This window comes from Bubalus kerabau, chromosome X (genome assembly GCF_029407905.1).
Source record: "Bubalus kerabau isolate K-KA32 ecotype Philippines breed swamp buffalo chromosome X, PCC_UOA_SB_1v2, whole genome shotgun sequence".
NCBI classification, from domain to species: domain Eukaryota; kingdom Metazoa; phylum Chordata; class Mammalia; order Artiodactyla; family Bovidae; genus Bubalus; species Bubalus kerabau.
The window spans coordinates 112,355,835-112,500,013 of record NC_073647.1 but is presented as its reverse complement, the minus strand read 5'-3'; the positions used below and the strand labels follow the sequence as shown (position 1 = coordinate 112,500,013).

Below are 144,179 nucleotides of genomic sequence, written 5' to 3'. Positions count from 1 at the left end.
TATATTTTATAATTTTTTGACCGTGTTTTGTTTTGTTTTGTTTTCTTTTTCTTCTTTTCTTTAACATTGTATTTTTGAAATTCCAAACTCTACTCTAGATTTTTAATTTTAGTCTTTTGGTATATGCTATCAATTTTGTACCTATAGTTTTTTTCATAATTTCTTTGACTTTTTTTTCCCTCTGTTTCTTTCTCTTCTTCTTTTGTATAACATCATATATCTGCAACTCCAAACTCTACTCAAGATTTTTAATTTATGCTTTTTGGTATTTGAAATCAATTTTGTACCTGTATTTTCTTTATAATTTTTGCGACATTGTTTTTGTTGGTTTGTTTGTTTTCTCTCTTTATTTTTCTTCTTCTTTTTTTTAACATTGTATTTGTGAAATTCCAAACTCTACTCTAGATTTTTAACTTTTGCTTTTTGGTATTAGTTATCAATTTTGTACCTGTAGTTTCTTTATAATTTTCACGACCTTGTTTGTTTTTCTTTGTTCGTTTTTTCTCTCTTTCTTTTCCTTCTTCTTTTCATTAACATCGCATTTTTGAAATTCCAAACTCTACTCTAGATTTTTAATTTTTGCTTTTATGTATTTGTTACCAATTTTGTACCTTTAAGAACCCAATCTTCAGGACCCATTTTTCACTAGGGTACAAGATTACTGGCTTGACTGCTCTCTCTCCCTTTGGACTCTCTGTTTTCTCCACCAGGTCGCCTGTATCTCCTCCCTAACCCCTCTCTACCCAACTCTGTGAATTTCTGTGTGTTCCAGACAGTGGAGAACACTTAGGGAACTGATTATTGGCTGGATCTGTCTCCCTCCTTTTCATTTCCCCCTTTTATCCTTCGAGCCATCTCTGCCTCCTTCCTCTTTCTTCTCTTCTCTGTATAATTCCGTGAACATCTCTGAGCGGTCCAGTTGTGGAGTGCACATAAGGAAGTGACTACTGGCTAGCCCACTCTCTCCACTACTGATTCCACCTCATCTCATTTGGGTCACCTCTATCTCCCTCCTCCCACTTCTCTTCTTCATGTAACACTGTGAACCTCTCTGAGTGACCCTCACAGTAGAGAAACTTTTCATCTTTAACGTAGATGTTTTATCAATGGTGCTGTATAGAAGGAGAAGTTTTGAAACTACTGTAAAAATAAGACTGATAACTGGAAGTAGGGGCTTAAGTCCAAACCCTGACTCCAGGGAACTCCTGACTCCAAGGAACATTAATTGACAGGAGCTCATCAAACGCCTCCATACCGACACTGAAACCAAGCACCACACAAGGGCCAACAAGTTCCAGGGCAAGACATACCAAGCAAATTCTCCAGCAACAAAGGAACACAGCCCTGAGCTTCAAGATACAGGCTGCCCAAAGTCACCGCAAAACCATAGACATCTCATAACTCATTACTGGACATTTCATTACACTCCAGAGAGAAGAAATACAGCTCCATCCACCAGAACATCGACACAAGCTTCCCTAACCAGGAAACCTTGACAAGCCACCTGTACAAACCCATACACAGCGAGGAAACACCACAATAAAGAGAACTCCACAAACTGCCAGAATACAGAAAGGACACCCCAAACTCAGCAATTTAAACAAGATGAAGAGACAGAGGAATAACCAGCAGATAAAGGAACAGGATAAATGCCCACCAAACCAAACAAAAGAGGAAGAGATAGAGAATCTACCTGATAAAGAATTCCGAATAATGATAGTGAAATTGATCCAAAATCTTGAAATTAAAATGGAATCACAGATAAATAGCCTGGAGGCAAGGATTGAGAAGATGCAAGAAAGGTTTAACAAGGACTTAGAAGAAATAAAAAAGAGTCAATATATAATGAATAATGCAATAAGTGAAATTAAAACCACTCTGGAGGCAACAAATAGTAGAATAACAGAGGCAGAAGATAAGATTAGTGAATTAGAAGATAGAATGGTAGAAATAAATGAATCAGAGAGGATAAAAGAACAACGAATTAAAAGAAATGAGGACAATCTCAGAGACCTCCAGGACAATATTAAATGCTACAACATTCAAATCATAGGGGTCCCAGAAGAAGAAGACAAAAAGAAAGACCATGAGAAAATACTTAAGGAGATAATAGTTGAAAACTTCCCTAAAATGGGGAAGGAAATAATCACCCAAGTCCAAGAAACCCAGAGAGTCCCAAACAGGATAAACCCAAAGTGAAACACCCCAAGACACATAGTAATCAAATTAACAAAGATCAAACACAAAGAACAAATATTAAAAGCAGCAAGGGAAAAACAACAAATAACACACAAGGGAATACCCATAAGGATAACAGCTGATCTTTCAATAGAAACTCTTCAAGCCAGGAGGGAATGGCAAGACATACTTAAAATGATGAAAGAAAATAACCTACAGCCCAGATTATTGTACCCAGCAAGGATCTCATTCAAGTATGAAGGAGAAATCAAAAGCTTTTCAGACAAGCAAAAGCTGAGAGAATTCTGCACCACCAAACCAGTTCTCCAACAAATACTAAAGGATATTCTCTAGACAGGAAACACAAAAACGGTGTATAAATTTGAACCCAAAACAATAAAGTAAATGGCAACGGGATCATACTTATCAGTAATTACCTTAAACGTAAATGGGTTGAATGCCCCAACCAAAAGACAAATACTGGCTGAATGGATACAAAAACAAGACCCCTACATATGTTGTCTACAAGAGACCCACCTCAAAACAGGGGACACATACCGACTGAAAGTGAAGGCCTGGAAAAAGATTTTCCATGCAAATAGGGACCAAAAGAAAGCAGGAGTAGCAATACTCATATCAGATAAAATAGACTTTAAAACAAAGACTGTGAAAAGAGACAAAGATGGTCACTACATAATGATCAAAGGATCAATCCAAGAAGAAGATATAACATTTATAAATATATATGCACCCAACACGGGAGCACCGCAGTATGTAAGATGAATGCTAACAAGTATGAAAGGAGAAATTAACAACAACACAATAATAGTGGGAGACTTTAATACCCCACTCACACCTATGGATAGATCAACTAAACAGAAAATTAACAAGGAAACACAAACTTTAAACGATACGATAGACCAGTTAGACCTAATTGATATCTATAGGACATTTCATCCCAAAACAATGAATTTCAACTTTTTCTCAAGCGCACATGGAACCTTCTCCAGGACAGATCACATCCTGGGCCATAAAGCTAGCCTTGGTAAATTCAAAAAAATAGAAATCATTCCAAGCATCTTTTCTGACCACAATACAGTAAGATTAGATCTCAATTACAAGAGAAAAACTATTAAAAATTCCAACATATGGAGGCTGAACAACACGCTGCTGAATAACCAACAAATCACAGAAGAAATCAAAAAAGAAATCAAAATTTGCATAGAAACGAATGAAAATGAAAACACAACAACCCAAAACCTGTGGGACACGGTAAAAGCAGTTCTAAGGGGAAAGTTCATAGCAATACAGGCACACCTCAAGAAACAAGAAAAAAGTCAAATAAATAATCTAACTCTACACCTAAAGCAACTAGAAAAGGAAGAAATGAAGAACCCCAGGGTTAGTAGAAGGAAAGAAATCTTAAAACTTAGAGCATAAATAAATGCAAAAGAAACAAAAGATATCATAGCAAAAATCAACAAAACCAAAAGTTGGTTTTTTGAAAGGATAAATAAAATTGACAAACCATTAGCCAGACTCATCAAGAAACAAAGGGAGAAAAATCAAATCAATAAAATTAGAAATGAAAATGGAGAGATCACAACAGACAACACAGAAATACAAAGGATCATAAGAGAGTACTATCAACAATTATATGCCAATAAAATGGACAACGTGGAAGAAATGGACAAATTCTTAGAAAAGTACAACTTTCCAAAACTCGATCAGAAAGAAATAGAAAATCTTAACAGACCCATCACAAGCACGGAAATTGAAACTGTAATCAAAAATCTTCCAGCAAACAAAAGCCCAGGTCCAGACGGTTTCACAGCTGAATTCTACCAAAAATTTAGAGAAGAGCTAACATCTATCCTGCTCAAACTCTTCCAGAAAATTGCAGAAGATGGTAAACTTCCAAACTCATTCTATGAGGCCACCATCACCCTAATACCAAAACCTGACAAAGATCCCACAAAAAAAGAAAACTACAGGCCAATATCACTGATGAACATAGATGCAAAAATCCTTAACAAAATTCTAGCAATCAGAATCCAACAACACATTAAAAAGATCATACACCATGACCAAGTGGGCTTTATTCCAGGGATGCAAAGATTCTTCAATATCTGCAAATCAATCAATGTAATACACCACATTAACAAATTGAAAAATAAAAACCATATGATTATCTCAATAGATGCAGAGAAAGCCTTTGACAAAATTCAACATCCATTTATGATAAAAACTCTCCAGAAAGCAGGAATAGAAGGAACATACCTCAACATAATCAAAGCTATATATGACAAACCCACAGCAAACATTATCCTCAATGGTGAAAAATTGAAAGCATTTCCTCTAAAGTCAGGAACAAGACAAGGGTGCCCACTTTCACCATTACTATTCAACATAGTTTTGGAAGTTTTGGCCACAGCAATCAGAGCAGAAAAAGAAATAAAAGGAATCCAAATTGGAAAAGAAGAAGTAAAGCTCTCACTGTTTGCAGATGACATGATCCTCTACATAGAAAACCCTAAAGACTCCACCAGAAAATTACTAGAACTAATCAATGACTATAGTAAAGTTGCAGGATATAAAATCAACACACAGAAATCCCTTGCATTCCTATACACTAACAATGAGAAAACAGAAAGAGAAATTAAGGAAACAATTCCATTCACCATTGCAACGGAAAGAATAAAATACTTAGGAATATATCTACCTAAAGAAACTAAAGACCTATATATAGAAAACTATAAAACACTGGTGAAAGAAATCAAAGAGGACACTAATAGATGGAGAAATATACCATGTTCATGGATTGGAAGAATCAATATAGTGAAAATGAGTATACTACCCAAAGCAATCTATAGATTCAATGCAATCCCTATCAAGCTACCAACAGCATTCTTCACAGAGCTAGAACAAATAATTTCACAATTTGCATGGAAATACAAAAAACCTCGAATAGCCAAAGCAATCTTGAGAAAGAAGAATGGAACTGGAGGAATCAACCTACCTGACTTCAGGCTCTACTACAAAGCCACTGTTATCAAGACAGTATGGTACTGGCACAAAGACAGAAATATAGATCAATGGAACAAAATAGAAAGCCCAGAGATAAATCCATGCACCTGTGGACACCTTATCTTTGACAAAGGAGGCAAGAATATACAATGGATTAAAGACAATCTCTTTAACAAGTGGTGCTGGGAACTCTGGTCAACCACTTGTAAAAGAATGAAACTAGAACACTTTCTAACACCATACACAAAAATAAACTCAAAATGGATTAAAGATCTAAACGTAAGACCAGAAACTATAAAACTCCTAGAGGAGAACATAGGCAAAACACCCTCTGACATACATCACAGCAGGATCCTCTATGACTCACCTCCCAGAATATTGGAAATAAAAGCAAAAATAAACAAATGGGACCTAATAAACCTTAAAAGTTTCTGCACATCAAAGGAAACTATTAGCAAGGTGAAAAGACAGCCTTCAGAATGGGAGAAGATAATAGCAAATGAAGCAACTGACAAACAACTAATCTCAAGAATATACAAGCAACTCCTACAGCTCAACTCCAGAAAAATAAATGACCCAATCAAAAAATGGGCCAAAGAACTAAATAGACATTTCTCCAAAGAAGACATACAGATGGCTAACAAACACATGAAAAAGATGCTCAACATCACTCATTATCAGAGAAATGCAAATCAAAACCACTATGAGGTACCATTTCACACCAGTCAGAATGGCTGCAATCCAAATGTCTACAAGTAATAAATGCTGGAGAGGGTGTGGAGAAAAGGGAACCCTCTTACACTGTTGGTGGGAATGCAAACTAGTACAGCCACTATGGAGAACAGTGTGGAGATTCCTTCAAAAACTGGAAATAGAACTGCCTTATGATCTAGCAATCCCACTGCTGGGCATACACACTGAGGAAACCAGAAGGGAAAGAGAGACGTGTACCCCAATGTTCATCGCAGCACTGTTTATAATAGCCAGGACATGGAAGCAACCTAGATGTCCATCAGCAGATGAATGGAAAAGAAAGCAGTGGTACATATACACAATGGAGTATTACTCAGCCATTAAAAATAATACATTTGAATCAGTTCTAATGAGGTGGATGAAACTGGAGCCTATTATACAGAGTGAAGTAAGCCAGAAAGAAAAACATGAATACAGTATATTAACGCATATATATGGAATTTAGAAAGATGGTAACAATAACCCTGTGTATGAGACAGCAAAAGAGACACTGATGTATAGAACAGTCTTATGGACTCTGTGAGAGAGGGAGAGGGTGGGAAGATTTGGGAGAATGGCATTGAAACATGTAAAATATCATGCATGAAACGAGTTGCCAGTCCAGGTTCGATGCACGATACTGGATGCTTGGGGCTGGTGCACTGGGACGACCCAGAGGGACGGAATGGGGAGGGAGGAGGGAGGAGAGTTCAGGATGGGGAACACATGTATACCTGTGGTGGATTCATTTTGATATTTGGCAAAACTAATACAATTATGTAAAGTTTAAAAATAAAATTAAATTAAATTAAAAAAAAAGAAATGAAAATGGAGAAATCACAACAGACAACACAGAAATACAAAGGATCATAAGAGACTACTATCAGCAACTATATGCCAATAAAATGGACAACATGGAAGAAATGGACAAATTCTTGCAAAAGTATAACTTTCCAAAACTGAACCAGGAAGAAATAGAAAATCTTAACAGACCCATCACAAGCACAGAAATCGAAGCTGTCATCAGAAATCTTCCAACAAACAAAAGCCCAGGACCAGCCAGATTCACAGCTGAATTCTGTCAAAAGTTGAGAGAACAGCTAACACCTATCTTACTCAAAGTCTTCCAGAAAATTACAGAGGAAGGTAAACTTCCAAACTCATTCTATGAGGCCACCATCACCCTAATACTAAAGCCAGACAAAGATGTCACAAAAAAAGAAAACTACAGGCCAATATCACTAATGAACATAGATGCAAAAATCCTTAACAAAATCCTAGCAAAATAGAATCCAACAACATATTAAAAGGATCATACATCATGACCAAGTGGGCCTTATCCCAGGGATGCAAGGATTCTTCAATATCCTCAATCAATCAATATAATAACCACATTAACAAATTGAAAGTAAAAACCATATGATTATCTCAATAGATGCAGAAAAAGCCTTTAACAAAATTCAACATCCATATATGATAAAAACTCTCCAGAAATCAGGAATTGAAGGAACATACCTCAACATAATAAAAATCTACATATGACAAACCGACAGCAAACATTATCCTCAATGGTGAAAAATTGAAAGCATTTCCTCTAAAGTCAGGAACAAGACAAGGGTGCCCACACTCAGCACTACTATACAACATAGTTTTTCTAGTTTTAGCCACAGCAATCAGAGAATAAAAAGGAATAAAAGGAATCCAGATTGGAAAAGAAGAAATAAAACTCTCACTATTTGCAGATGACATGATCTTCTACATAGAAAACCCTAAAGACTCCACCAGAAAATTACTAGAGCAACTCAATGAGTACAGTAAAGTTGCAGGATATAAAATTAACACACATAAATCCCTTGCATTCCTATACACGAACAATGAGAAAACAGAAAGAGAAATTAAGGAAACAAACCCATTCACCATTGCAACGAAAAGAATAAAATACTTAGCAATAAATCTACCTAAAGAAACAAAAGACCTATATATAGAAAACTATAAACCACTGATGAAATAAACCAAACAGGACACAAATAGATGGAGAAATATACCATGTTCATGGATTGGAAGGATCAATATAGTGAAAATGAGTATACTACCTAAAGCAACGTATAGATTCAATGCGGTCCCTATCAAGCTACCAACGGTATTTTTCAGAGAACTGGAACAAATAATTTCCAAATGTGTATGGAAATACAAAAAGCCTTGAATAGCCAAAGCAATCTTGAGAAAGAAGAATGGACCTGGAGGCATCAAGCTGCTTGACTTCAGGCTATATTACAAAGCTACAGTCATCAAGACAGTATGGTACTGGTACAAAGACAGAAATTTAGATCAATGGAACAAAATAGAAAGCCCAGAGATAAATCCATGCACCTATGGACACCTTATCTTTGACAAAGGAGGCAAGAATATACAGTGGAAAAAAGGCAATCTCTTTAACAAGTGGTGCTGGGAAAAGTGGTCAACCGCTTGTAAAAGAATGAAACTAGAACACTTTCTAACACCACACACAAAAATAAACTCAGAATGGATTAAGGATCTAAACGTACGTCTACAAACTATAAAACTCCTAGAGGAAAACATAGGCAAAATCCTCTCTGACATAAACCACAGCAGGGCCCTCTATGACCCACCTTCCAGAGTAATGGAAGCAAAAGGGACCTAATTAAACTTAAAAGCTTTTGCACAATGAAGGAAACTCTAAGCAATGTGAAAATATAGCCTTCAGAATGGGAGCAAATAATAGCAAATGAAACAACTGATAAATAATTAATCTCAAAAATATACAAGCAACTCCTGAAGCTCAATTCCAGAAAAATAAACGACCCAATCAAAAAATGGGCCAAAGAACTAAACAGACATTTCTCCAAAGAAGACATACAGATGGCTAACAAACACATGAAAAGATGCTCAAGCTCACTCATTATCAGAGAAATGCAAATCAAAACCAGTGAGGTACCATCTCATGCCACTCAGAATGGCTGCTATCCAAATGTCCGCAAACAATAAATGCTAGAGAGGGTGTGGAGAAAAGGGAAGCCTCTTACACTGTTGGGAATGCAAACTAGTTCAGCCACTATGGAGAACAGTGTGGAGATTCCTTAAAAAACTGGAAATAGAACTGCCATATGACCCAGCAATCCCACTCCTGGGCATACACGACGAGGAAACCACAACTGAAAGAGACACATGTACCCCAATATTCATTGCAGCACTGTTTATAATAGTCAGGACATGAAAGCAACCTAGATGTCCATCGGCAGGTGAATGGATCAGAAAGCTCTGGTACATATACACAGTGGAGTATTACTCAGCTATTAAAAATAATGTATTTGAATTTGTTCTAATGAGGTGGATGAAAGTGGAGCCTATTATACTGAGTGAAGTAAGTCAGAATGAAAAACACCAATACAGTATACTAATGCATATATATGGAATTTAGAATTGTAACGATGACCCTATATGCAAGACAACAAAATAAATACAGATGTATAGAACAGTCTTTTGGACTCTGTGGAAGAAGGTGAGGGTGGGATGATTTGAAAGAATAGCATTGAAACATGTATATTATCATATGTCAATCAGATCTCCAGTCCTGGTTCGATGCATGAGACAGGGTGCTCAGGGCTTGTGCATTGGATGACCCTGAGGGATGGGATGTGGATGGAAGTGGGAGGGGGGGTTCAGGATGGGGAACACATGTACACATATGGCTGATTCATGTCAATGTATGGCGAAACCCACTACAATATTGTAAAGTAATTAGCCTCCAATTAAAATAAATTAAAAATATAAAATAAATAAATAAGATAAATACAGGACAGCTGAATGTGTAACCTTAAAAAAAAAAAAAGAGTGTGTATTGCAAAAGGAGGAAACTGGAGCAAGTATATGTCAGGAACAAGCAAGGGGGTGCCTCAGAAGCTTGTCATAAACAGCCTTGAGGCATTTATGAGGCATGGGTGCCTAATTTGGGCATTTCTCTAGTTGACTTAAGTGGCCAAAACAAAGATGGAATATCCCTATCTCCAACACATACATGTTATCCTCTGATAAAAGTTGGCCCTGGACTTTATTGCTGAAGGAATCTAATGGGTTCCTGGGTATTCCTTAGATGGAAGGTGCTTTTTTTTACAACCTTTTATCTAGCCCCTAACCTTTTACTGCACCAGAAATTGGGATTGACTATGGTGCTAGTGGAAGTTCAGACTTCCACATTCTGCTTTCCAGCTCTCCATCTCAACTAGCTGGGGCTGGACACAGGGCAGGAAGATGGGAAATGTGGTCCAAGCATGCCAGGTGGAGCATGTCAGTAACAAAGAAGTGAATCTTCAAAGATGTTGGCCACTGGAAACAAAATGTCATGCGCTTAGTTTTCTTAGTAACTGTTTTCAGATTTTTGTAAGGGCAAGGGTATAAAGATGACCTCTGTATGGAGATTGTCTTCTCTCGTGCTCAGGGATGAATATTGGCTTCACATTATTCCTCTGTAAACCCTAGTGGGTCCTATAGACATTTTTGAAGCCGTGCTGCTCATGCAGGTGGCTGAGAGCTGCTGGTGATGTGCTGAGGGCTGGGGTACTAGCAGGAGTAAATGTCACCATTGGGGCAGAATGGAGAACAGAAAGCAATTATTAAGCGATGATGAATCTAAGCTTAATGTCAGCAAGAAGTATAATAGATGAAGTACTCTCTTGCTACGCTCTGATTATTCCCAGGTTGTGGTTCATAGGCTAGAAAGACAGAGATGGAGAGGGCACAGGACAACACTTTTCATTGTATCATCACCCAATCCTGCTGTGGCTTTAGGAGGACATTCATGTCAGTCAGTTCATGATGATTATGTCCAGGAGTTCATACATTGAAAACCAGATGGTGGGTCTCACTGGGAGACTAGTTATTCACTTGAGTTTTGGTGTTTGATTTCTTAGGTTTGAGTCCCAGCTCTGAAACTTACCTTGGGTAAGAAATTTAACCAGTTGGTGCCTCAGGTTTTTAATGTGGGGATAATAATAACACATATATTTTAGGACTTCTGTGAAGGTTAAATGTGAGCATTATGTGAAGCACACATTTCAATGCCTAGACCATAGTAAATGTTCACTCAATAAAGATAAGCTCTTATACTGTAGCTCTTTCAGGTCTGTCTTCACCCCAGTGCATGTTCCACAGAGGAATATATATTAGAAGGCATCAGGCCAAAAGCAAAGCTGTTGAGGGTACTGGGAAGCCATGCTTTTTTAAAGGGATGTGGTTCCCTGCCAGAATAACATTAGGCAGAAGGAATGTACTTCTCTGTAGGCTTTTTTCTTGGGAGCACATTTATATTCTTGGGACTCCTAAGCTGGCTCTTCCCTTTTTCATGGTGCTGCCATGTATGGACATCTATACATTGCACCTTTTGGATGAATATAGCTACCTGCCTGCTGTGGACACATCTCCTCTTCTTTCTGGATGGAACACAGACATCTCCGGGTGAGCAATGTGGTTACTTGCTCAGGATGTGAAAGAGTATCTGGAGTCAGGGTTGCCTGTAGGACCCAGAGGTCAAAAGCAGTGTCTCAGGCTCTTGGAGTTGTCAATGTTATGGAATTTCAAGCACAGAAAGCTAGGATTAAGGTGATGTATGGAGGAGAAGGGTGGAGGCATAACTGCTGCTGCCCTGAGTGTGAAAAGCAATGTGATGGAAGGTTCTGTAACAGGTGCACCACATCATCAGCAGTGGGGGCAGCTTCTGCTCAGATGGCAGAGTAAGTGGGTAAGGGCCAGATCTGAAACTTCCCAGAGACCCTGAGCATGCTGTGAATTAGAAACAATAGGTGACAGCTTCCATTAGCACTACCAGAAAAAAAGAAGGCTTAGAGCACAACTGGGCACAAAGGTACAATAGGGTGACTAACCATCCCAACTTGCCTAGGTCTGAGGAATTTCCTGATCTGTGTTCATTTATCACAGATCAGGAAATATCTCAGTAATCCAAGTCTGTGCCCCAACCACTAATGCTGAAGAAGCTGAAGTTGAACAGTTCTATGAAGACATACAAGAGCTTCTAGAACTAAACCAAAACAAATAAAAAAAGATGTCCTTTTCATCACCACCCTTATGGCAGAAATTGAAGAGAAAGTGATGATGAAAGTGATAGAGTGAAAAAGCTGGCTTAAAACTCAACATTCAGAAAACTGAGATCATGGCATCTGGTCCCATCACTTCATGGCAAATAGATGGGAAACAATGGAAAGAGTGATAGACTTTATTTTCTTGGGCTCCAAAATCACTGCAGATGGTGACTGCAGCCATGAAATTAAAGTATGCTTGCTCCTTGGAAGAAAAGCTATGAGCAATCTAGACAGCATATTAAAAACAGTCATTACTTTGCCAACACAGACCTGTCTAGTCAAAGCTTTGGTTTTTCTCATAGTCATGTATGGATGTGAGAGTTGGACCATAAAGAAAGTTGAACGCCAAAGAATTGATGCTTTTGTAAAAAATTAATTAATTTTAATTTTAATATAAATTTATTTATTTTAATTGGAGCCTAATTATTTTACAATATTGTATTGGTTTTGCCATACATCAACATGAATCTGCCACGGGTGTACACATGTTGCCCATCCTGAATCCCCCTCCCACCTCCCTCCCCATACCATCCCTCTGGGTCATCTCAGTGCACCAGGCCCGAGCATCCTGTATCATGTATCGAGCCTGGACTAGCAATACATTTCACATATGATATTATACATGTTTAAATGCCATTCTCCCAAATCATCCCACCCTCGCCCTCTCCCACAGAGTCCAAAAGACTGTTCTATACATCTGTGTCTCTTTTGCTGGCTCTCATACAGGGTTATTGTTACCATCTTTCTAAATTCCATATATATGCATTAGTAAAGAAAGGCAATGCCAAAGAATGCTCAAACTATTGCACAATTGCACTCATCTCACATGCAAGTAAAGTAATGCTCAAAATTTTCGAAGCCAGGCTTCAGCAATACATGAACCGTGAACTTCTGGATGTTCAAGCTGGTTATAGAAAAGGCAGAGGAACCAGAGATCAAATTGCCAACATTCGCTGGATCATTGAAAAAGCAAAAGAGTTCCAGAAAAACATCTATTTCTGCTTTATTGACTATGCCAAAGCCTTTGACTGTGTGGATCACAATACCAGACCACCTGACCTGCCTCTTGAGAAACATGTATGCAGGTCAGGAAGCAACAGTTAGAATTGGACATGGAACAACAGACTGGCTCCAATTAGGAAAAGAAGTATGTTAAGGCTGTATATTGTCACCCTGCTTATTTAACTTATATGCAGAGTACATCATAAGAAACACTGGGCTGGAAGAAGCACAAGCTGGAATCAAGATTGTGGGGAGAAATATCAATAACCTCAGATATAAAGATGACACCACCCTTATGGCAGAAAGTGAAGAGGAACTAAAAAGCCTCTTGATGAAATGAAAGAGGAGAGTGAAAAAGTTGGCTTAAAGCTCAACATTCAGAAAACGAAGATCATGGCATCTGGTCCCATCACTTCATGGGAAATAGATGGGGAAACAGGGTCAGACTTTATTTTTTTGGGCTCCAAAATCACTGCAGATGGTGATTGCAGCCATGAAATTAAAAGACACTTACTCCTTGGAAGGAAAGTTATGACCACCCTAGATAGCATATTCAAAAGCAGAGACATTACTTTGCCAACAAAGGTCCGTCTAGTCAAGGCTATGTTTTTTCCAGTGGTCATGTATGGATGTGAGAGTTAGACTGTGAAGAAGGCTGAGTGAAGAAGATACTTTTGAACTGTGGTGTTGGAGAAGACTCTTGAGAGTCCCTTGGACTGCAAGGAGATCCAATCTGTCCATTCTAAAGGAGTTCAGCCCTAGGTGTTCTTTGGAAGGACTGATGCTAAAGCTGAAACTCCAATACTTAGGCCACCTCATTAGAAAAGTTGACTCATTGGAAAAGACTCTGATACTGGGAGGGATTGAGGGCAGGAGGAGAAGGGAATGACAGAGGATGAGATGGCTGGATGGCATCACCAACTCGATGGACATGAGTTTGAGTGAACTCCGGGAGTTGGTGATGGACAGGGAGGCCTGGCGTGCTGCAATACATGGGGTCACAAATAGTCGGACACGACTGAGCGACTGAACTGAATTGACTGATACTGTTTTGGTGTTTTTCTTTCTGGCTTACTTCACTCTGTATAATAGGCTCCAGTTTCATCCACCTCATTAGAACTGATTCAAATGTATTCTTTTTCATGGCTGAGTAATCCTCCATTGTGTATATGTGCCACAGAATTGATGCTTTTTAACTGTGGTGTTGGAGAAGACTCTTGACAGTCCCTTGGACTGCAAGGAGATCAAATCAGTCAATCCTAAGGGAGATAAGTCCTGAATATTCATTGGAAGGACTGATGCTGAAGTTGAAACTCCAATACTTTGACCACCTGATGCAAAGAAATGACTCATTGAAAAGACCCTGATGCTGGGAAAGATTGAAGGCAGGAGGAGAAGGGCTGATAGAGGATGAGATGGTTGGATGTCATCACCAACTCGATGGAGATGTATTTGAGCAAGCTCTGGCAGTTGGTGATGGACAAGGAAGCCTGGCATACTGCAGTCCATGAGGCTTCAAAAAGTTGGACACAACTGAGTGACTGAACTGAACTGAACTGAACTGAAGGATTTAACAGGAGGTAGGACATTCACTTTTAAAACCAGCACAGTCATGGGCAAATTATGACAAGTTGGTCATCCTAAGTAGAAGTGCAAAGCTGTCTCTCCCTCTTTCTGCATTATCATCTGTTCTACCTGGTGGTCTGCCAATTTGGCATAGGTAGAGGGCTCAGTGAGAGCTATGCTGATGAGTCAAGAGGTCAAATTATGCAGTGGGAATGCTAGGGAAGAAAACAAGGCTTTTAGACAGAGAAGTAACATTACCAGGTAGATGTTTTATTGCCCCAATATTTTATTATAAAAAATTGCAGGCACAACAAATTTTACAGTTAGCACCTTATGTCCTGGAGAAGGAAATGACAACCCACTCCAGTGTTCTTGCCTGGAGAATCCCAGGGACAGGGGAGCCTGGTGGGCTGCCGTCTCTGGGGTCGCACAGAGTCGGACACAACTGAATCGACTTAGCAGCAGCAGCAACAGCACCTTATGTCCCCTACCTAAATCCTAAAATTAGCATTCTACTAAACTTATTTTATCATATATCTATGCTTCTATCCATCCACCAATATGCTAAGTTTCAGTTAAGTTCAGTCCAGTCGCTCAGTCGTGTCCGACTCTTTGTGACCCCATGAATCGCAGCACACCAGGCCTTCCTGTCCATCACCATCTCCCGGAGTTCACTCAACTTACATCCATTGAGTCAGTGATGCCATCGAGCCATCTCATCCTCTGTCGTCCTCTTTTCCTCCTGCCCCCAATCTCTCCCAGCATCAGAGTCTTTTCCAATGAGTCAACCCTTTGCATGAGGTGGTCAAAGTACTGGAGTTTCAGCTTTAACGTCATTCCTTCCAAAGAACACCCAGAGCTGATCTTTAGAATGGACTGGTTGGATCTCCTTGAAGTCCAAGGGAATCTCAAGAGTCTTCTCCAACACCACAGTTCAAAAGCATCAATTCTTCAGCGCTCAGCTTTCTTTACAGACCAACTCTCACATCAATACATGACTACTGGAAAAACCATAGCCTTGACTAGACAGACCTTTGTTGGCAAAGTAATGTCTCTGCTTTTGAATATGCTATCTGGGTTGGTCATAACTTTCCTTCCAAGGAGTAAGTGTCTTTTAAATTCATGGCTGCAATCACCATCTGCAGTGATTTTGGAGCCCGAAAAAAATAAAGTCTGACACTGTTTCCACTGTTTCCCCATCTATTTCCCATGAAGTGATGGGACCAGATGCCATGATCTTCATTTTCTGAATGTTGAGCTTTAAGCCAACTTTTTCACTCTCCTCTTTCATTTCATCAAGAGGCTTTTTAGTTCCTCTTCACTTTCTGCCATAAGGGTGGTGTCATCTGCACATCTAAGGTTATTGATATTTCTCCCCACAATCTTGATTCCAGCTTGTGCTTCTTCCAGCCCAGCATTTCTCATGATGTACTCTGCATATAAGTTAAATAAGGAGGGTGACAACATACAGCCTTGACCAACTTCTTTTCCTAATTGGAGCCAGTCTGTTGTTCCATGTCCAATTCTAACTGTTGCTTCCTGACCTGCCTACAGGTTTCTCAAGAGGCAGGTCAGGAGGTTTGGTATTCCCATCTTTTTCATAATTTTCCACAGTTTATTGTGATCCACACAGTCAAAGGCTTCGGCATAGTCAGTAAAGCAGAAATAGATGTTTTTCTGGAACTCTCTTGCTTTTCGATGATCCAGCAAATGTTGGCAATTTGATCTCTGGTTTCTCTGTCTTTTCTAAACCAGCTTGAACATCTGGAAATTCATGGTTTATGTATTGCTGAAGCCTGACTTGGAGAATTTTGAGCATTATTTACTAGCATGTGGCATGAGTGCATTTGTGCACTAGTTTGAGCATTCTTTGGCATTGCCTTTCTTTGGGATTGGAGTGAAAACTGACCTTTTCCAGTCTTGTGGCCACTGCTGGGTTTTCCAAATTTGCTGGCATATTGAGTGCAGCATTTTCACAGCATCATCTTTCAGGATTTTAAATAGCTCAACTGGAATTCCATCACCTCCACTTGATATGTTAGTAGTGATGCTTTCTAAGGCCCACTTGACTTCACATTCCAGGACGTCTGGCTCTAGGTGAGTGATCACACCATCGTGATTATCTGGGTCGTGAAGATCATTTTTGTACAGTTCTTCTGTGTATTCTTGCCACCTCTTCTTAATATCTTCTGCTTTTGTTAGGTCCATACCATTTCTGTCCTTTATTGAGCCCATCTTTGCATGAAATATTCCCTTGGTGTCTCTAATTTTCTTGAAGAGATCTCTAGTCTTTCCTGTTCTGTTGTTTTCCTCTATTTCTTTGCATTGATCGCTGAGGAAGGCTTTCTTATCTCTTCTTGCTGTTCTTTGGAACTCTGCATTCATATGCTTATATCTTTCCTTTTCTCCTTTGCTTTTTGCTTCTCTTCTTTTCACAACTATTTGTAAGGCGTCCCCAGACAGCCATTTTGCTTTTTGCATTTCTTTTCCATGGGGATGGTCTTAGTCCTTGTTTCCTGTACAATGTCACCAACCTCCATCTATAGTTCATCAGGCACTCTATCAGATCTAGTCCTTTAAATCTATTTCTCACTTCCACTGTATAATCATAAGGGACTTAATTTAGGGCATACCTGAATGGTCTGGTAGTTTTCCCTACTTTCTTCAATTTAACTCTGAATTTGGCAATAAGGAGCTCATGATATGATCCACAGTCAGCTCCCAGTCTTGTTTTTGCTGACTGTATAGAGCTTCTCCATCTTTGGCTGCAAAGAATATATTCAGTCTGATTTTGGTGTTGATCATCTGGTGTTATACATGTGTAAAGTCTTCTCTTGTGTTGTTGGAGGAGGGTGTTTGCTATGACCAGCACGTTCTTTTGGCAAAACTCTATTAGCCTTTGCCCTGCTTCATTCCATATCCCAAGGCCAAATTTGCCTGTTACTCCAGGTGTTTCATAACTTCCTACTTTTGCATTCCAGTCCCCTATAATGAAAAGGACATCTTTTTTGGGTGTTAGTTCTAAAAGGTCTTGTAGGTCTTTACAAAACCATTCAACTGCAGCTTCTTCAGCTTTACTGGTTGGGACATAGACTTGGATTACTGTGATATTGAATGGTTTGCCTTGGAAACAAACAGAGATCATTCTGCCCTTTTTGAGATTGCATCCAAGTACTGCATTTCAGACTCTTTTGTTGACCATGATGGCTACTCCATTTCTTCTAAGGGATTCCTGCCCACAGTAGTAGATATAATGGTCATTTGTGTTAAATTCACCCATTCAAGTCCATTTAGTTCACTGATTCCTAGCATGTCGACGTTCACTCTTGCCATCTCCTGTATGACCACTTCCAATTTGCCTTGATTCATGGACCTAACATTCCAGGTTCCTATGCAATATTGCTCTTTACAACATCTGATCTTGCTTCTATCACAACTCACATCCACAACTGGGTATTGTTTTTGCTTTGGCTTCATCCCTTCGTTCTTTCTGGAGTTATTTCTCCACTGATCTCCAGTAGCATATTGGGCACCTACTGACCTGGGGAGTTCCTCTTTCAGTATCCTATCATTTTCCCTTTTTATACTGTTCATGGGTTCTCAAGGCAAGTATACTGAAGTGGTTTCACATTCCCTTCTCTAGTGGACCACATTCTGTCAGACCTCTCCACCATGACCTTCCTGTCTTGGGTGGCCCTACATGGCATGGCTTAGTTTCATTGAGTTAGACAAGGCTGAGGTCCTAGTGTGATTAGATTGAATAGTTTTCTGTGATTATGGTTTAAGTGTGTCTGCCCTCTGTTGCCCTCTTGCAATACCTACCGTGTTACTTGGGTTTCTCTTACCTTGGACGTGGGGTATCTCTTCACAGCTGCTCCAGCAAAGCGCAGCTACTGCTCCTTATCTTGGATGAGTGGTATCTCCTCACTGCCACCCCTCCTGACCTTGAAAGTGAAGTAGCCCCTCTAGGCCCTCCTGTGCCTGTGCAGCCACCGCTCCTTCTATGTGGGGTTGCTAAGTTTCAATGCATTTCAAAATAAATTGTAGACATCAGTACACTCTTCCAAGCATTTTTATGGTTTAATGGAGTTAGACAGACCCAAATTTGAAGGCACTTGACTTCTACCAGCTTAAAGATTTTCATCTCTAAGCTGATGACACTAAGTGTTGGTAGGAAGATTTGATTTGTTTACTTTATGAAACACTCAGATAATGCTTTCTATGTGCAACTCATAAGCACTGTCTTATCTAATCCTAGGAACAATCCAATAAGGAAAATTCTATTATTACCTCCATTGTAATTATGAGGTTTTAAGAAGTTAACAAGCTCACTGAAAGTCTCACAGTCAGCAAATGGCTTTGCTAAGAGCTGAATCAAGACTCTCTGACTTTGGTGTCCATGTCCTTAGCCACTGCACTATGCTGCCTCCCACAGTGACCAGAGATTATGGACATACTGTAAATGGTGACCCTTGCCTCTCTCTACAACCTCATACAGTAGGTATTGTCTCCAGTTTACAGATGAAGAAACTGGGGGTTGGAAAATTTGTCCAAGAATGCACTGCTAATAAATAAAGGATTGGGGATTTGAACTCAGGAACAATTGGCTCCTGGGTCAGTGTCATTTGCCTGTACTGCACAGTACAAAAATCACTGAAGTGTACATGAGCCTAGACTACTTATAGGGAATTTTTGTTTAGGGATGGTCTTCCCTCCTCAGTGATAGCAGAAAAGATTGTGGTGAAAAGAGGGACTTCTGCCTAGTTCCCATGAGGGGCCTCTGTTTTTTTTACAACCATTAAATAGACTCTGGCAAGTGACAACAGAACCTTGGAATCTCATCAAGCTTCAGGAAAGGAACCATGACTCTCAGCTATCAGCTTTCCCTCTGTGGGAAACCCTGCTGCTGCTAAGTCATTTCAGTCATGTCCGACTCTGTGACCCCATAGACAGCAGCCCACCAGGCTTCCCCGTCCTTGGGATTCTCCAGGCAAGAACACTGGAGTGGGTTGCCATTTCCTTCTCCAATGCATGAAAGTGAAAAGTGAAAGTGAAGACAGTCGTATCCGACTCTTAATGACCCCATGGACTACAGCCTACCAGACTCCTCCGTCCATGGGATTTTCCAGGCAAGAGTACTGGAGTGGGTTGCCATTGCCTTCTCTGGTGGGAAACCCTACATGGGGGTAATCCCTTCCCTACTGTGCCTTGTCTCCTCTTCCCTTTCTCTCCCTCCCTTCTCCTCCCCTTCCCTTCCCCTTCTCTTCTTCTTTCCTTTCCTCTTCCTCCTCCCCCACCTCCTCCCCATCTTCCTCCTCCTCATCATCATCATCGTTGTCATCTTTGGCCTCTCAGGAAGCCAGTCATAATCATTATAATTTTCTTCCTCATCATTTACTGAGTGCTTCTCAAGTTCTGTTCTAAGCACTTTACATATATTATTAGCTCATTTAATCTTCACAACAATGCCATGAGGAAAGGACTACTACATGAGATATTGGATGCCCAGAGAGGTTAAGTACCTAACCTAAGGGCACCTGGCCTTGAGTTAACAGACTTTCCAGAGTTCACCCTGGGAGATGTTGATCATTGCAAATATGCTGATAATTGCTATGGGAAAGCTGAGGACATAATATTAACAGTGAAATAAACTTTTAAGAGCAGAATTGCTAAAATTGCCTGTCCTTTCCCTGTGGAGTGAGCACCTATCCTCAGTGTAAAAGCAAGCCATCTGGAACAAAGCATGTATAGAATTCATCCTCATTGTGTCAAACATGTAAAGCAGGCCCCAAATCAGGTTATTTCCAAATTGGAAGGCCTGGGTTCTAGTTGTGGCTTTGCTCTTAACTTGCTAAGTGACGTCGGGTGAGTCAGTTCCCCTCTCTGGGTCTCATCTATAAAATGTAATACTACATGCTCTCCTAATAGTACAGGGCTATTAATGTGAGAATTAAATGAGAATGTTGAAGACGGTACTTTAAGTATAAAGCATTTTACCAGCATAACAAATAATTTCTTACTCTCTTCCTCTTCCTTCTCTCTCCTTCACCCACATTGTTTTTGTCTTTCACTCTATTTTGTTCCTTTTCTTCCTTTCTTTAGTCTCCTCTAACCAGGTCTCAGACCTACCTAAATAACTGCTTTTAGGTAGAAGAAACACAGGCTTTAAAGGCAGAGAGACTTAGGTTTGCCTCTTGGTTTTGCTCCTTCCTAGTTGTTTGTTGGGCAACTACTTTCCCATTTTTTTGAGCCTCACTTTTATCATTTGTAAAAATGGGCACACATAATGTAAGTTTGTTGTTGGATGATGTGGTAAGTTATCTGCAAATGTGAACAACAAATCCTCCCATCTTTGACCTGAATGCAGCTCCTCCTATCAAGAGGTAGAGTCTCTTTTCCCCACTCCTTAAATCTGGGTTCGTTCTGTGACTTGCTTTGACCAGTAGAGTACAGCAGCAGTTTTGCTGTATGACTTCTGGTTTTATGCAACAAAATGCCTTGCAGTTTTGGTTCTCACCCTCTGGGAAGACTGCTGCCACATTAAAAAAAAAAAAATGTCTCACTGTTCTAACTGGAAAGGGAGTGAAAGGTTGTTGTTGAATCACGCGAATACACCAGGATTCTTTGCTCCTGGAGGAGAAGAATTCAATCCGGGGCCAGAGACAAGGCTTGATTGCTCAGAGCTTTTGTGTAATAAAGTTTTATTAAAGTATAAAGGAGACAGAGAAAGCTTCTGACATAGGCATCAGAAGGGGGCAAAAAGAGTACCCTGTAACCCGGAATCCAAATGCGACAGTAACCTGTGATTCCCAAAAATCCTCTCAATTGTCTTAAAGTCATAGGTAGGGGGTGATTTAGTATAGGTTTAATTCTCTCAGGGCCTATGGCCCTAGTCCCTTCTGATATGATTAGGCCCAGATATCTAACCGATTGTTGACAAAGCTGAGCCTTTTCTCTTGATGCCTTGTAACCACAGTCCACCAGAAAGTTTAAGAAATCTTCTGAGGCTCGCAAACAAGCTTCCTCTGTCTCAGCACAGAGCAAAATATCATCTACATATTGTAACACCACTGTCTCAGAGCTATTAAAGTTTTGTAGATCTCGTGACAAACTTTGTCCGAATAAGTGAGGACTGTCACGAAATCCCTGGGGCAAAACTGTCCAGGTTAATTGAGAAGCTGGCTGCGTAGGGTCTTCAAAGGCAAATAGGAATTGACTTTCTTCCGCCAAAGGCACTGAATAGAAAGCATCTTTTAAATCAATTACTGAGAAATATTTAGCCCGTTCAGGAATTTCAGACAATAGAGTATAAGGATTAGGCACTACGGGGTGTAAAGGAACTACAGCCTCATTTATTATTCATAAATCTTGAACTAGTCTCCATTTACCATTCGATTTCTTTATACCCAAAATAGGAGTGTTGCAAGGACTGTTACAGGAAATTAATAGTCCCTGTTCCTTTAAATTTTCAATGATGGGTTTTAACCCTTAACTTTAGGTTTCAGTGGATACTGCTTCTTATGTGGAAATACGTGCGGGTCTTTGAGCTTAACAACTACAGGAATAGCATTTTGAGCTCAACACACAGATTTTCCATCCGCCCATACTCTAGGATTTACATTTTGTTCAACTAAAGGGAGAGAAAGGGAGGGCTCCATATTCATGAAAACAGAGGCATGGACCTTGCTCAGTATATCCCTTCCCAAGAGGGGTGAGGGAGATTCTGGCACAATCAGAAACTCGTGTGAAAACAGCACAGAATCCCAGTTGCAAGATAAAGAATAACTGAAATAATACCTTTTGGCTCGTCCAGACAGTCCCATTACGGAAGCAGATCGGGAAGAAAGTGGGCCAGGGGCTTCAGTGAGCACAGAATAAGTTGCCCCAGTATCTAAAAGGAAATCGACGGATTGGCCCCCCACAACTATTAATACCCGGGGTTCCTCAGGTGTAATTAGGACGAGAGCTTGTGTGGGGACCCCCGGGCACCTTCAGTCCTGATTGTCTTGAGAGTCTGACCCGGGAGACCTACGCCTCTGGGGGCAGTCTCTCTTCCAGTGTGGTCCTTTGCAGACGGGACATGGAGCCGGGGGCGGCTTAGATGCCTGAGGGCAATCCCGCTTGAGGTGCCCCTCCTTTCCACAGTAGTAGCAAGCCCATCTCTTTTCACCTGGGCCCCTCTGGGCACTTTTCTCAGGCTGTTTAAGAACGTTTTTCTTAGCCATGGTGAAGGCTTCCGCCTTTTTCTTTGTCTTTTTTTGCCTTTCTTTCTTTTCCTCATATTCTCTACCATAATAGACTGTCTGAGCCAGTTGTAACAGAGTATCTAAAGACTGATTTGGTCCATACGCCTGTTTTAATAGCTTACGGCGGATATCTGGAGCCGACTGAGTGAGAAATCTATCTTTTAAGATCACTTTTTCCTCTTCACTTTCGGGATCAATCTCAGTGAATCTGCGAAGGCCTTCTCTCAGTCTATCCAGGAATTTACCAGGAGCTTTTTTTCCTCCTGTTCTATATCTGCCAATTTGCCATAGTTTAAAGGCTTAGAACGTGCCTGTCTAAGTCCTTCAAGAATACATCTAACAAAATGATTCTGATCCCATCTTCCTTTAGCTGTGTTGTAGTCCCAGTCTGGTTCTATAGTTGGGACCGCCTGATTCCCAGTGGGGAGGGCCGCTATCTCGTTCTCTCTCTTTCCTACTGATTCATTACCAAGCCATTCATCTCCATAAGCAACCGCTTTTCCCAAAACTCGAGTCTTTGACTCGGGAGTCAGCGTTTGTCCTAAGATATACATCACATCTTTCCAAGTGAGGTCATAAAGCAGAGTAACACCTTTAAAAGCTCTAATATATTTTTCTGGGTCATCTAAATAGTCTCCCAGATCCTCTTTGATTCTTTGTATTTCTTGATAAGAAAAAGGCTTATTAACTCTCACAGACTGATTATTTCTCCTGGTGGGTGTTTCATAAAGAGGCAACAGCTTCTGTGGCTGTTCCTCAGTCTCTCTGGCTGCTCTGTGCATATGATCTCAGGGATAGATTGGAGAAACCTGTTTTTTCTCTTCTCTTTGTATCCTGTCCTCCATCTCATCTCTTACTTCGATGGTCTGAGTTTCTACTGAAACCAGAGTAGTCTGAGGTCGTACTGAGACAGGAGTTGTTTGGACCTCCATGTGGGCAGTTTGAATCCCAGTTTGGAGTCCCCAGCACGGGGGCAGAGTAAGAGGACAGGAGGGAGCTGAAGGTTTCACGCCCAAATCTATACCCTTAGGACATAAGTCTGGCATATTTCGCAAAGAGTAAAAGGGCAACACATATGCTACTTCTACCCATTTCCCTTGTTCCTTACAGAACCAGTCTAATTGTAGAACAGTATTATACTTAAGAGACCCTCCAACTGGCCACCGTTCGCCGTCCTCCAATGGATACCGTGGCCATGCAGTATCACATAGGAAGACCAGGTGTGTCTTCTTTAAGCCCTGGGGATCAAATCTATCCCAGTTTTTCAGGATACAGTTCAAAGGAGTGAGGCTGGAATTGTTAGCTCCCATCTGTAAGAGAGAAAAAAAGTGACCAGCGCCATTTTTTCTACCAGAGGCGTCCCTCCCTGATCTAGATGGGGGTGTAGACAGACGTTACACCAAAAGCTTCTCCTTCCTGGTCGGACTTAGTCTGTCCCTTACTGACGCAGGCGCCGTACTCATCCCTCCCGGTTCTACCACCGAGATGGGGTGGGATGTACCAGGGGTAGACTTGATAGCATCCCTACTTGACGTCCAGCTCTTCACCCTTAACCTTGCTTGCCTCTGATGTCACCTGGGGTGAATCAGAGTAACCTTCCGGAATGTCTCCCAAGCTAAGACCGCTGTGGGAAACATTCGTCACCTGAGTGCCTGTGCATGACCCTGAATATTTCTTGACTACAATAAGACCGACGCGAACATAAAACTGAGATGTTCTTTCCAAGCATCACCACACCAGTATAACAGCCTCCTCTGATCCACTAAGAGCCGGCGTTACCAAAGGAAAAAACCCATCACAGTCCCAATCTGAGTAACCTTTAACCTCAGAGATGTTCTGGGAGCTAGAGCTCCATCTAGCTTCCAAACTTTCGATTCCTAGCGAGGCTAGGCGCTTTCTTGAATACCAATCCAAGTTTGGGACCTAAGCCACAGTATACAGTAACAATATAGATCACAAGTCTCTTGAAAGTCTATGATCCGATAGATTAGGTTAGTACTTCTAATTCCCAAGGAGTTATGAAATGGTCACAGAGACCGAAAAGTTTGACCGAGAAAGGAGAGTTCGGTCCACACGCTTTGCCCATTTCTGGTCGGTTCCCGAAGAAGACATTGGGTGCCTCTTGGCATTGGCAGGTCGGTATAACACCCTGACAGGTTTCTGCCATAAGCCGTATGAGATCACTGTGGAACCGCAGAGCAGGGCCCCTTACTTGCTTCACGCAGGGCCTGCCATTCATTCACACAAGCACACGGTAGAGTTAGTAAAGCACAGCAGAAAACGTGTTCGCTAAGAGAACAAAGAACTAAAGCTCCAAGCATCCTTACCTTGTCCTGAAGGATCCCGGACGAGCCCCCAAGATGAAAGGTTGTTGTTGAATCACGCGAATACACCAGGATTCTTGGCTTCCGGAGGAGAAGAATTCAATCTGGGGCCAGAGACAAGGCTTGATTGCTCAGAGCTTTTGTGTAATAAAGTTTTATTAAAGCATAAAGGAGATAGAGAAAGCTTCTGACATAGGCATCAGAAGGGGGCAGAAAGAGCACCCCCCTGCTAGTCTTCAGCTGGATGTTATATAGTCACTAGCAGTCTGTTAATGAAAGAAAGGAATGTCTTATAATTCAGAATAGCACCAGGCCCCTCGCCCATAAGATGCATTTTGGGATAATCTTGGGCCATAAAATAATTAACTTGAATCTTAAAGAAGGGCAGACCACCATACAAATAGTTTCATTTACATAGATTAGGGGAACAATATCTGAGTATAACATACTGGTTTGTCAAGTAGGTTTTGGGCCCAGAGGCGGAACCGACTTGGAGACCGAGTTTGGGGTAAAGGCGTAGTACATTAGCATATCTTAAGACAAACATTTCCATAAGAAAAAGGCATTGGTTATCTCTAGGCTCAAGAATAGCTAACTTCAGGTGAAACCAGGTGTCATTATGGCAACACAGTATTTTAAGAGAAACCTCTCTTTATTTTGTATAGAGAAGGAAAAAAATATTGCTAGTTTGTTTCCTCCTGCCACTTAAGAGAGATAAAAATGTCTGACACTTGCAGGCTATTTCCTCCATTTGGAGACCCCTGGCCTTCCTGCCTGTTACCCTCTCAGGAGGCCCAATGAAGGAAGAAAGGAGGATAAAATACTACAAAGGGAGTTGGGAGGCCCAGGCAGCCCACAGCTGTTTCAGCTACTACAACTGAGGTACCAGATATGAGGGGGCATACATCTTCATTCCTTCAGCCCCATCAAAGCTGTCTGAGGTAACACCACATAGAATAGAAATAAACCATTCACAGCAAGTCCTGCTCCAATTGCAGAATCACAAGCAAACAAATGATGGCTATTTTAAGTTGCTAAATTTTTGGGTTGATTGCTTTGCAACAATAGATAGATGAGCTAGAAAAATTAAATGAAATAGTAGCACCCCACCCAGTGGGTGGAAGATATAGGTGTTCAACATTTGATTATTCCCTTGTCATTCAGAAGTGTTCCCTGGGAAATGGCTGACCTGACTATTTGTGCTACAACTGAATTGACAGATCTGACCTCCAGTGTGCAAAGATGCAGAGCAATAACCAGTTCTCCTATATTTTACAGGGACCTACTCAGGCCAATATAGGTTAAGATGTACTTCAAGTCACACAGCCGAGTGTCCTCCATTTGCACAGGGTGAGTTTAAGCCACCTCAAAAGCAGGCTTGTAGCTGAACAAAATCTGAGATGGTGATGCTAGCTAAGACAAATGGTATTTCTTTTGTTCTTTTAAATTACTTTTATTTATTTATTTTTGGCTGCACTAGGACTTTGCTGCTGCACATGGGCTTTCTCTAATTGTGGGAAGCAGGGTTACTCTCTAGTTTTGGTTTGTGGGCTTCTCATTGCAGGGGCTTCTCTTGTCACAGAGCACAGGCTCTAGGGTGCCTGGGCTTCACCTGGACTTAGTTGCACCACGGCATGTGGAATCATTCTGGACCAGGGATTGAATTCATGTCTCCTGCATTGACAGGCAGACACTAACTGGACCACCAGGGAAATCCAAAATATTATTTTTTGTGTGGTCATCCAATCTACCTGATGCCAGAGGTGCAAGGGGAAGAAGTACTTGCTATATGCCTGGCATTGAGTGCTTACTCCATGCCTGGCATTTCTCTCAACAATGCCAGAAATAGGTACTATTATTTTTTCCATTTTTCCAGATGACAACACTGAAACCAGAGAAATTTATGTCAACTGTTGGGTTTCTGGAAAGAACTAGGACGTTTAATGTACAGAATATTAACTAGGGTGCCCATGGGATCAACACTTGTAGAAGACAAGGGAAAAGAAGGAGGCAGGGTTTGACAGAAGGAGCTACTGAACTACTGTGTGTGTGCTTAGTTGCTTAGTCATGTCTGACTCTTTGCCACCCTATTGACTGTAGCCTGCCAGGCTCCTCTGTCCATGGGGATTCTCCTGTCAAGAATACTGGAGTGGGTTGCCATGCCCTCCTCCAGGGGATCTTCCCAACCGAGGGATTAAACCCAGGTCTCCTGCATTGCAGGTGGATTCTTTACCAGCTGAGCTACCAACTCAGTCTTAATGGAAACCACAGTCCACCCATGGGGAGCTCTGAAGCTGGGATGGCCCTTCAGAGGTGTTCACTATTATATCCCCATAGAGGACCAGGCCTTTATACTCCTGCATCAGTCATTGAATTTGTAGTCTCTGACTTCTAGTTCAGAATTATTTCAACTACTCCTGTGATAAAGCCATCCCAAAATGGAGAAAAGCTTTAAAAAATGACCATGGAGAAAAAGTAGGGGAAAAAATGCACTATGGAACCAGACAAATCTGAGTTCAAATCCTGAAATTTCTCTTACTAGCTGTCTGTTTAACTCTGTACAAGTTACTTCTCTGAGCTTCAGTTTACATTTTTGGAAAAAGGCAATAAGAATACTTAGCTTAAAATGTTTTGAAAATCAAATACAATCATTTATACAAAGCATCTTATATAGAGACCTGACACAGAGTAGGCACTGAATAAATGGAAATTATTATCAAAATAGGGTAAATTATTATGCAGTGATGTTCCTGGTTTTCTTACTTATAGTGTAGAATAAAAAAGAGTGAAGAAGAGCTACACAGAAGGGGAAATGGCATTGCATCTTTTCTATTACCTGGCACTAGTAAGCACTGAGTCAGCATTTATTCCAATGAACAAATGTTTATTTAAAAGAATTTGTACAGACATAATGCTCTTACTTTCAAAGAGCAGAGGAACCTTCTATATATTATGAACACACAGACACTGTGGTAACTTAAAAATACAGTTAAGAAAGGAAGGAAAAATATCCTCCCCTCCCCAGCCAGGGCCTGATACCTGAAGCCAACATTTTTTCATCAGTCCCCATCCCATCCCTTAAGTTTGAGAGGAAGAGCTGTAGGGCTTAGTGGAAACTGGACTCTTTTCTTCTCAGAGGGAAAGTCACCTGCACAATTCACCGGAAAGGGAGTCGCCAAAAGCTGACCTGAGCTGAGGCTGCCTTAGAGAAGAAAGCCGACCCAAGAGAGGGAGAGATGACTGAAGTAGAGGTCTCACTTACCTGCATGGTAAGGTGACTGGCATTCACTTGAATCACAACCCATTACTCTGAACTCTAAGATACACCATTGGAGTAAAGTGTTAGAGTAATGGTTTTGAACAAAAATTAACACAAATATCATCCTGGAATCTCTCCAGCCTAACACAGCCCCAGTAGCAGAGCCCTCAGACTTAGGAAATGAATTAGGCAGGACTTGCAGAGTAGGTCTGGCTCCTTGATTTCACTGTGGGGAACATCTACTACTAATTTTCAAAAGCTAGGGTTATTATTGGAGAAAAGTCTACAGATTTCAGGGTCCTCAGACACATAACCTGGTACCTGAGAACTTTAGTATATTTGGGAAACTGTCAGGGTAGGGGGTAATGGAGTGGTAAACTCTAATAAAACAGCTAGGCCTCCCAAATTAATACAAAAAGGAGAGCTTGTCCAAGCCACCTCTGGGCCTTGAGGATGAGATGAGGGTGGGAGTGGGGGAGATATATGCACCAAACCTACTGGAAAGTCCAGAAAAAAGAATGTTGTCCCTTCAGAGCCTAAGGTAAAAGTACAGGGAGGGGGAACACTGGAACCTTCACCTGAAACAAGATATGGGACTACTTAGCCCTCAGGCCTTAGGCACTAGGCCTCAGAAGCAAGAGACAGAGAATCACATCTGGGATTTCTGCCCTTCCCTTGTTTCCTAACAAGGGCAGGGGTTAAAATGTGGCTGAGAGAGAAGGGACCTTCAGACACAACTGTCATTAGCACCTGAACAACATCTCTTCCTAAACCAGAAACTCTGACAACACAAAGAAATAAAAGCAAAGTGAGAGGGGGGTTGTGCTTCTATCACATTAAATAGAAGTGGGGAAGGGTTCTTTCACATGGAGACATCATTCACTCTGGTCAAGGGGAGGGGTCATGAGCTGCAGAGCTCTAAGTGTTCTCCCTCTCTTCATTCATCCTGCTTCCGTTTTGGCTTTTTGGGATTCCTGGACCGACTCTTGGCTTTGCACAGAGGGCATATAGGTGCATTCCGGTGAATTTGCTGATGACATGACAGGCAGGCCTGGTGGGAGACACAGACAAAGAAAGTTAGTGGTCGGATTCTTCCGGGCCATGGTTCATCCTTCTGATCTCCAGGGGCTCCAAAAGCAGTTACGATTTCCTGTTAGGAAGGAGCAGAAATCAATGAGTGAGACCCAAGTAGGGAGATCTGTGCTGGATGTAAGGGATGTAATGGATATAAGGGAGTGAGATTCAAAGAGGGGTATTTAGGAAGAATATCCAAAACTTGGCAATAAGGCAAAATGTGAATTGCATAGGCATTAAGCATTATACTGGAACATGGTCTATCAGGCCCACTCAAAGATTATTTAATAGCAACAGTTAGAACTGGACATAGAACAACAGACTTGTTACAAATAGGAAAAAGAGTACGTCAAGGCTGTATATTGTCACCCTACTTATTTAACTTATATGCAGAGTATATCATGAGAAATGCTGGACTGAAGAAGCACAAGCTGGAATCAAGATTGCCGGGAGAAATATCAACAACCTCAGATATGCAGATGACACCACCCTTATGGCAGAAAGTGAAGAGGAACTAAAAAGCCTCTTGATGAAGGTGAAAGAGGAGAGTGAAAAAGTTGGCTTACAACTCAACATTCAGAAAACGAAGATCATGGCATCTGGTCCCATCACTTCATGGGAAGTAGATGGGGAAACAGTGGAAACAGGGTCAGACTTTATTTTTGGGGGGCTCCAAAATCAGTGCAGATGGTGACTGCAGCCATGAAATTAAAAGACGCTTACTCCTTGGAAGGAAAGTTATGACCACCCTAGATAGCATATTCAAAAGCAGAGACATTACTTTGCCAACAAAGGTCCGCCCAGTCAAGGCTATTGTTTTTCCAGTGGTCATGTATGGATGTGAGAGTTGGACTGTGAAGAAAGCTGAGCACTGAAGAATTGATGCTTTTGAACTGTGGTGTTGGAGAAGACTCTTGAGAGTCCCTTGGACTGCAAGGAGATCCAACCAGTCCATTCTGAAGGAGATCAGCCCTGGGATTTCTTTGGAAGGAATGATGCTAAAGCTGAAACTCCAGTACTTTGACCACCTCATGCGAAGAGTTGACTCATTGGAAAAGACTCTGATGCTGGGAGGGATTGGGGGCAGGAGGAGAAGTGGACGACAGAGCATGAGATGGCTGGATGGCATCAGTGACTCGATGGACGTGAGTCTGAGTGAACTCTGGGAGTTGGTGATGGACAGGGAGGCCTGGAAGGCTGCAATTCATGGGGTTGCAAAGAGTTGGACAGGACTGAGCGACTGAACTAAACTGAACTGAACTGAGGACAGGTATCAGTAAACTTTTTTTGTTGTAAAGGCCAAGATAATAAATATTTTAGACCTTCTTTTCAAGTCATATGATTTTAATTGCAACTACTCAGCTCTAACTGTTTCACATAAAGGAAAATATAGACAGTACATAAACAAACAGGCATGTGTTGGGGCCAATAAAATTTTATTTACAAAGACAGGAAACAGGTCACACTTGGCTTGTGGTTTCTGGTTTGCTGACGCTTGCTCCGTTTGATGATTTGCTACTTTTTTTTTTTTTTTTTAATGAAGTATAGCTGATTTGTAATGTTGTGTTAATTTTTGGTATACAACAAATTTATATATATATGTATATGTATATGTGTATATGCATATATATATATATATGTATGTGTGTGTGTGTGTATATGTGTGTGTGTGTGTGTGTGTGTATGTGTTTCATGTTATTTTCCATTATGGTTTATTACAGGATATTGGATACAGTTCCCTGTGCTATGCAGAAGGACTTTGCTGTTTACCTATTTTATATACAGTAGTTTGTGTCTGCTAATCCCAAACTCTTAATTTATCCCTGCCCCATCCCCTTTCCACTTTGGTAACCATGATTTTGTTTTCTATGTCTACGTGTCTGTTTCTGTTTTGAAAGTAAGTTCATTTGTTATCATATTTTAGATTCCACATATAAGTGATATCATATGGTATTTGTCTTTGTCTGACTTCACTTAGTATGTTAATCTCTAGGTCCATCCATGTGGCTGCAAGTAGCATTAAGTTCAGTTCAGTTGCTCAGTCATGTCCAACTCTTTGCGACCCCATGGACTGCAGCATGCCAGGCTTCCCTGTCCATCACCAACTCCTGGAGCTTGCTCAAACTCATGTCCATCGAGTCAGTGATACCATCCAACCATTTCATCCTCTGTCGCCCCCCTTTTCTTCCTGCCTTGAATCTTTCCCAGCATCAGGGTCTTTTCCAATGAGTCAGTTCTTTGTATCAGGTGGCCGAAGGATTGGAATTTTAGCTTCAGCATCAGTCCTTCTAATGAATATTCAGGACTGATTTCCTTTATGATTGACTGGTTTGGTCTCCTTGAAGTCCAAGTAGCATTACTTCTGGCTGATAGTATTCCACTGTATACATGTACCACATCTTCTTTATCTATTCATCTGTCGATGGACATCTGGGTTGCTTTCATGTCTTAGCTATTGCAAATAGTGCTGTCATTAACATTGTAGTGCATGCATCTTTTCAAATTAGAGTTTTCTCTGGATATATGCCCAGGAGTCATATTGCAGGATAATATGGTAACACAAATTTTAGTTTTTAAAGGAATTTCCATACTGTTCTACATAAAGGCTGTGCCAATTTACATTCCCACCAATATTTCAGGAGGGTTCCCTTTTCTCCACACACTCTTGAGCATTTGCTATCTGTAGACGTTTTTTTTTAATTTATTTTTTTTATTGAAGGATACTTGCTTTACAGAACTTTGTTTTCTGTCAAACCTCAACATGCATCAGCCATAGGTATACATATACCCCCTCCCTTTTGAACCTCCCTCCCATCTCCCACCCCATCCCACAGCTCTAGACTGATACAGAGCCCCTGTTTGAGTTTCCTGAGCCACAGAGCAAATTCTCGTTGGCTATCTATTTTACATATGGTAATGTAAGTTTCCAGGTAACTCTTTCCACACATCTCTCTCTCTTCTCCCCTCTCCCCAAGTCCATAAGTCTATTCTCGATGTTTGTTTTTCCATTTTTGCCCTAAAAATAAATTCTTCAGTGCCATTTTTTCTAGATTCTATATATATATGTTAGAACACAGAATTTATCTTTCTCTTTCTGACACACTTCACTCTGTATAATAGGTTCTAGGTTCATCCACCTCATCAGAACTGACTCAAATGTGTTCATTTTTATGGCTGGGTATTGTGTACATGTACTACAACTTATTTATCCATTCATCTATTGATGGACATCTAGGTTGCTTCCATGTTCTAGCTACTGCAAATAGTGCTGCAGTGAACAATGGTATACATGTGTCTTTTTCAATTTGGTTTCATCAGGGCATATGCCTAGGAGTGGGATTGCTGGGTCATATGGTGGTTTTATTCCTAGTTTTTAAAGGAATCTCCATACCGTCTTCCATAGTGCCTGTACCAATTTACATTCCCACCAGCAGTGCAAGAGCGTTCCCTTTTCTCCACACACTCTCCAGCATTTATTGTTTGTAGACTTTTTGATGATGACTATTCTGACCGGTGTGAGGTGATATCTCATTGTAGTTTCGATTTGCATTTCTCTAATAATGAGCAATGTTGAGCATTATTTCATGTGTTTGTTAGCCATTGGTATGTCTTCCTTGGAGAAATGCCTATTTAGGTTTTTTGCTCACTTTTTGATTGGGTTGTTTGTTTTTTCTGGCATTCAGTTCTATGAGCTGCTTGTATATTTTGGAAATTAATATTTTTTCAGTTGCTTCATTTGCTATTATTTTCTCCGATTCTGAGGTCTGTCTTTTCACCTTGCTTATAGTTTTCTTTGCTGTGAAAAGATTTTAAGTTTAATCAGGTATCACTTGTTTACTTTTATTTTTTCTTTCTGTTACTCTAAGAGGTGGTTTTTAGAGTAATAGAACCTCTTGAGAAACCTGTATGCAGGTCAGGAAGCAACAGTTAGAACTGGACATGGAACAACAGACTGGTTCCAAATAGGAAAAAGAGTATGTCAAGGCTGTATATTGTCACCCTGCTTATTTAACTTATATGCAGAGTATATCATGAGAAACGCTGGGATGGAGGAAGCACAAGCTGGAATCAAGATTGCCAGAAGAAACATCAATAAGCTCAGATATGCAGATGACACCACCCTTATGGCAGAAATTGAAGAAGAACTAAAGAGCCTCTTGATGAAATGAAAGAGGAGAGTGAAAAAGTTGGCCTAAAGCTCAATATTCAGAAAACTAAGATCATGGCATCCTTTCCCATCACGTCATGGGAAATAGATGGGGAAACAGTGGCTGACTTTATTTTTGTGGGCTCCAAAATCAGTTCAGATGGTGATTGCAACCATGAAATTAAAAGATGCTTGTTCCTTGGAAGGAAAGTTATGATCAATCTAGACAGCATATTAAAAAGCAGAGACATTACTTTGCCAACAAAGGTCCGTCTAGTAAAGGCTATGGTTTTTCCAGTAGTCATACCTGGATGTGAGAGTTGGGCTATAAAGAAAACTGAGCGTTGAGTAATTGATGCTTTTGAACTATGGTGTTGGAGAAGACTCTTGAGAGACCCTTGGACTGCAAGGAGATCCAACCAGCCCATCCTAAAGGAGATCAGTCCTGGGTGTTCATTGGAGGGACTGATGTTGAAGCTGAAACCCTAACACTTTGGCCACCTGATGCGGAGAGCTGACTCATTTGGAAAGACCCTGATGCTGAGAAAGATTGAGGGTAGGAGGAGAAGGGGATGACAGAGGATGAGATGGTTTGATGGCATCACCGACACAATGGACATGGGTTTGGGTGTTCTCTGGGTGTTGGTGATGGACAGGGTGTCCTGGCATGTTGCAATTCATGGGGTCACAAAGAGTCAAAAACGACTGAGCGACTGAACTGAACTGAACTGAGGAGGTGGTTCATAGAGGATCTTGCCTTGATTTATGTTATCGAGTGTTCTGCCTATATTTTCCTCTAGGAGTTTTATAGTTTCTTGTCTTACATTTAAGTCTTTAATCCATTTTGAGTTTATCTTTGTGTATGGTGTTAGGAAGTGTTCTTCTTTTTTTAATTTAAATTTATTTATTTTAATTGGAGGCTAATTACTTTGCAATATTGTATTGGTTCTGCCACACATCAACATGAATCTGCCACAGGTGTACACATGTTCCCAATCCTGAACACCCCTCCCACCTCCCTCCCCACACCATCCCTCTGGGTCATCCCAGTACACCAGCCCCAAGCATCCTGTATCATTCTTTTACATGTAGCTGTCCAGTTTTCCAAGCACCATTTATTGAAGGGGTATTTTTGCCCCATTGTGTTTTCTTGCCTCCTTTGTCAAAAATAAGGTACCCATAGGTGCATGGGTTTATTTCTGGGCTTTCAATCTTATTCCATTGGTCTATATTTCTGTTTTTGTGCCAGTAGCATACTGTCTTGATGACCATATCTTTGTAGTATAATCTGAAGTCAGGAAGGTTGATTCCCCCAGCTCCATTCTTCTTTCTTAAGACTAATTTGGCTATTCAGGGTCTTTTGTGTTTCCATATGAATTGTGAAATATTTTGTTCTAGTTCTGTGAAAAATGCTATTGGTCATTTGAGAGGGGAAACACTGAATCTGTAGATTGCATTTGGTCGTATAGTCATTTTCACAATATTGATTCTTCCTACCCAGGAAAATGGAATATCTCTCTGTTTATGTCATCTTTGATTTCTTTAGTTAGTGTCTTATAATTTTCTGCATACAGTTTTTTTGTCTCCTTAGATAAGTTTATTCCTAGATATTTAACTCTTTTTGTTGCAATGGTGAATGGGATTGATTCCTTAGTTTCTCTTTCTGATTTTCCATTGTTAGTATATAGAAATGCAAGTGATTTCTGTGTATTGATTTCATATCCTGCAACTTTGCTAAATTCAGTGATTAGCTCTAGTAATTTTCTGATATTATCTTTAGGGTTTCTATGTACAGTATCATGTCATCTGCATACAGTGAGAGCTTTATTTCTTCTTTTCTGATCTGGATTCCTTTTATTTCTTTTTCTTCTCTGATTGCTGTAGCTAGGTCTTCCAGAACTATGTTGACCAATAATGTTGGAGTGGACACTCTTGTCTTGTCCCTGATCTTAGGGGGAATGCTTTCAGTTATTCACCATTGAGAATAATGTTTGCTGTAGGCTTATCATAAATGGCCTTTACTGTGTTGAGGTAGGTTCCTTCTATGCCCAGCTTTTGAGGAGTTTTAATAACAAATGGGTGCTGAATTTTGTCAAAGGCTTTTTATTCATCTATTGAGATTATCATATGGTTTTTATCTTTCAATTTGTTAATATAGTATATCACACTGTTTGATTACATATATTGAAGAATCCTTGCATTCCAGGAATAAACCCAACTTGATCATGGTGTTTGAAATTTTGATGTGCTGCTGAATTCTGTTTGCTAAAATTTTGTTGAGGATTTTTGCATCTATGTTCATCAGTGATATTGGCCTGTAGTTTTCTCTTTCTGTGGGATCTTTGTCTGGTTTTGGTATCAGGTTGATGATGGCCTCATACAATTAGTTCGGAAGTGTTCCTTCCTCTGCAATTTTTTGAAAGACCTTTAGAAAGATAGGCATTAGCTCTTCTCTAAATGTTTGATAGAAGTCTCTTGTGAAGCCATCTGGTCCTGAGCTTTCGTTTTCTGGGAGATTTTTTTTTTTTTATCACAGCTTCATTTTCAGTGCTTGTAATTGGGTTACTCATAATTTCTATTTCTTTCTGGTTCAGGCTTGGAAGATTGAACTTTTGTAAGAATCTGTGCATTTCTCCCAGGTTATCCATTTTATTGCCATATAGTTGTTCATAGTAGTTAGTCTGTTATAATTCTTTGTATTTCTGCATGGTTTGTTGTAACTTCTGCTTTTTCAATTCTAATTTTGTTGATTTGATTATTTTCTCTTTTTTCTTGATGAATCTGGCTAAAGGCTTGTCAATTTTGTTTTTCTTTTCAAAGAACCAGCTTTTAGTTTTATTAATCCTTATTATTGCTTTTCATTTCTTTTTCATTTATTTCTGCTTGGATCTTTATGATTTCTTTCCTTCTAATAATTTTTTTTCTTCTTTTTCCAGTTGTTTTAGATGTAAAGTTACGTTGTCTATTCAATGTTTTTTTGTTTTGTTTTGTTTTTTGTTTGTTTGTTTCTTGAGGTAGGATTGTATTGCTATAAACTTTACTCTTAGAACTTCTTTTGCTTCATCCCATGGGTTTTGAATTGTGTGTTTGCATTGTCATTTGCTTCTAGAAAATTTTTTGATTTCCCTTTTGATTTCTTCAGTAAACTGTTGGTTATTTAGAAATGTATTGTTTAATCTCCATGTGTTTGTGTTTCTTACAGTTTTTTTTTTTTTTTCTTGTAATTGATATCCACTCTCATAGCATTGTGGTCAGAGAAGATGCTTGATATGATTTCAATTTTCTTATTTACTGAGGCTTGATTTGTGACTCAAGATGTGGTCTATCCTGGGGAATGTTCCATGTGCACTTGAGAAGTAGTATTCTTTTGCATTTGGATGGAATGTCCTGAAGATATCAATGAGATCTATCTCATTTAATGTATCATATAAGACTTGAGCTTCCTTATTAATTTTCTTTTTTCATGATCTGCCCATTGGTGTGATTGGGGTGTTAAAGTCTCCTACTATTATTGTGTCACTGTAAATTTCTTTTATGTCTGTTAGTGTTTAATTTTTTATGTATTGGGGTGCTCCTATTTTGGATGCATGCTGCTGCTGCTGTTGCTAAGTTGTTTCAGTCGTGTCAGACTCTGTGCAACCCCATAGATGGCAGCCCACCAGGCTCCCCCATCCCTGGGATTCTCCAGGCAAAGAACACTGGAGTGGGTTGCCATTTCCTTCTTCAATGCATGAAAATGAAAAGTGAAAGTGAAGTCACTCAGTCGTGTCCAATTCTTTGCGACCCCATGGACTGCAGCCTACCAGGCTCCTCTGTCCATGGATTTTCCAGGCAACAGTACTGGAATGGGGTGCCATCGCCTTCTAGGTTTGGATGCATAGATATTTACAATTGTTTTGTCTTCCTTTTGGATTGATCCCTTGATCATTATGTAGTGTTTTTCCTTAATTCTTGTAATCTTTATTTTGAGGTCTATTTTGTCTGATATGAGGATTGCTATTCCAGCTTTCTTTTGCTTCCCATTTGCATAAAATATATTTTCCCATCATCTCACTTTCATTCTATATGTGTCTTTAGGTCTCAAGTGGGTTTTTTGTAGACAGTATATATATGGGTCTTGTTTTTTTTTTTTTTTGTTTTTTTTTTTTAATCCATTCAGTCAGTCTGTGTCTTTGGTTAAAGAATTTAATCTATTTACATTTGAAGTAATTATTGATATATATGTTCCCATTGCCATTTTCTTAATTGTTTGGGGTCGATTTTGTAGATGTTTCTACTTCCCGTGTATTTCTTGGCTATATAATTCCCTTTAACATTTCTTGTAAACCTGGTTTGGTGGTACTGAATTCTCATAACTTTTGCTTGTCTGAAAACTTTTTTATTTCTCCATCAATTTAAAAAATTAATTAATTAATTTTAATTGGAGGATAATTATTTTAAAACATTGTAGTGGTTTTTGCCATACATTGACATGAATCAGCCATGGGTGTATATTTGTTCCCCATCCTAAGCTCCCTCCCACTTCTCTCCCCATCCCATCCCTCAGGCTCATCCCAGTGCACCAGCCCTGAGCACCCTGTCTCATGCATCGAACCTGGACTGGATATCAATTTCACATATGATAATATACATGTTTCAGTGCTATTCTCTCAAATCATCCCACCCTCGCCTTCTCCCACAGAGTCCAAAATACTGTTCTTTACATCTGAGTCTCTTTTGCTGTCTTGCATATAGGGTCATCATTACCATCTTTCTAAATTCCATATATATGCATTAATATACTGTATTGGTGTTTTTCTTTCAGACTTACTTCACTATATATGTCAGACTTCCCTGGTGGCTCAGATGGTAAAAGCATCTGCCAACAATGCAGGAGACCTGGGTTCGATCCCTGGGCTTGGAAGACCCCCCTGGAGAAGGAAACGGCAACCCACTTAAGTATTCTTGTCTGGAAAATCCCATGGACAGAGGAGCCTGGTAGGCTACAGTCCATGGGGTCACAAAGAGTCTGATATGACTGGGCGACTTCACTCACTATGTATAATAGGCTCCAGTTTCATCCAACTCATTAGAATTGATTCAAATGCATTATTTTTTAATAGCTGAGTAATATTCCATTACTGGTGAGCTGGCGTCTTGCTCTCCACCACCGTGCTCCTTCAACTGAGCCTCCCCCGAGCCCCCAGCCCCGGGATCGCAACCCCCTAAGGAGGTAGCATAGGTGAGGGGGCCGGGGTTGTGGAGCCCTAAGCCCCCGGCTGCCTGATGGAGACCAAGTTGGAACTGCTGCCGCCCCAGATGGCTATAGCAAAGGCAAGCAGTCGCTGCACGGGTGCAGGAGGGCTGAGAGGACCTACTCCACGTTCAAGGTCAGGAGGGGCGGGTGTCAGGAGATACCCTTCATCCAAGATAAGGAGCAGCAGCTGTGCTTTGCTGGAGCAGCCGTGAAGAGATATCCCATGTTCAAGGTAAGAGGAACCCAAGTAAGACAGTAGGTGTTGAAAGAGGCATCAGAGGGCAGACACTAAATTATAATCACAGAAAACTAGTCAATCTGGTCACACGGACCACAGCCTTGTCTAACTCAGTGAAACTAAGCCATGCCGTGTGGGGCCACCCAAGATGGGAGGGTCATGGTGGAGAGGTCTGAAAGAATGTGGTCACTGGAGAAGGGAATGGCAAAGCACTTCAGTATACTTGCCTGACAACCCCATGAACAGTATGAAAAGGCAAAATGATAGGATACTGAAAGAGGAACTCCCCAGGTCGGTAGGTGCCCAATATGCTACTGGAGATCAGTGGAGAAATAACTCCAGAAAGAATGAAGGGATGGAGCCAAAGCAAAAACAGTACCCTGTTGTGGATGTATTTGGTGATAGAAGTAAGGTCTGATGCTGTAAAGAGCAATATTGCATAGGAACCTGAAATGTTAGGTCAATGAATCAAGGCAAACTGGAAGTAGTCAAACAGGAGATGGAAAGAATGAACGTCGACATTCTAGGAATCAGCAAACTAAAATGGACTTGAATGGGTGAATTTAACTCAGATGACCATTATATCTACTACTGCAGGCAGGAATCCCTTAGAAGAAATGGAGTAGCCACCGTGGTCAACAAAAGAGTCTGAAATGCAGTACTTGGATGCAATCTCAAAAACGACAGAATGATCTCTGTTTGTTTCCAAGGCAAACCATTCAATATCACAGTAATCGAAGTTTATGCTCCAACCAGTAACACTGAAGAAGCTGAAGTTGAACGGCTCTATGAAGACCTACAAGACCTTTTAGAACTAACACCCAAAAAAGATGTCCTTTTCATTATAGCAGACTGGAATGCAAAAGTAGGAAGTTATGAAACACCTGGAGTAATAGGCCAATTTGGCCTTGGAATACGGAATGAAGCAGGGCAAAGGCTAATAGAGTTTTGCCAAGAGAATGCACTGGTCATAGCAAACACCCTCTTCCAACAACACAAAAGAAGACTTTACACATGTAAATCACCAGATGGTCAACACTGAAGTCAGACTGATTATATTCTTTGTAGCCAAGATGGAGAAGCTCTATACAGTCAGCAAAAATAAGACTGGGAGCTGACTGTGGCTCAGATCATGAGCTCCTTATTGCCAAATTCAGACTGAAATTGAAGAAAGTAGGGAAAACCACTAGACCATTCAGGTATGACCTAAATCAAATCCCTTATGATTATACAGTGGAAGTGAGAAATAGATTTAAGGGACTAGATCTGATAGACAGAGTGCCTGATGAACTATGCAGAGGTTCGTGATATTGTACAGGAGACAGAGATCAAGACCATCCACAGGGAAAAGAAATGCAAAAAAGCAAAATGGCTGTCTGGGGAGGCCTTAAAAATAGCTGTGAAAAGAAGAGCAGTGAAAAGCAAAGGAGAAAAGGAGAGATATAAGCATCTGAATGCAGAGTTCCAAAGAATAGCAAGAAGAGATAAGAAAGCCTTCCTCAGCGATCAATGCAAAGAAATAGAGGAAAACAACAGAATGGGAAAGACTAGAGATCTCTTCAAGAAAATAAGAGACACTAAGGGAATATTTCATGCAAAGATAGGATCGGTAAAGGACAGAAATAGTATGAACCTAACAGAAGCAGAAGATATTAAGAAGAAGTGGCAAGAATACACAGAAGAACAGTACAAAAAAGAGCTTCACAACCCAGATAATCACGATGGTGTGATCACTCACCTAGAGCCAGACATCCTGGAATGTGATGTCAAGTGGGCATTAGAAAGCATCACTACGAACAAAGCTAGTGGAGGTGATGGAATTCCAGTTGAGCTATTTCAAATCTTGGAATATGATGCTGTGAAAGTGCTGCACTCAATATGCCAGCAAATTTGGAGAACTCAGCAGTGGTCACAGGACTGGAAAAGGTCAGTTTTAATTCCAGTCCCAAAGAAAGGCAATGCCAAAGAATGCTCAAACTACCGCACAATTGCACTCATCTCACACGCTAGTAAAGTAATGCTCAAAATTCTCCAAGCCAGGCTTCAGCAATTCATGAACTGTTAACTTCCGAATGTTCAAGCTGGTTTAAGAAAAACAGAAGAATCAGAGATCAAATTGCCAACATCCGCTGGATTATGGAAAAAGGAACAGAGTTCCAGAAAAACATCTATTTCTGCTTTATTGACTATGCCAAAGGTTTGATTGTGTGGATCACAATAAACTGTGGAGAGTTCTGAAAGACATGGGAATACCAGACCAGCTGACCTGCCTCTTGAGAAACCTGTATCAGGTCAGGAAGCAACAGTTAGAACTGGACATGGAACAACACACTGGTTCCAAATAGGAAAAAGAATATGTCAAGGCTGTATATTGTCACCCTGCTTATTTAACTTCTATGCAGAGTACATCATGAGAAACGCTGGGGTGGAAGAAGCACAAGCTGGAATCAAGATTGCCAGGAGAAAGATCAATGACCTCAGGTATGCAGATGTCACCACCCTTATGGCAGAAAGTGAAGAGGAACTAAAAAGCCTCTTGATGAAAGTGAAAGAGGAAAGTGAAAAAGTTGGCTTAAAACTCAATTTTCAGAAAACTAACATCATGGAATCTGGTCCCATCACTTCATGGGAAATAGATGGAGAAACAATGGAAACCATGTCAGACTTTATTTTGGGGGGCTCCAAAATCAGTGCAGATGGTGATTGCAGCCATGAAATTAAAAGATGCTTACTCTTCGGAAGGAATGTTATGACCAACCTAGATAGCATATTGAAAAGCTGAGATATTACTTTGCCAATCAAGGTCCATCTGGTCAAGGCTATGGTTTTTCCAGTGGTCATGTATGGATGTGAGAGTTGGACTGTGAAGAAACCTGAGCACTGAGGAATTGATGCTTCTGAACTGTGGTGTTGGAGAAGATTCTTAAGAGTCCCTTGGACCACAAGGAGATCCAACCAGTTCCTTCTAAAGGAGATCAGTCCTGGGTGTTCTTTGGAAGGACTGATGGTAAAGCTGAAACTCCAATACTTTGGCCACCTCATGGAAAGAGGTGACTCATTGGAAGACTCTGATTCTGGGAGGGATTAGGGGCAAGAGGAGAAGGGGACAACAGAAGATAAGATGGCTGGATGTCATCACTGACTTGATGGACATGAGTTTGGGTGAACTCCGGGAGTTGGTGATGGACAAGGAGTCCTGGTGGGCTGCTGTCTATGGGGTCACACAGATTCGGACACAACTGATGTGTCTTAGCAGCAGCAGCAGCAGCCAGTGAACTTCCAGCCAGGTTGCTTCCATGTCCCGACTGTTGCAAACAGTGCTGTGATGAACATTGGGGAACACGTGCCTCTTTTAATTCTCATTTCCCCCAATGTGTATTCCCAGCAGTGGGATTGCTGGGTAGTATGGCAGTTCTACTTCTAGTTTTTTAAGGAATCTCCACACTGTTCTTCATAGTGGCTGTACTAGTTTGCATTCCCATCAATAGTGTAAGAGGGTTCCCTTTTCTCCACACCCTCTCCAGTATTTATTTTTTGTAGACTTTTTGATAGCAGCCGTTCTGTCTAGCCTGAGATGGTACCTCATTGAGGTTTTGATTTGCATTTCTCTAATAATGAGTGATGTTGAGCATCTTTTCATGTGTTGTTTGCCATCTGTATGTCTTCTTTGGAGAAATGTCTATTTAGTTCTTTGGCCCATTTTTGATTGGATCATGTATTTTTGTGGAATTGAGCTTCAGGAGTTTCTTGTATTTTTTTTGAGATTAATTTGTCAGTTGCTTCATTTGCTATTCTGAAGGCTGTCTTTTCACCTTGCATATATTTTCCTTCATTGTGCAAAAGTTTTTAAGTTTAATTAGGTCTCATTTGTATATTTTTGCTTTTATTTCCATTACTCTGGGAGGTTGGTCATAGAGGATCCTGCTGTGGCTTATGTCAGAGAGTGTTTTGCCTATGTTTTCCTCTAGGAGTTTTATAGTTTCTGGTCTTACATTTAGATCTTTAATCCGTTTTGAGTTTATTTTTGTATATGGTGTTAGAAAGTGTTCTATTTTCATTCTTTTACAAGTGGTTGACCACTTTTCCCAGCACCACTTGTTAAAGAGATTGCCATTTCTCCATTTTGTATTCTTGCCTCCTTTGTTGAAGATAAGTTGTCCATAGGTGTGTGGATTTATCTCTGGGCTTTCTATTTTGTTTCATTGATCTATATTTCTGTCTTTGTGCCAGTACCATACTGTCTTGATGACTGCAGATTTGTAGGATAGTCTGAAGTCCGACAAGTTGATTCCTCCAGTTCCATTCTTGTCTGTCAAGATTGCTTTGGCCATTTGAGGTTTTTTGTATTTCCATACAAATTGTGAAATTGCTTGTTCTAGTTCTCTGAAAAATATCGTTGGTAGCTTGACAGAGATTCCACTGAATCTATAGATTGCTTTGGGTAGTATACTCATTTTCACTATATTGATTCTTTCAATCTATGAACATGGTATATTTCTCCATCTATTAGTGTCCTCTTTGATTTATTTCAGCAGTGTTTATAGTTTTCTATATATAGGTCTTTTTTTTTTCTTTAGGTAGATTTATTCCTAGGTATTTTATTCTTTTCGTTGCAATGACGAATGGAATTGTTTCCTTAATTTTTTTGTGTTATCTCTTTGTTAGTATATAGGAATGCAAGGGATTTATGTGTGTTGATTTTACATCCTGCACCTTTACTATATTCATTAATTAGCTCTAGTAATTCTCTGGTGGAGTCTTTAGGGGTTTCTATATAGAGGATCATGTCATCTGCAAAGAGTGAGAGTTTTACTTCTTCTTTTCCAGTCTGGATTCCTTTTATTTCTTTTTCTTCTCTGATTCCTGTGGCTAAAACTTCCAAAACTATGTTGAATAGTAGTGCTGAGAGTGAGTGCCCTTATCTTGTTTCTGACTTTAGGGGAAATGCTTTTAACTTTTCACCATTGAGGATAATGTTTGCTGTGGATTTATCATATATGGCTTTTATTATGTTGAGGTATGTTCCTTCTATTCCTGCTTTCTGGAAGGTTTTTTTCCTTTTATCATAAATGGATATTGAATTGTGCCAAAGGCTTTCTCTGCATTTATTGAGATAATCATATGGTTTTTATTCATTCAATTTGTTAATGTGGTGTATCACTTTGATTGATTTGTGAATATTGAAGAATCCTTGCATCCCTGGGATGAAACCCATTTGGTCATGATGTATGATCTTTTTCATATGTTGTTGGATACTGTTTGCTAGACTTTTGTTAAGGATTTTTGCATCTATGTTCATCAGTGATATTGGCCTGTAGTTTTCTTTTTTTGTGGTATCTTTGTCTGGTTTTGGTATTAGGGTGATGGTGGCCTCATAGAATGAGTTTGGAAGTTTACCTTTCTCTGCAATTTTCTGGAAGACTTTGAGTTGGATAGGTGTTAGCTCTTCTCTCAATTTTTGGTAGAATTCAGCTGTGAAGCCATCTGGTCCTGGGCTTTTGTTTGTTGGAAGATTTCTAGTTACAGTTTTAATTTCCATGCTTGTGATGTCTCTGTTAAAATTTTCTATTTCTTTCTGGTTCAGTTTTGGAAAGTTATACTTTTCTAAGAATTTGTCCATTTCTTCTAAATTGTCCATTTTATTGGCATATAGTTGCTGATAGTAGTCTCTTATGATCTGTTGCATTTCTATGCTGCTGTTGTGATTTCTCCATTTTTATTTCTAATTTTGTTGCTTTGATTCTTTTTCCTTTTTTTTTCTTGATGAGTCTGGCTAATGGTTTGTCAATTTTATTTATCTTCTTAAAGAACCAGCTTTTACCTTTGCTGATTTTTGCTATGGTCTCCTTTATTTCTTTTTCATTTATTTCTGCCCTCATTTTTATTATTTCTTTCCTTCTAGTAACCCTGGGGTTCTTCATTTCTTCTTTTTCTACTTGATTTAGGTGTAGAGTTAGGTTATTTACATGATTTTTATCTTGTTCCTTGAGGTAAGCTTGTATTGCTATGAATTGTTATGAATCTTCCCCTTAGCACTGCTTTTACTGAATCCCATAGGTTTTGGATTGTCGTGTTTTCATTCATTTCTATGCATATTTTGATTTATTTTTTTAATTTCTTCTGTGATTTGTTGGTTATTCAGAAGCATGTTGTTTAGCCTCCATATGTTTGTAAATAGTTTTTTTTTTTTTCCCTGTAGTTGACATCTAATCTTACCACATTGTGATCAGAAGAGGCTGGAAATGATTTTTTTTTTTTTTTCAATTTATGAAGACTAGATTTATGGCCCAGGATGTGATCTATCCTGAAGAATGTTGCGTTTGCACACGAAAAAAAGTTGAAATCCATTGTTTTTGGGCTGAAATTTCCTATAGATATCAATTAGGTCTAAGTGGTTCATTGTATCATTTACAGTTTGTGTTTCCTTGCTAATTTTCTGTTTAGTTGATCTATCCGTATGTGTGAGTGGGGTATTAAAGTCTTCCACTACTATTGTGTTAATGTTATTTTCCCCTTTCATATTTGTTAGCATTTGCCTTACATATTGCAGTGCTCCTATTTTGGGTGCATATATATTCATAATTGTTATATCTTCTTAGAGTGATCCTTTGATCATCATGTAGTGTCTTTCTTTGTCTCTTTTCACAGCCTTTATTTCAAAGTCTATTTTATCTGATATGAGTATTGCTACTCCTGCTTTCTTTTGGTCTCCATTTGTGTGAAACATCTTTTCCCAGCCCTTCTTTCAGTCTGTATGTGTCCCTAGGTTTGAGGTCAATCTCTTGTAGACAGCATATATAGGGGTCTTGTTTTTGTATCCATTCAGCCAGTCCTTGTCTTTTGGTTGGGGCATTCAACCCATTTACATTTAAGGTAATTATTGATAAGTATGATCCCATTGCCATTTACTTTGTTGTTTAGGGTTCGAGTTTATACACCTTTCCTGTGTTTCCTGTCTAGAGAAGATCCTTTAGCATTTGTTGAAGAGCTGGTTTGGTGGTGCTGAGTTTTCTCAGCTTTTGCTTTTCTGTAAAGCTTTTGATTTCTCCTTCATATTTGAATGAGATCCTTGCTGGATACAGTAATCTGGGTTGTAGGTTTTCCTCTTTCATCACTTTAAGTATGTCCTGCCATTCCCTTCTAGCCTGAAGAGTTTCTATTGAAAGATCAGCTGTTATCCTTATGGGAATCCTCTGGTGTGTTATTTGTTTCTTTTCCCTTGCTGCTTTTAATAGTTGCTTTTTGTGTTTCATCTTTTTAAATTTTATTAATAAGTTTCTTAGGGTGTTTTGCCCTGGGTTTATCCTGTTTGGGACTCTCTGGGTTTCTTGGGCTTGGGTGGCTTCTTGCTTCTCCATTCTAGGGAAGTTTTCAACTATTATCTCCTCAAGTATTTTCTCATGGCCTTTCTTTTTGTCTTCTCCTGGGACTCCTATGATTCGAATTTTGGGACGTTTAACATTGTCCCAGAAATCTCTGAGGTTGTCTTCATTTCTTTTGATTCTTTTTTCCTCTGTGCTTCCTTTATTTCCAGCATTCTATCTTCCACCTCACTTATCCTATCTTCTGCCTCATTTATTCTACTGTTGGTTCCTTGCAGAGTGCTTTTGATTTCAGTTTATTGTGTTATTCATTATTTATTGACTCTTTTATTTCTTCTAGGTCCTTATTAAACATTTCTTGCATCTTCTAAATCCTTGTTTCCAGGCTATTTATCTGTAACTGCATTTTGTTTTGAAGATTTTGGATCATTTTTACTATCATTATTCTGAATTCTTTTTCAGGTAGACTCCCTATCTCCTCCTCTTTTGTTTCGTTTGTTGGGCATTTGTCATGTTTCTTTACCTGATGAATATTTCTCTGTCTTTTCATCTTGTTTAGATTGCTGTGTTTGGGGTGGCCTTTCTGTATGCTGGAAATCTGTGGTTCCTCTTGTGGAGGTTGCTTCCTGTAAGTGGGGTTGGATGAGTGGCTTGCCAAGTTTTCCTGGTTAGGGGAGCCTGCATTGATGTTCTGGTTGGTGGAGCTGAATCTATTCTCTATGGAGTGCAGTGAAGTGTCCACTAGTGAGTTTTTATGTCTATGGGTTTGGTGTGTCTTTTAGCTGCCTGTATTTTAATGTTGAGTGTTATGTTCCTGGACTCTTGGAGAATTAGCTTGGTATGTCTTGCTCTGAAACTTGTTGGCTCTTGGGTGTAGCCTGGTTCCAGTGTAAGTATGAGGCTTTTGGATTAGCTCTTGTTGATTGATATTCCCTGGAGTCAGGAGTTTTCTGGTGTTCTCAAGTTTTGGATTTAAGCTTCCTGGCTCTGGCTTTCAGTCTTATTCTTAGAGTAGCCGCTGGACTTCTCCATCCATACAGCACTGATGATAAAACATCTCCTTTTGAAGAGAATGGGCTGCCTTTCTGGGTGCCTGTTGTCCTTTGCCAGCATTCAGAAGTGGTTTTGTGGAATTTGCTCTGGGTTCATATGATCTTTTGATGATTTTGTCAGGGAGAAAGTGATCTTCCCATCCTATTCCTCTGCCATCTTAGGACTGCCCCTGGATGGGATCCATAGCACAATGGAGATGACAAAGGGAAGATTACTGAACTTGAAAATAGAGCAATAGAGACTATATAATCCAACCTTTGGGGCTTCCTTGGTAGCTCAGCTGGAAAAATCCGCCTGAAATGCTGGAGACCCTGGTTCGATTCCTGGGTCAGGAAGATCTGCCGGAAAAGGGATAGGCTAACCAATCCAGTATTCTTGGGCTTCCCTGGTGGCTCAACTGGTAAAGAATATGCCTGTAATGAGGGAGATCTGCCTGGGAGGGAGAAGATCAGCTCTTCCCAGCCACGCCCACTGGTGCTGCAGCCTGGAGCCTCTCCATCAATTTTGAATGAGATTCTTGCTGGGTACTATAATCTTGGTATATATTTTTCTGTTTCAATACTTTAAATATATCCTGCCATTCCCTTCTGGCCTGCAGAGTTTCACTTGAAAGACCAGCTATTAAGCATATGGGGTTTCCCTTGTATGTTACTTGTTGCTTCTTCCTTGCTGCATTTAATATTCTTTCTCTGTGTTTAGTCTTTGTCAGTTTGATTAGTATGCGTCTTGGCATATATCTCCTTGGGTTTATCCTGTATGGGACTCTTTGTGCCTCTTAGATTTGATTGACTATTTTCTTTTCTATGTTGGGGAAATTTTCAACTATAATCTCTTCAAAAATTTTCGCATACCCTTTCTTCTTCTGGGATCCTTATAATTCAAATTTGGTGCATTTGATATTGTCCCAGAAATCTCTGAGACTATCCTCAGTTCTTTTCATTCTTTTTAACTTTATTCTGCTTTTCAGAGGTTATCTCCACCATTTTGTCTTTGAGCTCACTGATTCGCTTTTCTGCTTCAGATATTCTGCTATTAATTTCTTCTATTTTTAATTTCAGTAGTAGTGTTGTATGTCTCTGTGTGTTTATTCTTTAATTCTTCTAGGTCTTTATTAATTGATTCTTGCATTTTCTCCATTCTGTTTTCAAGGTTTTTGATCATCTTTACTACCATTATTCTGAATTATTTTTCAGGTAATTTGCCTATTTCCTCTTCATTTATTTGGACTTCTGTGTTTCTAGTTTGTTCCTTCATTGTGTACTATTTCTCTGTCTTTTCATTATTTTTTTTTAACTTATTGTGTTTGAGGTCTCCTTTCTTTCTCCTTTTCTTTGAATTCTTTCTTCCTTTTTGTGTCTGTCCTCCTAAAGTTTGTCCAGTGGTTTGTGTAAGCTTCATATAGGGTGATATTGGTGCTGAATTTTTGTTTGTATTTTTTTTTCCTGTGATGGACAAGGCTGAGTGAGGTGGTAATCCTGTCTGCTGATGATTGGGTTTGTATTTTTGTTTTGTTTGTTATTTAGATGAGGCATCCTGCACAGGGTGCTACTGCTGGTTGAGTAATGCTTGGTCTTGTATTCAAGCGGTTTCCTTTGTGTGAGTTCTCACTATTTGATACTCCCTCGTGTTAGTTCTCTGGTAGTCTAGGGTCTTGGATTCAGTGCTCCCACTCCAAAAGCTCAGCTCTTGATCTCTCCCTAAAGACCAGCCTAGGTCTAATCTACCAAGAGGGATTTCACCCAAAATGAAAGGGCCTTTACTTGAGTTCCAAAAGCCAGTGTGCAAGAACACAGTGGAGATCTCTGACTCAGTGGAACCTTGGTATTGCCTGCCATGTGGACAGGCCTCCTTGGATTGCAACAGATGATTAGAAGGTCTGTCTTTGGCAGTGGTCAGCAGAACCCTTGTAGAATTTTTAATGACGGTCACTCTGGCCAGTATGTGGTGATGCCTCATTGTAGTTTTTATTTGCATTTCTCTAATAATTAGCGATGCTGAGCATCTTTTCATGTGCCTATTGGCCTATGTGCCTATTGGTATATTTTCTTTGGAGAAATGTCTATTGAGGTCTTCTGCCCATTTCTTGATGGGATTGCTTGTTGTTTTGTTATTGATTTTATGAGCTATTTTCATATTTTGGGTATTAAGCCTTTGTCCCATCATTTGCAGATATTTCCTTCCAGTTCACATTGTGGCTTTTCATTTTTGTTTGTGGTTTCCTTTGTGGTACAAAAGCTTATAAGTTTGATTAGGTCCCATTTGTTTATTTTTGCTTTTACTTTTATTGCCTTCGGAGACTGACCTAAGAAAACAATGGCATGACTTATGTCAGAGAATTTTTTGCCTATCTTCTCATCTAGCAGTTGTATGGTATCATGCCTTATATCTAAGTCTTTAAGCCATTTTGAGTTTACTTTTGTGTGTGGTGTGAGGGAGTATTCTAATTTCATTTTTTAACATATAGCTGTCCAGCTTTCCCAGCACCACTTGCTGAAGAGACTGTCTTTTCTCCATTGTGTAGTCTTGTCTCCTTGTTGAAGACATTGAACGTAGGTATGAGGGTTTACTTCTGGGCTCTCTATTCTGTTTAATTGAGTATAAATACTGTTCCATTACATAGTATACTATTTGACTATTTACTATTGATCAAGGTCCAGATTCTGTGCCTTAATGTTGACAAGGCACAAATGTTTTTTTGCCCAGTAGAGATGCAAATTATGTGTGTTCCAAAAAAAAGGTAATCACAACGATTACAGTTTTATTGCTCTATAGGGCAGTAACCATTTCTGGATTTAACACTGCAAACTTATTTCAGCATTCCTTTCCTTTCCTGACTATATAATTATCTGTTCCTCTAATGCTTCTGGAACCAGATTTGTAATGCTGCTTGTTCCCTCATTAATGATATACACTCACTATATATTTTCTGAGTCATGTTTCTAGCTTTTTGAAAATTATACTTTAGCAGATCCCACTGACATTCCTCCATTCTAACTCTTCTGGGAATACAAGGCAAGACCAGTGGGTCTCCTGCAGCACGCATGACCCTTTCTTCTGTGTCCCAAACAAAAGCTGTTTTAGAAAGACCCCAAATAAGACCAAAGCCCCAGACCCAACCTTCTGTGGGGCTGCTTGAGGATACCTTGCTTCCTCCACAGTCAATACACAGCTCACTCACCTTCATAGGTGGGGGCTGCTGCCTGAAGGTGGCTGTCTGTCGAGTGTCCTGCTTCCTAGCCACTTGGAGTTGTTGGGCAGCAGCGGCTGCGGCGGCCAAGGATTCAGGGATCGGGGGCTCCTGAGGCTCTGTCTGCCACTCTGCTTTCTGTTTCTCAAAGTAACTTTGGAGAAAAGAGACACTAGCTGGATCATTCTGAAAGCAAGGATAATCTTACCCCTCTTAAGGACTCCATGCTACAGAATAAAGAGGGTTGGGCTGTGGCTCACTGTAGAAAGCTCCTGCACCCTCTCCAGCACAAGGTTCTTCTCTATGCATACTAGGCCCACTGTCTGTTGGGAAAGGTAATCTTCCTGCTCCTTGGCTCTGACAGACTCAGGAAAATCAAGAAATCACAGGGCTATCTAAGTTCTCAAAGGACATTTGCCTACCCTCCATCCCAAGTTCCTCTGCAGCATTCCTATTAAGTGTCCTCAGGCCTCTGCTGACATACCTGTAGGAATAAGAAGCTCATCACTTCCACAGGCAACCTGCTCTACCTTAAGGAAGTTTGCTTCTTTCTACTGAACTGAACTTTATTTCTCTTTAAAGTAAGCCTAATTCTTAACTGTGAATCTTAAGATAAAGTTCTAAGTTAGTCCCTGGAGGCCATGAAAGCTCACCCTTCTGTATTTTCAAAGGTTTCTGGACACCTCTTGTAGACCTTGACTTGACTTCTAGATCTTAAGAGTCACAGACACACAGACACATAAAGTCATAGACATAGTCCTATATTCTCAAAACTGCACAAAGAACTTTGAAAGCCGTCTAGTAATTCTAGTCTAATCATCTAACAGCCCAACACAGAGACTTACCCAAGGTAATGCAATAAGTCAGCCACTGACTGGCCTGGGGCCATGACAGGCTTTATGTGTGTATATATACATACGTGTGTGTGTGTGCATGTGTGTGTGTGTTGCAGGGACAGGAGGTAGGCAGCTTACTCCAAGGAGAGCTTCTCCTCCTCTTCACATAGGTCAGGGAGCCTCTGCAGGCCCAGAGTCATGCGCAGGGCATCCACATGTTCCTTCAGTGGCTTATACTCATCATGTAGCCGCCGGGTAGACTCTAGCAGCTTGTTTAGGTCATTCTCAGACTGTTTGATAGTGTTTTCCATCTGGAACACAGAGTGAGGTAGGCACACAGAAAAAAAACTCCAAGATTCTCAGTGAGGCTCTACAGCTGAGTGGTTAAAAGCACAGGCTCCAGAGCCAGACCAATCTATGATCAACTCCTCAACCCACCACATATTCTTTGTGACTCTTGTCAAGCTTCAGTTTCTTCATCTATGTAATGGTGATAATAATAGTACCTACCTCGTATAATGTTGGTGAAGATTCAATGATTGAATTAATATAAGCTCTTAGTATAGGGGCTATCACAGAGTAAAGGCTCAGTTTTGTTTGCTGATGTTTAGTTGCTACGTCGTGTCCAACTCTTTGCTACCCCTATGGACTGTAGCCTACCAGGCTCCTCTGTCCATGGGATTTCCCAGGCAAAAATACTGGAGTGGGTTGCCATTTCCTTCTCCAGAGGATCTTCCTGACCCAGGGATCATACCCACACCTCCTGCATTGGCAGGCAGATTCTTTACTGCTGAGCCACCAGGGAAGCCCCTAAAAGCTCAATAAATGGTAATTATCATTCAAATATAGAACCTTAAAGGTGGAATGGTCCTTAGAACTCATGTAGTACACACACCACCACCATTTTACAGGTCAGAGAATTGAGACTCAGAGAGAAGAAGGAACTTTCTCAGAGAAATGCTTCTTAGGAGCAAAGTCTAGGAAAAGCCTCAGGGCTTCTGTCTCCCAGGCCAGTGGCCCTTCTCCTAGATCAGTGTTTCCCAAAATGCAGTTACCAGATAAGCAGAATCAGCTGGGAACTCATTAGGAATGTAAGTTCTCAGGTACCACCCCAGATATAAGCAATCAGATTCTGGGGTGGAGTCCAACAATCTGTGTTTTAATAGGACCTCTAGATGACTTATGAGGCATGTTCAAGTTTGAGATCCACTGGTCCAGATTTTCAGCCCCTTTGTGATTCATATCTTGTTTTTTCTCTATGCTTGGTTAGCTGGTAGCAGAACTACCAACTCTTAATAAGACCCTCATATCCTGTGATCTTGTGACACAGAAAATCCCAAGTAACTATTATCCAAATTGCATTCATATTTTCTTTAAGATCCTAGGCCTGGCAATATCAGGAAAGAAATATTGCCAGATAAATGAGTTTCCCAAGAATGGAAACTTAGCTCCTTCAAATGTAATTTAAAAACAAAACAAAACTATTTCTCATTATCATAGGCTCTAAGGGTTGGGAAGAGCCTTACAGATCAGCACCTCCAATCTCCCTCCTGGTGAAGGAATCACCAATACCATTGCCCAGACAGGTGATCATCCAGACTATGCTTTAATAACTCTAAAAAGTGGGAAACCTGTCACCTTAGCAGTCAGTTCATTCCCCGCATTCTAACAGTCTCCAAAAGAGATACTCAAATGAGGGAGCCCCAGCTTGGTAGGCTGGCAAAGATGATTTGTTTGGCCTAGTTGAAAGCTTTGGAGCCCTAAATTTAAGTTGGACCCCAGAGGCATCTGCCTGCTCAGTCCCCCCACCCAACCCCACCATCAGAGGCATCTGCCTGCTCTGCTTTTCTCCAAGGCTAGCTCTCAACTCCCAGACTCCCAGAATCAGAGCACATCAGAGCTGAATAAGATCTCAGAAGTGGCTGAATCCCTCTCATGGCACAGAGAGGGAAAATGAGGCCCAGAGAGAAGGAACTTGTCCAGTGATACACAGTCAATCAGTGACAGAACCAGGGCTGGATCTCAGAACTCCTAGATTCTTCCATTTCACCACAGCCTGATGTCTACTCCCCTAAGTTGGCCACAGTCACGTCTTGAGGAGAGGTCACAGCACTCACTACAGCCTATTCCTCCGCAAAGTGCCCAGAAATAGACTTCAGGCAGCCAGCCACATACCACATTGATATCAGCGTGGATGAGTCGGAGTTCCTCCACATGGGCCATCTTCTCCTGTAGCAGGAGGTCCATCTCCTGCTTGTATTCCTTCAGGTGCCTCTCCTCTGATTCAAGGGCCTCAAACTCAGCCTTCAAACGGGTTTTGATCTTTTCCATCTGCAGGGTCTTGTTCCTGCAGTCCCCCAAATGGAGGAAACAGATCAGCAGGAGGAGGAAGGAAAGGGAGAATGGAGTACAGAGTTAGGCCCTGAGCCAGGGCTATCTTGTTAAGTCATCTTTCTAAGTTTCCCTCTCTTTAGGCAGAAGCAACCTGAAGATATGCCCACAAAGGTAGGGGATTCTTCTAACATAAAAGCTCAGTGAGTCTCAAATGTGGGTGATTGAGTTCCTTGATGGAACATTCGCAAATGTGGGTCAGGTTTTAGCTGGTAGATTAATTTAAGGGAGAGTACCACTAGCATTTAATGGACATGGGACAGAAATGCTAAACAGTCCCAATGAACAGGAAAGTCTCATAACACAACATCCGGAAAACAAAACAAAACAAAACAAAACAAAAAAAACTCTAGATAAGCACTACCCAATACATTTTCTACAATGGAGGAAATCTTCTGTACCTATGCTTTATAATACAGTGGCCACCAAGCACATGTAGCTTTGTTATTGTTCAGTCCCTCGGCCATGTCTGACACCTTATGACCCCATGGACTGCAGCACGCCAGGTTTCCATCTTCTTCACTATTTCCCGGAGATTGCTCAAACTCATGTCTATTGAATCAGTGATGCCATCCAACCGTCTCATCCTCTCTTGTCCCCTTCTCCTCCTGCCTTCAATCTTTACCAGCATCAGGGTCTTTTCCAATCAGTAAGATCGCATTAGGTGGCCAAAGTATTGGAGCTTCAGCTTCACCATCAGTCCTTGCAATGAATATTCAAGGTTGATTTCCTTTAGGATTGACTGGTTTGATCTCCTTGCAGTCAAAGGGACTCTCAAGAGTCTTCTCCAACATCACAGTTCAAAAGCATCAATTCTTCAGTGCTCAGCTTTCTTTATATTCCAAATCTCACATCCATACATGACTACTGGAAAACCATAGCTTTGACTATATGGATATTTGTTGGCAAAGTAATGTCTCTGTTTTTTAATACACTGACTAGGTTTGTCATAGCTTTCCTTCTAAAAGACAAGTGTCATTTAATTTTATGGCTCCAGTCACCATCCACAGTGATTTTGGAGCCCAAGTAAATAAAACCTGCCACTGCTTCCACTTTTCTCCCTTCTATATGCCATGAAGTGGTAGATGCCATGATCTTAGTTTTATGAATATTTAGTTTTTAGCCAGCATTTTCATTTTCCTCTTTCACTTTCAGCAAGAGGCTCTTTAGTTCTTCTTTGCTTTCTGCCATTAGGGTGGTGTCATCTGCATATCTGAAGTTGTTGGTATTTCTCCTGGAAATCTTGACTCCAGCTTGAGCTTCATTCAATCTGCCATCTCCCATGACGTACTCTGTATGTGAGTTAAATAAGGAGGGTGATAACATACAGCCTTGACCTACTCCTTTCCCAATCTGGAACCAGTACATTGTTCCATGTCCAGTTCTAACTGTTGTCTCTTCTCCTTACACAGGTTTCTCAGGAGGCAGGTAAGGTGGCCTGGTATTCCCATCCCTTTAAGGATTTTCCACAGTTTCTTGTGATCTACATGGTCAAAGGCTTTAGCATAGTCAATGAAGCAAATGTAGATGTTTTTTCCTGGAATTCCGCTGCTTTTTCTATGGCCCATCAGATGTTGGTAAGTTGATCTCTGATTCCTCTGCCTTTTCTAAATTCAGCTTGTACATCTGGAAGTTCTCGGTTGACATGCTGTTGAAACCTGGCTTGAAGGATTTTGAACATTGCCTTGCTAGTATGTGAAATGAGTACAATTGTGCAGTAGTTTGAACATTCTTTGGCATTGCCTTTCTTTGGGATTGGAATGAAAACTGACTTTTTCCAGTCCTTTGGCCACTGCTGAGTTTTCCAAATTTGCTGGCATATTGAATGCAGCACTTTCTCAGCATCATCTTTTAGGATTTGAAATAGCTCAGCTGGAATTCCATAACTTCCGCTAGCTTTTTCTGTAGTAATGCTTCCTCAGGCCCACTTGACTTCACACTCCAAGTTGTCTGGCTCTAGGTAAATGATCACACCATCATAGTTATCTGGGTCATTAAGATCTTTTTTGTACCATTCGCCTGTGTATTCTTGCCATGTCTTCTTAATGTCTTCTGTTTCATGTAGCTACTGAGCATTCAAAATATGGCTAATGCAAGTGAGGAATTGAATTTTGAATTTTGTTTAATTTTAATTAATCAATTAAAATTAAATTTTAACAGTCACATGGGAATAATGGCTCTCATATTGGAGCACACAACTCTATAGGGTCTCCTCATCAGTTCCAGAAGAGGCAGGGGATGGGAAGAACTGCAGTTCATTTCTTTCCTTAGAAAAATAAAGCCTATTTCTGGTTGTTAATTCACAGATGCATACCATTGTGCTCAGTAATCCCACTTTATTCTAAGGAAATAAGTTAAGGAAGCAAAAAGTTAATACACATGGATATGTTTTCTGGACTACAAGTGAAATTGGACTGTTTGGCAGATACTAAAAAGAAGAATCATTATTAAGACTTGTGACCAGAAAATGTTGAAGATACTCAGTAAAAAAATTAAAACGTATATACACTAAGATGCAATTTCAAAATACATGTGCATGTGACTAAACAAAATTGGCAAGAGTACAGTTTCAAGGCTCTTTGGGACCACTGAAGCCTGCCTAAGTGAAAGAGCCTTAAAATTTAGGAAGGAAGCCACTCCAGGGCACACTGTTGTCCTCCAACTTGCTCTCTACTTTCTGGTTCTCAAGTTCTGTCTAACCATTTTCTATTACTCAGATTAGGTATCTCCTTTATTCTACCTCTCTAGCTGGCTTTCTTATCTGCCTCAGTCCATCCATCCCATGGTTATTCTTGATCCACACCCTGGCCTCTGACCTCAGCCTGTTTCTGTCTTCATTCTCTCTCCTTTATTAACACTGCCTGTGGCTCCTGCCTCAAAAAGTGATCCTCAATGGCACAGAACCACAGAAAGAATTATGCTAGTGGGTAGCTGATGATAGGGGGATTTTTTCCTTTCAATATTCAAAAATTTCTTTTCAAGTTATTATATTGCTTTTACCTTAGGAAAGGTTAAAAGGATGGATATTATTATCCCATTTGTAAAAAAGTAAATTGGGGGTTCGGGATGGTAAGTTGCCCAAGACAAGAGAGCTAGTAAATGGGATGTTGGCGTTTGAACTCAGGGCTCTCTAATGCCACCCACTACTCCACATGGCCTGATGGGAGTTACCAGGCTAAAGGGCATAATAAACATATTGAGTGTTCTTGGGATATCTGCTCAACTACCTTACAGAGGGATGATAATGGTTTTTCCTTGTCGATTAATCCACTATTTGGAGCCCCTCACATCTACACTTCTATTCTTTTCCACTAGATTACTCAGGGCTCCCTAGAGTCTCAGTCCCTTTGCCAGAAATCCAGGTTGGGGAATCTGTTGTGGGCCCTACAACTTTTGCAACAGTGTGAGAACTTCTTTGATATAATTGTTTTACAGTTTGTGGGCCATCTGCTTGGTGGCTCTATGACGGGGCTAAAGGCAACCTTCTTCAAGAAGAGTTATGCCACACACAGCACCTTCTAGGTTTGCTGCAGCCAGAGCCCCTATCCCCATGGTGGCCACTGCTGATCCGTGACTCTGCAGGAGAGACTCAATCAAAGGCAGTTTGGCCTTGGAATACAAAATGAAGCAGGACAGAGGCTAACAGAGTTTGGACAAGAGAATGCACTGGTCATAGAAAACACCCTCTTCCAACAATACAAGAGACAACTCCACACATGGACATCACCAGATGGTCAACACCCAAATCAGACTGATTACGTTCTTTGCATCCAAAGATGTAGAAACTCTATATAGTCAGCAAAAACAAGACTGGGTGCTGACTGTGTCTCAGATCATGAATTCCTTATTGCAAAATTCAGAATTAAATTGAAGAAAGTAGGGGAAACCACTACACTATTCAGGAATGACCAAAATCAAATCCCTTATGATTATACAGTGGAAGTGACACATAAATTCCAGGGATAAGATTTGATAGAGTGCCTGAAGAACTATGAATGGAGGTTCATAACATTTTACAGAAGGCTGTGGTCAAAACCACCCCCAAGAAAGAGAAATACAAAAAGGTTGTCTGAGAAGACCCTATAAATTGTCAAAAAAAAAAAAAAAAAAAAAAAAAAAAGAGAGAGAGAGAAGAAAAAGGCAAAGGAGAAAAAGAAAGATATATCCATCTGAATGCAGAGTTTCAAAGAATAGCAAGGAGAGATAAGAAAGCCTTCCTCAGTGATCAATGCAAAGAAATAGAGGAAAACAACAGAATGGGAAAGACTAGAGATCTCTTCTAGAAAATTAGAGCTACCAAGGGAACATTTCATGCAAAGATGGGCATAATAAAGGACAGAAATGGTATGGACCTAACAGAAGCAGAAGGTATTAAGAAGAGGTGGCAAGAACACACAGAAAACTACACAAAAAATATCTTAATGACCCAGATAACCACGATGGTATGATCACTCGCCTAGAGCCCGACTCCTGGAGTGTGAAGTTAAGTGGGCCTTAGGAAGCATCACTATGAACAAAGTTAGTGGAGGTGATAGAATTCCAGCTGAGCTATTTAAAACCCTAAAAGATGATGCTGAGAAAGTGCTACACTCAACATGCCAGCAAATTTGGAAAACTCAGCAGTTCCCACAGGACTGGAAAAGGTCAGTTTTCATTCCAATCCCAAAAAAAGGCAATGCCAAAGAATGTTCAAACTACCGCACAATTGCAATCATCTCATGTGCTAGCAAAGTAATGCTCAAAATTCTCCAAGCAAGGCTTCAACAGTATGTGAACTGAGTATTTCCAGATGTACAAGCCAGATTTATAAGTGGCAGAGGAACCAGAGATCAAATAGCCAATATTCATTGGATCAAAGAAAAAGCAAAAGAATTCTGGAAAAAACAATTTACTTTTGCTGCACTGACTACACTAAAGCCTTTGACTATGTGGATCATAACAAACTGGAATATTCTTTAAGAGATGGAAATACCAGATCACCTTTCTTGCCTCCTGAGAAACATATATGCAGGTCAAGAAGCAACAGTTAGAACCAGATATGCAGCAATGGATTGCTTCCAAATTGGGAAAGGAGTACGTCAAGGCTGTATATTGTCACTCTGCTTATTTAAGTTATATGCAAAGTACATCATGCAAATGCCAGACTGAGGAAGCACAAGCTGGAATCAAGATTGCTGGGAGAAATATCAATAACCTCAGATATGCAGATAACTCCACCCTTTTGTCAGAAAGCAAAGAGGAACTAAAGAGCCTCCTGATGAAAGTGAACGAGGAAAATGAGAAAGCTGGCTTAAAACTCAACATTCAAAACATAAAGATGATGGCATCTGGTCCCAACACTTCAATGGCAATAGATTGGGAAACAATGGAAACAGTGACAGACTTTATTTTCTTGAGTTCCAAAATCACGGCAGATGGTGACTGCAGCCATGAGATTAAAAGGTGCTTGCTCCTTGGAAGAAAAGCTCTGACAAACCTAGACTGCGTATTAAAATGCAGAGACATTACTTTGTCAACAAAGGTCTGTCTAGTCAAAGCTATGGTTTTTCCAGTAGTCATGTATGGATGTGAGAGTTGGCCCATAAAGAAAGCTGAATGCCAAAGAATTGATGCTTTGGAATTGCAGTATTGGAGAAGACTCTTGAGAGACCCTTGGACTTCAAGGAGATTAAACCAGTCAATCCTAAAGGAAATCAATCTTGAATGTTCATTGGAAGAACGGAAGCTGAAGCTACAATACTTTGGCCACCTGATATGAAGAATTGACTCATGGAAAAGCCCCTGATGCTGGGAAAGATTGAAGGCAGGAGGAAAAGGGGACCACAGAAGATGAGATGGTTGGATGTCATCACCAACTCGAGAAACACGTTTGAGCAAACTCCAGGAGCTGGTGATGGACAGGGAAGACTGGCGTGCTGTAGTCCATTGGATCGCAAAATGCTGGACATGACTGAGTGACTCACTGCAGATGGTGACTGCAGCCATGAAATTAAAAGACGCTTACTGCTTGGAAGGAAAGTTATGACCAACCTAGATAGCATATTCAAAAGCAGAGACATTACTTTGTCAACAAAGGTTCGTCTAGTCAAGGCTATGGTTTTTCCTCTGGTCATGTATGGATGTGAGAGTTGGACTGTGAAGAAGACTGAGCACTGAAGAATTGATGCTTTTGAACTGTGGTGTTGGAGAAGACTCTTGAGAGTCCCTTGGACTGCAAGGAGATCCAACCAGTCCATTCTGAAGGAGATCAGCCCTGGGATTTCTTTGGAAGGAATGATGCTGAAGCTGAAACTCCAGTACTTTGGCCACCTCATGAGAAGAGTTGACTCATTGGAAAAGACTCTGATGCTGGGAGGTATTGGGGACAAGAGGAGAAGGGGACGACAGAGGATGAGATGGCTGGATGGCATCACTGACTCGATGGACGTGAGTCTCAGTGAACTCCGGGAGTTGGTGATGGACAGGGAGGCCTGGCGTACTGCGATTCATGGGGTCTCAAAGAGTTGGACACGACTGAGCGACTGATCTGATCTGATCTGAACTGAGCGACTGAACTGAATTGAGATGATATATAGAGCACTCTAAATTTCACTATCCCTACGTCAATCTACAAAAGGGATAACTGAGATTCAGAGTGATACAGTGCCTCACTCTGATTCATACAGCCAGTCTGTGGCAGTGCTGGGCCTAGAACCCATTTGTGCAGAACCATATTATGAAAGGAACATTAGCTTTAGATTCAGATAGAGAATAATTCCTAATTCTGCCTCTGACTAGCTATTTGCCCTTAGACATTATGAATAACAACTATATTTATAGTTTAATTGTATTCATTGTGCACTGATTCTGTACCAATTATAGAGGGCTTAATGATACATTCATTCAACAAATACTTACGGAACGTCTATCACATGCCAGCCACTGTACTAGCTGCTAGAGATAGAGTGGAGAAACAGGACAGTCTGTGGAGAAGAAGCTTCCTCTAATGAGGAAAATAGACCCTGAACATGTGTAAAACAAAGTGATGAATAATATGGATGAGATGCAGATTACAATGGAAGGACACACCAAAGGGTTCTAACATATTCTGAGGGGCACCATAGTCAAGGGGGCAGTCAGGGGAAGCTTCCTTGAGAACCTGAGAATGTGACATCTAAGCTAAGACCTGGAGAATATGTAGGACGTAGCTGGTGGGTAGCAGATAGACACTGAGTAGAGTATTTCAGGCAGAGAGAATACTATTAGCAATGGCCCTGGAACTGAAAAGGACATGACACATTAGAGGAACTGAAAAAAGGTCAGTGTGGCTGGAACATCTACTGCAAGAGGTGTGTGTATAGGGGGAGAAAGTGTCTGTGATGAAGGTAGGGAAGTTGCCAGAATACAGCCTGGGGACTGAGATAAGGAGTTAGTACATTTATCTTCTGGAGAAGGGATAATTGTTATAGAAATTTAAGCAGCAGGAGAGTGATATAATCTGATTATCTTATTTTACTTCTCTCAACCCTGGTCTCCTCATAAGTAAAACAGGAATAATAACAGCACTTAACTTTCACAGGTTGCATGGTAAGGGTTAAATGAGCTAAGACAGGAAAAGTTCCCAAGCAGAGTATACGGCACATGGTGGGCAGTCAACAAATAGTACCTCTCCCTGCCCACACTGCCCATCTCTTCTGTTATGGCTATCTCCTTTACCATAGTGGTTTAAACTTTGTTATAAAGAGTCTACAATGGGTACAATGTATGTATAATGTATGTGTATGCATGTGTGCACATGTACTAGCATGAGAAGCAAGGTATATTACCACTTACTAAGATTATAATAATCATTAGCATAAGAATAGTGGAATTTTATAGGGCTGGCTCAAGCCTTTCTAATTTGTAATCTATTCAGTTAAGATACTAGCAATTAGTACTAAAATCAGGGGTGAGAAATCAGGGGTAAGAGGTCTCTCTCATTGACACTTTGTATAAATCAACATAGCATACATTTCCCTGCTTGGGTGAGTGCCTTTTATCTAATCCTTCCTCCTCCATGTCTTCCATCCATGTCCAATATTGCTTATAGACAACTCCAAGTTGTTGGGCAGGATACACTGTAATCCCAGATTAAATAAAAATAAACCAAAGGTTTTCACCTGGTGGGGTCACAGTTAAAATGTTGCCTGGATTTGGAAAATCAAAGGCACAAAGGCTTCCTCAAAGCACCATGGTATTTTCTCTCCTTCAGGAGGAGGACTGTCATCAGCAAAATGGCAACTTTGTCCTTTGGGTATGAGGCCCAGGGTAGTCACAGTCCAAGGTGTTTGGAGCCTTTTTCTATTGTCCACTGTGGCAAGAAATGCCAAGGACTGCAGACCCCAACTAAGGAGCAGAAGGGCTGACTCCTTATTATGAGAGGGAAGCAGAGTTATTTACTGTTATTTCTAAAGTCATTTTCTCGGGGTTGGGGGGCGGGGAGCCTGGCCCATCCTTTAGTGGAGGGACAGCTGTATTATTACGGCTTTTGATGGTACTACAGTTACCTCTTAGCAGTGGTCTATCCTGCTTATGGATATGCAATGGCTTCAGCACCGTTTGTTGCAAAGACTGTCCTTCCTTTGTTGGATTACTTTTTCACCTGTCAAAAATCACTTGGCTATACTTCTATGGGTCAATTTCTGGCTTCTCAATTTTGTTCCAATTATCTATATGTCTGTCCCTTTGCTGATATCACCCAGTTTTAATCACTGTAGCTATGTAATATGTTTTGAAACCAGGAAGTGTGATTTCTACCACTTTATTTTTATATCTCAAGATTCTTTTAGCTATTCTAGTTCTTTTGCCTTGCCATATACATTTTAGAATAATTTTGTCTATATCTACCAAAAATCTTTCTTGGATTTTGGTGGGAATTTTGTTAAAGTTGTATATTGATTTGGGAGGATTTGTGTCTTTATTATATTGACTCATCTTCTAAACCCTGAATACAGTGTCCTTCTATTCAAATCTCCTTTGATTTCTTTTATTAGCATTTTGTAGTTTTCAGCAAAAAGTGCTATACATTTTTGGTTAAATCTTTGTCAAACTTAGGTATTTCATGCTTCTGAATACTTGTAAGTGGTTTCATACTTTGTAAACATAGTTTCCACATGCATATTGCTATTTATAGTGCTGATCTTAATTTTGCAATCTTGTTGACTCACTTATTAGACATAGGAGTTTGTTTTGTTATTGACTTATCAGGATTTCCTACATTCCAAATCACGTTATCTGAAAACAAGAACAGTTTTATTTCTCTTTCCATATTGTATGTCTTTAATTTACTTTCTTGTCTAACCTCTAGAGCTATATTGACTAGCAGTGCTGAGAGTGGACATCCTTGCTTTGCTCATGATCTAAGTGGGACAGCATTCGTTTTTTCACAAGTGTAATGTTAGCTAGCCAAAGGCTATTTGCAGATGTATTTTATCAAGTTGAGAAAGTACTCCCACCATCCCCCTCCCCGACTCATAGTTTTTTAAGAGATTTTATCATAAATATGTGCTGAATTTTGTCAAGTGTTTTATCTGTATTTCTGGACATAATCATGATATTTTTCTTGCTTAGCCTTTTAAAATGATATGTAACATTGATTGATTTTTTAATAACAAATTAACCTTGCATCTCTAGAATAAATCTCTTATGGTCATGGGGTCATTTCTTTTTATATATAGTTGAATTCTATTTGTTAATACTTTGATGATGATTTTTACATCTATAACCATGGAAGATTTTAGTTTGTAATTTCCTTGTACTCTCTTTACCTGAAATTGGTATCAGGACATTAAGACATAAAATTAAGATGTAAAAGACATAAAATTAAGACATAAAATAAATGGAAAAGTGTTCTTTCCAATTCTGCTTTCTGGAGAGACTGTTAAGAGTTGAGGTTAATTCTGTTTAACCATTTGGTAGACTTTTCCAGTGAAAGCAAATGGGCATGGAAGTTCTCGTTTGGGGAGTTTCAAAATTAAATTAAAAATTTTTAATTTTCTAAATAGTTTCAGGGTTATTCAATTTATCTATTCTATATTGGAATAGTTATGGTAGTGTTTTTTTTTTTTTTTGAGAATTTCTCCATTTCATGTAATTTCTTTAATTTACACAGCTAGAGTTGTTCAGATTATATTCTTTACAGCCAAAGATGGAGAAGCTCTATATAGTCAGCAAAAACAAGACTGGGAGCTGACTGTGGCTCACATCATGAGCTCTTTATTGCCAAATTCAGACTTAAATTGAAGAAAGTAGGGAAAACCACTAGACTATTCAGGTATGACCTAAATCAAATCACCTATGATTATACAGTGGAAGTGAGAAATAGACTTAAGGGACTAGATCTGATAGACAGAGTGCCTGATGAACTATGGATGTAGGTATGTGACATTGTACAGGAGACAGGGATCAAGACCATCCCCATGGAAAAGAAATGCAAAAAAGCAAAATGGCTGTCTGGGGAGGCCTTACAAATAGCTGTGAAAAGAAGAGAAGCGAAAAGCAAAGGAGAAAGGGAAAGATATAAGCATCTAAATGCAGAGTTCCAAAGAATAGCAAGAAGAGATAAGAAAGCCTTCCTCAGCTATCAATTCAAAGAAATAGAGGAAGACAACAGGATGGGAAAGACGAGAGATCTCTTCAAGAAAATTAGAGATACCAAGGAAACATTTCATGCAAAGATGGGCTCGATAAAGGACAGAAAGGGTATGCACCTAACAGAAGCAGAAGATATTAAGAAGAGCTGGCAAGAATACAAAGAAGAACTGTACAAAAAAAGAGCTTCACAACCAAGATAATCATGATGGTATGATCACTCACCTAGAGCCAGACATCCTGGAATGTGAAGTCAAGTGGGCCTTAGAAAGCATCACTATGAACAAAGCTAGTGGAGGTGATGGAATTCCAGTTGAGCTATTTCAAATCCTGAAAGATGATGCTGTGAAAGTGCTGCACTGGATATGCCAGCAAATTTGGAAAACTCAGCAGTGACCACAGGACTGGAAAAAGTCAGTTTTCATTCCAATCCCAAAGAAAGGCAATGCCAAAGAATGCTCAAACTACCACACAATTGCATTCATCTCATACGCTAGTAAAGTAGTAATGCTCGAAATTCTCCAAGCCAGGCTTCAGCAATACGTGAACTGTGAACTTCCAGATTTTCAAGCTGATTTTAGAAAAGGCAGAGGAACCAGAGATCAAATTGCCTACATCAGCTGGATCATGGAAAAAGCAAGAGAGTTAAAGAAAAACATCTATTTCTGCTTTATTGACTATGCCAAAGCCTTTGACTGTGTGAATCACAACAAACTGTGGAAAATTCTGAAAGAGATGGGAATACCAGACCACCTGACCTATGTCTTGAGAAACCTATATGCAGGTCAGGAAGCAACAGTTCGAACTGGACATGGAACAACAGACAGGTTCCAAATAGGAAAAGGAGTACGTCAAGGCTGTATATTGTCATCCTGCTTATTTAGCTTATATGCAGAGTATATCATGAGAAACGCTGGGCTGGAAGAAGCACAAGCTGGAATCAAGATTGGCAGGAGAAATATAAATAAACTCAGATATGCAGTTGACACCACCCTTATGGCAGAAAGTGAAGAGGAACTAAAAAGCCTCTTGATGAAAGGGAAAGAAGAGAGTCAAAAAGTTGGCTTAAAGCTCAATATTCATAAAACGAAGATCATGGCATCTGGCCCCATCACTACATGGGAAATAGATGGGGAAACAGTATCAAACTTTATTTTTCTGGGCTCCAAAATCACTGCAGATGGTGACTGCAGCCATGAAATTAAAAGATGCTTACTCCTTGGAAGGAAAGTTATGACCAACCTAGATAGCATATTGAAAAGCAGAGACATTACTTTGAAAACAAAGGTCCGTCTAGTCAAGGCTATGGTTTTTCCAGTGGTCATGTATGGATGTGAGAGTTGGACTGTGAAGAAAGCTGAGTGCCGAAGAATGGATGCTTTAGAATGTGGTGTTGGAGAAGACTCTTGAGAGTGCCTTGGACTGCAAGGAGATCCAACCAGTCCATTCTGAAGGAGATCAGTCCTGGGTGTTCTTTGGAAGGAATGATGGTAAAGCTGAAACTCCAGTACTTTGGCCACCTCATGTGAAGACTTGACTCATTGGAAAAGACTGATGCTGGAAGGGATTGGGGGCAGGAGGAGAAGGGGACGACAGAGAATGAGATGGCTGGATGGCATCACCAACTCTATGGACGTGAGTCTGAGTAAACTCCGTGAGTTGGTGATGGACAGTGAAGCCTTGCGTGCTGCGATTCATGGGGTCGCAAAGAGTCAGACACTACTGAGCAACTGAACTGAACTGAACTGAACTGAGAGTTGTTCAGAGTATTCTCTTGCTCTTCTTTTGAAATCTGTGGGTTTAGTAGTGATAGCTTCTGTTCCATTCCTGATATCCATAATTTGTGTCTTCTCTCTTTTCTGTTAATTTTGCTAGAGGTTTTTCAATTTTGCATATTTTTCAAATGATCAGCTTTCTGTTTAATTGATTTCCCTATTGTTTTGTTCCTGTTTTGAATCATTGGTATCTGGTCTTATTTGTATTATTCCCTATATTCTACCTGCCATACATTTGTTCTGCTCTTCTTTTCTAGTTATTTGAGGCGGGAGCTAAAATTATTAATTAGAAGTATTTCCTCTGTTCTAATGTAAGTATTTGTAGGTCATATTTCCCTCTCACCACTACTTTTGTGGTATCCCACACATTTTGATATGTTTAATTTTCATTTTCGCTCAGTTCAGTTCAGTTCAGTCACTTAGTCATGTCCGACTCTTTGCGACCCCATGAATCGCAGCACGCCAGGCCTCCCTGTCTATCACCAACCCCTGGAGTTCACTCAGACTCACGTCCATCGACTCAGTGATGCCATCCAGCCATCTCATCCTCTGTCGTCCCCTTCTCCTCCTGCCCCCAATCCCTCCCAGCATCACAGTCTTTTCCAATGAGTCAAGTCTTCACATGAGGTGGCCAAAGTACTGGAGTTTCAGCTTTACCATCATTCCTTCCAAAGAAATCCCAGGGCTGATCTTCAGAATGGACTGGTTGGATCTTCTTGCAGTCCAAGGGACTCTCAAGAATCTTCTCCGACACTACAGTTCAAAAGCATCAATTCTTCAGTGCTCAGCCTTCTTCACAGTCCAACTCTCACATCCATACATGACCACTGGAAAAACCATAGCCTTGACTAGATGGACCTTTGTTGGCAAAGTAATATCTCTGCTTTTGAATATGCTATCTAGGTTGGTCATAACTTTCCTTCCAAGGAGTAAGCGTCTTTTAATTTCATGGCTGCAGTCACCATCTGCAGTGATTTTGGAGCCCCAAAAAATAAAGTCTGACACTGTTTCCACTGTTTCCCCATCTATTTCCCATGAAGTGATGGGACCGGATGCCATGATCTTCGTTTTCTGAATGTTGAGCTTTAAGCCAACTTTTTCACTCTCCACTTACACTTTCATCAAGAGGCTTTTTAGTTCCTGTTCACTTTATGCCATAAGGGTGATGTCATCTGCATATCTGAGGTTATTGATATTTCTCCCAGCAATCTTGATTCCAGCTTGTGTTTCTTCCAGTCCAGCATTTCTCATGATGTACTCTGCATATAAGTTAAATAAGCAGGGTGACAATATACAGCCTTTATGTACTCCTTTTCCTATTTGGAACCAGTCTGTTGTTCCAAGTCCAGTTCTAACTGTTGCTTCTTGACCTGCATACAGATATCTCAAGACGCAAGTCAGGTGGTCTGGTATTCCCATCTCTTTCAGAATTTTCCACAGTTTGTTGTGATCCACACAGTCAAAGGCTTCGGCATAGTCAATAGAGCAGAAATAGATGTTTTTCTGGAACTCTCTTGCTTTTTCCATGATCCAGCGGATGTTGGCAATTTGATCTCTGGTTCCTCTGCCTTTTCTAAAACCAGCTTGAACATCAGGAAGTTCACGGTTCACATATTGCTGAAGCCTGGCTTGGAGAATTTTGAGCATTACTTTATTAGCGTGTGAGATGAGTGCAATTGTGCGGTAGTTTGAGCATTCTTTGGCATTGCCTTTCTTTGGGATTGGAATGAAAACTGACCTTTTCCAGTCCTGTGGTCACTTCTGAGTTTTCAATATTTTCCATGTATTTTTAGTTCCCTTGAGGCTTCATCTTTAAAACATGCATTATTTTAGAAGTGTTTTTTATATAATTCAAATACTTACAGACTTCCTTGGTACTTTTTTTCTGATTTCTATTTTGAATTTATTAATGTCAGAGAAAACACTCTGTACTTCCATTCTTTAAATTTGTTAATTTTTAATATTTATTTATTTATCAACTTTAACCTCATTTTATTTCCTTTTATTATTAGTTTTTAATTTAAATTTATTTATTTTAATTGGAGGCTAATTACTTTACAATATTGTATTATTTTTACTATACATCAACATGCATCTGTCATGGGTGTACACGTGTTCCCCATCCTGAAGCCCCCTCCACCTCTCTCTCCATACCATCCCTCTGGGTCATCCTAGTGCACCAGCCCCAAGCATCCTGTATCCTGCATTGAACCTGGACTGGCGATTTGTTTCTTATATGATATTATACATGTTTCAATGCCATTCTCCCAAAACATCCCACCCTCGCCCTCTCCCACAGAGTCCAAAAGACTGTTCTATACATCTTTGTCTCTTTTGCTGTCTCGCATACAGGGTTATCATTACCATCTTTCTAAATTCCATATATATGCATTAGTATACTGTATTGGTGTTTTTCTTTCTGGCTTACTTCACTCTGTATAATTTTTTTATATCCCAGAATATCATCTATCTATACTGGTATATGTTCCATGAACACTTGAAAAGTATGCATATCCTGTTGTTGAGTGGAGTGTTCTATAAACGTTAATTAGATTCTGTCATTGATGATGTTGTAAGAGCTCTATACCCTTGCTGATTTTCTGTCTAGTTCTGTCAAGTGAGAGACGTATGTTAAAGGCTTCAGCTATAACTGTGGCTTTGTCTCTCTCCTCTTTTGATTCTAACAGATTTGTCCTACATATTTTACAGTTCTATTGTTGGTTTGTACCCATTTAGGACTGCTAGGTCTTCCTGGCAGCTACACACTTTTGTCATTATCTAATGTACCTCTTCACACACAAGCAAAGTAATGTGCAAAATTCTCCAAGCAACGTTTCAACAGTATGTGAATCAAGAACTTCCAGATGTTCAAGCTGGATTTAGAAAAGTCAGAGAAACCAAGACCAAATTGCCAACATCCATTGGATCATAGAAACCAAGAGAATTCCAGAAAAAGCATCTACTTTTGTTTCAGTGACTACACTAAAGCCTTTGACTGTGTGAATCACAACAAACTGTGGAAAATTCTTCAAGAAATGGGAATACCAGAACCTCTTACTTGCCTCCTGAGAAAACTGTATGCAGGGCAAGGAGCAACAGTTAGAACCAGATATGGAACAGTGGACTGCTTCCAAATTAGGAGAGGAGTATGTCAAGGCTGTATATTGTCACCCCACTTATTTAACTTATATCCAGAGTACATCAAGTGAAATGCTGGGTTGGATGAAGCACAAGGTGGAATTGAGATTGCTGGGAGAAATATCAATAACCTCAGATATGCAGATGACACACCCTTATGGCAGAAAGTGAAGAGGAACTAAAGATCTCTCGATGAAGGTGAAAAAGGAAAGTGAAAAAGCTGACTTATAACTCAAGATAAGATCGTGCCCCTCCTGAGTTCTTCCAGTCTGGCAGCACTTTGTCTGCATCTTATCAGGACCTTCTGTTGAGAGACAACTTGTGCAGACGGTTACTATTGTGCCTGATTGGGGTTGAACAAGACACATTTGTGAGCTCTGTGCAGGCCTGGGAGCTGGCACTTAGGGATCTCTGATATACATGATGTGAGAAGAGGGAACACCAAGTTCTTATCTGCCCAGATGGCTCGAAGCTGTTAGGATGAGCCCCACAGCTAAATGAAGGTCATCTCCATCTCTTCCCTCTACCTTCTCTTCTCTACCCAACACTGTGAATCTCTTTTGGTATACCAGGCTGTGGAGAATTCTTAGGGAACTGATTACTGGCTAGATCTGTCTCTCTCCTTTTGACTCCCCATCTTCTCCTCTTGGTCATCTCTATCTCCTTCCTTCCTCTTCTCATTTCTACATAACTCTGTGAACCTCTCTGGGTACTCCAGACAGTGGAGAGCACATAGGGAATTGATTACTGGCTAGATAGCTCTCTCCCCTTTTGATGCCCTCTCTTCTCCTCCTGGTCGCCTCTATCTTGCTCTGCCCTCTTCTCTTCTCCATGTAACTCAGCGAACCTCTCTGGGTGTCCCTCATTGTGGAGAATCTTTTCTCAATTAACCTAGATGCTTTATCATTGGTGCAGTATGGATGGAGAAGTCTTGAGGCTAGTGTAAGAATAAGACTTAAAACCAGAGGCAGGAGGCTTAAATCCAAAACTTGAGAACACCAGAAAGCTTTTGACTCCATGGAACATTAATCAACAAGAGCTCATCCAAAAGCCTCCATACCTACACTGAAACAAAGCTCCACTCAAGAGCCAACAAGTTCCAGAGCAAGACATACCATGCAAATTCTCCAGCAACACAGGAACATAGCCCTGAGCTTCAACATACAGGCTTCCGAAAGTCACATTAAACCCACAGACATCTTAAGACTCACTACTGGAGACTTCATTGCACTCCAGAGAGAAGACATCCATTTCCACCCACCAGAACACTGACACAAGCTTCCCTAACCAGGAAATCTTGACAAGCCACTTGTCCAACCCCACCCATAGGGAGCAACCTCCACAATAAAGAAGAACCACAAACTTCCAGCATACAGAAAGCCCACCCCAAAACACATCAATCTAAATAACACAAAAAGGCACAGAAATATTCATCAGGTAAAGGAACATGTTAAATACCCACCAAACCAAATAAAAGAGGAAGAGATAGGGAGTCTACCTGAAAAAGAATTCAAAATAATGATAGTAAAAATGATCCAAAATCTTGAAAATAAAATGGAGTTACAGATAAATAGTCTGGAGACAAGGATTGAGAAGATGCAAGAAATGTTTAACAAGGACCTAGAAGAAATAAAAAAGAGTCAATCAATAATGAATATGCAATATCTGAGATAAAAAACACTCTGGAGGGAACCAACAGTAGAATAACTGAGGCAGAAGATAGGATAAGTGAGGTGGAAGATAGAATGGTGGAAATAAATGAAGCAGAGAGGAAAAAAGGAAAAGAATTAAAAGAAATGAAGACAACCTCAGAGATCTCTGGGACAATGTCAAACACCCCAACATTCGAATCATAGGAGTCCCAGAAGAAGAAGACAAAAAAGAAAGGTCATGAAAAAATACTTGAGTTGATAATAGTGGAAAATTTCCATAAAATGGGGAAGGAAATAGCCACCCAAGTCCAAGAAACCCAGGGAGTCCCAAACAGGATAAACTCAAGGCAAAACACAAGACACATATTAATCAAATTAACAAAGATCAAACACAAAGAGCAAATATTAAAAGCAGCAAGTGAAAGGCAACAAATAACAAACCAGGGGATTCCCATAAGGATAACAGCAGATCTTTCAATAGAAACTGTTCAGGCCAGAAGGGAATGGCAGGACATACTAAAAGTGATGAAAGAGAAAAACCTACAACCCAGATTACTGTACCCAGCAAGGATCTCATTCAAATATGAAGGAGAAATCAAAAGCTTTACATACAAGCAAAAGCTGAGAGAATTCAGCACCACCAAACCAGCTCTTCAACAAATGCTAAAGGATCTTCTCTAGACAGGAAACACAGAAAAGGTGTATAAACTTGAACCCAAAATAACAAAGTAAATGACAACAGGATCATACTTATCAATAATTACCTTAAATGTAAATGGGTTGAATGCCCCAACCAAAAGACACAGACTGGCTGAATGGATACAAAAACAAGACCCCTATATATGCTGTCTACAAGAGACCCACGTCAAAATAAGGGACACAAACAGAATGAAAGTGAAGGTCTGGGAAAAGATATTTCACACAAAAGGAGACCAAAAGGAAGCAGGAGTAGCAATACTCATATCAGATAAAATAGACTTTGAAATAAAGGCTGTGAAAAAAGAGACAAAGAAAGACAATGCATAATGATAAAAGGATCAATCCAAGAAGAAGATATAACAATTATAAATATATATGCACCCAACATAGGAACGCCAAAATATGTAAGACAAATGCTAACAAGTATGAAAGGGGAAATTAACAATAACACAATAAGAGTGGAAGACTTTAATACCCCACTCACACATATGAATAGATCAACTAAACAGAAAATTAGCAAGGAAGCACAAACTTTAAATGATACAATGGACCAGTTAGACATAATTGATATCTATAGGATATTTAACCCCAAAACAATGAATTTCACCTTTTACTCAAGTGCACACGGAATCTTCTCCAGGATAGACCACATCCTGGGCCATAAATCTAGCCTTGGTAAATTCAAGAAAACTGAAATCATTCCAAGCCTCTTTTCTGATCACAATGTGGTAAGATTAGATGTCAACTACAGGGAAAAAAAAAAAAAAAACTAGTAAAAATACAAACATATGGAGGCTAAACAACACACCTCTGAATAACAAATCACAGAAGAAATAAAAAAAATAAATAAATCAAAATGTGCATAGAAATAAATGAAAATAAAAACACAACAACCCAAAACTTATGGGACACTGTAAAAGCAGTGCTAAGGGGTAGGATCATAGGAATACAGGCTTACCTCAAGAAACAAGAAAAAAGTCAAATAAATAACCTAACTCTACACTTAAAGCAACTAGAAAAGGAAGAAATGAAGAACCACAGGGTTAGTAGAAGGAAAGAAATCACAAAAATTAGGGCAGAAATAAATGCAAAAGAAACAAAAGAGACCATAGCAAAAATCAACAAGGCTAAAAGCTGGTTCTTTGAGAACATAAATAAAATCCCCAAACCATTAGCCAGACTCATCAAGAAACAAAGGGAGAAGAATCAAGTCAACAAAATTAGAAATGAAAATGGAGAAATAACAACAGACAACACAGAAATACAAAGGATTATAAGAGACTACGATCAGCAACTATATGCCAATAAAATGGACAACTTAGAAGAAATAGAGGAATCCTTAGAAAAGTATAACTTTCTAAAACTGAACCAGGAAGACATAGAAAATCTTTACAAACCCATCACAAGCACAGAAATCAAAACTGTAATCAGAAATCTTCCAGCAAAAAAAGCTCAGGACCAGACAGCTTCACAGCTGAATTCTACCAAAAATTGAGAGAAGAGCTAACACCTATCCTATTCAAAGTCTTCCAGAAAATTGCAGAAGAAGGTAAACTTCCAAACTCATTCTATGAGGCCAACCATCACCGTAATACCAAAACCTGACAAAGACGCCACAAAAATAGAAAACTACAGGCCAATATCACTGATGAACATTGATGCAAAAATCCTTAACAAAAGTCTAGCAAACAGAATTCAACAACATATTAAAAGATCATACATCGTGTCCAAATGGGCTTTATCCCAGGGATGCAAGGATTCTTTAATATATGCAAATCAATCAATGTAATACACCACATTAACAAATTGAAAGATAAAAACCATATGATTATCTCAATAGATGCAGAGAAAGCCTTTGACAAATTTCAACATCCATTTTTGATAAAAAAAAACCCTCCAGAAAGCAGGAATGGAAGGAACCTATCTCAATTTAATAAAAGCTATATATGATAAACCCACAGCAAACATTATCCTCAATAGTGAAAAATTGAAAACATTTCCCCTAAAGTCAGGAACAAGACAAGGGTGCCTATGCTCAGCACTACTATTCAACATAGTTTTGCAAGTTTTAGCCACAACAATCAGAGAATAAAAAGAAATAAAAGGAATCCAGATTGGAAAAGAAGAAGTAAAACTCTCAGTTTGCAGATGACAGGATCCTCTACAAAGAAAACCCTAAAGACTCCACCAGAAAATTACTAGACCTAATCAATGAAAATAGTAAAATTGCAGGATATAAAATTAACACACAGAAATCCCTTGCATTCCTATATACTAACAATGAGAAAACAGAAAGAGAAATTAAGGAAACAATTCCATGCACCATTGCAACGAAAAGTATAAAATACTCAGGAATAAATCTACGTACAGAAACAAAAGCCCTATATATAGAAAACTATAAACACTGACGAAAGAAATCAAAGGAGACACAAATAAATGGAGAAATATACCATGTTCATGTATTGGAATAATCAGTATAGTGAAAATTAGTATACTACCCAAAGCAATCTATAGATTCAATGCAATCCCTATCAAAGTACCAATGGTATTTTTCAGAGACGTAGAACAAATAATTCCACAATTTGTATGGAAATCCAAAAAACCTTGAATAGCCAAAGCAATCTTGAGAAAGAATGGACCTGAAGAAATCAAGCTGCCTGACTTCAGGGTGTACTACAAAGGTACAGTCTTCAAGACAGAGGGTACTGACACAAAGACAGAAATATAGATCAATGGAACAAAGTAGAAAGCCCAGAGATAAATCCACCACCTATGGACATCTTATCTTTGACAAAGGAGGCAAGAATATACAATGGAGAAAAGACAATCTCTTTAATAAGTGGTGCTGGGAAAAGTGGTCAACCACTTGTAAAAGAATGAAACTAGAACACTTTCTAACACCATACACAAAAATAAACTCCAAATGGATTAAAGATCTAAACATAAGACCAGAAACTATAAAACTCCTAGATAACATAGGCAAAACACTCTCTGACATATATCACAGCAGGATCCTCTATGACCCACCTCCCAGAGTAATGGAAATAAAGGCAAAAATAAACAAATGGGACCTAATTAAGCTTAAAAGCTTTTGCACAAAGAAGGAAACTCTAAGCAAGGTGAAAAGACAGCCTTCAGAATGGGAGAAAATAATAGCAAATGAAGCAACAGACAAAGAATTACTCTCAAAAATATACAGGCCTGTCATGCAGCTCAATTCCAGAAAAATAAACGACCCAGTCAAAAAATGGGTCAAAGAACTAAACAGACATTTCTCCAAAGAAGACATACAGATGGCTAACAAACACATGAAAAAATGCTCAACATCACTCATTATCAGAGAAATGCAAATCAAAACAACAGTGAAGTACCATCTGAGGCCAGTCAGAATGGCTGCTTTCAAAAAGTCTACAAATAATAAATGCTGGAGAGGGTGTGGAGAAAGGGGAACCCTCTTACAGTGTTGGTGGGAATGCAAACTAGTACAGCCACTATGGAGAACAGTGTGGAGATTCCTTAAAGAACTGGAAATAGAACTGCCATATGACATAGCAATCCCACTGCTGGGCATACACACCAAGGAAACCAGAATTGAAAGAGACACGCGTACCCCAATATTCATTGCAGTACTGTTTACAATAGTCAGGACATTGAAGCAATCTATATGTCCATTGGCAGATGAATGGATAAGAAAAGTTTTGTATATAAACACAAAGGAATATTACTCAGCCATTAAAAAGAATGCATTTGAATCCGTTCTAATGAGGTGGATGAAACTGGAGCCTATTATACAGAATGAAGTAAGTCTGAAAGAAAACCATCAATACAGTACTAATGCATATATATGGGATTCAGAAAGATGGTAATGATGACCCTATATGCGAGACAGCAAAAGAGACACAGATGTAAAGAACAGTCTTTTGGACTCTGTGGGAGAAAGTGATGGTAGGATGATTTGAGAGAATAGCATTGAAACATGTATATTATCATATGTGAAACAGATCACCAGTCCAGGTTCGATGCATGAGACAGGGTGCTCAGGGCTGGTGCACTGGAATGACCCTGAGGGATGGGATGGGGATGGAGGTGGAATGGGGGTTCAGGATAGGGAATACATGTATACCCATGGGTGATTTATATCAATGTATGGCAAAAACCAGTACAATATTGTAGAGTCATTAGCCTCCAGTTAAAATAAATAAATTAATTTTAAAAAACAAAAATCTAAGATCATGGCATCCGATCTCATTACCTCATGGCAAATAAATGGAAAAACAATGGAAACAGTGACAGACTTTATTTTCTTGGGCTCCAAAATCACTGCAGATGTTGACTGCAGTCATGAGATTAAAAGGCGCTTGTTCCTTGGAAGAAAAGCTATGACAAACATAGGCAGTGTATTAAACAGCAGAGGCATTGCTTTGCTGACAATGGTCCATTTAGTCAAAGCTATGCCTTTTCCAGTAGTCTTGTATGAATGTGAGAATTGGACCATAAAACATGGTCCATGGTCCATTGGAGAAGGAAATGGCAAACCACTTCAGTATTCTTGCCTCAAGAATCCAATGAACAGTATGAAAAGGCAAAAATATATGATACCAGAAGATAAGCCCTCAAGGTCAGTAGGTGTCCAGTATGCTACTAGGAAAGAATGGAGAAGAGGCTGGGCCAAAATGGAAATAATGCTCAGCTGTGGATGCGTTTGGTGGTAAAAGTGAAGTCTAATTCTGTAAAGAACAATATCACATAGGAACCTGGAATGTTAGGTCCATGAATCAAGGTAAATTGGATGTGGTCAAGCAGGAGATGGCAAGAATGAACATCAACATCTTAGGAATCAGTGAACTAAAATTGAAGGGAATGGGAAAATATAATTCAGATAACCATTTTATATATTACTGTGGGCAAGAACCCTTTAGAAGAAATGGAGTAGTCCTCATAGTCAACAAAGAGTCCAAAATCCAGAACTTTGGTGAAATCACAAAACCAACACAATGATCTGTTTTTTTTCCAAAGCAAGACATTCAACATCACAGTAATTCAAGTCTATACCACAAACACTGATGCTGAAGAAGTAGAGGTTGATTGGTTCTAGGAAGACCTATAACACTTTCTAAAACTAACATCAAGAAAAGATTCTTTTTCATCATAGGGGATTGGAAAGCAAAAGTAGGAAATCAAGAGGTACCTGGAATAACAGGCAAGTTTGGCCATGGATCCAAAATGAAGTGTGGCAAAGACTAACAGAATTTTGCCAAGAAAACACACGGGTCATAGCAAACACCCTCTTTGAACAACACAAGATACAGCTCTACACATGGACATCACCACATGTCAAAATTGAACTGACATCAACGATATTCTTTGCAGCCAAAGATGGAGAAGGTCTATACAGCCAGCAAAAAAAAAAAAAAAAAAAAAAGACCTAAGGTGACTGGCTCATATCATGAGCTCTTTATTGCAAAAGAGAAGCTTAAGTTGAATAAAGTAGTGAAAACCAAGAGACTATTCAGGTACTGCCTAAATGAAATCCCATGTGACTATACAGTGAGGTAACAAATAGATTCAAGGGATTAGATCTGATAGACAGAGTGCCTGAAGAACTATGGACGGAGGTTCATAACACTGTACAGGAGGTGGTGACCAAAACCATCCGCATGAAAAAGAAATGCAAGAAGGCAAAGTCGTTGTCTGAGGAGGTTATACAAGTAGGTGAGAAATGATGAGGAGCTAAAAGGCAAAACAACAACAACAACAACAACAACAACAACTGAATGCAGAGTTCCAGAGAATAGCAAAGAGAGATAAGAAAGCCTTAAGTGAACAATGCAAAGAAACAGAAGAAAACAATAGAATGGGAAAGACTAGAGATCTCTTCAAGAAAATTGGAGTTACCAAGGGAACATTTCATGCAAAGATGGGCACAATAAAGAACAGAAATGTCAAGTACCTAACAGAAGCAGAGGAGATTAAGAAGAGGTGGCAAGAATACACAGAAAACTATACAAGAAAGGTCTTAATGACCCAGCTAAACACAATGGTGTGGTCACTCACCTAGAGCCAGACGTCCTGGAGTGTGAAGTCAAGTGGGTCTTAGGAAGCATCACTACGAACAAAGCTGGTGGAGGTGATGGAATTCCAGTTGAACTAATTCAAATCCTAAAGATGAGGCTGAGAAAGTGCTGCTCTCAATTTGCCAGCAAATTCGGAAAACTCAGTAGAGGCCACAAGACTGGGAAAGGTGAGTTTTCACTCCAATCCCAAAGAAAGGAAATGTAAAAGAATATTTATACTATCATACAATTGTGCTCATTTCATATGCTGGCAAAGTAATATTCAAAATCCTTCAAGCTAGGCTTCAACAGTACATGAACCAAGAACTTCCAGATATATAAGCTGGATTTAGGAAAGGAAGAGGCACCAGAAATCAAATGGGATTGAATCATAGCGAAAGCCAGGGAATTCCAAAAAATATCTATTTCTACTTCATTGACTACGCTAAAGCCTTTGACTGTGTTCAGTTCAGTTCAGTTCAGTTTAGTCTCTCAGTTGTGTCTGATTCCTTGTGACTCCATGCACTGCAGCATGCCAGGCTTCCGTGTCCATCATGAGCCGCCAGAGCTTGCTCAAACTCATGTCCATTGAGTCGGTGATGCCATCCAACCATCTCATCTTCTGTCGCCCCCTTCTCCTCCTGCCCTCAATCTTTCCTAGCATCAGGGTCTTTTCCAATGAGTCAGCTCTTCGCATCAGGCACCAAAGTATTGGAGTTTCAGCATCAGTCCTTCCAATGAGTATTCAGGACTGATTTCCTTTAGGATTGATTTGCTTGATCTCCTTGCAGTCCAAGGGACTCTCAAGAGTCTTCTCCAACACCACAGTTCAAAAGCATCAATTCTTCAGAACTCAACTTTCTTTATAGTCCAACTCTCATGTCCATACATGACTACTGGAAAAACCATAGCTTTGACTACATTGACCTTTGTCAGCAAAGTAATGTTTCTGCTTTTTAATATGCTGTCTAGGTTGGTCATAACCTTTCTTCTAAGGAGTAAGCATCTTTTAATTACATGGCTGCAGTCACCATCTGCAGTGATTCTGGAGCCCCAAAAAATAAAGTCTGACACTGTTTCCACTGTTTCCCCATCTGTTTGCCATGGGGTGATGTGACTGGATGCCATGATCTGAGTTTTTTGAATGTTGAGTTTTAAGCCAGCTTTTTAACTCCCCTCTTTCACTTCCTTTAAAAGGCTCTTTAGTTATTCTTTGTTTTCTGCCATAAGGGTGATGTCATCTGTGTATCTGAGGTTATTGAAGTTTCTCCCGGCAATCTTGACTCCCGCTTGTGCTTTATCCAGCCAGGAATTTCATATGATATACTCTGTATATAAGCTAAATAAGCAGGGTAACGATAGGCAGCCTTGATGTACTCCTTTCCCAATTTGGGACCAGTCTGTTGTTCCATGTCCAGTTTTAACTGTTGCTTCTTGACCTGCATACAGGTTTCTCAGGCAGGTAAGGTGGACTGTTATTCCCATCCTTGAAGAATTTCCCACAGTTTGTTGTGATCTACACAGACAAAGGCTTTGACATAATCAATAAAGTAGAAGTAGATGTTTTTCTGGAACTATGTTGCTTTTCCTATGAGCCAATGGATTTTTAAATTTTGATCTCTGGCTCCTCTGCCTTTTCTAAATCCAGGTTGATCACCTGAAAGTTCACAGTTCATGTACTGCTGAAGCCCAGACCACATCCTTGACTGTGTGGATCACAACAAAATGTGGAATACTCTTAAAGAGATGGGAATATCAGACACCTCACCTGTCTGCTGAGAAATTTGTATGCATGACAAAAATCAACAGTTATAACTGGACATCTACAGGACTGGTTCAAAATGAGGAAAGGAGTATTTCTTGACTGTGTATCATCACCCTGTTTATATAACTTCTATGGAGAGTACATCATCCAAAATGCTGTGCTGGCTCAGATTGCCCAGAGAAATATCAACAACCTCAGATATGCAGACAATACCACTCTAATGGCAAAAAGCAATGAATAACTAAAGAACCTTTTGATGAGAGTGAAAGAGGAGAGTGAAAAAGCTGGCTAAGATTTCAGCATTCAAAAACAAAGATCATGGCATCTGGCCCCATCCCTTCACGGCAAATAGTTTGGGAAAACGTGGAAACAGTGACAGACTTTATTTTCTTGGGTGTCAAAATCACTGCAGATGGTGACTGCAGCCACAAATTTAAAAAATGCTTGCTCCTTGGGGAAAAAAGCTATGATGAGCCTAGGTGGCATATTAAAAAGCAGAGACAACTGTTTGTTGACTAACATTTGAATAGTCAAAGCTTTGGTTTTCTAGTATTCATGTATGGATGTGAGAGTTGGACCAAAAAGAAGTCTGAGAAATTGATGCTTTTGAATTGTGGTGCTGGAGAAGATTCTTGAGAGCCCCTTGGTCTGAAAGGAGATCTAACCAGTCAATCCTAAAGGAAACCAACCCTGAATAATCATTGGAAGTTCTGATGCTGAAGCTGATGCTCCAATATTTTGGCCACCTGATTCAAAGAGGCAACTCATTGGAAAATGCTCTGTTTCTGGGGAAGATTGAGGGCAGAAAGAGAGGGAGGCGACAGAGGATGAGATGTTTGGATAGCATCACTGACTCAATGGACATGAGTTTGAGCAAACTCCTGGAGATAGTGAGGGACAGAGAAGCCTGGTGTGCTGCAGTCTATGGGGTTGCAGAGTCAGACATGACTTAGTGACTAAGCAGTGAACAACAGATAGGGAGAAAAGGAGAGGGAAAGATAAAATCTATCAGCCTATTTATCTGTAGAGATCTCTAGATATTGTGAGTGTTATGGACTAAATCTTGTTCTTCCAAAATCTGTACGTTGCAGCCCTAATCCAAAACGTGGGTCAAGTTTAGAGGGAGTGCTTTAGAGAGATAATTAAGGTTAAATGCAGTCATAAATGTGGGACCCTAATCCTATTGGAGTGATGCCTTTATAAGAGGAGGAAGAGATATCAGAGGTTGTTTTCTCTCTCTCTCTACATGCACAGAAGAGAGACCATGTGAAGACACAGCAAAAACGCAGCTGACTATAAGCCAGGAAGAGAGCCCTCACAAGAAAGCAAATTTTCTGGCACTTTGACCATGGACTTCTAGCCTCCGGAAATATGAGAAAACAAATGTCTGTTGTTTAAGACACCCAGTCTGTGACATTTTGTCTTGGAAAACCAAACAGATTAACACAGATTTCAGTACTATGAAGTAGGGTACTATTTTAATAAAGATCTAAAAATGTAGAAGTGGGTTTGGAACTAGGTGATGAGTAGAAGCTGGGAGAGTTTTGAGGTACATGCTAGAAAAAGCCTATATTGCCTTTAAGTGACTGTTACAGACTGGAGAAAAATTCATCCTTATTATACAGTGGTAAAGGATTTGGCTGAAATTTGCCCTAATGTTTTGTGAAGGTAGTAACTGTGCTCAATGAAATTAGATATTTAGTTGAGGAGATATTTAGGCAAAGTGTGCAATGTGAAGAGACGCTGCTTATAGTGAAATGCAAGAGGAGAGATAAATCATAAGAATCATTAAACAAGAGGAACCAGAACTTGAATATTTGAAAAATTCTCATTCTATCCACATTGCCAAAAATATAAAGCATTTTCTGGAGTGAACACTATGGACGTGCCTAGAAAACCACTCCCTGAGGAGATTACTCATGATTTTAATTAGGTATCTCAGCAGAAGTCAGGAATAGAGATGGGATTATGCAAACACAGACACTGTCAGCATGGACCAGGGGAGCAGAGAGAGGATGAACTAAAGGGAAGAGTTTGGAATCTACAAGACAGGACAATAGAGTTATTTAGCTGCAAACATGCTTCATCCTTCAAGTAAAGAATGGCACCAAAGGTGATTTAGAGGTCATCAGGGCTGCAATTCCCACCATTGGATCTAGACCTAACGGACTCTGGAGGGGCCAGGCTGCCTCTGACTAGTGCCTCAGGAGAAAAGTGACAGCAAAATGCTGTGAGTGTGGACGTGATACTGCCCAAAGCATGCAGCCAAAGATTATTCTCCAGCCTGAAAAATCTAAAGAAATTTGCCTTGTTAGGTTTTGCACTTTCTTGAGATCTATCATTCCTCTCTTCTTTCTGATTTCTCCCTTTTCAAAAGGGAATGTTTTTTTCCTATGCCTGTCCTATCATTATATTTGGGAAGCAGATCATTTGTCTGATTACACAGCTGGAGAGGAATTTTGCCCTTTGGATGAATCAGACCTCAAGTCTCATTGAACCCTAAATTAGATGATATATAGATGAGTCTTTTGACTGGGCATATATGCTGGAATGCATTAAGACATTTGGGGCTGTTGGGAAGGGATGAATGGATTTTGCATGTGAGAAGGACATGCATTTGGTAAAAGTCATAGGGAAGAATGTTATGGAATGTATTGAGCCCCCTGATATACATATATTAAGCCCTAAACCCCAAAGTACTTCCAGGTACTTTGAGAGAAATTTTAAGGAGGTATAAGGTTAACCTCCAAAGTATTTAGAGAGAGAATTTTTAGGGAAGTATAAAGTTAAATGAGGTCATCCGAGTAGGGCCCTAATCTGGTAGTACTGACATCCTTATAAGTTGAGATAGGGACACATGAGCTCTCTCTCTCCACGCAAGACCAGAGGAATGGGTGTATGAGGACACAAGGAAGAAGCAGCCATTTACAAGGAAAGGAAGAGAGCCCTTAACCCAAATCAAAATTTCTGGTATCTATATCATGAATTTTTAGGCTCCAGAATTGAGAGAGAATAAAGGTCTGTTATTTAAGACACTCAGAATATCCTTTGTTTCCTTGTGGCAGACTAAGCTGACTAATTCTCTTTCTCATACACACACAGTATAGACTAATGATACCATATAGGTTTCACATGGCACTCTGATATTAAGATGCAGGATTCTTTCCTTCTAATGTGGTCACTTATCACATTTTTACCTGTCTACCCTTCCAAGGATAGACTCTCACTTTGCTTCCATTTGCCCCCTGTAAAGCAATACTTTGATGAATATTCTTGTACTTGTCTGCGTAAATTTGGGGGGGGGGGTCTCTATCCAGGAATGGGAAATCTGGTGCACAGTTAAGGTATATTCTTATTTTATCTAAGCAGTGCCAATTTGCTGTGCATGATGTCTACACCAGTTCACATTCCTTGTAGTAGTGCATAAGGGCACCTGTACCTGTGCTTGCACTCAGAAAAGAGGAGCAGTGGGGAAGCTTGGTTGGAGATCTGTAACAGAATACATCCTGAGCTGGTCTCCTTTTTCTCTTAATCTCTGCCTGACTCAGCTAGCAGCTCTATCCCACCACTGTCAAGATATGACTAAGAGCTGATTAACGATGGTGGGATCACTCACCTAGAGCCAGACATCCTGGAATGTGAAGTCAAGTGGGCCTTAGGCAGCATCACTATGAACAAAGCTACCGGAGGTGATGGAATTCCAGTTGAGATATTTCAAATTCTGGAAGATGATGCTGTGAAAGTGCTGCACTCAATATGCCAGCAAATTTGGAAAACTCAGCAGTGGCCACAGGACTGGACAATGTCAGTTTTCATTCCAATCCCAAAGAAAGGCAATGCCAAAGAATGCTCAAACTACCACACAATTGCACTCATCTCACACGCTAGTAAAGTAATGCTCAAAATTCTCCAAGCCAGGCTTCAGCAATAAATGAACCGTGAACTTCCAAATTTTCAAAATGGTTTTAGAAAAGGCAGAGGAACCAGAGATCAAATTGCCAACATCTGCTGGATCATGGAAAAAGCAAGAGAGTTCCAGAAAAACATCTATTTCTGCTTTATTGATTATGGCAAAGCATTTGACTGTGTGGATCACAATAAACTGTGGAAAATTCTGAAAGAGATGGGAATACGAGAACACCTGACCTGCGTCTTGAGAAAGCTATATGCAGGTTAGGAAGCAACAGTTAGAACTGGACATGGACCAACAGACTGGTTCCAAATAGGAAAAGGAGTACGTCAAGGCTGTATACTGTCACCCTGCTTGTTTAACTTATATGCAGAGTACATCATGAGAAACGCTGGACTGGAAAAAAGCACAAGCTGGAATCAAGATTGCTGGGAGAAATATCAATAACCTCAGATATGCAGATGACACCACCCTTACGGCATAAAGTGAACAGGAACTAAAAAGCCTCTTGATGAAATGAAAGAGGAGAGTGAAAAAGTTGGCTTAAAGCTCAACATTCAGAAAACGTAGATTATGGCATCTGGTCCCATCACTTCATGGGAAATAGATGGGGAAACAGTGTCAGACTTTATTTTTCTGGGCTCCAAAATCACTGCAGATGGTGAATGCAGCCACAAAATTAAAAGACGCTTACTCCTTGGAAGGAAAGTTATGACCAACCTAGACAGAATGTTAAAAAGCAGAGACATTACTTTGTCAACAAAGGTCCATCTAGTCATGGCTATGGTTTTTCCAGTAGTCATTTATGGATGTGAGAGTTGAACTATAAATAAAGCTGAGTGTCAAAGAATTGATGCTTTTGAACTGTGGTGTTGGAGAAGACTCTTGAGAGTCCCTTGGACTGCAAGGAGATCCAACCAGTCCATTCTAGAGGAGATCAGTCCTGGGTGTTCTTTGGAAGGAAGGATGCTAAAGCTGAAACTCCAGTACTTTGGCCACCTCATGTGAAGAGTTGAGAGTTGACTCATTGGAAAAGACTCTGATGCTGGGAGGGATTGAGGGCAGAAGGAAAAGGGGACGACAGAGGATGAGATGGCTGGATGGCATCACCGACTCGGTGGACATAAATTTGAGTGAATTCTGGGAGTTGGTGATGGACAGGGAGGCCTGGCGTGCTGCAATTCATGGAGTCACAAAGAGTCGGACACGACTGAGTGACTGAACTGAACTCAACCAAATTACTGTGCTCTGCCCACCTTCATGCCCCATCCCTGATCTCTGGGGGTCAAACAGAAATTTATCTGAAGTTCTCTGTATCGGTTCAGTTCAGTTCAGTTCAGTCACTCAGTTGTGTCCAACTCTTGTCGACCCCATGGACAGCAGTATGCCAGGCTCCCCTCTCAACCACCAACTTCCGGTGCTTGCTGAAACTCATGTCCATTGATTCGGTAATGCCTCTCTGTACGTATTTGGGCAATTGCAGTGAAGTCAAACACTTGGCACAGACAGCAGCCAAGTGATTCACATACAGCAAGTAGGATTCGCAGACCAGTGTGGGTAGAACCTGAGCACATGTGAAGCTCCAGGCTGGGAAGGACTTTCGAAGGCATTTTTGTCCCTTTCCCAACCACTGCTTAAGTCCTTTCTATAATATATCACTTCCAGTGTTCAGTTAGGCTATCCTTGAACAACTTACACAGATTTCTCACCATTTCTCTAGACAATCCATTCCTTCTATAGGCAGTTCCAACAATTTGAAACCCTAGGGCCACACAGAACACAAATGCTCCTTGGCCCACCAAATTCATCCTCCCCTCCTTCCATAACAGAACCTCTTATTGTCATCTGGGTATGTGACACCTGGACTAAGGGCTATATTTCTGTCTCTCGTTTGTAGCTTTTTCTGACCACGTGACAGTTTTCTGGCCAATGGAATGAACACACAAGCAATATAGGCAACGTGTAGGCTATGACCCTAAAGGGAAAGAGCATGTCATTCACTTCCCCTTTGCCCTCTTCCCACTGCCTAATATGTATACACAACATCAAGCCATCTTCAACCATGTAGATGAGGGCTACACCCTGTACATGGTGATGCAATAAGATAAAAAGAGCCTGAGTCCCCAAAATGGAATAACGACACGAAACACAGGCAGCTTGTTCCAAGGCTGATAATATGAGAAATAAATGAATGAATTTCTGTCTTGTTTTAGCCACTGTTAATCTGGAACCACATTGGATTAGCTTTACTAATATATATCCTGGTTAATTGGCTCCTGTATTTAATTGATTCTAAGATGCCATTGGACATAAGGTACACATTATCTTACGGACTACTAAAAGAGAGAAATGCTACCAATTATATTACAACAAAATGCTTGCTTTTAATGTTAATATTCATTAATAGTTGTTGAAAGAGCTCTGGTAGACTGATTTTATTTTATTTTTTAAAAAATATAAATTTATTTATTTTAATTGGAGGCTAATTACTTTACAATATTATATTAGTTTTCCCATACATCAACATGAATCCACCATGGGTGTACACGTGTTCCACATCCTGAACCCCCCTCCCGTCTCCCTCCCCATACCATCCCTCTGGGTCATCCCAGTGCACCAGCCCCTAGCGTCCTGTATCATGCATCAAACCTGGACTGGTGATTCATTTCACATATGATATTATACATGTTTCTATGCCATTGTCCCAAAAATCTCACCCTCGCCCTCTTGCACAGAGTCCAAAAGACTGTTCTATACATCTGTGTCTCTTGCTGTCTCACATACAGGGTTATTGTTACCATCTTTCTAAATTCCATATATATGTGTTAGTATACTGTATTGGTGTTTTTCTTTCTGGCTTACTTCACTCTGTATAATAGGCTCCAGTTTCACCCACCTCATTATAACTGATTCAAATGTATTCTTTTTAATGGCTGAGTAATACATCAAGGCTGTATATTTTCACCCTGCTTATTTAACTTATATGCAGAGTACATCATGAGAAACGCTGGGCTGGAAGAAGCACAAGCTGGAATCAAGATTGCTGGGAGAAATATCAATAACCTCAGACATGCAGATGACAATACCCTTATGGCAGAAAGTGAAGAGGAACTAAAAAGCCTCTTGATGAAGGTGAAAGAGGAGAGTGAAAAAGTTGGCTTAAAGCTCAACATTCAGAAAACTAAGATTATGGCATCTGGTCCCATCACTTCATGGGAAATAGATGGGGAAACAGTGGCACACTTAATTTTTCTGGGCTCCAAAATCACTGCAGATGGGGACTGCAGCCATGAAGTTAAAAGACGCTTACTCCTTGGAAGGAAAGTTATGACCAACCTAGATAGCATATTGAAAAGCAGAGACATTACTTTGCCAACAAAGGTCCATCTAGTCAAGGCTATGATTTTTCCAGAAGTAATGTATGGATGTGAGTTGGACTGTGAAGGAAGCTGAGCACCGAAGAATTGATGCTTTTGAACTGTGGTGTTGGAGAAGACTCTTGAGAGTCCCTTGGACTGCAAGGAGATCCAACCAGTCCATTCTGAAGGAGATCAGTCCTGGGTGTTCTTTGGAAGGAATGATGTTAAAGCTGAAACTCCAGTACTTTGGCCACCTCATGCAAAGAGTTGACTCATTGGAAAAGACTCTGATGCTGGGAGGGATTGGGGGCAGGAGGAGAAGGGGACGACAGAGGATGAGATGGCTGGATGGCATCACCAACTCGATGGACGTGAGTTTGAGTGAACTCCGGGAGTTGGTGATGGACAGGGAGGCCTGGCGTGCTGCAATTCATGAGGTCGCAAAGAGTCGGACACGACTGAGCGACTGAACTGAACTGAACTGAATACTCCACTGTGTATATGTACCACAGCTTTCTTATCCATTTGTCTGCTGATGGACATCTAGGTTGCTTCCATGTCCTGGCTATTATAAACAGTGCTGTGATGAACATTGGGGTACACATGTCTCTTTCAATTCTGGTTTCCTTGGTGTGTATGCCCAGCAGTGGGATTGCTGGGTCATTGGTAGACTGATTTTAAAAAATATTTAAATCAGACTTTTCCAGTCTGATTCATTTCTCATATACAATAACTTTTTAGTTCAAGGAAAAACCATGATAAAATCTTTTTGAAGATACTTTAATGGCAGTTAAACTCAACATCCAGTCACAATCATACACATTATTCAATTCTATGAAGGCATGATAATGTGAACAGTCATGGTCAAGTTCACATGTGTTTATGCATGGAAAATAACACAATTTGCTCTTGGCCAACAGCAATTATAAAGTAGAATTGTATTTAAGACACATCCTGACTTTAGTTTTATTTTTTTTATATATAAAATATGTTTATAGTTAATGGTAAAATCTGATTCTCTAAAACAAAATTTAGGGGATAGCCTTGACTTCCACTCTATTAATGATAGAGTAACAGGAACCAGATTTTCCATCTCACCCTTGAAAAACTAAAGGAAAACAAACAAAAACACCAAGAAAAAAAAATATGAAAAAGTGGGGTTCAAGATACTGGACATCAGGCAAGTAAGGTCAGTGATCTCTGAGAAGTGGAAAAGCTTAGATGAACCTGAAGATTGCCGTATCCTACTGCCTAGAGAAATTCTCTAATCTGCAAGGCAGAGACAGGGAACTCAGACAGAGCCTGGCCATCTCCCTCAACAGAGGAAATGGAGTTATGAGTCTGGTGATGCCAAGTCATCTGGAGTTTGCAGGAAAGAGTATTGGAGAGGGAAAACTTGTGTAGACAGAGAATGGTTACAATTTTCAGAGGATTCCCCCTCAAGTTCTCACTGAAATACTGATCAGCATGTGTGTGTAAGGAAACTATCTGAAGACAAGGAAACAACTAATCTCCCTCAAAGATTAGAGGAAGCAGTGATAAGAGCCCACAAAGGCCTGAGAACAGTGACTGTCCCAAACAAATAAGGTAGAAAAAATTCACAATTTATAAAACATTAGAATACAAAGATAAGTTCTGAGGAAAATGAGCTCTACACTAAATGCTGCTATGTGCACGTGCATGCTAAGTCACACCAGTCATGTCTGACTCTTTTCAACCCCAAGGACTGAAGCCCGCCAGGCTCCTCTGTCTATGGGATTATCCAGGTAAGAACACTGGAGTGGGTTGCCATGCCCTCCTCCAGGAGATCTTCCCGATCCAGGGATTGAACTCACATGTCTTATGTTACCTGCATTGCCATGTGGATTCTTTACAAATAGTGCCATCTGGGCAGCCCTAAATGATGCTATGGTCCCACTTAACTAAGCTGAAAAGCAAGGCCTGGAAGGATAAAACTGATTCCAAATGTTTTAATGACATGCCAGAACAAATCTCAAGAATATTTATAGGAATGCAAATATATGCAGAGACAAAGTAAATTTCAAAATGTCTGATATCTAACCAAACTTTGCCAGGTGTACAATTAAGCATGAATAATGTAGTTCATAATGTTGAGAATAATAAGTTAAACTGACCAAGAAATAACACGGTTGATAGAATTAGTAGCTAAGAATACTAATAGTTATTATAAATGTATTTCATATATTCACAAAGCTTGAAGAAATACTAGCCACATTAAGTAGAGATGAGGGAGAGATGAAAAATTTTCAAATATAAAAATAAGATATTTAAATATGAAAACTACAATGACTGCAATGAAAACTACATTAGTCAATTTAGACAATAAAGCAGGAAAGATTAATGAACGTGAAGGCATACCAATAGAAAGTTTCCCAAATGAAATATATAGGGGAAAAAATATTAAAAAAATAAACAGCATTAGCAAACTGTGGGACAACTTCAAGTGGCTAAAAGTACATGTAACCAGAGATCAGGAAGGAGAGAGAAAAGAAAAATATTTGAAGAATTAATAACCAAAAATGTTTCAAATTTGATGAAAACAACACACACACCAATCCAAAATGTTCAAAAAATCTCGAGCATAGGAAGCAGGAGAAAAACTACACCAAGTGATAACACAATGGAATTGTTCATAACCAGTGATAAACAGAAAAACTTCACAGCAGCTTGAGGGAAAAAAAGGCAAGTTAGCCACAGGGAAATGAACGATAGAAGCAAGATGGCATATTATTTTTAAAGTACTGGGGAAAAAGAAAAAAAAAAAAAAACTCTACCAATATACAATTTTTACACACTGAAAATAACTTTTAAAAACAAAGTGAAATTAAAACTTTTTAAGACATAGAATACCTGAGCTGCTATATCATCAGCAAAGCTGCTCTATGATAAATGTTGAAAGATGTCCTTCAAACAGAAATAAAATGATAGCAGAAGAATATTGAACACTGAACTTGAAAAAACTGATTCTTTTTCTTGTTATTCAAATTAATTTAAAAAGATAATCAACAGTTTAAACCAAGAAGTGCATCATTGTAAAAGCACAGAGACCAGAAAGGGAGAAACAAAAATACAGCATTGTAAGTTTTTTTACACTATATCTGCAGCAATATGAGATCACTTGAAGATAAACTGTGACAGGTAAACTACTAAAACAATTTAAGAGAAAAAAAAAAAACAGAAAACAGCTTAAAAGTCAGAAAAACAGATCAAATAAAATATACTTAATCCAAAAGAAGGCAGAAAGGGAGGGAAAAGGGAACAAAAAACAGATAAGATAAATGGGAAACAACAAGGTGGTAGATCTCATTCTAATCATATCAATAAATATGTTAAATATAAATGGTCTAAACACCCTCAGTATAAAAAGGAGATCATCAGACTGGAAAAAAACAAACAGATAAACAAACCAAACTCTGGACTACCCATAAGATTCCTACTTTAAATATAAAGAAACAAATAAAGAGGAGAAGAAGATACACCATGCTAACACTATTCAAAAGAAAGCTGTCTAAATGCAGTGTGGTATCTTGGCAATGCTACCAAAGTCTCAGTGCAGACATTTTTTGTAGAAATTGAGAAGTGGAATCTAAAACTTAAACAGAAATGCAAAGGGCCTAGAGTAGCCAAAACAACTCTCAAGAAGAATAGCAAAGTTGGAGAACTTACACTGCCTTAATTCAAGAATTATTTTAAAGCTGAAGTTTTCAAAATAGGTGAAGTATAGGCATAAAGGTACAAAAGTAGACCTGTGGAGAATAGAGTCCTGAAATAAACCCACAAATATATGGCCAACTGTTTTTAATGATGATGCAAAGGCAGTTCTGTGGAGAAAAAAATCACTTTCTCAGTAAATAGTCCTGAAACAACTGGATATCTAATGCAAAGACAAACAAGCAAGGGGCTTCAAACTATACTTTGCATCACACAGAAATTAAATGAGAGTGGATTGTAGGCCTATGTGTAAAACCTAAAATTCCTGGAAAAAAACCTTTGTGACATTGGCTTAGGCAAAGATTTCTTTTATATGATACAAAAATCACAATCTGTAAAAGAAAGTACTGATGAGCAAGACTACTTTATCAACTTTACAAACTTCTGCAATTCAAAAGACACTCTTAAGAGGATGAAAAGACAAGCTTCAGACTGGGAAAACATTTTTGGAAGGCATGTATCTGATGAAAGCAAAGAATACAAAAGATTCACAGTATGTAAACAAATAACCAAACTGAAAAATGGGTTAAACTGAAAAATGGCAAAATGTTTCAATAGACACTTCACCAGAGAAGATAGATGGGTGGAAAATAAATGTATGAAGAATATGCCCAAAAGGATTAGAAACTGTAACCTTCACATTCTGCTTCTAGGGATGGAAATTGGCACAACCACTTTGGGAAACAGCTTTTTTGTTGTTCAGCCACTCTGTGTCTGACCCTGTGACCCCCATGGACTGCAGCATGCCAGGCTTCCCTGTCCTTCACCATCTCCCAGAGTATTTTCAAACTCATGTCCATTGAGTCAGTGACGCCATTCAGCCATCTTGTCCTCTGTTGTCCCCTTCTCCTCTTGCGTTCAATCTTTGCCAGCATCAGGGTCTTTTCCAATGAGTCAGCTCTTTGCATCAGGTGGCCAAAGTATTGGAGTTTCAGCTTCAACATCAGTCCTTCCAGTGAATATTCAGGGTTGATTTCCTTTAGGATTGACTGGTTTGATCTTCTTGCTGTCCAAAGGACTCTCAAGATTATTCACCAGTGTCACAGTTCAAGGGCATCAATTCTTCAGCACTCAGCCTTTTTTATTGTCCAGCTCTCACATCAGTACATGACTACTGGAAAAACCATAGCTTTGACTATACAGACCTTTGCAGGTAATGTGATATGTCTGCTTTTTTTTAAAAATTATTTTTTAATTTTATTTTATTTTTAAACATTACAAAATTGTATTAGTTTTGCCAAATATCAAAATGAATCCACCACAGGTATACATGTGTTCCCCATCCTGAACCCTCCTCCCTCCTCCCTCCCCATACCATCCCTCTGGGTCGTCCCAGTGCACTAGCCCCAAGCATCCAGTATCGTGCATCGAACCTGGACTGGCAACTCATTTCATACATGATATTATACATGTTTCAATGCCATTCTCCCAAATCTTCCCACCCTCTCCCTCTCCCACAGAGTCCATTAAGACTGTTCTATACATCAGTGTCTCTTTTGCTGTCTCGTACGCAGGGTTATTGTTACCATCTTTCTAAATTCCATATATATGTGTTAGTATACTGTATTGGTGTTTTCCTTTCTGGCTTACTTCACTTTGTATAATAGGCTCCAGTTTCATCCACCTCATTAGAACTGATTCAAAGGTATTCTTTTTAATGGCTGAGTAATACTCCATTGTGTATATGTGCCATAGCTTTCTTATCCATTCATCTGCTGATGGACACCTAGGTTGCTTCCATGTCCTGGCTATTATAAACAGTGCTGCGATGAACATTGGGGTACACGTGTCTCTTTCCCTTCTGGTTTCCTCAGTGTGTATGCCCAGCAGTGGGATTGCTGGATCATAAGGCAGTTCTATTTCCAGTTTTTGTCTAGGTTTGTCATAGCTTTTCTTCCAAGGAGCAAGCACCTTTTAATTTCATGGCTACAGTCACCATCCACCGTGATTTTAGAGCCCAAACAGCTTTGCATTATCTTAAAAAGTTATAAAAAAGACCCAGAAATTTCATGCCAGGAATCTAACCAGGAGAAATGAAAGCACATTTCCACACAAAGGCTTATATGCAAAAGATCAGAGCATCATTCATAAGAGCCAAAAGGTAGAAACAACTCCAGTGTTCATGAACTGATGAAAGAATAAGCAAAACACGGTATACAATGGAATACTGTTTGCCAATAAAAAAGAAAGAAATGCTGATACATGGTACAATGTAGATGAGCCTAAAAAAAACAATGTTTTAAGTTATGTGCAATGTCCTGAAAAGGCAAATATGTAGAGACAGAAAGTATATTACTAATTGCCTGGGGCTGAGGGTGGGAATAGAGATGGACTGAAATTTGATATAAAGGGATCTTTAGGGAATGCTGGGAATGCTCTAAAATTGTATTGTGGTGATAGTTGCACAACTCTGTAAATTGACTAAAAGTCACTGAATTGTATATTTAAAATTATACACTTAAAATGGATGGTTTCTATGGTATGTAAATCACAGCTCAGTAGAGCTGTTAAATATATATCCCCCAATGACTTCTTACTGTACCTAGAATTAAGTCAAAACATTCAGCACTGCTGCTGCTAAGTCGCTTCAGTCGTGTCCGACTCTGTGCGACCCCATAAGCAGCAGCCCACCAGGCCCCCCCATCCCTGGGATTCTCCAGGCAAGAATGCTGGAGTGGGTTGCCATTTCCTTCTCCAATGCATGAGAGTGAAAGGTGAAAGTGAAGTCGCTCAGTCGTGTCCGACTCTTCATGACCCCATGGACTGCATGCAGCCTACCAGGCTCCTCTGTCCATGGGATTTTCCAGGCAAGAGTACTGGAGTGGGGTGCCATTGCCTTCTCTGAAACATTGAGCACTACTTGAACCCAAATTCTAAGCTGTTTCTACTCTTCTGCTCCTGTTTTCCCAGGAGAATGAATGACTTGTCAAAAGGCTTCTATAGATGAAACAGATTTTTACATGAATTTGCACAACTGAGGTACCCAGGGGGAATGAGAAGTGGGTTAATGATGGAAAAAAAAAAAGAAATGAGGACTTGTTACCCTTGTGTTTGATTGCCTTTATCACGCCATTCAGGCTTAGGATCTAATGCTCAGCATTCCTGGCTCTATCCAACAACTGAGGTACGATTAAATTTAAGTAAAAGGTCATGAGTTACAAGCTGGAATCAAGATTGCCAGGAGAAATATCAACAACCTCAGATATGTGGATGATATCACTCTAACAGCAGAAAGCCAAGAGGAACTAAAGAACCTCTTGATGAGGATGAAGGAGGAGAATGAAAAAGCCAGCTGAAAGTGCAATATTAAAAATAACAAAACACTAAGATTATGGCATCTGACCCCAACACTTTATGACAAATAGAAGGGGAAAAGGTGGAGGCAGTGACAGATTTCCTCTTCTTGGGCTCTAATATCATCGCAGATGGTGACTGCAGCCATGAAATTAGAAGATGATTGCTCCTTGGCAGGAAAGCTATGACAAACTTAGACAGTGTTTTAAAATGCAAAGACATAACTTTGCCAACAAAGGTCCATATAGTCAAGTCTACGGTCTTTCCAGTAGTCATGTGTGGTTGTGAGAGCTGGACCATAAAGAAGGCAGAACGCTGAAGAACTGATTCTTTCAAATTGTGGTGCTGGAGAAGACTCTTGAGAGTCCGTTGGACTACAAGGGGATCAATTTTAAAGGAAATCAACCCTGAATATTCATTGGAAGGACTGATGCTGACGCTGAAGCTCTAATACTTTGGCCATCTGATGTGAACAGCCAACTCATTGGAAAAGACCCTGATGCTTGGAAAGATTGAAGGCAGAAGGAGAAGAATTCAGGGGAGAGATCAGAACTATTCACCTTAATTCTAAGATTTTTTAGAACACATCTAATTCATCTTAGTGGTCTTCAGAGACTATCTCAACCCTGGGTATGGCCCAGAACAGATGCTTGGTCAATATCACTGAATGAACAACAACAACACAAAAAAAGGAGCCAGCAGGAAGCCTATTATAGTCTTATAAAAACACTGCCTAAGTATTCAGTGTTTTTCCATTTAATATCTATTTGCTTATCTGGGAAACCAGCTACTGTTGGAAAAGCAGTGTTCTTAGAACAATTCATCTTGAAGACTTTCTTATAGCTCAATACCAAATGTCAATTCCCATGCATTCTCTCTCCTGTAGTGAAAATTGGCTTGACTTGCTTATCCCTTAGTCCCAGAGTTCCCAGCTGTTCCATGACATATTGTTAAGTGAGCATTGAGGCTGAAAGTGAGTTAGTTTTCAAGCCAGGTGACAGTGAAGCCTGCTGAAGCTGCCATAGTAATGAGGGAGGGAAGGAAGGAGGGAAGGGAAGACAGGAGAAAGGGAGGCAGGCAGGGGAATACATATCAATTCAAAATTTTACCATAAGGTAGAATAACTTAAGTGCTATAATAAATCTCCCCATGGAAGCTCAAAGGGGGTAGTGATTCATTTGTATTAGGGAAATTGAGAAGGATTTGAACAAGAAGGTGGTGTTCGTTTTGGGTCTTCCTTGAAGAATAAGTAGGATTTACAGGCTTAGAATAAGGGAAGGGCATTAAGAATGAGGGATCCACATTAGCAAAGGCCTGGAAAAATGGAAATGTATGAAACAGTGAGGAACGTCTGTGTGAATAAAGAATAAGGTGAATGAAAATGAATGGTAGTAGATAAGACTGGAAAGGTGGTTCTGGGCCAGACTTGTTGGGGATAGGGGCATGAATACTACATCACCAATTACAGACAAATGTCTATGGACATGCAGTAAGAAATGATTTACACTGAGAAATGAATCTTATATTGTAACCCAATAAACACAAACACAGATCGAAAACTGAAACAAATTGTCCACAGAAAATATCTACTATTTCTTATGCAACGTATACTGACATTTTCTATCTCATTTTTTTTCACAAGTGCTTCTAGCAACTAATTCATTTCATGACAAATGGTTCATAATCTGTGTTTTGAAAAATACTGCTACAGACAATGGGGAATCAGTGAATGTGTTTGAGGAATAACATATCAACTCTAGTGCTTTAGGAAGATAGTTCTCACAGCAGTTGGATGGAATTAAAAATTGGGGGCAGAATGAAGATAGAAGCAATAGAAGCAATTCTATAGGTGGAAATGGATATAACCCTGTAATTATCCAAGCTGGTCATGATGAATGCCTAAAACAGGACAGTGAATGTGGAGATTGAGAGTAGGGTAAGAATCTGAGCCAGATGTTGAAGGTAGAAATAGTGGGACTTGCTAACTAATCAAAAGTGAGTTATAAAAAAGAAAGGGTAACCAGCATCAACATTCAGGTTTCAGTCTGAGGTAACTGTGCAGGGAAGTGATGGCATTAAACAAGAGGTTTCATGGGAGGAGCTGGATTGGGGCAGGAATAAACAAAGTCTAGAGATTTGGTCAACTTCAGCTATGTCTGTGGAAAAGCCAGGTGGACAAGCCCAGTAGACTGTGTGATATATCAGGCTGAAACTTGGAAGGAAGATAGGGGGTAGAAATTGGAGATTTGGAGATAATATTTGAAGCCATAGGAGTACAAGAGGTAACTCATGAAAATGTGTAGAGAGAGAAAAAAGAAGACCCAGGGCAGGAACTTAGATTTAAGAGGATCTACTTAACACTACAATATTTACTTACAAAATTAGTTTTTCCCTTCTTAAGTGAAGAAAGCGTATTGTGTATGGATATGTGTGCATTTGGGGCATGGGTGTCTGCAATGTGTGTGTATGGGTGGCATGTGCATGTTAAGGAGATATTAGTATGCATTTGGGGAGCTGGTGAAGGGCCCTGGTTGCTCTAGTGGTGGCCGCACTCACATTCTTTGCCTTGTAGCTTCTTCTCCTTTCCTTCCCTGGTTTCCATCTCCCCTCTTTTGCCCTATTCTTCCCTTCCCCTTTCCACATATCCACATGCTCCTTCATCACCACTTGGAAGCCCAAGGAATTGATGGGCAAAATAGACCACAGTGGGATTTGGGGGCTGAGATCTGGAACATAATGTTGAAGTGTGGTTTAGATTAAAAGGAAAGACAGGGCTGTGAGCATGGTTTCAGAAGCATTAGTGGGGAATTGTCTGTGGTGATATTTCCCACTTCAAATTCTGCCATCAGTATGTGGGAATGTGTTTGTGTGTGTCACTACAAATATATATGTGACTACAAGTATGTATATTTATGTGAATGTGCCTGGAGGTGTGTATGGCTCTCAGCTGGACTTAATCAGATTATGGGGTGGTATTATCTTCATCACTGGGCTTCTGTGGTGGTTCAGATGGTAAAGAATCTGCCTGCAATACAGGAGACCTGGGTTCCATCCCTGGGTCGGGAAATCCCCTGGAGAAGGAAATGGCCACCCACTCCAATATCCTTGTCTGGAGAATTCCATGGACAGAGGAGCCTGGTGGGCTACAGTCCATGGGGTCACAGAGTTGGACATAACTGAGGAACTAACATTTTTACTTTTCATCCTTATCACTACTACTTTAGCAAAGAAGCAAAAGTATTTTTTTTAACAATAACAACAAAAAAGACTGCTTTATTTATACCTTTAGGAGATTTAGGATTAGAACAGCTAAAGAATTATGGATAATGGTTAATCAGATTATCAGCATTTGTTGAAATGCATATGCCAAGTGAATAGGAGGATATGTTCTCTCTTCCTTTCCTAGCTGTGTGACTATAGATAGGTTACCTAACCTCGTTGAGCCTTGGTATCCTTTCTGTAAAGTGGGGATAATAATTCATACCACAGATTCCCATTAGCAAGATTGAGCATTAAATGAGCCAAGAGTTTTAAAACTAGTAGGTGTTCAACCATTGTTGGTTCTTTTCTCCAGTTCCTTCTATCCCTTCCTTTTCTTCACTTATAATACATGTTTTACCTGTCCATATGTGAACATCAAGTATGTATTTGTAGTACTTTCCCCATTTTAAATTCTTAAACCAAGTGATATAACCTTTGCATATTACTGTAAAATTGTCAAAAGCAGGTTAATTTAAAACACTTTTGGTACATATATATCTAGAATTATGTCTTCTTTGTGAATTGACCCTTTCTCATATAGTTCAGTCATGTCATTTAATTGCTGTATTTAGATCATTTATATTCAACATAATTATTGATATGTTAAGGCTAAGTCTGCCATTTTATCTTTTGTTACCTGTTTTTTCTCTCTGTTTTTATTTTTTCTCTTTTCTTTGTTCTGCATTTATGTGGGTGACTTGAACATTTTTTTGAATTCCATTTAACGTATCTATAATTTTTTTTAGTTAAAGTATAGTTGATTTGCAATATTATATTAGGTTCAGGTGTACAACAGAGTGATTCAATATTTTATATACTATGTACCATTCGAAGCTATTATAAAATATTGGCTATAATTCTCTGTGTTTTACAATCTATGTATAATATTTATTTTATACATAGTTTTTTATGTCTCTTATTCCCCTACCCCTTATCTTTCCCTTCCCCCACTTTCCTCTCCTACTGGTAACCACTAGTTCGTTCTCTATATTTTCGAGTCTGTTTCTATATTTTGCTATGCTCATTGGTTTGTTTTATTTGTTAGAATCCACATATAATAGACAACATACAGAATTTAGATCCTCAAAAAGCTAAAAATAGAACTACCATATGATTCAGGAATTCCACTCCTGTGTATATAATCCAAAGAAAATGAAAACACTAATTCAAAAAGATATATGCACCCCTATGTTTATAGCATCATAATTTACAATAGCTAAGATATGGAAGAAATCTTAGTGTCCATCAACAGATGAATGGATCAATAAGATGGAATTTTACCTCCCTTTTACATTCCTTTACACTCTCTGTTCATAATATAAATGTCTTAAATATTTCCTCTATACACATTCAGAACAACATGAGACAGTGTAATAAATTATGATCCAATTATCAAACAAGATTCATACAACTCAAGAGGAAAAGAAATTCTGTTGTATTTACCCAGGTTTTAGTCTACTATGTTCTTTCTTCCAAGTTTCCTCCTTTTACCATTTCTTTTCTGTTTTAAGATTTACTTTAGTCATGCTTATAAGATAGACATCCTACACATAAATTCCCTGTCTCCTTTCATCTAAGAGTATCTTGATTATCCCTTTATTCCTGAAGGTTATTAGCACTGAACATAGGATTCTTGGTTGATGATTCTTTTTCCTTCAGCACTTGAAAAATGTGCTACTTCCTGCTAGGGCCTCATCACTTTCTGATGAGGAATCTGCTGACTTTCTTTTCTTTTTTTTCCCTTAAAGGTTGTCAACCACAAGTTGGCACTTTCCATGGGTGCTTGCCATCTACCTCTACAAGGATTAAATCATGTGCTGCTGCCACAACTGACCTACAACACCCCCTGAAGGACTTCAGGATGGAGAGCAGTAATCTTTGGATGAAGATCAGCTGTCCTACAATCTGCATACTGGAAAAGATACAATTTAAAGGAGTATCTCCAACCTGGATGAAAGGACTTTTTATCAGGTACTCTTAACTAGCTAATGCACAGTGAACACTGAAGGGAAATTGACTCTTGGATTAATTCCCACTTCTAAAGGCCCCTACACCAGACTGTTCTATAGAGAGGACTGCTGATCTCAAATTCACCTTAAAACAATGTTCAAACACAGGACACTCACCAGGATGAGAAAAAGACATCAAAAGTAGACAGCTTACCCAAGATGCAAGACCTGATTCATATGATCATTTATAATGTTTTCTTGATTTCTTAGACCTCTGCATACAAATCAAATGTTTTTTTACCATGGACACAATCATATGCTAATTTTAAAGGTCAATCCAATTGTTGAGTTGTGGCCAATTACCTGTGTCTAGTACTTCCAAATTACCTTGGTAGATTTCTCCACTCCAAGGCTCTAATTGGATGACCCTTAAAAAACTTTATTTCTGTCCTGTTCTGGCTACTCTTGTATTGCTAGGTGGGATCTTCTCTACTGGCCAATTAATAATGCCTGCTCTGACCCTGGTTATTGTTCAAGCTCAAGCAGAGCAACAAGCAAAAATTCAGCCAAGGAACACAACTTCTCACAATTATGGGATGGATTTATATGGTTAACACCAGATTGTGGTCATTTAAGATGTAAGCAATCCCCCCCACCCCGCTTTATCTTGAGAACAATTAAATTATGCCAAGGATAAGCAGCCTAGTGACACTAGGAAATTGGATTGGGAGCCATATGGACAGTGAAAATATATAATTTCCCTGAAAGATAAAGATTGGTACTGCATAAGAATAAGTCAAAAGATCTGAGGATATAGGGGGCTTCACCTAATGGAAGTTACTGGCTTCTTACTTATGACTTTAATAATACTGCTAATTATATTATTTGTACTTTGCCTGTTCTACAAGATTATTGCTTCTTGTTTGACCAAATGTGTGACTGAACCTCCAATGAAAATAATGATGACTAGGTAAATTGAAGCAGTTGATCAAATATTCTGTATGTGATCAACAATTATAATAATGTAACTCTATATGGGAAGATACAAAAAGGGGAAATTTTCTGGGACTATAGTGGCTTAACTAAGACAAATTAGTCCAGAGACCTTTGATTACTATTGATAAGACCTAGTCCAGTAACAGCACATTGAGTGGCCTGCCTGGAAAATCTTCTTGAGACCTGAGAATGAGCCTTCCTAGCAATGTGGGACAAAATAGTCATGAAATGCCTCCCAAAGTATGGCTGAATTTATAACCATGAAGGGGCCCTGTCAACCACAAATTGGCCCTTGCTGTGGGAGCTTGCCATCTACCTATACAAGGATTAAATCATGTGTTGCTGCAGCTGCTAACCTCCAACACCCTCTGAAGGAGTTCAGGGTAGAGAGCAGAAATGAGGCATTTTGTGTTCTAGGAAACTGGCAGGACAGGTCTTAAGATAGTTAGATATTCTCAGGAGCTGATTTTATGAGCCCAATTCTTGTATCTCCTCATACTTAGAAAAGCCCAAAACTCCTTCATGGTGAACAACTGTTCTTGTGACTAGCAAAAGCTTCATGAGACCAGCAAAAACTTTCTACAAAAAATATGTGCTTGATTGCATGTACTCCCACTTTCCCCCCTACCTCTTTGGAGCAGTTTCTCAGGGCTGTCTGAGGTGCTGTCTCCCGGGGTGAAGTCATCATATTTCTCCAAATAAAACTTAATTCGTAACTCTCATGTTGTGCATTTTTTTTCAGTCGACAAGGTATAGGTAAAATATTATTTCTTTGGCTGCTTCCTAGATCTTTTCTCTGCTTTTGTTTTCAGAAAGTTTACTTGTTGAATGTGTCTTGTATGAATTTCTTCGGGTCTTTCCTAATGATATTTGCTTAGTTTCTTGGATCTGGAGGTTTATGTCCTTTGCTCAGTTTGGGAAGTTTTAAGCCACTACTTCTTCAGGTACTTTTCTGGCCCTGTTTTATTTCTCTTCTCTGAGATTCTGTTGACATGAATGTTAGATCCTTTGTTATAACACTACAGGTCTGGAGGTTCTGGCTCTGTTCAATTCCTTCTTTTCTTTCTTCCTCTTCTTCTTCTTCTTTTTTTTTTTTTTTGCATTTAATTTCCCTCTGTTGTTCAGATTGGGTTATTTCTATTGTTTAATGTTTAAGTTGTCTGATTCTTTCCTCTGTCTTCTCCATCTTGCTGTTGAGCCTCTTCATTGAGTATTTTTTTTTTTAAGTCTTTTTTTTTTCCAGTTTTCAAACTTCCATTGATTTGCTTTGCACTTTACATTTCTTTGTTGAGACTTTCTATTTAAATGCTGAGATTGTCTATTTTATCATTTGTTGCAAGTGTGATGCATTTGCTCCCTGAAGCATTTTTATGATGGCTACTTTAAAATCCTTATCAGATAATTCTAACCTCTGTGCCATCTCAATCCTAGCATCTGTTTACTTTCTTTTGCCACTGAAATTGATAATCTTGGTATGTCAAGTGATTTTTTTTTTTCAATTAAATTTGGACACTCTGGAGCTCTTTGGTTTTTGCAGGCATTCTCTGACGTGCTACTTTTGCAGGGAAGAGGGGCAGCATAAGTCCAGGTTATCCACGGGTCTCTGATTGACATCCAATTTGAGGAGAGGCTCTTTGCTATTGCTGGTTGGTGATGAGAGTTCTGGCCTCTCTATGGGCCTCCTAGGATCCTATCCCAGCTAGCAGTGGTAGGAATGCCAGGTTTACCACTGGTGAGGGTGGAAGTCATGCCCCTCCATTTGGTCTCTACTAAGATGGGTCACTTCTCCTTGCTTCCAACTGTTCCTTCTCTTGGGGTTGGGTAGGATTCCTTTAAAGTCTGTTAAAAATAAGTCTAGGCCCTTCACTTGCAGGCAAACGTTTATTATTAACTGCATTGTTATTATGACAGTTGACCTTTTCCTGCAACAAGGTGTCTCACTCCCTATATCTGGATCCTTTTGCAGAAAAGAAAATGCAACACATGCCCCCTCTCTACCTTTTACCAGACCCTCCTCGGAGAAGGCAATGGCAACCCACTCCAGTACTCTTGCCTGGAAAATCCCATGGATGGAGGAGCCTGGTAGGCTGCAGTCCATGGGGTCGCAAAGAGTCAGACACGACTGAGTGACTTCACTTTCACTTTTCACTTTCATGCTTTGGAGAAGGCAATGGCAACCCACTCCAGTATTCTTGCCTGGTGAATCCCAGGGACGGTGGAGCCTGGTGGGCTGCCGTCTATGGGGTCGCACAGAGTCGAACACGACTGACATGACTTAGCAGCCATGGGATAGAATGGGAAGCCCAGAACCTCTGCACACAAATGGACTGGGTTTCTGTCAAAATCTGGTATTTTCAAATGGTTTGGTTCTGGAAAAGTTACTTAAATTTTCTGAGCTTCCATTTTCCCAGTTGTAAAGTAAGTGTAGGAAGTTGTCAGGACTCTTGCAGCAATAGTAGGTCAATCAGCTTGGTAAATAATAGTTTCCTTCCTTTTACTCTCCAGAAGAGGTAGAGATATAATCCCTGCAAAGGACCAAAAAGCCAAAGCGCTTTCCCACTACCACCATCACGTGTGAATCTCATCTAAGGCATTCACTCCAAGGGTTAAATCTGTTGATCAAAGCCTTATTTCTTAAAGGGACACACTTGATATTCTCCCCCATTTTTCTTCAGGTTTCTAAAAAACACTAAAGAGAGACTGCCCGATCCACGTCACCCTCAGAAGAAGGGTGGAAGCCAAGGCAGAGATGGGTAGGTGGGGGACAAGGGGTCTTGGCAGAGAAGAGCAGAGGAAGGAAGGCCTAATGTTGGCCCAGGCAGTTCACTCAACCAAAGTTATTATGATCTGAGCAAGGACAGTATCATCCTCTAGCTAATGCCACTCCTGGAGAGAAGGGGGAGGGGATGTAGGCAACACCCACTTTGCCAACCTGCCCATCAGCCCATCACCTCTGGGTCCTGAGAGCAACTGCCAGTAGGTGGTAACTGCCTCCCCAGTCTCCACCACTCCCGCCCCTCTCCCCTCCCTGAGCATCTGGTAGAAGAGGAAGAAAGTGGTGAGTAAAAGCAAAAAATACACAAGAGCGAGTGCTGTCTGTCCTCTCAGTGCGGGCCTTGCATAAGATTCCTCCTTATCCCCAGCTGGCAGTCCCCAGCTGCTGCCACCAGCCCCTGATGCATTAGACTGCTCTTAAAAGGCTCAGCCGAGCTCGAGGTCCTGAAGTTGAACAGAAGACTGAAAAGAATCTAGATTCATAAAGAGCAAGGAGCCAAATACACCTTGGAGCCAATCAACACTTTAAAGAATAATGGGTCCAAGAATGCCATTTCCCTAACTCCCACCCAAGAAGAATAAAGCTGTCTTGGGACCAACACCGCCACCCCGGCCACACACACACACACCGCCCACCACCGCCCCCCCCCCCCCCACACACACACTGTATGTCTCAATCTGGCTTTCTCAAACACATCTGACAAGAGATCCCTCTCGGTCAGTCTGTTTCTCTGCCTCTCTCTCTGCTAGTCTCAGTTCTGACTCTCCCCTGCCTCTTTCCCATCCTTGAATTCCATAGTGAATGGGATCCTTTCCCGTCCCTCTCCGCAAGTAGCCCAACAATAGATACTTTCTGTAGGTAATAGCCCTCTCCAGTAGTGAGGGATTTGTGGAGCTTCGGAGGGGGACTTGGGGGGCACTGCGATGTTGCACTTACCTGATCTCTTTAATGCTTTCCAATTTGCACATGATTTCCTGCTCATCTGCCATGCTTTTCACTCTCAACTTCACGTCCTGAGAAATACACAAACACACAGACCCAGGGATACAATAGACACAATGTAACCACCTCCTCTCGGCAGGAGGCTCTGAGCCTGTGCGGTAAGGACGTGGAGAAGGCCTGGGAGCTGTAGTTCACAGCTCCAGGACCAGCCAGGCGCCCAGGGGCCTGCAGGACTACAACTCCCAGAAGGCCAAGCGAGACACTCCTGTTTCTCTTCCTGCAGCCGCACTTTAAGTCAATTTGTCACCGATAATTGTGTCAAAGTTTGCCAGGAGTACAAAACAATAGTGATATTCGTTTGGGCGGTGCGCGGAAAAAAATGAGGAAGAAATACCACAGAAGGCTACTGAACAGATGAGAGACATACTCACATCCCGTGGGGGCCCCTCCCACCAACAAAAGCTTGCCAGGTGTCGCTCATTAATGGACACTGGGGCTGGAGAGAAACTCTGCAGGTGACATTGCTTCTGAGAGATTGAGTGTTCTGGCAACCGTCTGGAAACTAGTGGCTTTGGCATTCAGATGGAGATGGAGTGGAGGTAGAGAGAGGCGAAGGAAGGAGGGAGCAGCTGCTATAGCTGAAGGATGGAGAGGGGGTGACCTCCTTCCTCCCTGACCTCCATCCATTCTAGTTACTGAGTTCAGACTTTGCCAATCAACAAAGGAGGTACTGGGGACAGTACTGGGTGGATACTGGGGTTGGCACCGGGGTGAAGCAACGATAAATAAAAGCAAGTCCTTGCCTTTGAGGAGCAGAAGAGTATGAAAAATTACCCATTAACTAAAGTGCATTGTGCTGTCATAATACAGAAATGGATAAAGTGTAATCTGAGCAGAGAAAATGTAAATAGGTCTCAAAAGGTAACTGAGAATTTTCCAGTCCATTGAGGAGGACTGACTTTCCAGGACAGGGCGCAGCACATACAGAAAGGAATGGGCAAGTAGACCAAGATGTCTGAAGCACAAGGTTAATATATGGAGTGCAGAGGAGGAAAAGAGAAATGGGGACATGTACCTGGAAAAGATAGGTTGGAACCAGGTTGTGAAATGCCTTTAATTTAATCATACAGGCACATTTTTGTCACACATTTATTAAGTGTGCTAAATAATACCAAGTTATTTTATGTTTCAAAGCACAGGAGTGGTAAAGTTGGAGGGATGTCTTAGAGAAGTGACTCTAGAGGCAAAGAGGTGAATGATTTCAGGGCAACCTAGATAGCATATTCAAAAGCAGAGACATTACTTTGCCAACAAAGATTCGTCTAGTCAAGGCTATGGTTTTTCCTGTGGTCATGTATGGATGTGAGAGTTGGACTGTGAAGAAGGCTGAGCGCCGAGGAATTGATGTTTTTGAACTGTGGTGTTGGAGAAGACTCTTGAGAGTCCCTTGGACTGCAAGGAGATCCAACCAGTCCATTCTGAAGGGGATCAGCCCTGGGATTTCTTTGGAAGGAATGATGCTAAAGCTGAAACTCCAGTACTTTGGCCACCTCATGGAAGTGTTGACTCATTGGAAAAGACTCTGATGCTGGGGCGGATTGGGGGCAAGAGGAGAAGGGGACGACAGAAGATGAAATGGCTGGATGGCATCACTGACTCGATGGACGTGAGTCTGGGTGAACTCCGGCAGTTGGTGATGGACAGGGAGGCCTGGCATGCTGCGATTCATGGGGTCGCAAAGAGTCAGACACGACTGAGCGACTGATCTGATCTGATCTGATCTGAACAAGAGGTAGTTGTTTAGAGAGCATGGACAGGCCCAGAGAGCTGGGTTTTGGACAAATAAAGGACTTTAACTCACTTCCAACTAAAAGTAAGCTGGAGTTATTTCCAATTGATCTTGCCCTTTCTTTTTCTGGGCCTCAGTTTCCTCATCTGAAAAATGGACCTACGAAGCCACACCTCAAAAGCTTGTTGTGAGTACTCAATGAGATCATTCCCAGATGGTGCTATTTTGGGGAGCTGGAGAATAGTGGGACATGAGTCTCAGGATATTCTGTATATCCATACTGAGTTTAAGAGTTCTCTAGAGAAAGAATTGAATCCCTGATCTTCTTTGGATCCTAGACACAATAACTTTACAACCAGGAAATTCTCCCTGGTATCCAGCCTAAAAATTTCCTGGTGGTCTTGAGGATCCCTGTCTTGTAGTGTCACTAGAAAGCATCTGAAGACTATTAAGTTGGTTGCTCACAAAGACTGTGGATCTGAGCTACAGCACCTTAGAGTCCAAAGCCAAGGCTGAAGCCCTGTTATGTAAGAGGAGGGGGAAGGAAACAAGGCCATGTAAGTTCCTGGAATGTATCTGATACTGTGCTAAGAGCTGTATGTATATTCCCTCATTTCATCCTCTCAATCACTGTGAAGGTGATGAGTAGATTTATCCCTTTTTAAGAGGAAAAAAACTGACTCTGGAAAACTGGCTTGGCCAAAGCCACAAAGTAAGTTATAAAGCTAGAGCCTGGGCACAGGTTGAACCAGGGGACTTTGGAATATCTACGAAAAAATATGAAGAACAAAAGTAAAATGGGATCTTAAATGTATTTATGTCAAAAATCATTTTATAAGTTAACTCCAATTTGAAGAGAAATGGAAGGTGTGTTTAGGGGTGTTGGGGAAGTTATTCAGAAATGGCCTCTGAGGTTTTAAAATATTTCTCTCTCCTTCTGTCATCCACTTCCTTCTAGAATCGTTATCTCATGCTATTTTCACACGTCTGGTAAGGGTCTAGATATGGCTTTGTATCTGTTTCAATCAATATGTTAATACCTTTACAATATGATTTTCAAAGAAATTTGGCCAGTTTCTTTCAAGCCTCACCAAAACCCTATTTCACAAATAAGGAACCAGGACAAGAGAGGCAATGGACTGATCCAGGGTAACCCAGCCCCTCTGACACAGAAACATAAGCCTTGACTCAGGGACTTGTGCTCTTTCCATAGTCCCACACTGGCTGTATCAAGCTTCTGTGCCCCCACAGAATCCAAATTGCTCTGTTACTTCAGCTAGACAGTACACTCCAATACAGGGAGCCTGCAGAGGACCAAATATGTTCCATCTTTGCAACGAAAGACATCAAAATTAGATGACAGTTAATTTAGGTAAAGGGGGCTTGAGCACTTGGAGCTTAGAAGAAGCTTTGTGTTATTTGTAATAGTTAAGGTATCCAACTAAGGAAAGTGTTCATAAGTGTTGTAACTGTCATTGATTTGTCTTGGTTTTTTAACCTCTTTATTAACAGGTGTCTCACCTACTCCTTGCTGAGTGCTATGAAACCCAAGCTAGCTGTGAGTCGAAGAAAAATGTTACAGATAAAGAGAAGGCAATGGAAAGAAACCTTACCTTCTGCTCTATCTCCTGAAGTAGCACTTAACACAGTATCTTCAAGACAATCTGGTAGCCTTATAGTAAGAAGTGTTCAACTACTGTTCAATTACTCTCAGTTGATTAGAAAGCTCTTTAATGGATGACAGAATATTTTAGAGCTGTACTAGAAATGAGTTATAATGTGTTATTTTCTTAGAAAATATTGATTTGAGGTAGTAGAAATAAATGCCATAGTTCTATCAGGATCAACCTTGTCCTTATTGCTAAGAAACAGGTAAGGAGGCAGGATATGTTGGGATGAATATTATTAAAATGCAAGGAATTAGCAAAGGGGAAGTTAGCCAGTTTCTTCTTAACCTGATATTTTCAGGGAACAGATCAAGATTTAAAGAGTGGAGGCCAGAATGTTTGAATTCATACATCTTTCCCTTTGTTTCAATAATGAACTAAGAGAGGAGGCAGAGGTGCAACAACAGCTTTCAATCTGAATTAATTTTCAAAAAGTGCTGCAAAAAAAAAAAAAAATTGCAGAGGGAGGAACACTCTAAAGCTCATTCTAGGAGGCCACCATCACCCTGATACCAAAACTACACACAGATATGACAAAAAAGAAAATTATAGGCCAATATCACTGATGAACATAGATGCAAAACTCCTCAACAAAATACTAGCAAACAAAATATAACAACATATTAAAAGAAAAATACACCATGATCAAGATATTTATCACAGGGATACAAGAATTCTTCAATATACACGAATTAGTCAATGTGATACACCATATTAATAAACTGAAGAATAAAAACCATATAATCATCTCAATAAATATAAGTGGAATTTGCTCAGTTGTGTCCAACTCTCTGTGACTTCATGGACTATACAGTCCATGGAATTCTCCAGACCAGAATACTGGAGTGGATAACTTTTCCCTTCTCCAGGGGACCTTCCCAACCCAGGGATGGAACCCAGGTCTCCTGCATTACAGGTGGATTCTTTACCAGCTGAGCCACAAGGGAAGCCCAAGGATACTGGAGTGGGTAGTGTATCCCTTCTCCAGTAGATCTTCCCAAACCAGGAATCAAACTGTGGTCTCCTCCATTGCAGGTGGATTCTTTACCAACTGAGCTATCAGGGAAACATCATCTCAACAGATGCAGAAAAATCTTTTGAAAAAATTCAACACCCATTTCTTCCAGAAATCTTGATTCCAGTTTGTGCTTCCTCCAGCCCAGCATTTCTCATTATGTGCTCTGCATATAAGTTAAATATCAATAACCTCAGATATGCAGATGACACCACCCTTATGACAAAAAGGGAAGAAGAACTAAAGAGCCTCGTGATGAAAGTGAAAGAGGAGAGCAAAAAAGTTGGCTTAAAGCTCAACATTCGGAAAACTAAGATCATGGCATCTGGTCCCATTACTTCATGGCAAATAAATGCAGAAACAGTGGCTGACTTTATTTTTTGGGGTGCCAAAATCAGTGCAAATGGTGATTGCAGCCATGAAATTAAAAGGCACTTACTCCTTGGAAGGAAAGTTATGACCAACCTAGACAGCATATTAAAAAGCAGAGACATTACTTTGTCAACAAAGGTCTGTCTAGACAAGGTTATTATTTTTCCTTTGGTCATGTGTGGATGTGAAAGTTGGACTATAAAGAAAGCTGAGTGCCAAAGAATTGATGCTTTTGAACTATGGTGTTGGAGAAGACTCTTGAGAGTCCCTTGGACTGCAAGTAGATCCAAACAGTCCATCCTAAAGGAGATTAGTCCTGGGTGTTCATTGGAAGGACTGATGTTGAAGCTGAAACTCCAATACTTTGGCCACCTGATGTGAAGAGCTGACTCATTTGAAAAGACCCTGATGCTGGGAAAGATTGAGGGCAGGAGGAGAAGGGGATGGCAGAGGATGAGATGGTTGGATGGCATCACTGACCCTATGGACATGGGTTTGGGTAGACTCCGGAAATTGGTGATGGACAGGGAGGCCTAGTATGCTGCGGTTCATGGGGTCACAAAGAGTTGGACACGACTGAGCAACTGAACTGAACACCCATTTATGATGAAAACTCTCCAGAAAGTGGGCATAGAGGGAAACTAACTCAACATAATAAAAGCCATATATGACAAAACACACAGCAAACATCATTCTCAATGGTGAAAAACTGAAACCATTCCCTCTAAGATCAGGAAGAACACAAGCATATCTATTTTTGCCACTATTATTCACCATAGTTTTGGGTGTCCGAGTTATGGCAATCAGAGAAGAAAAAGAAATAAAAGGAATCCAAATTGGAAAAGAAGTAAAACTGTGACTGTTTGCAGTTTACATGAAAACTACATGTTTTCATAGAAAACACTGCATAGAATGCTTCATAGAAACAAACACAGAAATATTCATAGAAAATGTTGCATAGAAAAGGCTTCCCTGGTGGCGCAGATGGTAAAGAATCTGCCTGCAATGTGGGAGACCTGGATTTAATCCCTGGGTTGGGAAGATTCCCCTGAAGGAGGGCATGGCAACCCACTCCAGTATTCTTGCCTGGAGAATTCAAAGGACAGAGGAACCTGGTGGGTTACAGTCCATGGAGTCGCAAATAGTTGGACACAATTGAGCAACTAAGCATACCACATACATAGAAAATCTTAAAAAGACCACCAGAAAATTACTAGATCTTATCAATGAATTTGGCAAAGTTGTGGGATACAAAGTTAATACAAAGAAATCTCTTTCATTCCTACATGCCAATAATGAAAGATCAGAAAGAGAAATTAAGGAAACAATTCCATTTACTATCACACCAAAAAGAATAAAATACCATAGAATAAGCCTGCCTAAAAGGCATGTACTTAGAAAGCTATAGGATACTGATGAAAGAAATCAAAGACAACACAAACAGATGGAGAGACATACCATGTTCTTGGATTGGAAGAATCAATATTTTGAAAATGACTATGCTACCCAAAGCAGCTTACAGATTCAGTGCAGTCTCTTTCAAATTACTAATGGCATTTTTCACAGAATTAGAGCAAAACTTTTTACAATTTGTATGGAAACACAAAGACCCTGAATAGCCAAAGCAATCTTTTTTTTTTTTTTTTGTGGCTGTGCTGGTGTTCATTGCTATGCTGGCTTTTCTCTAGTTGCAGTTCACAGGCTTCTCATTGCAATGGCTTCTTTTGTTGTGGAGCATGGGAACATAGGCTCTAGGGAGTGCGAGTTTCTGTAATCCTGGAACATGGGCTCAGTAGTTGTTACTCCTGAGTTCTAGAGCATAGGCTCAATAGTTGTGGTGCACAGGCTTAGTTGCTGCAAGGCATGAGGGATCTTCCCAGACCAGGGATCAAATTCATGTCTCCTGCATTGACAGGTGGATTATTTACCACTGAGCCACCAAGGAAGCCCCCAAAGCAACTTGAGAAAGAAAAACAGAGGTGGAAAAATCAGGCTCCCTGGCTTCAGACTAAGCAGAAACATACCAATGAGACAGGATAGAAAGTCCAGAGATAAGTCCATGCACTTATGGTCACTTAATATCTGACAAAGGAGGCAAGAATATACAATGGAGAAAAGACAGTCTCTTCAATAAGTGGTGCTGTGAAAACTGGACAGCTATATGTAAAAGAATGAAATTAGAAAACACTAAAATAAAAATGGATTACAGACCTAAATGTAAGACTGGACACTATAAAATTCTTAGAGGGAAATATAGACAGAATACTCATTGACATAAATCATAGCAAAATATTTTTTGATCCATCTCATAGAGTAATGAACATAAAAACAAAAATAAACAAATGGATTCTAAATAAACTTAAAAGGTTTTGCCCAGCAAAAGAAGCCACAAACAAAATGAAAAGACAAACCTCACAATGGGAGAAAATATTTACAAATGAAGCAACTGACAAGGGATTAATCTGCAAAATATAGAAACAGTTCATGCAGCTCAATTAAAAAAACACACAACTGAATAAAAAAAAAATGGGTGGAAGACATAAATAGCCATTTCTCCAAAGAAGACATACACATAGTTAAAAAGCACATGAAAGGATGCTCAATTTCACAAATTATAGTTGTTGTTGTTCATTCTCTAAGTTGTGTCCAACTCTTTGGAACCCCATGGGCTGTAGCATGTCAGGCTCCTCTGTCCTTTACTATCTCCCAGAGTTTGCTCAAACTCATATCCATTGAGTCACTGATGCCATCCAACCATCTCATGCTCTATCGTCCCCTTCTCCTCCTGCCCTCAATCTTTCTCATTATCAGGGTTTTTCCAAAGAGTTGGCTCTGTGTATCAGGTGGCCAAAGTATTGGAGCTTCAGCTTCAGAAACAGCCCTTCCAATGAATATTCAGTTGATTTCCTTTGGATTGACTGTTTTGATTTCCTTGCAGTCCAAGGGACTCTCAAAAGTGTTCTTCAGCAGCCCGATTCCAAAACATCAATTCTTCCCAGTCAGACTTTGCTATGGTCCAACTTTCCTATGAATACATGACTACTGGAAAAACCATAGCTTTAACTATATGGACATTTGTCAGCAAAGTAATCTCTCTGCTTTTTAACACACTGTCTAGGATTGTCACAGCTTTATTTCCAAGGACCAAGTGTCTTTTAATTCCATGGCTGCAGTCACCATCTGCAGTGATTTTGGAGCACAAGAAAATAAAATCTGTCACTGCTTCCACTTTTTCTCCTTCTATTTGCCATGAAGTGATGGGACTGGAAGCCATGGTCTTGGTTTTTTGAATGCTGAGTTTTAAGCCAGCTTTTTCACTCTCCTCTTTCACTCTCATCAAGAGGCTCTTTAGTTTTCTTTGCTTACTGCCATTAAAGTGGTATCATCTGCATATCTGATATTCTTGATATTTCTCCCAGTAATCTGGATTCCAGCTTGTGATTCCTCCAGCCCAGCATTTTGCTTGATGTACTCTGCATTTAAGTTAAATAATCAGGGTGACAATATACAGCTTTGATGTCCTCTTTTCCCAATTTTAAACTAGTCCATTGTTCCATGTCCAGTTTTAACTGTTTTTCCTTGACCTCTATACAGGTTTCTCAGGAGGCAGGTGAGGTGATCTGGTATTCCCATCTCTAATTTTCCTCAGTTTGTTGTGATCCACATAGTCAAAAGCTTTAGCACAGTCAATGAAATAGAAGTAGACGTTTTTCTGGAATCCTTTTGCTTTCTCTATGATCCAATAAATGTTGGCAATTTGATCTCTGTTTCCTATGCCTTTTCTAAACTCAGCTTGAACATCTGGGAGTTCTCAGTTCATGTACTGTTGATACCTAGCTTGAAGGATTTTGAGCATTACCTTCCTAGCATGTAAAATGAGCACAATTGTATGGTAATCTGAACATTCTTTTGCATTGTCTTTTTTTGGGATTGGGATGAAAACTGACCTTTTCCTGTCCTGTGGCCACTGCTGAGTTTTCCAAATTTGCTGACATATTGAGTGCAGCACTTTAACAGCACCATCTTTCAGGATTGAAATAGCTCAGCTGGAATTCTATCACTTCCCCTAGCTGTGTTTATAGTTATGCTTCCTAAGGCCCACTTGACTTCACACTCCAGGATTTCTGGCTCTAGGTGAGTGACCACACCATCATGGTTATCTGGGTCATTAAGACTTTTTTGTATAGTTCTTATGTGTATTCTTGTCCTCTCTTCTTAATCTGTTCTGCTTCTGTTAGGTATTTACTTGCCATTTCTATCCTTTTTCATGACCATCCTTGCATGAAATTTTCCCTTGGTATCTCCACTTTTCTTGAAGAGATCTCTAGTCTTTCCCATTCTGTTGTTTTACTCTATTTCTTTGCATTGTTCACTTAAGAAGACTTTTTTTTTTAAGTCTCTCCTTGCTATTTTCTGGAAGCATTTAGTTGCATATATCTTTCCCTTTCTGCCTTGCCTTTCACTTCTCTTCTTTTCTAAGCTGTTTGTAAAGGATCCTCAGGCAATTACTTTGCCTTCTTGCATTTCTTTTTCTTTGGGATGGTTTTGGTCACTGCCTCCTGTACAGTGTTAGGAACCTCCATCGAACCTCCATCCATAGTTCTTCAGGCACTCTATAATATCTAATCCCTTGAATCTATTTGTAACCTCCACTGTATAAGCATAAGGGATTTGATTTAGATCATACCTGAATTTTCTAGTGATTTCCACTACTTTCTTCAATTTAAGCCTGAATTTTGCAATAAGGAACTTATAATCTGAGTCACATTCAGCTCCCAGTTTTGTTTTTGCTGTCTGGATAGAACTTCTCCATCTTCAGCTGCAAAGAATGTAATCAATCTAATTTTGATATTGACCATCTGTTGATGTCCATGTGTGGAGATGTGTCTTGTGTTGTTGGAAAAGAGTGTTTGCTATCAGCAGTGAGTTCTCTTGGCAAAATTCTGTTAGCATTTGTCCTGCTCCATATGCAGATGACACCACCCTTATAGCAGAAAGTGAAGAGGAACTAAAAAGCCTCTTGATGAAAGTGAAAGTGGAGAGTGAAAAAGTTGGCTTAAAGCTCAACATTCAGAAAACGAAGATCATGGCATCCGGTCCCATCACTTCATGGGAAATAGATGGGGAAACAGTGGAAACAGTGTCAGACTTTATTTTTCTGGGGGCTCCAAAATCACTGCAGATGGTGACTGTGGCCATGAAATTAAAAGACGCTTACTCCTTGGAAGGAAAGTTATGACCAACCTACATAGCATATTCAAAAGCAGAGACATTACTTTGCCAACAAAGGTCCGTCTAGTCAAGGCTATGGTTTTTCCAGTGCTCATGTATGGATGTGAGAGTTGGACTGTAAAGAAATCTGAATGCCGAAGAATTGATGCTTTTGAACTGTGGTGTTGGAGAAGACTCTTGAGAGTCCCTTGGACTGCAAGGAGATCCAACCAGTCCATTCTGAAGGAGATCAGCCCTGGGATTTCTTTGGAAGGAAGGATGCTAAAGCTGAAACTCCAGTACTTTGGCTACCTCATGCGAAGTGTTGACTCATTGGAAAAGACTCTGATGCTGGGAGGGATTAGGGGCAAGAGGAGAAGGGGACAACAGAGGCTGAGATGGCTGTATGGCATCACTGACTCGATGGACGTGAGTCTCAGTGAATTCCAGGAGTTGGTGATGGACAGGGAGGCCTGACATGCTGCGATTCATGGAGTCGCAAAGAGTTGGACACGACTGAGTGACTGATCTGATCTGATTGTGTACTCCAAGGCCAAACTTGCCTATTACTCCAGATATCTCTTGACTTCCTACTTTTGCATTCCAATTCCCCAAGATGAAAATGACCTCTTTTTGGTGTCAGTTCTAGAAGGTCTTGTACATTTTCATAGAACCATTCAACTTCAGCTTCTCAGCATTATTTGCTGGGGCACAGACTTGGATTTCTGTGGTGTTGAACGGTTTGCCTCGTAAATGAACTGAGAACATTCTGTCGTTTTTTAGATTGTACACAAATACTGCATTTCAGACTCATTTTTTGACTATGAGAACTATTCATGTCTTCTGAGTTTTTCTTTCCCACAGTAGTAGATATAATGATCATCTGAATTAAATTTGCCTGACGCTAAGTCTCTTCAGTCATGTCCAACTCTTTGTGACCCTGTGGACTCTTACCCACCAGGCTCCTCTGTCCTTGGGATTCTCCAGGCAAGAATACTGGAGTTGCCATGCCCTCCTCCAGGGGATCTTCCCAACTCAGGGATTGAACTCGTGTCTCTTATGTCTCCTACATTGGCAGGCCAGTTCTTTACCTCTAGCACCAACTGGGAAACCCTATTCTGGTTCATTTTATTTTAGTGATTCCTAAAACATCAATGTTCACTCTTACCATCTCCTGCTTGTCCACGTCCAATTTACTTTGATTCATAGACCTAACATTCCAGGTTCTCATGCAATATTGTTCTTTACAGCATCAGATTTTACTTTTACCACCAGGCATATCTCCAACTGAACATCATTTCCGTTTTGGCCCAGCCTCTTCATTTTTTCTGGAGCTCTTCCCAGGAGTATATTGGACACCTTGTGACCTGGGAGGCTCATTTTCTTGTGCCTTATCTTTTTGTCTTTTCACACTGTTCATGGGGTTCTCCAGGCAAGAATACTGGAGTATTTTGTCATTCCCTTCTCCAGTGGACCTCATTTTGTCTGAACTCTCCCCTATGAGCAATCCATCTTGGGTGGCCCTGCTTAGCATGCCTTATAGCTTTACTGAGTTGTGTAGGCCCTTTATCATGACAAGGCTGTGATCCATGAAGAGGACAAAGAACATAATCTATCTGATTTTGGTATTGACCATCTGGTGATGTCCATGTGTAGAGTCATCTCTTTTGTTGCTGGAAAAAGGTGTTTACAAACTCTGCTAGCCTTTGCTCTGCTTCATTTTATTCTCTGAGGCCAAACTTGCCTGTTACTCCAGGTATCTCTTGAATTCCTACTTTTGCATTCCAATCCCCTATAATGAAAATGACTTTTTTTTTTTTTTTTTTTTTTTGGTGTTAGTTCTAGAAGGTATTGTAGGTCTTCATAGAACCTGTTAACTTCAGCTTCTTTGGCATTAGTGGTTGGGGCATAGACTTGGATTACTGTGATGTCAAATGGTTTGCCCTGGAAACAAACTGGGATTATTATATTGTTTTTGAGATTGCACCCAAGTACTGCATTTCAGAGTCTTTTGTTGATTATGAGGGCTAATCCATTTCTTCTAATGGATTCTTTCCCACAGTAGTAGATATAATGGTCATCTGAATTAAATTCATTCCTGCCCACCCATTTTAGTTCACCAATTCCTAAGATACTGATGGTCAATCTTGCCATCTCCTAAACTTGACCATGTCCAAATTACCCTGATTCATGGACCTAACAATCCAGGTTCCTATGCAACATTGTTCTTTACAGCACTGATCTTTATTTTCACCACTAGACACATCCATAGCTGAGTGTTGTTCCTACTTTGGCTCATGCATTGCATTCTTATTACAGCTATTAATAATTGCCCTCAGAGAAGGCAATGGCACCCCACTCCAGTACTCTTGCTTGGAAATTCCCATGGATGGAGGAGCCTGGTAGGCTGCAGTCCATGGGGTTGCTAAGGGTCTGACATGACTGAGTGACTTCACTTTCATTTTCCACTTTCATGCATTGGAGAAGGAAATGACAACCCACTCCAGTGTTCTTGCCTGGAGAATCCCAGGGACGGGGGAGCCTGGTGGGCTGCCGCCTATGGGGTCGCACAGAGTCGGAAATGACTGAAGCGACTTAGCAGCAGCAGCAGCAGTAGTAATTGCCCTTCACTCTTCTCCATTAGCATATTGGACACCTTCCAACCTGCAAGGCTCATCTTCTGGTGTCCTGTCTTTTGTCTTTTCATACTATTCATGGGATTCTCCAGACAATACTAAACTAGAGTAGTTTTCCATTTCCTTCTCCATTGAATCATGTTTTGTCAGAACTCTTCACTATTACCCATCTGTCTTGGGTGGCCCTGCATAGCATGGCCCATAGCTTCGCTGTATTACACAAGCCCCAGTGCCACGAAAAGGTTGTGATCCATAGTGGGATAACTAAATATTAGATAAATGCAAATCAAACTAAAATGAGGTATCACGGCACACCAGTCAGAATGGCCATCATTTAAAAAAATCTACAAACAATAAATGCTAAGGAGGATGTAGAGGAAAGTGAATGTTGGTGGGTATGTAAATTGGTGTAGCCAATATGCAGAACAGTATGGAGATCCTTATAAAACTAAAAATTATATTATATGACCCTGCAATCTCACTCCTTGGCATATACCCTGTGAAAAACATAATTGGAAAAGATACATGCTCCCCAGTGTTCATTGCAGCACTGTTTACAATATCCAGGACATTCAATCAACCTAAACGTCCATCAACATAGGAATGGATAAAGATGATGTGGTACATGTACATGATGAAATATAACTCAGCCATAAAATGGAATGAAATAATGCCATTTGCATAGATGTGAACATACCTAGAGACTTCCCTGGTGGCTCAGACAGTAAAGCGTCTGCCTACAACATGGGAGACCCGGGTTCAATCCCTGGGTCAGGAAGATCTCCTGGAGAAGGAAATGGCAACCCACTCCAGTATTCTTGCCTGGAAAATCCTATGGACGGAGAAGCCTGATAGGCTACAGTCCATGGGGTCACTAAGAGTCAGACATGACTGAGAGACTTCACTTTCTTTTCATACAGAGTGAAAAAAGTCAGAAAAAGCAAAATAAATACTGCATAATATCACTTATATGTGGAATGTAGAAAAAATGGTTCAGATGAACTTACTTGAAAAGCAGAAATAGAGATGCAGACATAGAGAAATGCTTATGGTTGTTTAGGGGGAAGGGGAGTGAGATGAATTGGGATATTGGGATTGACATATTACAGTACTATGTATAAATAGAACCTACTGTATAGCACAGAAAACTCTAATCAGTGCTCTATGGTGATCTAAATGGGAAAGAAAATCTGAAAAAAGGGTCTCTATGTATATGTATAACTGATTCACTTTGCTGAAGAGCAGAAGCTAGTACAAAATTGTAAAAAAATATTATAATCCAATAAAATTAACAAGAAAAGTGCTGCAAAATACTCAGTTTCTCAAGTCATGTTTCTTAACATTTCTAAGAGAAAAATGAGTCATTTAGTCAAGAAATATTTATTGTGTAACTTTTATGCCAAGTATGAGGCTAGACAGCAGAAATCCCATAGCAGATATGACAGACACAGGCCCTTCCCTCAGCAAGTTTGCAGTTAAAGAGACTAGTTATTACAAAGATTGCACACACACATAAGTGTACAGCTATATCCAGCAATTAGTGATTAGAAGAAGTCTCAGTTCTGTGAGTACACAAAATCAAAGAACCAACTTGCTCCTAGGAAGCAGGAAAGGGAACAGTCAGGGAAAACTTCCTGAAGGAAGAGTCCTGAGGGGAAACTAGACAGGAAACGAGAGAAGGAACAAGAGGCATCAAGGATTCCTTCATTCAATCAGTCATTATGTACGTCTTGCCTGCATGCTAAGTCGCTTCAGTTGTGTCTGACTCTTTGCAACCCACTGGACTGAAGCCCACCAGGCTTCTCTGTCCATGGCATTTATCAGGCAAGAATACTGGAGTGGATTGCCATTTATTTCTCCAGAGGATCTTCCCGACCCAAGGATTGAACTGGCATCTTTTATGTCTCCTGTATTGGCAGAGAGTTTCTTCACCACTAGCACTACCTGGGAAGCCCAAGTACTTCTTAGGCATCTCCTATTTACCAGACATTCTTCTAGGTACTAGAGATATGGTGCTTTGCATGTATTAATTCAGTTAGTCATTTCGGTCACCCTACCAAATATTACTATTACTGCCCCCATGAAGAGGAAGCTGAGGCACAGAGAAATTATGTTCCCCAGAATCACTCAACTAATAGGTAGCAGAACTGGGATTTGAGTTTAGACAGTCTGGCTCCAGAAGTCATGCTCTTAACCACCATGTTCTATTGCTCTTCTCATGAAGCTTGCTTTATAGTGGGAGCTGCTAGACAATAATAATAGAAATACATATGGTGATTTTAGGTAAAGATAAGACTGATAAAAGAAGATAATGGAGGAAAGTGAACCCTTCCATACTGTTGGTGGGAATGCAAACTGACACAACCACTGTAGTACGGAGTTTCCTTAAAAACCTGAACAGAATGGAGGTTCCTTAAAAGTCTGAAAATAGAGCTACCATATGTTCCAGCAACCCTTCTCCTGGGCACATATCCAGAGAAAACCATAATTCAAAAATTTACATGCACCCCAATGTTAATTGCAGCACTATTCACAATAGCCATGTAAGAAACCTAAATGTCCATCAACAGAGGAATGGATAAAGAAGATGTGGTACATATATACCATGTAATATTACTCTGCCATAAAAAGAACAAAATAATGCCAATATCAGCAACATGGATGGACCTAGAGATTCTCATAGTGAGTGATGTAAGTCAGACAAAGACAATTATCATATGATATCACTGATATGTTGAATCTAAAAAAAAAGGCTACAAATGAGCTTATCTACAAAATCAAAATAGAGCTAGAGATGTAGAAAATAAATTTATAGTTACCAGGAGGTAAGGGGGGGAGGATAAATTGAAAGACTGGGATTGAAATGTTCACACTTCTATATATAAAATAGATAACTAATAAAGACCTACTATATAGCACAAAGAACTCTGTTCAGTACTTTGTAATGGCCTATATGGGAAAAGAATCTAAAACAAGTGGATATATGTATTTGTATAACAAGTTCACTTTGCTGTACATCTGAAACACAACATTGTACATCAGTTATACTCCAATAACAATTTTAAAAAATAAATAACATTAAAAAAAAGAAGATAATGGAATAGAGTGGTGGTAGAAGGAGAAATGTTTAACACAGATTGACCAGAAAAGGATTCTTTTCAGAGATGACACTTAAATAGAGACCTGAGAAGTAGTCAGTCATGTGGTGATCTGGAGAAAGTGTTCCAGGCAGAAGGAACCAGTAAAGTGGTTCTAAAGCAGGAGCATGCTTGGACTATGAAAGAAAGTAGTCAGGAACCTGAGGGTAACAGTAGTATATTGAGGAGTATATTGAGGGGAACAGTAGTATATTGGGGGCCGGCGTGAGGCACTCCGCCCATGGCAAAGTCATGAGGAAGGAGGCTCGACATACGCAAGGGCGGGATCGAGCTTCAGGAGTCCCCCTGGAAATCCTCGGGCATCTACCCCCATAACCAGAGCCTGCCTACTTTACTACTTTGCGCTCTCCCCTACACTTCTGACTTTACGGGGGGCTGTCCCCCTCCACCTCTTTCGGAGAAGGAGTTAACTTAGAGCTCCAGTTAATAATAATTCCTGGGCGTGATAGGAGTGTTTCAACCTACAAACTCCTCTGAAGGTTCTCTAGCCTGCCTGACAGGCTTGTCCGGCCACATGTGATTGCTCACAGCCTCCCAACTGTGAGAGGCACGAGATGCTTTAAACCTTCTAAAAACATGTTCCTTAGAAAAGTTAGAAAACCATTAGTATAAGTATAGTGGGCTGATTAGAAATTGTATTGATGAAGGGTTTTTCATTTGTTGAGCCAATGTTTGCTGCTAAGTCTCCATATGTCCTGCCCTTACACACATTAATGAATATATAGAAGAAATAAGTATTAACCTTTGATATAAATCACATTAGACCTTAGGCTAAGTAAATTATTTCCTTAACTAAAACCCACTACACCCTCACCCTATAGCAATGTAACTTTATTTGGGTGGTGTCTGTTTTAAGAATAATCACCCTTGGAGAAAAAAGTGTTCTGGTTGACTGACTACTGTCACAAGGAGAGGGTCATAAATTGTCAGCAGGCCCCCCTGGCCAGAAGATGATGTAACACCCCTAAGACCTCTGTATACATTTGTATGAAGCACCTGACTTTGATAAAAGTCAGGACTGCTGACCCCGCGTGACTTTTGCATAACATCTCTGTGTAAAAAAGTAGACCATGGAAAATAAAGAATTGGGATCAGTTCCTCGAAAGACTGGTCTCCCCATGTCTCTCTCTCACTCTGGCTGAGTCTCCATCTGGAGCGCAGAACCCACCATGCTTACTAATTATGCCTGGGCTTCTAAGATCTGACCAGGGAGGCCTCAGTGTCTCCTCTCCTTCAGGAGAACAGAAGGACGCCTGTGGCCTACGTAAGTGGTGCAAACTTCTTGTCTTGAAGTTTTATTGGTCTCCCGCGTAAACCAAGCTACTCAGCCTCTTTTCTCCACTGAACTTTCCTACTGAGCTATCCTCATTCTATTACTCTTTATATCTTTGATGAATAAATAATTAAATAGGTCACCGACGCCGTCCCCGCTTCAAATACCCTGGATCAGCTGGGGCTGGACCCCGGCAGTAGTATATTGAGGAGGTAGGCAAAGACAAACGGTATCTTGTAAATCATGGTGAGGAGTATGGATTTTATTCTAATTATGATAGGCAGCAGTTGAGAGTTTTAGCTAGGGGAGTAACATTCAGTTCAGTTGAGTTACTCAGTCGTGTCTGACTTTTGAGGCCCCATGGACTGCAGCACACCAGGCTTCCCTGTCCATCACCAACTCCCAGAGCTTATTCAAACTCATGTCCATTGAGTTGGTGATGCCATACAACCATCTCATTCTCTGTGGTCCCCTTCTCCTCCTGCCTTCAATCTTTCCCAGCATCAGGGTCTTTTCCAATGAGTCAGTTCCTCTCATCAGGTGGCCAAAGTATTGGAGTTTCAGCTTTAGCATCAGTCTTTCCAGTGAATACTCAGGATTGATTAACTTTATGGTTGACTGGTTTGATCTCCTTGCAGTCCAAGGGTCTCTCAAGAGACTTCTCCAACACCACAGTTTAAAAGCATCAATTCTTTGGTGCTCAGCTTTCTTTATGGTCCAATTCTCACATCCATATATGACTACTGGAAAAACCAGATCTTTGACTAGACAGAGGGTAGCATCAGCCCTCTTGGAGGAGGTCACCATTAGCCCCATCATAGAGCTACTGAGCAGACGACACACAAACTGGGGAGTAAAATTATCAAGTTTTTAAAGATCATTTTGACTGCTATGAAAATAAATTGTACTGGGACAACAATGGAGGCAGGTGAACAAGCCAGATTATTGCAAATATCCAGGAAATAGATGATGGTGACATGGATTGGAGTATAATAGTGGGTATGAAGAAAAATAGACTGATGGGAAACATATTATTGGATGTATAAACTGATATGAATAGGACATGGATGGGATGAGGAAGTACAAAGGTAAAAATAGGGACATCTAAAATGACTCTTGGATATTTATCCTATGTAATAGTGTAGTACTATTCACTGAGACCACAAAGACTGGACGATAACTATAGGATGTCAGAATTGGAAGGGTCCCACATGTTGTACATGGATAAACTAAAGAGGATAAATTTTGATTTATCCATCTGGGGTCAACCAGTGAGTTAGGGGCAGAGATAGATGATCACATTTTCACACTCTTTCAGAAACTTGTATGAACTTTATCCCTTCAATTAAATTAGCCTAATAATTCATATAATAGGAGGTGGGGGAGAGTAATTGAAGCCTTAACGAAGATTGCCTTTGTAGATAAGAACTGTGGGTGCTTAGCATATAATTTGCATCTGCCTACCTGGATTTTGCTAGGTATTTTCAAGCAATGTTTTAACTGAGATTCTTGATATATTTTTCTGATTTACAATTCCTTCTTTACTATATTTTTAATAGGAGGATGATTGCTTTACAATATTGTGTTAGCTTCTGCCATTGATCAAAATGATTCAGACATAGGAATACATATGTCCCGTCCACTTGAATCTCCATCCCAACTCCCACCACATCCCACCCCTCTAAGTTGTTACAGAGCATCTGGTTTGAGCTCCCTGCATCATAGAGCAAATTCCTACCGGCTATCTACTTTACATATGGTAATATATAAGTTTCAGTGTTTTTCTTTCAATTCGTCCCTCACTTTCCTTCCTTCAGTGTGACCACCAGTCTGTTCTCTATATCTGCATCTCCACTGGTGCTCTGCAAATAGGTTCATCAATACCATCTTTCTAGATTCCATATATATCTGTTATATACAATATTTGTTTTTTTTCCTTCTGACTTACTTCACTTTGTATAATAAGCTCTAGGTTCATCCATCTCATCAGAATTAACTCAACTGCATTCCTTTTTATAATTCCAGAAAGAATGAAGGGATGGAGCCAAAGAAAAAACAATACCCAGTTGTGGATGTGACTGGTGCTAGAAGCAAGGTCTGATGCTATAAAGAGCAATATTGCATAGGAACCTAGAATGTTAGGTCCATGAGTCAAGGCAAATTGGAAGTGGCCAAACAGGAGATGGCAAGAGTGAACGTTGACATTCTAAGAATCAGCAAACTGAAATGGACTGGAATGGGTGAATTTAACTCAGATGACCATTATATCTACTACTGTGGGCAGGGATCCCTTAGAAGAAATGGAGTAGCCATCATGGTCAACAAAAGAGCCCGAAATTCAGTACTTGGATGCAGTCTCAAAAATGGCAGAATGATCTCTGTTTGTTTCCAAGGCAAACCATTCAATATCACAGTAATCCAAGTCTATGCTCCAACCAGTAACGCTGAAGAAGCTGAAGTTGAATGGTTCTATGAAGACCTACAGGACCTTTTAGAACTAACACCCAAAAAAGTTGTCCTTTTCATTAGAGTGGACTGGAATGCAAAAGCAGGAAGTCAATAAACACCTGGAGTAACAGGCAAATTTGGCCTTGGAATAGGGAATGAAGCAGGGCAAAGGCTAATAGAGTTTTGCCAAGAGAATGCACTGGTCATAGCAAACACCCTCTTCCAAAAACACAAGAGAAGACTCTACACATGGACATCACCAGATGATCAACACCGAAATCAGACTGATTATATTCTTTGCAGCCAAAGATGGAGAAGCTCTATACAGTCAGCAAAAACAAGACTGGGAGCTGACTGTGACTCAGATCATGAGCTCCTTATTGCCAAATTCAGACTGAAATTGAAGAAAGTAGGGAAAACCACTAGACCATTCAGGTATGACCTAAATCAAATCCCTTATGATTATACAGTGGAAGTGAGAAATAGATTTAAAGGACTATATCTGATAGATAGAGTGCCTGATGAACTATGGCCAGAGGTTTGTGACATTGTACAGGAGACAGGGATCAAGATCATCCCCATGGAAAAGAAATGTAAAAAAGCAAAATGGCTGTCTGAGGAGGCCTTACAAATAGCTGTGAAAAAGAAGAGAAGCAAAAAGCAAAGGAGAAAAGGAAAGATATAAGCATCTAAATGCAGAGTTCCAAAGAATAGCAAGAAGAGATAAGAAAGCCTTCCTCAGTGATCAATGCAAAGAAATAGAGGAAAACAACAGAACAGGAAAGACTAGAGATCTCTTCAAGAAAATCAGAGATACCAAGGGAACATTTCATGCAAAGATGGGCTCTGTAAAGGACAGAAATGGTATGGACCTAACAGAAGCAGAAGATATTAAGAAGAGGTAGCAAGAATACACAGAAGAACTGTAAAAAAAGATCTTCACTACCAAGATAATCACGATGCTATGAACACTCACCTAGAGCCAGACATCCTGGAATGTGAAGTCAAGTGGGCCTTAGGAAGCATCACTATGAACAAAGCTAGTGGAGGTGATGGAATTCCAGTTGAGTTATTTCAAATCCTGAAAGATGATGCTGTGAAAGTGCTGCACTGGATATGCCAGCAAATTTGGAAAACTCAGCACTGGCCATAGGACTGGACAATGTCAGTTTTCATTCCAATCCCAAAGAAAGGCAATGCCAAAGAATGCTCAAACTACCTCACAATTGCACTCATCTCACTCACACTCTAGTAAAAATAATGCTCAAAATTTATTTAACTTATATGCAGAGTACATCATGAGAAATGCTGGACTGGAAGAAGCACAGGCTGGAATCAAGATTGCTGGGATAAATATCAATAACCTCAGATATGCAGATGACACAACCCTTATGGCAGAAAGTGAAGAGGAACTAAAAAGCCTCTTTGAGAGTGAAAGAGGAGAGTGAAAAAATTGACTTAAAGCTCAATATTCAAAAAATGAAGATCATGGCATCTGGTCCCATCACTTCATGGGAAATAGATGGGTAAACGGTGGAAACAGTGGCAGACTTTACTTTTTTGCACTCCAAAATCTCTGCAGATGGTGACTGCAGCCATGAAATTAAAACAGGCTTACTTCTTGGAAGGAAAGTTATGGCCAACCTACATAGCATATTGAAAAGCAGACATTACTTTGCCAACAAAGGTCCGTCTAGTCAAGGCTATGGTTTTTCCAGTGGTCATGTATGGATGTGAGAGTTGGACTGTGAAGAAAACTGAGTGCCAAAGAATTGATGCTTTTGAACTGTGGTGTTGGAGAAGACTTTTGAGAGTCCCTTGGACTGCAAAGAGATCCAAGCAGTCCATTCTAAAGGACATCAGTCTTGGGTGTTCTTTGGAAGGAATGATGCTAAAACTGAAACTCCAGTACTTCGGCCACCTCATGTGAAAAGTTGACTCATTGGAAAAGACTCTGATGCTTAGAGGGATTGGGGGCAGGAGGAAAAGGGGACAACAGAGGATGAGATGGCTGGATGGCATCACTGACTCGATGGACGTGAGTTTGAGTGAACTCCGGGTGTTGGTGATGGACAGGGAGGCCTGGTGTGCTGCAATTCATGGGGTCGCAAAGAGTTGGACATGACTGAGCGACTGAATTGAATTGAACTGAATATTATATTGTATATATGTACCACAACTTCTTTATCCAATCATCCATAGATGGACATCTAGGTTGCTTTCATGTCCTAGCTATTGTAAATAGTGCTGTGATGAACATTGAGATACATGTGTCTTCTTCAAATATTGTTTCCTCAGGGTGCATGTCCACAGTAGTGGGATTGTTGGTTCTTATGGTAGTTTCATTCCTAGTTTGTTTAAGGAATATCCATGCTATTCTCCATAGTGGCTGTATCAATTTACATTCCCATCAACAGTGCAAGAGGGTTCTCTTTTCTCCATATCCTCCCCTGTATTTATTGTCTGTAGATTTTTTTTTGATTATGGCCCTTCTGACTTGTGTGAGGTGATACTTCATTATAGTTTTGATTTACATTTTTCTAATAATGAGCAATGTTGAACATTTTTTTCATGTGTTTATTAGCTATCTGTATGTCTTGTTTGGAGAAATGTCTGTTTAGGTCTTCTGCCCACTATTTGTTTTTCTGGTATTGAGCTGTATGAACTATTTGTATATTTTGGAGATTAATCCTTTGTCAGTTGTTTCATTTGCCATTATTTTCTCTCATTCCAAGGATTGTCTTTTCACTTTGTTTAGTTTCCTTTGCTGTGCAAAACATTTTAAGTTTAATTAGGTCCCAGTTGTTTATTTTTGTTTTCATTTCCATTACTCTTGGAAGTTGGTCATAGAAAATATTGCTATGATTTATGTCAGTGAGTGTGCTGTCTATGTTATCCTTATGAGCTTTATATTTTCTGGCTTTATATATAAATCTTTAAACCATTTTGAGTTTATTTTTGTGTATGGTATTAAGTGGTGTTCTGATTTCATTCTTTTACATGTAGCTGTCCATTGTTTCATTCTTTTATATGTAGCTATAAAGAACCACAATTCCCCTGTCTGGTTTCATTCTTTTACATGTAGCTATTTGCTTGTTGAAGAGGCTGTCTTTTCACCATTGTATATTCTTACCACCTTTGTCAAAGATAAGGTGCCGAGAGGTGTGTGGGTTTATCTCTCGCCTTTCTATCTTGTTCCTTTGGTCTATATTTCTCTTTTTGTACCAGTAACACACTATCTTGATTACTGTAGCTTTGTAGTATTTTCTGAAGTCAGAAATGTTGATTCCTCCAGCTCCATTCTCCTTTCTTAAGATTTCTTTTGCTATTCAGGGTCTTTTGTGTTAAGTGTTAGTCACTCAATCATGTCTGACTGTTTGCAATCTCATGGACTGTAGCCCACCAGCTCCTCTGTCCAGGGGATTCTCCAGGCAAGAATACTGGAGTGGGTAGGCATTCTCTTCTCCAAGAAATCTTCCTGATCCTAGGATCAAACTCAGGTCTCCTGCACTGTACAGATTCTTTACCATCTGAGTCATGTGTTTACATACAAATTGTGAATTTTTTTGTTCTAGTTCTGTGAAAAATAATATTGGTAGTTTGATAGGGATTACATTGAATCTGTAGATTGCCTTGAGTACTATAGTTATTTTCACAGTATTGATTCTTCCAATCCAGGAACATGGTATATCTCTCCATCTCTTTATGTTGTCTTTGATTACTTTCATCAGCGTTTTATAGTTTTCTGCATAGAGGTCTTTTGTCTCTTTAGGTAGGCTTATTCCTAGGTATTTTATTCTTTTTGTTGCAATGATAAATGTGATTGTTTATTTAATTTCTCTTTCTGATTTTTCATTGTTAGTGTATAGGAATTCAAGAGATTTCTGTCTATTAATTTTACATCCTGTGACTTTACTACACTCATTGATTAGCTCTAGTAATTTTCTGGTGACATCTTTAGGGTTTTCTATGTATAGTATTGGGCTTCCCTGGTAGCTCAGCTGGTAAAGAATCTGCCTGCAATTCAGGAGACCCTGGTTCGATTCCTGGGTCAGGAAGATCCCCTGGAGAAGGGATAGGCTACCCAGTCCAGTATTCTTGGGCTTTCCTGGTGTCTAGGTGGTAAAGAATCTGCCTGCAGTGTGGGAGTCCCCGGTTTGATCCGTGAGTTGGGAAGATCTCCTGGAGGAGGGCATGGCAACCCACTCCAGCATTCTTGCCTGGAGAATCCCCATAGACAGATGTGCCTGGTGGGCTACAGACCATGGTGTTGTAAGGAGTTGGACATACCTGAGTGAGTAAGCAAAGCACAGCACATGTATAATATTATGTCATCAGCAAACAGTGAGTTTTGCTTCTTTTCCAAACTGGATATATTATATTTTTTTTCTTCTCTGATTGCTGTGAATAAGACTTCCAAAACTACGTTGAATAGTAGTGGTGAGAGTGGGCACCCTTGTCTTGTTTCTGTTCTTAAAGGAAATGCTTTCATTCTTTCACCATTGAGAAAAATGTTTTCTGTGTGTTTGTCATTAATTGCCTTTATTATGTTGAGTTATGCTCCTTTTATGGAGAAGGCAATGGCAACCCACTCCAGTACTCTTGCCTGGAAAATCCCATGGATGGAGGAGCCTGGTGGGCTCCAGTTCATGGTATTGTGAAGAGTCAGACACGACTGAGTGACTTCACTTTATTTTTTCACTTTCATGCATTGGAGAAGGAAATGGCAACCCACTCCAGTGTTCTTGCCTGGAGAATCCCAGGGACGGGGGAGCCTGGTGGGGTGCCGTCTATGGGGTCGCACAGAATCGGACACGACTGAAACAACTTAGCAGCAGCAGCATGCTCCTTTTATGCCTATTTTAAGTGTTTTTTATCATAATGGGTGTTGAATTTTTCAAAAACGTTCTCTGCATCTATTGAGATGCTCATTTGGGTTTGTCTTTCGATTTGTTAATATGGTGTATCACATTGATTGATTTGCATATACTGAAGAATACTTCAGATAAAGCCTACTTGATCATGATATATGATCCTTTTTGTGTGTTATGGATTATGTTTGCTAGAATTTCGTTGAGCATTTTTGCATCTGTGTTCATCAGAGTTATTGGCCTGTAATTTTATTTTCTTTTTGTGTCATCTTTGTGTGGTTGTGGTTTCAGGGTGATGGTGGCCTTGTGGAATGAGTTTTGGAGTTTTCCTTCCTCTGCTGTGTGTGAAGTTGCTTCAGTTGTGTCTAACTTTTTACACCCTCATGGACTGTAGCCCACCAGGCTCCTCTGTCCATGGATTTCCCAGGCAAGAAAACTGGAGTGGGTTGCCATTTCTTTCTCCAGATAATATTCCCAACCCAGTGATCAAACCCATGTCTCTTGTGTCTCCTGCATTGACAGGAGGATTATTTTCCATTGTTTCCACCTGGGAAGCCCCACATCCTTCAAGTTCTTGACGTTAAACACCCAAGGTAGGAAAAGGCTGGAGGGAACCACATTTAATTCCAGAATTTGTGAAGATAACAATGGAATATATTGAGAATTATTGAACTCATGTATTTGAATAAGAACAAAATAAATGTTTACTGTCCATTAACCTACAGTGTATGGGGTTGCAAAGAGTCAGACACAACTGAGCAAATCGAACTTTCACTTTCAACCTATGTTAATATAGAAAACAATCATAAAACGTCTGTATCAACTTCCAAGTGCCAATAACTCAAGAATTAGGATAAACCCTTAGTTTCTTTTTTGATCTTATCTAAATTTATTTTACTTCTTCTGGTTCTGTTGATCTCCCACCCTGGAATTGGTTGTCTTATTCCATTCAGTTCAGTCGCGCAGTCATGTATGACTCGTAGCAACCCCATGAAATGCAGCAAGCCAGGCCTCCCTGTCCATGGCCAACTTCCGGGGTTCACCGAATCTCATGTCCATTGAGTTGGTGATGCCATCCAACGATCTCATCCTCTGTCGTCCCCTTCTCCACCTGCCCTCAATCCTTGGCAGCATCAGGGTCTTTTCAAATGTTTCAGCTCTTTGCATCAGGTGGCCAAAATATTGGAGTTTCAGCTACAACATCAGACACTTGAATGAACACCCAGGACTGATCTCCTTTAGGATGGACTGGTTGGATCTCCTTGCAGTCCAAGGGACTCTCAAGTGTCTTCTCCAACACCACAGTTCAAAAGCATCAATTCTTTGACACTCAGCTTTATTTATAGTTCAACTCTCACATCCATAAATGACTACTGGAAAAACCATAGCCATGACTAGATGGACCTTTGTTGACAAAGTAATGTCTCTGCTTTTTAACATTCTGTCTAGGTTGGTCATAACTTTCCTACCAAGGAGTAAGCGTCTTTTAATTTCATGGCTTGCAATCACCATCTGCAGTGATTTTGGAGCCCAGAAAAAAAAAAAAAAGTCAGCCACTGTTTCCCCATCTATTTCCCATGAAGTGATGGAATCAGATGCCATAATCTTAGTTTTCTGAATGTTCAGTTTTAAGCCAACTTTTTGACTCTCCTCTTTCACTTTCATCAAGAGGCTCTCTAGTTCTTCACTTTCTGTCGTAAGAGTGGTGTCATCTGCATATCTGATGTTATTGATATTTCTCTTGGCAATCTTGATCCCAGCTTGTGCTTCTTCCAGCCCAGCGTTTCTCATGATGTACTCTGCATAGAAATTAAATAAGCAGGGTGACAATATACAGCCTTGACGTACTCCTTTTCCTATTTGGAACCAGTCTGTTGTTCCATGTCCAGTTCTAACTGTTCTTCCTGACCTGCATTTAGGTTTCTCAAGAGGCAGGTCAGGTGGTATGGTATTCCCATCTCTTTCAGAATTTTCCACAGTTTATTGTGATAAACACAGTTAAAGGCTTTGGCATAATCAATAAAACATAAATAGATGTTTTTCTGAAACTCTCTCGCTTTTTTGATGATCCAGCAGATGTTTACAATTTGATCTCTGGTTCCTTTGCCTTTTCTAAATCCAGCTTGAACATGTGGAAGTTCACGGTTCATGTATTGCTGAAGCCTGGCTTGGAGAATTTTGAGCATTACTTTGCTAGCATGTGAGATGAGTGCAACTGTACACTAGTTTGAGCATTCTTTGGCATTGCCTTTCTTTGGGATTGGAATGAAAACTGACCTTTTCCAGTTCTGTGGCCACTGCTAAGTTTTCCAAATTTGCTGGCATATCCAGTGCAGCACTTTCACAGCATCATCTTTCAAGATTTGAAATAGCTCAACTGGAATTTCATCACCTCCACTAGCTTTGTTCATAGTAATGCTTTCTAAGGCCCACTTGATTTCACATTCCAGGATGTCTGGCTCTAGGTGAATGATCACATCATCATGATTATCTGGGTCATGAAGATCTTTTTTGTACTGTTCTTTTGTGTATTCTTGCCACCTCTTCTTAATATCTTCTGCTTCTGTTAGGTCCCTACCATTTCTGTCCTTTATTGAGCCCATCTTTGCATGAAATATTCCTTTGGTATCTCTAATTTTCTTGACGAGATCTCTAGTCTTTCCCATTCTATTGTTTTCCTCTATTTCTTTGAACTAAGAGCTGAGGAAGCCATTCTTATCTCTCCTTGCTATTCTTTGGAACTCTGCATTCGAATGGGTATATCTTTCCTTTTCTACTTTGATTTTGCTTCTCTTCTTTTCACAGCTACTTGTAAGGCCTCCACAGGCAGCCATTTTGCTTTTTTGCATTTCCTTTTCTCGGGGATAGTCTTGATCCATGTCTCCTATACAATATGAACCTCTGTCCATAGTTCATCAGGCACTCTGTCTAACAGATCTAGTCACTTAAATCTATTTTTCACTTCCACTGTATAATCATAAAGATTTTGATTTAGGTCATACCTAAAGAAAGTAATTTTCCCCACTTTCTTCAGTTTAAGTCTGAATTTGGCAATAAGGAATTAGTGATATGAGCCATAGTCAGCTCCCATTCTTGTTTTTGTTGACTGTATAGAGCTCCTCCATCTTTGGCTGAATAGAATATAACCAGTCTGACTTTGGTGTTGACCATCTGGTGATGTCCATGTGTAGAGTCTTCTCTTGTGTTGTTGGAAGAGAGTGTTTGCTATGATCTGTGTGTTCTCTTGGCAAAACTCTATTAATCTTTGCCCTGCTTCATTCTGTACTTCAAGTTCAAATTTGCCTGTTACTCCAGGTGTTTCTTGACTTCCTACTTTTGCATTCCAGTCCCCTAATGAAAGGACATCTTTTTTGGTGTTAGTTCTAAAAGGTCCTGTAGGTCTTCATAGAACTGTTCAACTTCAGCTTCTTCTTTGTTACTGGTTGGGATGTAGACTTGGATTACTGTGATATTGAATGGTTTGCTTTGGAAACCAACAGATCATTCTGTCATTTTTAAGACTGCATCCAAGTACTGCATTTCGAACTCTTCTGTTGACCATGATGGCTACTCCATTTCTTCTAAGGGATCCCTGCCCACAGTAGTAGATATAATGGTCCTTTGAGTTAAATTCACCCATTCCAGTCCATCTTAATTTGCTGATTCTTAGAATGTCGACATTCACTCTTGCCATCTCCTGTTTGACCTCTTCCAATTTACCTTGATTCATGGACCTAACATTCTAGATTCCTATGCAATATTGCTCTTTACAGAATCGGACCCTGCTTCTCTCACCAGTCACACCCACTACTGGGTGTTGTTCTCGCTTTGGCTCCATCCTTTCATTCTTTCTGGAGTTATTTCTCCACTGATCTCAAGTAGCATATTGGGCATCTCCCAACCCAGGGAGTTCATCTTTCAGTGTCCTACCTTTTTGCCTTTTCATACTGTTCATGGGGTTCTCAAGGCAAGAATACTGAAGTTGTTTTCCATTTCCTTCTCCAGTTGACCGCATCCTGTCAGACCTCTCCACCATGACCCATCCGTCTTGGGTGGCCCCACATGGTATGTCTTAGTTTCACTGAGTTAGACAAGGCTCTGGTCCGTGTGATCAGATTGGCTAGTTGTTTGTGATTGTGGTTTCAGTCTGTCTGTCCTCTGATGCCTTCTCTCAGAGCCTACCATCTTAGTTGGATTTCTCTTACCTTGGACGTGGGGTATCTCTTCAGGGCTGCTCCAGCAAAGTGCAGGTGCTGCTCCTTACCTTTGATGTGGGGTAGCTCCTCTCGGCCACTGCTCCTGACCTTGTGTTATTACTTCAGTTCAGTTCATTTCAGTCGTTCAGTCATGTCCAACTCTTTGTGACCCCATGTACTGAAGCAAGCCAGGCATCCCTGTCTGTTGGCAAATCTCCGAGATTTCTCAAACGGATACAATGGATACATCCAACAGATGTTGGCAATTTGATCTCTGGTCCCTCTGCCTTTTCTAAATACAGCTTGTACATCCAGAAGTTTTTGGTTCATGTACTGCTGAAGATCAGCTTAAAAGATTTTGAGCATTACCTTGCTAGCATGTGAAAATGAACTCAATTGTACAGCATTTGAATATTTTTTGGCATTGCCCTTCTTTGGGATTAGAATGAAAAGTGGCCTTTTCCTGTCCTGGCCATTACTGAATTTTACAAATTCACTGGCATATTGAGTGCAGCACTTAATTTTTTTTTTTTTTTTACTTTACAATATTGTATTGGTTTTTCCATGCATCAACATGAATCCACCACGGGTGTACACGTGTTCCCCATCCTGAACCCCCCTCCCACCTACCTCCCCATACCATCCCTCTGGGTTATCCCAGTGCACCAGCCTCGCACATCCTGTATCATGCATCAAACCTGGACCAGCATTTCATTTTACATATGATATTATACATGTTTCAATGCCATTCTCCAAAATCATCCCACCCTCGCCCTGTCTCACAGAGTCCATAAGACTGTTCTATACATCTGTGTCTCTTTTACTGTCTCACATACAGCGTTATTGTTACCAACTTTCTAAATTCCATATATATGCATTAGTATACTGTATTGGTGTTTTTCTTTCTGGCTTTCTTCACTCTGTATAATAGGTTCCAGTTTGATCCACCTCATTAGAACTGATTCAAATGTATTCATTTTAATGGCTTAGTAATACTCTATTGTGTATATGTACCACAGCTTTCTTATCCATTCATCTGCTGATGGACATCTAGGTTGCTTCCATGTCCTGGCTATTATAAACAGTGCTGCGATGAACATTGGGGTACATGTGTCTCTTTCAATTCTGGTTTCCTCGGTGTGTATGCCCAGCAGTGAGATTGCTGGGTCGTATGGAAGTTCTATTTCCAGTTTTAAAAGGAATCTCCGCACTGTTCTCCATAGTGGCTGAACTAGTTTGCATTCCCACCAACAGTGTAAGAGGGTTCCCTTTTCTAGATACCCTCTCCAGCATTTATTGCTTGTAGACTTTTGGATAGCAGCCATTCTGACTGGCATGAAATGGTACCTCATTGTGGTTTTGATTTGCATTTCTCTGATAATGAGTGATGTTGAGCATCTTTTCATGTGTTTGTTAGCCCTCTGTATATCTTCTTTGGAGAAATGTCTGTTTAGTTCTTTGGCTTATTTTTTGATTGGATCGTTTATTTTTCTGGAATTGAGCTGCATGAGCTGCTTGTGTATTTTTGAGGTTAATTCTTTGTTAGTTGCTTCATTTGCTATTATTTTATCCCATTCTGAAGGCTGTCTTTTCACCTTGCTTACAGTTTCCTTTGTTGTGCAGAAGCTTTTAATCTTAATTAGGTCCCATTTGTTAATTTTTGCTTTTATTTCCAATATTCTAGGAGGTGGGTCATAGAGGATCCTGCTGTGATGTATGTCGGAGAGTGTTTTGCCTTTGTTCTCCTCTAGGAGTTTTATAGTTTCTGGTCTTAGGTTTAGATCTTTAATCCTTTTCGAGTTTATTTTTGTGTATGATGTTAGAAAGTGTTCTAGTTTCATTCTTTTACAAGTGGTTGACCAGTTTTCCCAGCACGACTTGTTAAAGAGATTGTCTTTTCTCGAGTGCAGCACTTTAACAGCACCCTCTTTTAGGATTTGAAATAACTCAGCTGGACAGCTGGAATTCCATCGTCTTCACTAGCTTTGTTCATAGTCATGCTTCCTAAGGACCACTTGACTTTACACTCCAGGATGCCTGGCTCTTGGGGAGTGAACACACCGTCATGATTATCTGTGTCATTAAGGCCTTTTTGAGTGCAATTGTGTGGTAGTTTGAGTATTCTTTGGCATTGCCTTTCTTTGGGATTGGAATGAAAACTGACCTTTTCCAGTCCTGTGGCCAGTGCTGAGTTTTCCAAATTTGCTGGCATATCCAGTGCAGCACTTTCACTGCATCATCTTTCAGGATTTGAAATAGCTCAACTGGAATTCTATCACCTCCACTAGCTTTGTTCATAGTGATGATTTCTAAGGCCCACTTGACTTCCCATTCTAGGATGTCTGGCTCTAGATGAGTGATCACCATCGTGATTATCTGGGTCATGAAGATCTTTTTTCTACAGTCCTTCTGTGTATTCTTGCCATCTCTTCTTAATATCTTCTGCTTCTGTTAGGTTCACACCATTTCTGTCCTTTATCGAGCCCATCTTTGCATGAAGTGTTCCCTTGGTATCTCTAATTTTCTTAAAGAGATCTCTAGTCTTTCCCATTCTGTTGTCTTCCTCTATTTCTTTGCATTGATCGCTGAGGAAGGCTTTCTTATCTCTTCTTGCTATTCTTTGGAACTCTGCATTCAGATGCTTCTGTCTTTCCTTTTCTCCTTTGCTTTTCACTTCTCTTCTTCTCACAGCTATTTGTAAGGCCTCCCAAGACAGCCATTTTGCCTTTTTGCATTTCTTTGCCATGGGGGTGGTCTTGATCCCTGTCTCCTGTACAATGTCACGAACCTCATTCCATAGTTCATCAGGGACTCTGTCTATCAAATCTAGTCCCTTAAATCTATTTCTCACTTCCACTGTATAATCATAAGGGATTTGATTTAGGTCATACCTGAATGGTCTAGTGGTTTTCCCTACTTTCTTCAATTTCAGTCTGAATTTGGCAATAAGGAATTCATGATCTGACCCACAGTCAGCTCCTGGTCTTGTTTTTGCTGACTGTATAGAGCTTCTCCATCTTTGGCTGTAAAGAATATAACCAATCTGATTTTGGTGTTGACCATCTGGTGATGTCCATGTGTAGAGTCTTCTCTTGTGTTGTTGGAAGAGGGTGTTTGCTATGAGCAGTGCATTTTCTTGGCAAAACTCTCTTAGTCTTTGCCCTGCTTCATTCCGTATTCCAAGGCCAAATTTGCCTGTTGTTCCAGGTGTTTCTTGACTTCAGCAATACTTGAACTGTAAACTTCCTGATGTTCAAGCTGGTTTTAGAAAAGGCAGAGGGACCAGAGATCAAATGGCCAACATCCGCTGGATCATGGAAAAAGCAAGAGAGTTCCAGAAAAACATCTATTTCTGCTTTATTGACTATGCCAAAGCCTTTGACTGTGTGGATCACAATAAACTGTGGAAAATTCTGGAAGAGATGGGAATACCAGACCACCTCACCTGCATCTTGAGAAATCTGTATGCAGGTCAGGAAGCAACAGTTAGAACTGGACATGGAACAACAGACTGGTTCCAAATAGGAAAAGGAGTACGTCAAGGCTGTATATTATCACCCTGCTTTTTTAACTTATATGCAGAGTACATCATGAGAAATGCTAGACTGGAAGAAACACAAGCTGTTATCAACATTGCCGGGAGAAATATCAATAACTTCAGATATGCAGGTGACACTACCCTTAAGGCAGAAAATGAAGAGGAACTCAGAAACCTCTTGATGAAAGTGAAAGTGGAGAGTGAAAAAGTTGGCTTAAAGCTCAACATTCAGAAAAGGAAGATCATGGCATCCGGTCCCATCACTTCATAGGAAATAGATGGAGAAACAGTGGAAACAGTGTCTGACTTTATTTTTCTGGGCTCCAAAATCACTGCAGATGGTGACTGCAGCCATGAAATTAAAAGACGCTTACTCCTTGGAAGGAAAGTTATGACCAACCTAGATAGCATATTCAAAAGCAGAGACATTACTTTGCCAACAAAGGTCCATCTATTCAAGGCTATGGTTTTTCCAGTGGTCATGTATGGATGTGAGATTTGGACTGTGAAGAAGGCTGAGCACCAAAGAATTGATGCTTTTGAACTATGGTGTTGGAGAGAACTCTTGAGAGTCCCTTGGACTGCAAGGAGATCCAACCAGTCCATTCTGAAGGAGATTAGCCCTGGGATTTCTTTGGAAGGAATGATGGTAAAGCTGAAACTCCAGTACTTTGGCCACCTCATGTGAAGAGTTGACTCATTGGCAAAGACTCTGATGCTGGGAGGGATTAGTGGCAGGAGGAGAAGGGGATGACCAGAGGATGCGATGGCTGGATGGCATCACTGACTCGATGGACATGAGTCTGAGTGAATTCCAAGAGTTGGTGATGGACAGGGAGGCCTGGCGTGCTGCAATTCATGGGGTCGCAAAGAGTCGGACATGACTGAGCGACTGAACTGAACTGAACTGAAACGACTTTTTTATCCTGCTCTTTGTATTCTTGCCACTTCTTCTTAATCTCTTCCACTTCTTTTGGGTCCTTGCCATTTAAAGTCACTGTGGACTGTGACTGCAGTCAGGAAATTTAAAGACTCTTGCTCCTTGGAAGAAAAGCTATGACAAACCTAGAGAACATACTAAAAACCAGATACATGATTTTGCTAATAAAGGTCTAAATAGTCAGAGCTATGGTTTTTCTGGCAGTCATGTACAGATGTGAGATTTGTACCATAAAGAAGGCTGAGTGCTGAAGAATTGATGCTTTTGAATTGTGGTGCTGGAGAAGACTCTTTAGAATCTCTTGGACAGCAAGGAAATCAAATCAGTCAATTCTAAAGGCAATCAACTCTGAATATTCATTGGAAGGACTGATGCTGAAGTTCCAATACTTTGGCCACCTGATGCAAAGAGCCAACTCATTGGAAAAAACCCTGATGCTGGGAAAGATTGAGAGCAGGAGGAGAAGTGGGTGACAGAGGACCAGATCATTGGATGGCATCACCAACTCAATGGACATGAGTTTGAGCAAACTCTGGGAAATAGTGAAGGACAGGGAAGCCTGGCATGCTGCTGTCCATGTAGTCACAAAGAGTCAGATATTACATAGTGACTGAGTGACAATGAATCAGTGAAAGTATTCTCACAAGATTCAGTTTATGGTCTTGGTCTGACATTCCTAAACTGAATCCTGTGAGAATACTTTCACTGCTTCGTTGTCGTTCAGTCACTATGCTGTGTCTGACTCTTCGTGACTGCATGGACAGTATCATGTCAGGTTTCCCTGTCCTTCAGTAGGGGATATATGTATACCTATGGCTGATTCATGTTGTGGTTTGACAGAAAACATCAAAATTCTGTAAAGCAATTTTCCTTCAATTAAAAAAAAAAAGTGATACCCCTACAGATTAGGAACACAAATTGCAATCTAAAAATGGGCATCAAAGGACTGCATATTCTATGGTGGCTAAAGAATTCCCTGTTGAGTCAGTAACTGGGGCTAGTGAGAATCAGAGGCAGGGGATAAAATATGCCATTTTTGAGAGGCAAGGGATAAAATATGCTATCTTTGAAAGGCTTGTAAGTGGTGGCCCTGTGATACACTCCAGTCATTGGTGGCACTAGAGCTATAAAAGCCATTTAGTGCACTAGATTTAATTGCAATCTTTCAGTCTCTTCCTTTATTAAATTTATTTTTTAATTGGAGAAAAATTGCTTTACAGTGTTGTGTTGATTTCTGCCATACAACAAGACAAAATAGTCCTGTATTCTTTAAATAATAAGTGCTCATGCAAAGATATATTTGGTTGCTGGTTACAGAAGTTAACTCATGTAAAGAGAGGTTAGTGTAATGAGATAGTAGAGAATTTTGTGGAACCCAACTGTGGAAACTCAAGTATGGCCCATTCTCTGAAAACATCTGCTCAAAAATTCTACTTCTTCTTGCAAACCAGCTTCCTCTTATTTATCAGAGCTGATCATCAATTTTTCATAGCTGATAATAGCTATTAAAAAATGAAAGTTTTAGTCCTTCAGTATACATGACTGGCTGTACCAGGTAGACATGATTTTAGCAGCAATAAGCAAGAAATCTGGGCTTCCTTAGTAGTTCAGGCAGTAAAGAATCTGCCTGCAATGCAGGAGACCTGGGTTCACTCCCTATGTTGGGAAGATTCCCTGGAGATGGGAATGGCTACCCACTCTGATATTCTAACCTGGAGAATTCCATGGACATAGGAGCCTGGTGGGCTATAGTCCATTGGGTCACAAAGAGTCAGATACAACTGAGCGACTCACACACACACAAACAGGAAATCCAACTTTAGTGATTTAAACAAATTTCTTTTTCATGTAATAAATGTAGATGTAGGTATTAGAGCCAAAATTTCAGTGATTTTCCTCACATGGTTACAAGATAGCTGTGGCTTGAGTGCCAGCCATCTTAGCCATAATCATGGCAAGAAAATTGGGAAAAGGGAAGAAGAAAGTGCTATTTTTGCCTCTTTTCATCAGAAAAGCAAAACATCCCCAAAAATATTTATCAAAGTTGTCCTTACATTTTATTGGTCAGAATTAAGTTTTATGCCCACCCCTAGCTACGAAAAAGACTTGGTAAGTGAGCCAGGCACATTATTGCACTGAATAAAATCTCAGTTCTGCTAGCAAAGAAGAGTATGATAATGGATGCTATATTGCAGCTAAATCTCTGTACTATGTCCTGCTAGCTCAGCTCCCTGAAGTATGCAACCCAATCTCTGTTCAGCCTAATCTAAACCATTGTACAAGCCAGGGAAATAAGGAAACATAGTGAGAATGGCCAGTTTGTTCAGGCTGTGGCTAGGGAATATAAGAGGGAATATAGAAGGGTCTATGTAGTAGGTAGACTTCTAAGAGGACGCTCAATGATCCCTGACTCCTGATATCCAGTTTCTTGTGTACTCCCCTCCTTTTGAGTGTGGGCTTGTCCAAGTAATTTGCTTCCAAAGAATAGAATATGGTCAGAATCATGAGATGTCTTTTCCAATATTAGATTATAGAAGATTGCCACTTATATCTTCCTAGCAGGCTCTATTGACTCCTTAGATTGCAGCTTTGATGAAACATGCTGTCATGCTGAAAAACCTCATGTAGCAAGTAACAGAGCAATATGTGTGTAACACAAGGAAATAGGGCACCCCCACTTCAGTCCAACCTTGAAATGGCTAGAGGCTAGCTAAAACTTTGATAATTGCCTGTGAGAAACCCTGAAGTGGTATACCCAGTTAAGCTGTGCCTGGATCCCTGAAGTACAGAAACTGTGAGATAATACGTGTGAGTTGTTTTAAGTTGCTAGATTTGGAAGGCAATTTGTATATATATATATATATATATATATATATATATATATATATATATATATATATGAAGGAAATGATGGCCATCTCTAGAACATCAAATTTCCTTCCATGGACTACCAACTAATGATTCAGATATTTTCGCATCTACTTTCACTTCCCCAGCTGTCTGCTTGTGTAGAGGAAACACTTTAAAGAAGTCTAAAAATGGAACTCAATGAAGATAAGTGAATGAGTTCTCCATCTCTGGTGGTATTCAACCAAGAGTTACATGATCATCTATTAGAGATTTTGTGGGAAGGATTCAGGCATCATATGAATAGTTGTACCAGATCAGTGCTTTCTGAATCTTTTTTACATTTATGGTATATCGGGTATAAATAAGAATGTGGTCAAAGGTTACTAGTTAATCAATCATCTTGGGGATAAAAGTGGTTAAGTATTTCTGCATACCTGTCATTCATTCGTGGCACACCCCTGTGCTTTTATCCACTAATTTGAAATCTCAATATTATATGACTTAAGGTTTTCACAATAGTTGGATTCTCTTGAGCAATAGTTTCCATGGTGTAATACCCGAGGATCACATAACCTGAAAACAGAATGCAAACTCTTCGGTTCAGTTCAGTCACTCAGTCATGTACAACTCTTTGTGACCCTATGAATAGCAGCACGCCAGGCCTCCCTGTCCATCATCAACTCCTGGACTTCACCCAAACTCATGTCAATCAAGTCGGTGATGCCATCCAGCCATCTCATCCTCTGTCATCTCTGTCTCCTCCAGCCCCCAATTCCTCCCAGCATCAGGGTCTTTTCCAATGAGTCAATTCTTCGCATAAGGTGGCCAAAGTATTGGAGTTTCAGCTTCAGCATCAGTCCTTCCAATGAACACCCAGGACTGATCTCATTTAGGATGGACTGGTTGGATCTCCTTGCAGTCCAAGGGACTCTCAAGAGTCTTCTTCAACACTACAGTGCAAAAGCATCAATTCTTCGGTACACAGCTTTCTTCACAGTCCAACTCTCACATCCATACATGACCACTGGAAAAACCATAGCCTCGACTAGACAGACCTTTGTTGACAAAGTAATTTCTCTGATTTTCAATATGCTATCTAAGTTGGTCATAACTTTCCTTCCAAAGAGTAAGCGTCTTTTAATTTCATGGCTGAAATCGTCATCTGAACTGATTTTGGAGCCCCCCAAAATAAATTATGACACCGTTTCCACTGTTTCCCCATCTATTTCCCATGAAGTGATGGGACCAGATGCCATGGTCTTCATTTTCTGAATGTTGGGCTTTAGGCCAACTTTTTGACTCTCCTCTTTCTCTTTTATCAAGAGGCTTTTTAGTTCCTCTTCACTTTCTGCCATAAGGGTGGTGTCATCTGTGTATCTGAGGTTATTGATATTTCTCCCTGCAATCTTGATTCCAGCCTGTGCTTCTTCCAGCCCAGCGTTTCTCATGATGTACTCTGCATAGAAATTAAATAAGCAGGGTGACAATATACAGCCTTGATGTACTCCTTTTCCTATTTGGAACCAGTCTGTTGTTCCACGTCCAGTTCTAACTGTTGCTTCCTGGCCTGCATATAGGTTTCTCAAGAGGCAGGTCAGGTGGTCTGGTATTCCCATCTCTTTCAGACTTTTCCACAGTTTATTGTGATCCACACAGTCAAAGGCTTTGGCATAGTCAATAAAACATAAATAGATGTTTTTCTGGAACTCTCTTGCTTTTTCCATGATCCAGCAGATGTTTCCAATTTGATCTCTGATTCCTATGCCTTTTCTAAAACCAGCTTGAACATCTGGAAGTTTACGGTTCATGTATTGCTGAAGCCTGGCTTGGAGAATTTTGAGCATTAGTTTACTAGCGTGTGAGATGAGTGCAATTGTGCAGTAGTTTAAGCATTCTTTGGCATTGCCTTTCTTTGGGATTGGAATGCAAACTGACCTTTTCCAGTCCTGTGGCTACTGCTGAGTTTTCCAAATTTGCTGGCATATTGAGTGAAGCACTTTTACAGCATCATCTTTCAGGATTTGAAATAGCTCAACTGGAATTCCATCACCTCCACTAGCTTTGTTCATAGTGATGCTTTCTAAGGCCCACTTGACTTCACATTCCAGGATGTCTGGCTCTAGGTGAGTGATCACACCATCGTGATTATCTTGGTTATGAAGATCTTTTGTGTACAGTTCTGTGTATTCTTGCCACCTCTTCTTAATATCTTCTGCTTCTGTTAGGTCCGTTTCATTTCTGCCCTTTATCGAGCCCATCTTTGCATGAAATGTTCCCTTTGTATCTCTAATTTTCTTGAAGAGATCTCTAGTCTTTCCCATTCTGTTGTTTTCCTTTATTTCTTTTCATTGATCGCTGAGGAAGGCTTTCTTATCTCCCCTTGCTATTCTTTGGAACTCTGAATTCAGATGCTTATACCTTTACTTTTCTCCTTTGCTTTTCAATTTTCTTCTTTTTCACAGCTATTTGTAAGGCCTCCTCAGACAGCCATTTTGCTTTTTTGTATTTCTTTTCCTGGGGATGTTCTTGATCCCTGTTTCCTGTACAACGTTACGAACCTCCTTCCATAGTTCATCAGGCACTCTGTCTATCAGATCTAATCCCTTAAATCTATTTCTCACTTCCACTGTATAATCATAAGGGATTTGATTTAGGTCATACCTGAATGGTCTAGTGGTTTTCCCCACTTTCTTCAGTTTAAGTCTGAATTTGGCAATAAGAAGTTCATGATCTGAGCCACAGTCAGCTCCCGGTCTTGTTTTTGCTGACTGTATAGAGCTTCTCCATCTTTGGCTGCAAAGAATATAATCAGTCTAATTTCAGTGTTGACCATCTGGTGATGTCCATGTGTAGAATCTTCTCTTATGTTTTTGGAAAAGGATGTTTGGTATGACCAGTGTGTTCTCTTGGCAAAACTCTATTAGTCTTTGCCCTGCTTAATTCCATATTCCAAGGCCAAATTTTCCCATTACTCCAGATGTTTCTTGACTTCCTACTTTTGCATTCTAGTCCCCTATAATGAAAATGACATCTTTTTGGGGTGTTAGTTCTAAAAGGTCTTGTAGGTCTTTACAAAACCATTCAACTTCAGCTTCTTCAGCATTACTGGTTGGGGCATAACTTGGATTACTCTGATATTGAATAGTTTGCCTTGGAAACGAACAGAGATCATTCTGTCATTTTTGAGATTGCATCCAAGTACTGCATTTCAGACTCTTTTGTTGACCATGATGGCTATTCCATTTCTTCTAAGGGATTCCTGCCCACAGTTGTAGATATAATGGTCATCTGAGTTAAATTCACCCATTCCAGTCCATTTGAGTTCGCTGATTCTTAGAATGTCAACGTTTACTCTTGCCATCTCCTATTTGACCACTTCCAATTTCCCTTGATTCATGGACCTAACATTCTAGGTTCCTATGCAATATTGCTCTTTACAGCATCGGACCCTGCTACTATCACCAGTCACATCCACAACTGGGTACAGTTTTTGCTTTGGCTCCATCCCTTCATTCTTTCTGAAGTTATTTCTCCACTGATCTTCAGTAGTATATTGGGCACTTACCGACCTGGGGAGTTCCCCTTTCAGTATCCTATCATTTTGCCTTTTCATACTGTTCATGGGGTTCTCAAGGCAAGAATACTGAAGTGGTTTGCCATTCCCTTCTCCAGTGGACCACATTCTGTCAGACCTCTCCACTATGACCTGTCTGTCTTGGGTGGCCTCACATGGCATGGTTTGGTTTCAATGAGTTAGACAAGGCTGTGGTCTATGTGATCAGATTGGCTAGTTTTCTATGAATATGTTTTTAGTGTGTCTGCCCTCTGATGCCCTCTTGCAACACCTACTGTCTTGGGTTTTTCTTACCTTGGACTGTTGAGGTCCTTTAATGGACTGGAACCTGGTGGTCTGGAGTCAAGGATAAGAAAGTAAAGGAGAGAGAAAGAGGCTGATATTCCTTGGTTTATGCAGAAAGCCAACAAAGCCTCTGCACGAGGTTTGCTCTGTTCATGAAGGCCTCAGGCACCCTCTCAATGGGGTGAAGGTGCAGGGTGCCTTCTCGAGAGGGTCTTAGAAGCCCGGACAGGAAAGTGAACTCAGAGAGCCTCTGTGCTCCAGAGGATCAGCCTGAAAAAGAGAGAGAGGGAGAGAGAGAGAAAGAAAGACACAGGGACCAGAGTTCTGATGGAGCAAAGGTGTTTTAATCAACATGGTATGGGCATATATACTGTCTTACAAGGTAGTTATTCTCAGCAAAGATAAAGATTAAAATTCCAGACTTACAAAACATAGGTGATCCATATTAATGAGAGAGAGAGAGTTGTAAACAATCACTTTTACTGTATTGTTCACAAGAGGGAAGAGGGTACTTAT

General features: G+C 40.1%; 1 protein-coding gene across 3 annotated transcripts; it reads right to left on the bottom strand.

Annotated features, from left to right (window-relative positions):
* Nucleotides 1-28,051: 28,051 nt before the first annotated feature.
* ZC4H2 (zinc finger C4H2-type containing) lies at nt 28,052-103,990 on the bottom strand. 3 transcript variants are annotated; one of them, XM_055563238.1, is made up of 5 exons: nt 103,835-103,990; nt 53,716-53,887; nt 51,679-51,851; nt 50,696-50,858; nt 28,052-29,498 (listed from the first exon to the last, which is right to left on the bottom strand). In XM_055563238.1, exons 1-5 carry the CDS (start codon nt 103,885-103,887, stop codon nt 29,385-29,387), a joined length of 675 nt encoding a protein of 224 aa, XP_055419213.1. In that variant the 5' UTR covers nt 103,888-103,990; the 3' UTR covers nt 28,052-29,384. The 3 variants fall into 3 exon arrangements, with proteins under 3 accessions (XP_055419213.1, XP_055419217.1, XP_055419216.1); XM_055563241.1 differs by lacking the exon at nt 28,052-29,498 and adding an exon at nt 42,628-49,819; XM_055563242.1 differs by lacking the exon at nt 50,696-50,858.
* Between the last annotated feature and the right edge of the window lie 40,189 nt (nt 103,991-144,179).

Coding starts and splice junctions, on each gene's coding strand:
- ZC4H2 (XM_055563238.1), bottom strand. CDS start 103,887: ATGGCAGATGAGCAGGAAATCATGTGCAAATTGGAAAGCATTAAAGAG. Junction 53,888..103,834: donor GAAAGCATTAAAGAGATCAG/GTAAGTGCAACA, acceptor GGGGGACTGCAG/GAACAAGACCCTGCAGATGG. Junction 29,499..50,695: donor AGCAGCCCCCACCTATGAAG/GTGAGTGAGCTG, acceptor GTCTCCCACCAG/GCCTGCCTGTCATGTCATCA.